This window comes from Crinia signifera, chromosome 4 (genome assembly GCF_055691185.1).
Source record: "Crinia signifera chromosome 4, ASM5569118v1, whole genome shotgun sequence".
Classification (NCBI taxonomy): Eukaryota; Metazoa; Chordata; class Amphibia; order Anura; family Myobatrachidae; genus Crinia; species Crinia signifera.
In genome coordinates this window covers 143141249-143257811 of record NC_139220.1, presented here as the reverse complement: position 1 = coordinate 143257811, position 116563 = coordinate 143141249, and the positions used below count along the sequence as shown (strand labels likewise).

General features: G+C 43.5%; 1 protein-coding gene across 8 annotated transcripts; it reads right to left on the bottom strand.

Moving 5' to 3' along the window:
• Positions 1–23149: 23149 nt before the first annotated feature.
• SCAF11 (SR-related CTD associated factor 11) lies at positions 23150–88910 on the bottom strand. 8 transcript variants are annotated; one of them, XM_083182650.1, is made up of 15 exons: positions 88638–88910; positions 80391–80462; positions 65183–65337; positions 58016–58093; positions 56258–56349; positions 55505–55560; positions 54526–54560; positions 48381–48478; positions 38218–38310; positions 36352–36443; positions 31547–34465; positions 30698–31059; positions 25064–25282; positions 24732–24848; positions 23150–23868 (listed from the first exon to the last, which is right to left on the bottom strand). In XM_083182650.1, the coding sequence occupies exons 2-15, from the start codon at positions 80449–80451 to the stop codon at positions 23755–23757; spliced, it is 4491 nt and encodes a 1496-aa protein (XP_083038776.1). In that variant the 5' UTR covers positions 80452–80462; positions 88638–88910; the 3' UTR covers positions 23150–23754. The 8 variants fall into 8 exon arrangements, with proteins under 8 accessions (XP_083038776.1, XP_083038773.1, XP_083038775.1 ...); XM_083182647.1 differs by having other exon boundaries at positions 24732–24851; positions 88638–88909; XM_083182649.1 differs by having other exon boundaries at positions 24732–24851; positions 30698–31056; positions 88638–88909.
• Between the last annotated feature and the right edge of the window lie 27653 nt (positions 88911–116563).

The following is a 116563-nucleotide window of genomic DNA, read 5'->3' as shown; positions in this document are numbered from 1 at the left end:
TATTGGTGGAAGCAAAGCAATCAGCAGTCATACCATATAACCTTTCCCAGTGTGGCCATAGCAGGTTGTGGAATACCAAGCCACTGTTAATGATGTGCTGTTCAGGACTTGAATGAATTTGCCATGTGTAATGTTCCTCCCTCATTACTTCGCTCACATTTAAAAACAAATATTTTATGGATGGAAACTTATCTGGAGTGTTATTTTAAAATTATATTTCAAATAAAATCTTGAAGGAATTGCTCTTCTCTGATTGCTTAAACTGATAATTAATATGGGTTTAGCAGCTGGCCAGTGATACAAATAACTAAACAAGACGGTAGGTGTCATTCTTACCGTGGTTTCAGTTGTTGTGGTTGACTGCACAAAGCCCTGGCTATGCCTAGTTAACACGTGCTGAAAATGAACACAGCACTGCTTACTATGACCTGGAGAGGAAGATGCATAGTGCCTGCAGGAATCAGTTTTCCGGAACTGTGGGGATCCTGGGCACAGGAAACCCACAGCGGGGTCAGTGATGGTGGCCATTTTTCGGTACTTGTATACTATCACGGCTCCCATCGCATGCCATGTGATGCGATGCGATTTTACCGGGTTTTTAATGCATTTGAGAGAAAAATCGCATCGCACATGGACATATGTTCAAATCATGTAAAATGCACCCCAAATGTCATTTTTCACACTATCGCCCCCACTATCAACGCCAACCCGAAGCGTGGCGAGCAGCGGCGGTACGCGTCCTACGACCTTTTCATACCCCCACTATCCACGTCGGCATGGAGTGGAGAATAGAAAGTGTGGCGAGCGCACGCGAATACCTTCACAGGTATCAGTGTCCCCTCGCGGGCTTCACAGGTATCCGCGTCCCCTCGCGGGGCTCGCCACGCTTCGGGTACGGTGGCTCGCTGCGCTCGCCACACTTTCTATTCTCAACTCCACTCCGACGTGGATAGTGGGGGTATGAAAAGGTCGTAGGACGCGTGCCGCCGCCCCTCGCGGGCTCGCTGCGCTCGCCACGCTTCGGGTTGGCGTTGATAGTGGGGGTGATACAGTGTGAAAAATGACTTTTGGGGTGCATTTTACATGATTTGAACACATGTCCATGATTTTTGTGAAAAATGGCATCGCATCGCATAGCATGCGATGCGATTTTTCCCCGTACGATGCCCATCGTGGGAGCCGTGATAGTATACAAGTACCCATTTTTCTTTAACCAGATTATCATCTGCCCAGTATATACTGATTTGTAAAACCTGGAAAGAACATGTATAATATGCAAGTATTGTAAGTTATCACTGCTCATCCTAGGTTATGTTATATATATACACTATACAAATAAGTTATGTGTTTAGGAAGACTCCTTTTTTAGTTCTGTCACAGGACTAGAATGCCCTGCTACTGTAGTAATAGCACTGCATATGCATATTGTATATGCATTTTTGTGTGTTCTATTTATATATCTACACACGTAATCTACCAGTTACTGACAAATGCCTTTTATAAAGATGTGCTATGTAATTTTGAGAACTTTGTGAAGATGACATGACATTGAATTGACATATAACAAATGTGTCCTTTTTCTGTACAACCAAATTATTTAAAAGCCATTTCTAGCTAATGTCACTAGAGGATTATGCGGTTTGCCATGCAGTTCTGGCCAATTATATAATTTCCTATTTGAAAGTCTGGATCTACCCGCCTACTGTATCCTGCTGTAAGCTGACATTGCGATTATTTTTATGCTATCATTTGGAAAACTACTGTACATCATTATTGTTCCTTTAATTTGCAAATTCATATATAAATGATGAATACAGGCTGTGTCTCCCATATCTGAAATGCTTGGGACCAGAAGTATTTTGGATATCGGATGTTTCTCTAGTTTGGGATATTTGCATAACTTAATGAGATATATTGGAGGGATGGGACTCTAGTCTAAATACGGTTTCATATACACCTTGTACACATAACCTGCAGCTAATTTTATACAGTATTTTCAATAATTTTGTACATAACAGTCTATGTACATACAAGAAATTAATTTGTTTGTTATGCACACAGCCTTAAGATAATTGTATATGCTTTTCATAATGTTGTGCATGAAAGTTTGTTGCCTCAAAGAGGTGGATTTTTGGGTGGAGGCCAGCATGGCGCCGTGCTACTTTCGGGTTTTACGCTCGGCAAACTATCTAAAATAAAGTAACTTAAGTCCATGCCAACGTGGATATTTCATACCCCACTGTCCACGTTGGCATAGTTGATTTTAGCCATTCTGGCGCCGTGAAACTACACAAGTACTGAATCCACCTTCATCAGGATGAAAAGACATTTCTATTTTCTATATATCTATTCAAAATAACTGCAGCGGAAAACACCAATTTACCTGAGCTATTAACTCCTTCCCGACATTTGACGTACATTTACGTCATGGTCGGGATGTACTTCCCGACACATGACGTAAATGTACGTCATGACTTCAAAGTGTCACCGCGTCTAGGGACGCGGTGACAGAGGGTCGATGTCTGCTGTCCCTGACAGCAGACATATTCCCTCATTGCCCAGGGGGGGCAGCGATGCCCCCCGCCATGGGCGATCGCTGCGATTGGCTGTTCAAACGTGAACAGCCAAAAGCAGCGTTTACTGTGTGATGTGCATACTTTTGACTCTGCTGCCCCCTAGTGTCCAAAAAAATTAAAAGTAGGTTGAAATAATGATGTAATAATAAAGTATAGATATGGTCTTTGTTAGTTATTAACTATTTTGAGTGGTATGATTATTTGTCTCACAAGCAGAAAATGTAACATTTTGCAAATTGCAAAATGTTCATTTTTTTTACGATATTTTGTTTTTTTTCACAAAAAAAAAAAAACTGTATCGACCAAAATTTATCACTAACTTAAAGTACAATGTGTCACGGGAAAACAATCTCAAAATCACTGGGATAAGTAAAAGCAAAAAAAAGTTATCCCCACTTAAGTGATACCTGTCAGATTTGAAAAAAAAAGGCCTCTGTCAGGAAGGCAAAAACATGCTGCGTCGGTAAGGGGTTATTAAAGAAACAATGTGTTTTTAGAGCTACACTAAAAGCATGCTCAGAATCCTCCAGAGATTGATCTCTATGTCCATCCCGTGGAAACCACCTGGCATATTCCTGCTTTACCCTAGCTTTTACTTCATTTCCATTCTCACAATTTAAATGATTGGGACTTTTTTCATTGATTATCTGAGGATATGATGTCAAATATTGTGTGACGGGTTTTATTGAATCATTCATCTTCTGCATGCCTACCTGTGATGATCTTCTGCGTGATACAGTATCTATGTTTCGCAATCACATGGATATGTTTCTTTTAATTGCCCTATGATGCAGCTGTTCCATTTTCCTGCAGAACTGTGTCTTTTCCTATTCCATCACAAATAAGTGACTATGGGCCTTAGAGGTGGATGTGTGTTGAGCTGAGCAATTATTATTTGTATTACCCATGTGCCAATTGCACTGTGCATGTGTAGTACTGACGACAGTTGCAGTAAGGAATATGCACCAAGTGACTTAGAGTGCCGTCAGTGGCATTTATGTACAGATTCCTGTAGCTGCGCTATTAGCAGATCTGCTGTTTCTTAAGCCCCATATACACTACCCAATCTCCATTGCAGCTGATATTGGCGGCAGCAGGGTGCTGGCATTGGCAAGTGCATAGGGGTGAGTGATGTTACTGAGTACCTTACTCCTCTGTACTTGTGCAGAGGAGTGAGTGGGCCATTACCTAACGACTTAAGCTTTAACTACTACTATTTTGCACCAATATCTTCTGCATGATAATTTTCATTGGTCAAGCAGTTTATGGAATTTGATGATGGGGAAGGCTTACAGTTTAGAAAGTTGAAATTTCATACTGCAGCACCATCTACCACTGACTGCATACCCTACACCACACAATACTCCCACTGCTGACTGCATACCCTGTGCAACACATCCACCGCTGGCTGCATACCCTACACAGCACAGTACTCTCACTGCTGACTGCATGCACAGCGCAGCACATCCTCCGCTAACTGCACGTCCTGCACAGCACACCCACTGCTGACTGCATGCCCTGCACAGCGCAACTCATCCATTGTTGATTGCATTCCCTGCGTAGCACAGGATATCTACTGCTAACTGCGTGCCCTGCACAGCACATCCACCTATGACTGCAGGCCCTGCACAGCACATCCACCTATGACTGCAGGCCCTGTACAGCACAGCACATCCACCTATAACTGCAGGCCCTGCACAGCGCAGTACATCCACTACTGGCTGCATACCCTGCGCAGGGATGCGGTCATTCGTCAGACTGCATTTAGGTCTACAGTCATTAGGTCGACCCCACTAGGTCGACTGGCAGGAAGGTCGACCTGACTTAAGGTCGACATGGGCCAAGGTCGACATGACTTAAGGTCGAATTTGCATAAAGGTCGACATGAGGAAGGTCGACTGGTCATAAGGTCGACATGGGTTTTTCACTGTTTTTTGAGCCGACATGTGCCGACAGGCGGTATTTCATGCCCTACCATCCACTAGGGTGTGGTGGGAGAATAAAATAGTGTGCCCGAAGCATAGCGAGCGTTGCGAGGGTCCGATTCTCATTGCCGACTGTGTCGACATTCGGATAAAAAAAGTGAAAAACCCATGTCGACCTTATGACCAGTCGACCTTCCTCATGTCGACCTTTATGCAAATTCAACCTTAAGTCATGTCGACCTTGGCCCATGTCGACCTTAAGTCAGGTCGACCTTCCTGCCAGTTGACCTAGTGGGGTCGACCTAATGACTGTAGACCTAAATGCAGTCTGACGAATGATCCCATTCCCCTGCGCAGCACATCCATCGCTTACTGCATGCCCTGCATAGTACAGTACATCCACCGCTGGTCACATACTCTGCACAGCACATCCAGCCCTGACTGCATGCCCTACACAGTGCAGTACATCCACCACTGACAGCAAATTATTCTTGTCCCCAGTAATGTTCTTTTGACTTTGACCCGATTTTTATGTATTGCTAAAATAAGGAAACATTGTGCTGGCATTTATTTCAAGTGACAAATACTTGTAAAACAATAGTTTTCATCCACATATTTATATACATTCTGTGGAAGAAGAGACATGTAAAAGTACTGTTCTCCACTAGCTCCAAGACCAGCTTCTGAAGCTTGCTTAGCTGTAACTGCAACCTCCTGTAAGTGAAACGTTCTGAAAAACAAAACCAATTTTATTGGCATTTGCACAGTTGGGTCATGTTATCCCTATGCAGTGATGGTGATGAATGCTCATCGACCTCAACCTGTGTATCCTATCCAGCAATATGCACACGATTTGCACAGATCTCTTTACAGACTCAAATGCCAAGTTTATACATATATGGTATGTGGTCATTTTCGACGCATGAAAAAAGTTGTCATCCATTAGGTCAACATGGGCAAAAGGTTTTCATGAGTTTTCAAGATTTTTTTTTTTAAACCGTGTCAAATAGTGTGGTGAGCGCAGTGTTACACTAATACGGTCTCCATGTCGACATTGACACCAAAAGAATGAAAAACTTATGTCAACCTTTTTTCTCAGTTGACCAAACAATGCACACTTATTGCATGCACAGAAGTGACAACACAAAGTTGGCTAGATCTGACTTTCTGAAAGATGGAGTTTTTGGGGATGGGAACAGGGTGGTTGTAAGGATAAATGTGTAGCCCCTCGACCTGGTGGCCCCTTAGGTACCAGTGAGAATGTAAATTAACCCTACACACCAAACACACGGTGGCGAGTCAAGAAACATTCTGTTTAATATCACAAAGGCAGCTAGTTAAAAGCATAATACATGGGAGTATACAATATGTATGTGTTACATTCTGATTGGTCTGTTAGGTTGCAGGGCAAATTCAACAGGGGGGGGGCATACAAAATATCATACACAAAGAAAATGAGTAACAAGGGGGGTTTTCGATTATACAAGAGTTTGTGCAGGTGCACGCTGCATAGCAATTCCAAGAGGGGGAGATAGAAACAGTATAGAGATAAGACACACGCTCAGGCTTATTATCGGCAACCTTGAAATGTAGCTAAGGAAAACATGATGAGAACAGACTACGTGCAAATTCTTATATGCTAAATGGGTTCTAAATTTTAACCCTTCAATCCCCTCTTAGAATCATGAATTTAGATGATATGATTCTTCTTACCAAATTCCTTATTTCTGTGCTTAGCGAGATATTGTTTGTAACCTTCAGGGGAATTTGCGTGTGCAGGGGCAATGGATTCATACATAATACCTTTAGTAGCAAATTTTCTACAACATAGTATAATACAAAAAACGACAATACAGATAATAGTAAGAATAATCAATATATAGATTGCTAATTGAACAAGGGCCTGTTCTATACCATTTGGGTGACCATTTTTATTACATCCCTATGTCCATCGTTTGGAGACACAGGGGTTAATGGTGCAAAAGTCTATCTGGTAGGCGGCTACCTCGGTGCTGAAAGAATTGTACCAGAAAATGTATACGCCTGCCTTTTCAGTCATGTCCACTTCAGTTTTTGTGCAAAGGTATCTGGCAAACAAGAATCAATAGAATAATATACGTTATCCACCATCGTCCAGAATTCTAGAATGACCTCATCTGCTGGTGAGTCGTCTTCTCCATCATGTAGGAGGTTAGGGCTGTCTGCCCCCATTAGTACCTCGCCTTGTTGGGGGTCAGAGTTGTCTACTCTCGTTAGCACCCCTTCCTCGATCTGTTCTCTATCCGGGACGTTACTTGGGATTCTCTTTACCCTGGATGCGTGTATCCACACTGGACTCTCTTCTGTAAGGACAGCCGTCCTGGTTACTGCTACGATCTCTGTTTCTGGACCATAGGTGAAATCTCCTGGACCTTTATTCCTGGGGAGAACCTTCACAACGACCTTGTCTCCGATCTGGAAAGGATGTGTTGATTCCTGTGGATTAAAAAGATTTTTACAAATAACACTATGTTCAATTTCACTAAGTCTGGTGATGAGGGACCTAACATACTCTTCTCTAATCTGTTCTAGGTCTCCCTCCTGGACTACTAATGGTTTCTTAGCCCAGGGCGTGGGGAAAGGTCTTCCTATTAAAATTTCAAAGGGTGAATAACCCAGAGTCTGTTGGGGGGGTCATTCTAATTTCTGCTAGGACTATGGGGAGGGTTTGTTTCCATTTATTAAATGTTCCTCCTGTGGCTTTCCTAAGTTTATCCTTTTCTCCACTATCCCTGAACTTTGAGAATGATAGGGAATATAAAATTTCCTCTCTATTTGAAATGCTTTCACTAAAGCTTGTGTGATTTTTTTTTTGTAAAGGCAGTGCCTTTGTCGCTATCTATTTGGAGCGGGCATCCCAATCTAGAGATGATTTCTTGTGTTAGTATGCGTGCAACTGTTTTTGCATCTGTGATGTAAAAATCTTTGTTTAAAAGCATAGCTGTGGTGTTTTTGCTATAATGTCCTACCCCATGATAGTGAGCAATGAACAATGGGGCGCTTGATTGTGGTATGCATGGTCTCCCCTCTTTGCAGATTAATCCTGTTATAGGATTTTTCTGCAATATTGGAAATAACCAGTCATCCAAGTCTTTTTGTGATGCTGAGCTTTGTAGTTCAGTGATCAGGTTTATCTTTCTACATTTGGCAAGCTCTTGTGAGCGCTATGAGTTCTGCAGCTTGTGCTGATTGATATGGAATGGGTCTCGCTTCTAAAATGTCATTTGGGAGGCGTACCACTGCGTAGCCTGCCTGATATGTCGAGTCATTGGGTCTACTACAAGAACCATCCACAAATACATGGTCAGAACCTGGTATTGGTACAGGGGAAATGTCAAGTCTAGGGGAGGTCTCTGACTCTATTGATGCAGAACAGTCATGATCGTCAGGAATGTCATCCTGGGAACCCTTTAGTCCTAAAAGTGCATTTAGAATGGGTGCGGGGCCTGAGGATGCGTTTGCATACTTAATGGTGAGTGAGGGGCTTCCTAGCAACAGAACCTCATATCCACTAAGTCGCTGGGCTGACATGTTGTGTGTGTAGCCCTTTAAGTAATGCTACAACATTATGTGTGGTATGGAGAACAGTGGGTGAGCCTAGGGTGAGTGTGGTTGCCATCTCAGCTACCATTGCACAGGCCGCCAGTGCCCGAAGACAGGCAGGCATACCTTGGACCGACACCGGCATCACTTTGGAAAAGAATGCCACGGGGCGCAGCTTACCTCCATATTCTTGTGTCAGCACACCCGCCATGGTTTTACATTTTGTCCCTTGCATATAAATGAAATGGTTGTACATAGTTTGGGAGGGTCAATGCCGGACTTTTCATCAACATACATTTTTAAGGCTTTCATATGCATTTAACATTTCTTGTGACCATTGTATCTGTTTAGGTTTGTCATTGAGTGTGGCTTGTCTCAAAATGTTATCATAGTAGGAACAGTCAGGAATCCACTGTCTGCAATAATAGTGTTTGGGCGGACCAGACCCAGTACAGACTGTATGCGTTGTGGGCTGACTTTCCTTTCCCTTTTTGTCAAGACAAAACCTAAATAATCAACATTCTTTTTGCACCATTGCATTTTTGCTTTTTGACACTTTGTGCCCACATTCACAGAGCCAGTTTAACAGTGATATACCATCCTCTCGGCATGCCTCCTTTGTTGAACTACAGATAAGCAGATCATCTGCATACTGTAGCAGGACTGAACCATAGGGGGGGTGCCAGGGGGGTTGTGGCTTGGAGCACGATGCTGTACACAACAGGGGAGTCAATATACTCCTGCATCATGTTAACTGCTGGCCTCAAAAGAAAATGCAAATAACAGTTGTGTCTGGGTGTCCACAGATATGCTAAAAAATATATTTTTCAAATCGGTTACTGAGAAGTAGGCGGCATCTACAGGGATGGCTGAGATGAGTGAGTTTATATCAGGTACAGTGGGTGCAATGGGAACAATTAATTGGTTTATTGCTCTGAGGTCCTGTTGACCATATCTGAGGATTTACAGTGTCTAATTCTGTGTTTGGGTCAGAACTGTCAGTCATGAGCAAGTGTGGTGATGAAACATCAATTCCCTTTCCTGCTTCTGATGGACTAATTGTGATTTCTAGCACAGAGAGAAGATCTCTGCCTAGCAAATTGATTGGGCAGTCAGGTATTACAGTAAATTCATGTTTTCCTATGTCATGGCCCTTTAAGGTCAGTCCCTGCCAGTCAATCTGAAATCTGGGGTTGTCTCTAGGTCTGGGTTGGCTGGGCTGCATGGGGTTACTGACCTGTCGGGGTTTGTTTGAAGGGAACGGACAGTCTCTAGCCCAATGGCTATCCCTTTCACAGTTATAGCAGCTTGTCTGCCTGTTGGGTGGGGGTCCCGCAGGAGCCCTCTGAGGTAGTCTGTCTCTAGGAGAACGGAATGATTTATTCTGTCTCCTAGGATTGTTTTGATTTTGGAAGCGTGTGAACGGCGTATGTGATGGTGTGACAGTGTTTCTTTTAACTTCAAAACAACCTGCTGCTTCCTTTTCATACAAATGTTTTTTTAAAATCCTTCACTGTATCAGAGGTTCAAGTTGAAACACTCTGCTTCACAGCGAGGCTATACATCGGCAGCAGATTATTAATGAAAGTGGAAACAAGTAAATTATCATTATGCAGAAGCGGCAGACCTGCTTCCTCGGTCCAGCACTTCTTGAATCTTTTCCAGAAATTTGTCACTGTATCTGTTTACAACTTACAGCTATGGGGAGAGATGAGCGTGCTTTAAACACTTCATTCATATGTGCAGCAAGTTGATCCCACATAGCATCTATGCCTTCTTGTGTATTAAGTGGGTAACCTACAGTTGTTTGTGTGACTGAGGGTACACTGATAAGTGGAACTTTTTCCCAGTCTCATTTATTGTAATGGTCAATTATATCATTAACAATGAGTCTCATATCTCCTTGGGTAAAGCTGCGTCCTTTGCATGCTTTCTTTAAATATATTATATATCCTATTGGTGTTATTGTTGGTTTGGGACAATTTTTAATTATCCTATCTATCCCGCTAAATTGTCTACCCAAGGGTTAATAAAATAGTAACTTGTGGGGGAGACACGGGCAACATATTCTTTACATGTCTCTCCTGGTAAAAGCGGGGGATATTCTGTTTCTTTACTCTAATATAATCCCATAATATAACAGTATGTCAGTCAATATGGTCACAATAATATCTGTCACAAGTCAAGTCGCAATTGTACTTAAAATTACTTTAAACAAAATGACATTCAGTAGCCAAATCAATTTGCAAATCTACTTAGAATCGCTCTACACAGTAATGACACTCAGCGGCCGCACACTTACCAACCGTCCACTGAGTATCCTTAATACAAAAATATGCAGTACAATTGTATATAAGACAGACAGAACACTTCAGCGTACGTGCACTTACCATCCGTTCACTGAGTGTTTAAACAAATACACAGTTGCAACATTAACAGACAAACATGTACATACATATATTTAGGCGATCAGATCGAGGAGGCTTTCTCTGTGAACCCCTGGTTCAATTGCGGTATCCCGGATACCTGTTTCGTAATCTCAAGTCCCGGACTTGAATTACCTTTACGTGGACCCCAGGTCCTTTTTTATGACGTGGACCCCTGGTCCTCCTTGTATCCCTGATACATTTATGGCGTCATAAATTTCCTTACATACAATTACGTAATATTAAGTCCCGGACTTAAATATTACCTTGTCACGTGTTCCCGGAACACGGAGTGAGTTCAGATCCAGTAGATGGTCGCAATCCCTTAGCGGAAAAAGACAGACAAGTAATTCTCTATCTTACCGATCAGGGGACGATCGTCTGGACCCCGGACTGGCCCCCAAATTGTAAGGATAAATGTGTAGCCCCTCGACCTGGTGGCCCCTTAGGTACCAGTGAGAATGTAAATTAACCCTACACACCAAACACACGGTGGCGAGTCAAGAAACATTCTGTTTAATATCACAAAGGCAGCTAGTTAAAAGCATAATACATGGGAGTATACAATATGTATGTGTTACATTCTGATTGGTCTGTTAGGTTGCAGGGCAAATTCAACAGGGGGGGGGCATACAAAATATCATACACAAAGAAAATGAGTAACAAGGGGGGTTTTCGATTATACAAGAGTTTGTGCAGGTGCACGCTGCATAGCAATTCCAAGAGGGGGAGATAGAAACAGTATAGAGATAAGACACACGCTCAGGCTTATTATCGGCAACCTTGAAATGTAGCTAAGGAAAACATGATGAGAACAGACTACGTGCAAATTCTTATATGCTAAATGGGTTCTAAATTTTAACCCTTCAGTGGTGACTATGGTATTGCACAGAACCGCCTTGGTTTGTGGGAGTGTATGAGGAATGGCTTATGCTTGTTCGTAAAATGATGAGCCAGTGCCTAGGAGTGGCGTATGCTTCGTGGTAGAATAATAATTCAGTGCATAGGAGTGACTTATGCTTGGTGGTAGAATGATGAGCCAGTACATCATTCTACCTTGGCACAGGTGTGTTAAAGATGTGTCAGTTGACAAAGCATGACAAAATGGTTTGTGTGCTAACATGTTCTAATATTGTTCAAAATAAGACTTATTAGAGTGTGATAGGCACATGTTGGGATCCTTTGTTAGAGATATGTGATTGCAATAATGTGCTTGGTGGCATCTTACATACAGAGTGTGCTACATAAAGTTCATAGCAGATATGAAAGTGCATAATGTATGTTCTTGGGGAAAAAAAAGCAGATTGTGTGCAAAATAGTGGCCATGGCTTTAAGACATTGCTCCACTATTGCAAGTAAAAATTGAGTCCAAAAACATCCTTGTTGCTCTTAGACGTGGTTTATGTGTCTTTTTCATAATAAAAAACTGGTATGTTTGTGTTACAGTGAAAAAGTTGACACATGTCGACTCCTGTGAATTGAGTGTCCTGCTTTTTAAAGTAGAAAAAACACTTTCTGAATGGGTGTAGATGGTTATAAAATAACTACCTGGACATATATAACCAGGTATTAGAATGAATATTACCTAAAATTAAACCAACCTTTACATGTAGAGAAGTGTAGAAAGATATGCTTCCAGTGTGTTTGAGGGCTGTGTGTGGCTTGCAGGTAGTGAAATAATGGTTTTCACTTAATAGACTGCAGCATTGCTTATTACATTCAGGTGTATGTGTTTGACTAGGAATCAGCGTTAATTAGCAAACCCAGGCGTCCGCTCTCATGCGGTATCTCTAGGGGTGGTCTGGAGCTATCTTTGGCGTCCGCCTGTTTTTTGGCCAAAATGCACGGTGCGTTCGCCGATCGAGGCGGTTGTGGCACCGTGCATTTTGTGTGCACACGCCCGTGTACGCCCATGTTTACACCCAGTTTAACTCATTATTCCGGCCGCTCCCATAAGAACGCCCACAATGATTGTGCTCTTGCGGACAGGTTTTTTCGCACCGAGAGACCTGTCCATGAGCGGTCGCCGCACATGCGCAGATGAAAAAAAAAGCCCACTCCGACTGTATACGGTCCCACTGTACGAAACAGAATAACCCCCTAGGAGTGGCTTATGCTTGGTGGTAGAATGATGAGCCAGTGCCTAGGAGTGGTTTATGCTTGGTGGTAGAATGATGCGCTATGGCTTAGGAGTGGCTTATGCTTGGTGGTAGAATGATGAGCCAGTGCCTAGGAGTGGCTTACCATAGATCTGAATCATAAATAACACAAGTAGAAGAAATAAAGTATTTTGTTGCTTACTATGGTGCTGGTGAAAAGCGGCAATTTCCCTCTCATTGGTTATTATCTTGCTGCGCGTGCACCTGAGCTGAAGTGCGCACACATAGGAATAAGCTGCAACGTGAGGAAGACCATGTTTGGGGTGTGAAAGTGATCGGAGAAATGCAGATGTGTAATTTCCATTCAGACAGCACTTTCTAGCCATCTATAAATTAGCAGTGGCAACAATTACGTGCTAACGGACAGGCCTCAGCATCCCATATATTTAATGTACAGTATGAAAAGTTGGTTATGTCAGAAAAATTATAAATATGATGCTTATATTAGTGTTCGCATAGTATTAGAAGGCACCTGCTTATGATATTACATGGAACATATACATTCACTTCTCTGCCAGTAAGATCTGCAGAAACTAAATATGCTGCAAATACCTTTTCTTGACTTGAAGGATATACATAAAGTTCTTACCCTGTGCGTCTCCCAAGACTAAGATCGTAGAGAACAGGAAGTAGTGACATGGGGTGTCATTCAGATGAGGTTGGAGTTGTGATCACTGCTGCTTCCTTGCCACTGATTAGTAATAAAGCACTGGATCCAAGCGCCCGCCATCATGTGGTTTGTGTCCCCCATGGTGCTGCTTAAGTCCCCCATGCCGGTTAATCTCTAACCAATAGGCCCAGTTTAGTTTATATCACTTCCGTGATCCACAGCACAATTCGTGGTGGGGAAAAGCAAAACTGTCTCTGTCTGAGTGACAGGCAGAGGTAATCACGGGGAGGAACAAGTGGGGATGTTGCCGCATCATTTCCAGGAGTGACCAGGCCAAGGGCTGCACCGAGTGGCACAGTTTATTAGACCTCACAAGTAAGGTAAGATTACTGAGGCTGCAATTGGAGAGAGATGCAATGATGGATAGCACAGGCAGGTAATGGTAAGCACCTCCTCTATTTTCATTGTTTAAGGATTGCATATGCTAAGCCACCAGACTGATAATTAATGACGGTCTAATACCATGGTAGCAAAGGTTAGATTTCAAGATATCAATAGGGGGGCAAATTGGAAAGAGCTGTTTTTGAACCAAAGCAGCAGCAAAATATCAGGGGTGTTAAACCCTTTAACAATGGTTAACAGAAAGAAAGAGGGGTTGTTTGCTGTGCTCTACATAAATCAATAAATAATTAAAAATGAAGGTACTTGTTTCCTTACACGGCGCCTACGATATTCAGTCGTATGGCATCGTATACATTGTATAACATCGCATGCCATATGATTTTAAAATTGTATAAGTACCCTAATGGGTTTTTTCAATGTTAGATGGTCCCCTATACGATTTTTTATTGTATAAGCACCCTAATGGGTGCTTACAATGTTAAATGCACCCCCACTATTAACGCCAACCCGATTCGTGTCGAGCGGCGGTGGTACGCGTCGTCCGACCTTTTCATACCCCCACTATCCACGTCAGCGTGGAGTTGATTTTATATAGTGTGGAGAGGCCACCGAGCCCGAAGCGTGGCGAGCGGACACGTATTACTTTACATGTATTCCGCGGCCCCTCGCTGCGCTCGCCAGACTATGTAAAAACAACTCCACGTCGACGTGGATGGTGGGGGTATAAAAAGGTCGGAGGACGCGTACCCCTGTGCACGCCACACTTCGGGTTGCCGTTGATAGTGGGGGTTCTTTTAACATTGTAAGCACCCATTAAGGTGCTTATACAATTAATAATCTTATAGGGGGGCCATTTAACATTGAAAGCACCCATTAGGGTGGTTATATAATTTTAAAATTGCATTGCATTGTATGCCATATACAATGGTATACCATTTTAAAATTGTATAACATCAGGTGCCATCGCGTCGCATATTATCGTAAGACTTATGGTATACGATGCGATGGGCGCCGTACTAGGAAACAAGTACCAAAATTAATGTTTTTTATAATAAACATTTTTTACAATAAAAAATATGACATGCTATAATAGTAACTATGAATAAGACATAAATGATATAAATAAAATTAATTTCAATAAGGTGCATGTAAGGAGTGTATATTCACCCCTGACCTCTGATCCTTAAATGAGAAACAAAATCAAGTAAACTGAGCACAAATAAAACCCAGTAATGATCCAACCTGCGGCTCTTTATAAGGGATACTCCGCCCTTAATGACAAAGAAAACAATTTTTATAATTTAAACAGCGCTTTTGGACCAACCAAAATTAATTTTATGGATTTCACTCCTTTTTCTTAAATCAATAAAACATTTATTCACATAAATACACAAAAGAAAAAAGTTTTCAACGGCCGGAAGAGATATTAAAATAAAGATTTACAATAAAACTGCATTACTATGCATATACTTAATGTGATCTATACTACTGACCATTTCATTAGGCTAGCATCTTATGCATAAGAAATAGGTTTTATGCTAATATTTGTTAGTACATAAGCAAAGCATAGATTGGGTTAGGTGCAAAGAGGCAGTTCGTAATGTTGTTAATTGCAGAGGTAAATGCAAGCCTTTCCTTCTTAATTGAAGGTAACAGGAGGTTTCGTTTTTTTAGAAACCAAAGTAAAGGGACCTCATGTGCCCAACTTCAGATTCAGCAAAATTGATACTTATTGTTTTCGCTGAAGATGGTCTGCAGTCCACCTGCTCTGTGTTGGATTCACACACAGGAGGTTATTCTGATCGTAGCGGCCAAACGTGCGTACGTTCGCTATTAACGTACGCTATCCGTACGCGGCCGTTGGGGTTAAGTCCACCCACAAATCAGCCGCATACGTACGGCCAGAAACAACGTCGAAGGGGAGTGGCGTACACGGACGGACCAGCCCTTACACTCCGACAACTTGCGTACAATTGAGCGTACGCCACCGTTTACGGACGTCTCTCGTCCGTCTTCCCACCGACTTCTTGCGGCTATCTGAGCGTACGCCAGCTTGCACGGACGGGTCCCTATTGTTTTCACTAGAAAACTCAGCTTATGTCACCGCTCGTGAGAGTGAGCGTACGTCCGTGTACGCTGGCATACCCTTCACATATATGGACCTGCAAATCTTGCCTTTCAACTATAATTATGAAAATTAATTAAGTGATTGACTTAATTAATGTGCAAAATAGTGGGCATGGGCTTAAAACATTGCTGAAACATCCTTTGTAGGTGTTAGATGTGGTTTATGTTATTGTATCATAAATACAAAACCTATGTTTGTATTAGAGTGAACACGTTGACACATGTCGACTTGTGTAGATTGAGTGTGCTACTGTGTAAAGTCTATGAAAGCACGTAGTGAATGTGTCTAACTGTTTAACAAATACCTACCTTAGCATATATAAGCAGGTCTTAAAAAGATTCTTACCTTAAATTAAACAAACCTTTAAATGTAGAGAAGTATAGAAAGATAAGCTTCCAATGTGTTTGAGTGCTGTGTGTGGCTTGCAGGTAGTAAAATCATGGTTTTGATTTAATAGACTGCAGCATTGCTTATTACATTCAGGTGTATGTGTTTGAATAGTAATCAGCGTAAATTAGCAAACCCAGGCGCACGCAGGCATGCGGTATCTGTAGGGGTGGTCTGAGCTGGCGGTTGGCGGCCGCCTGTTTTGTGTCCGAAATGAACGGTGCTTTAGGCGATCGTGCGGTAGTAGCACTGCTCATTTTTGGTGCACACCCCCGTGTACTCCCATATTTACGCCCATTTTCCCTCATTATTTTGGCCGCTCCCCTCAACACGCCCCTATGCCGCCCCCAATGCCCGTACACTCGCGTACAGGTTTTTTCGCACGGAGAGACCCGTCCGTAAGCGTTGTGGAGTGTTCGCGCCTGCGCATTAGCGAATGTACGCATGCGCAGATCATGAAAAACCCCGGAACGTACGCGTACGGCCCGGCCGCACCAACCAGAATAAGGCCCACAGTGAGCTGGTTCCCGGCTGTTGGCGCTTCCCGATTTGATACAGCCCTTTCTGGAATGTCCGGCTCTGGTTGCAGGGGTCTCTCAGTCTGTGAAGGTGTTCTTCCCTGCAGCAAGCAAGATGTCAGTGACACGTTTTCCCGCCGTCTGTTAGATCAGCGGCTTCCTCAGACAAGGATCCTTGTCTGAGGAAGCCGCTGATCTAACAGAAGGCGAGGAAACTCATCACTGACATCTTGCTTGCTGCACGGAAGAACACCTCCACAGGCTGATTGATACAGCTCTTTCTGGAATGTCCGGCTCTGGTTGCAGGGGTCTCTCAGTCTCTATCTTCAGTGTGAAAAAAAAATACTTACATCTCAATGGCGTGGATCATGTCCTCCCCTGTCCGTAGCAATCCACCGTACTTGTCAAAAGCAAAAAAATCGATCACCCGTACCTCGCGAACAGCAGAAGCGCCTAGTGGCCAATCAGGAGCTGAGTTTCAGAAACTTGGCTCCTGATTTGCTGCTAGGTCCATGATCCGTGCAGGCTGCCAATACGAATTCGTATTTAGCGCCCGTATATACGAGATACGGTCATTAGGTCTACAACAACTGGGTTGACACCACTTGGTCATCATGCAGCAAGGTGGACATGGGTCAAACTTGACATGGGCTAGGTCGACATGGGCTAGGTCGACAGTCAAAAGGTCGACGTGTTTTTTTTTACTGTTCTTTGAGATGGCATGGTGGTATTTCATGCCTTACCATTCATTAGGGCGTGATGGGAGAATAAAATAGTGTGCCAAGTGTAGCGAGGCACTGTGCCAGAAGCATTGCGAGTGAAGCAGTGCACTTCAAACTGTGTCCATGTTGACATTCGGGTAAAAAAAAGCAGTGAAAAAACCCATGTCGACCTAGTGGTGGCGACCCAATGCTTGGCGACCTAGTTGTTGTAGACCAAATGATCCACACCCGTATATGTATATACGACCACTAAATACGAACCAAATACAACTGCTTTGTAAATTTGCCTCTGCAATATGAATTTGTAAATGACATAGGATGATGATAGCAGTTGTACGCGTTCGTATTCAGAATACAAATGGGAAAATTCGTATTCTTAGTAAATTTCTCCCATAGCATTAGAAAGTCCAATCATCCAACTGTAACTGCAGACAAACCACGTTCCATATGTTGCTAAGTGCAGTCATGGGTATAGCAACCAATGAGAGGCTACTTATTACTTTTGTAGCTCCTTCAAGAAGATATCTATGAGATATATAATAAAAGACTGTTGTATACAATGTGGCCTGAAAAGCAAGAGAATTTTCGGTACTTGTTTCCTAGCACGGCACCCATCGGGTCCCATCATATACCTTAACCTTAAGGTATGCGATGGGACCCGACCGACCCGATTTCGGGCTTTTTTTTTTTGAGGTTTCCCGACAAATGTAAAATCGGGTCCATCACATGCCATTATAATGGAATGTGATGCGACCGACCCGATTTGACATTGTATGTAATGTTAAATTCCTATGTAAAATCGGGTCCATTGTATGCCATTATAATGGCATACAATGTGACCAATGCGATGGACCCGATTTTACATAGGAACCAATGTTAAATGTCCCCCCATACCCAATTTTTGATTGTATACCCACTCTGATGGGTAATTTGTATGTCAAATGCCCCCCCCATTGTTAACGCCACCCCACGATGAACGCCAACCCGAAGCGTGGAGAGCAGCGGCGGTACGCGTCCTCCGACCTTTTCATACCCTCACTATCCACGTCTGCATGGAGCTGATTTTATAGTGTGGCGAGCGGACGCGTAATACCTGTGAAGTAATGCGCGTCCACTCATCACGCTTCGGGCTCGCCACACTATATAGAATCAACTCCACACCGACGTGGATAGGGGGGGGGTATGAAAAGGTTGGAGGATGCGTACTACCGCCGCCGCTCGCCACGCTTCGGGTTCACATTGAACGTGGCGTTAACAATGGGGGGCATACAATGAAAAATGGGGTCTGGGGGGCATTTAACATTGGGGCCAATGTAAAATCGGGTCTCAGGGACCATTTAACATTGGTTCCAATGTAAAAAATCGGGTCGTCGGGTCAATCGCATCGCATGCAATTTGGTTGCATGCGATTGACCCGATTTTTGCAACCCGATTGCATACAATTAAAATCGGTGGCGCCGTGCTAGGAAACAATTACCGAATCTGCAGTACTGGGGATATAATATCGTTTAATCTCCTTGATACAGAATTATATGTTTAACATTCATCCATGACCTTTTTCTAAGCTTGTAGCAAGTGTAATGGAACCTAAGGGCTGTACAACAGATATAATAAACCTACAAACTGTATATCAAGGCTGATTCCACCAACAAAGACTCATGCTGCATGCATTTATAATTATCCCTTCTTTAAACCGCTAATTACGTCGCTTAAACGGCCTCGTTGTAATTATGCAACGTTCTTTTATTTTGTAATAGACTGTTACCAGTGTTTTGTGGTACAAGCAATTTTTAATTGTTTATCCTTAAAGTATAATGAGATAGACGGTGTTGGATCACAAGCAAAATTGGTGTAGGAAATTGGTACTTGTATTGAGAAAAACAAACATTTATTTTATTTGGGTCATTAATCTTCTGTAATTGCAAAAAAATATTTACACTGTTCTTTAAATGTTTGTTAGCATGAAGATAAATTGTGTAGCAATAGATACCCTGTAACCATTCTTACAAGGCGTTTCCTGCAGAAGAGAGCCGATGACATGACCGGACAGTGCATAATGGGTCTTAGTTGTGTTCTGAGTACTTCTACCTGAGAGAAAAGCTCCAATTCTGTAATGAGGTGGCTTACATTTGGAAATGCCACAAAAAGAGGTAATACTAAGAAATCCTTACACATTGTTTTGTGCTCAAAAGAAGAAGATAAAAAAAAAATAGCACCAAGCACAACTTTCCTGCACGTATTTGTTACTAAGCACTGGCACCAGGTGCTGCGAGTGTACAGAAAGATTCTTTTCTTAGTGAACAAGGATCCCTAGTTTGAGATTTAGCAGATCTGGAACTCTCCATTTGGCTTTTTCCTTGTAAGAACTGCACAGGTGTGCAGACAGGGCAGTGACCGATATTCAGTAGTTTGCTCAGTCTGTATTCTGTTTTTGAACCCAGCTGGAGAATATTTTCTGAACACTTCTGCTTTTGGTTGTTCAGTGTGCAGACAGCATTGTCCTGCGGTTGGAGGGTCATAACCCCTAATTTCAGGATATTGCCCCTTTCTCCCACTGCTGAAAGTTGTGAGGTATATAAAACTGTGGGTTTTTATTCTTTGGGGAGGGGGTTTGATAACTAGAACATACCACACTTCTTTTCAGTTAGTTATTGCCCCCCAATTTTCTATATTATTTATTATCCTTAATTTATACCAGGGTTGCTGACCCTCCCGGAATTTTCGGGAGTCTCCCGAAAATCGGGTCCCCCTCCCGGCCCCCCGGAAGGGTGGGCAACCCTCCCGGATTCAGGGGGACCCCCGCTATCCCTCGGATCGCGGCATTAAAATGCCACAATCCTTGGGTCTCAGAGGAGGGGGCGGAGCTAAAACGACACAATTGCGTCATTTTAGCCCCGCCCCCTCCACTGAGATCCCTGAATTTGCTGGTTTACCAGCATTGGGGCAGGGCTTAGTGATGTCACGCTTAAGCCCCACCCCCTGAGCAGCTACGGAATAAGAAAGTCGGCAACCCTGATTTATACACAGTTGTGTACACATTCGCCTATCCTCATATCGCTCGAAGTAACCCCATTTGGTGCATTCCAGACATTGTGGCTTAGATGTGCAAAGCGTCCCAACAGGCCTATTCATACCACTAATTTAACTAGTACAATACATGAGTATTCTGAATACAGACGCTGACATTTAGTGTACAGTACTTGTGTGTAGCTAATCTGGGTAAATCATAATAAATATAGAGGTCCGCTATTGGTGCCTAGTGACAGACACCATTCTGCTTATTTCATTTTATATTACAAAGCCATTTGCAACAAAAGGACTAGTCTAGTACTGTAGAAGCGATTTGTGCGTGGCTGCAATGCAAATAAGAATTCAGGAAAGAGTACAATAGCATGGGATGTTTGTCACATCAACTATGACTATTTGGTGAAAAAATATCATCACCATTTTATTCAGTATGGTACAGACAATATTTGTCTTTCACCTCTATTCCTGCCCCATTGGGCACTAGAGTAAAATTAACCTAAATCCAATTAACCGACCAGGTATTTGAAGTTTGGGAGGAAAATTAAGAAAACAAACTCCACAGAACTGTTAATAAACAAGTTATATGGCCCAGGGTTGGACTTGATAGTAAACTCTTCCAATGCCCGTCAAACCCTTATTTTTAGGAGCCTGACACATATACGGGGGTTGTTTTGCCCAACGAACGGCGTAGCATTTACCATACACCTTTCCAACTCCAAAGATGCTGTTGAAGGATGTGCACAAAGTGATTATATACATTTCATCTTATTCTAGTCTAGACCGTCTGAAACTTTGTTCCCCTCAATCATCCAGCTATAAAAAGAACTCAAATTTACCTAGGACTGCTTTCATGGGAGTGACTAGCGATAATCCAGGGGTTCTCAAACTCAGGCCACAGGACCTCACACAGTTCACGTTTTTCCAGGTCACCTGGTAGGTGCACTCATTGCTCAGAGATAAAATGTAAAAGATCCATACGTGTAGATAATTGAACCTAGAGAGAATATTCATAGTAACCAACAAATACAAACAGTTCTGTCATCTACTTGTCAAGGAAACCATCAACGATTTTGCCAGGGGGTTGCTCAACTCAATCTGATACTTCAGATCCCTGATGACAAAAACCCCAGCTGATAGATTAGATGGATGGAAATAGATATATCTAGATATGTACTGTATCTATTTCTCAGCAGAGATTACAAAAAGATCAGCTTACTAGATCAGGGGTTCTCAAGCACGGTCCTCAAGGACACCCAACAGTGCACGTTTTCCAGGTCTCCTGGCAGGTCACATTTTAAAAGATCACAGGTGATTCTGTGTGGAGACCTGGAACACATGCACTGTTGGGGGTCCTTGAGCACCGAGGTTGAGAACCACTGCACTAGATAACCCCATTGGGCAGTTTGACCTGCAAATTGATAAGCCAGATACTGACCTTGTTTAATGTAACATCTATTTCCTTACATTACTTTCAAAGCGTCTGGTACATGTGGAACTCCTATTATTGCCTTGGTTTTAATTGTAGTTTCACCTGCTATTATTTTGGGGTCCTGTTTAGCGTTATCCTATCCTGTGGGTTCCCTTCCTTGGTGTCCCTTTACCTTGCCCAGCCTCCAATATTAGCCTGGGCAAGCGTAATATTATAACATCAGTATGGAGGCTAGTACACAAAACCCAGTCCAGCTCTAAACTGATCAAATGTACCATCTTTCACAGCAGCTACACGACGTAACCTTACTCGTGGATTCCCAAATAGAGGATAGAAGGGCTGCACCCAACCTCATTCACATTCGCAAAGGAGCCAAAGCTGAATTTACCTGACCAGTTTTCAGAAGTCCAGTCACTGTATCAACTTTAGGGAGAGGTGAAAAAGGTGCATACACACGTACAGATTTTTCTGTCTGATCTATTTGGTGGGAACAAAAACCTGGAACTGTATGGGAGCAAATGACAATCAAAAACATTGGGGCAGATGTATTAAGCCTTAACAAGAGATAAATGCAAGGGTGATAAGGAGAGTTAAACGTCCGGCCAATCAGCTCTTTACTGACTTTTTTCAAAAACAGGCTGTAACATGGTAGTTAGCAGGTGATTGGCTGGGCGTTTATCTCTCTTTATCACCCTTGCATTTATCTCTTGTTAAAGCTTAATACATCTGCCCCTTTATTCCCAAACGCTTGAAAAAACAGACAGACAGTGGTCAGACAAATTGTTTAAATCAGTGGTTCCCAACCCTGGTCCTCAAGTACCCCCAACAGTACACGTTTTCCACGTCACCCAGCAGGTGCACAGATTATTCAGACACATTTTAAAAGATCCACAGGTGGAGCTAATTATGTCACTTGTGATTCTGTGTGGAGACCTGGAAAACATGCACTGTTGGGGGTACTTGAGGACCAGGGCTGGGAACCACTGGTTTAAATCATTCTAATATAACAAATTTATCAAAGCATATAATTTTTCTGTTTTCCTGCATTTGGGTGGAAATTTTTGATTGTCATATGCTCCCATACATTTCCAGCTTTTTGTTACGACCAGATAGATCAGACTGAAAAATCTGTACGTGTGTACGCACCATAAGTTGTATTTCCGCTTCGACCTCTCTCTTCTGGTTCTGAGACCCAGATTAGTGTGACTATTTAACAAAGAAGATGCAATACACCGTGAGTGAATAAAGACAAACCAAACAAGCAGCATAATATTTATTTGGTGTTTCCATACTTGGTGTCCATCTTAAAAAAATATATATTTGTTGGACACAAAATTTTGCAGTAGCATATTATTATTCAGAAAGTTTATTTTCTAAACAGATCTATATCAAGGTACAGATACTTTCATACATTGGGTACACTTAAAGACCAGCGTGTTCAGTTAGACTAGAAAGGAGCCAAGAAAAAAACATCTCACTAGGGTTAGGGAAAACACAATCAAAGATTCTCATGATCAGAATTTAACAGATTACATGTACTGTACACACAGTAACTGGCCAATAGCCAAGCGTTGAGATTAACATCTCTAATATTACACACATCAGTAAGTCAAAACTCTGTACATCATTAACCATACGTTCATTCTAGTAAAAACAAAAATCCATTTAAGTCTGTTTTGGGAAAGGGAAAAAAAGTTGGGAAAAGGGAGACTGTTAAATCAAACTTTCCTAGATTGAAAAATAATTTTATCAAAACCCGATTTCAAATCACAGTTGTGAACAATTAGGACACACTGAAATTGCACTTTGACAATGACTGTAAAAGTCGTATCTATTGTTGGAATTCCAGTGATGATCTACAGCTCACAGTTTGTCCTCCGTCCCCTTTTTGCGAGAGTGTTTGTACTTGTCCACATATGCTTTTACAAGATTTGCTACTTTAGCTGAATCTACTTCTCCGCTCTTACTGTGGCAGACCTAAGAAGTAAATCAAAAGGGATGAGAGGTTTGGAGTTTTTTACAAATACAGGTAATACTACTTATTTTGTGCTAACAAAAACAGAGCAATAAATACATACATACATACATACATACATATATACAATTATTGTATATAAATAAGATGCCTCGTTTATCTACAGTTCTAAATCTGATGCTGAAGAACTCTTGTAGGATTTGATTCAAGCGACAATATTAAATTATCTTGCAGATCTGTATTATATGCATTTAGATCTGTAAGGTATCTTGATTTATCCTAATTTTTTTTAAATTGAAGCGATCAGAAACCTGTTTTTTCGAGTCCCATCGCATACCTTAATTAGTGGTATGTGATGGCATACGATGGGCGCCGTGCTAGGAAACAAGTACCAAGTTTTCTATTCAGTACCAAAATCTTTCATATTTAACTTTCTTTTATACTGTATCTAAAGCTGGGTACACACAAATTTATCTGTCCAATCTGTCTTGTGGGAACAAAAATCTGGTAATGTATGGGATATTATTGGCAATCACTGCCTTTCACCATCCGCCATAAGGGTGCTCACGCATGAGACGCTCACGCACCCCGTTCTGCCGGAGCACACCGCCTCTCCCCCGTAGCTGCTCGCACTAACTCTGCCCATCTCCCTGAAGCAGGGACGGACAGGGAATCTGCTCCCTGCAGCCGTGTGAAGGGGATGTGCGTGAGTGTGAGACGCTCACGCGTCCCCATCAGATACAGCACCTCTCCACCAGCCTGCGCCAGCTCAGGGATTCCTGTCGATTCCCTGAGCTGGCAGAGGCGCTACATCTGTACAGCATTCACGTTATACAAGATCTTAAAATATTTATTGAGAACTTACCTTGTCAACAGCTTTCTTTACTATTTCCTTGTATTCTTCCTTTGTGATGTCCTTATTTTGATAGTATTGTTTTATAGCCACTTTCACTTCATGTGCTGCTCTTTCCTGAATCTGAATCTTCTAGCAATGAATATAGAGAAGATCAGTAAGAGTACAGATTACTTGTCAAAACATTAAAACCAATTAAAGACTGTCAAATATTTTTCAGTAAATTTGCTTCCTGCTAGACCTTTTATTTGGCTTAGATTATGGATAAATTAGGAAAAGCAGCAAACATCAGTTTTGAATGTCAATGGTCAAAAAGGACACTGGCATATTTTGCCTAAATATACCTTTTCCTTCTTGGAGCTATCCGCACTGGCTTCCACTGTTATACTTTCCTTTGCAGCAGCAGATTTTACAGAAACATGTGCGTTTTTGCTGTGACTTGATGTTACCACACTACCAGAACTTGGTCCCAGAACCGTCCCAACTATTCCTTGGGCTGCTGTTGGAGCAGGCAAGAGTGGTGCACTCAAATTATTACTTACATGAGAAGCACTGGGATTAGCCTGTTTTAAAAAGTTAATAAAATGTCAATGTTTTATCACAAAAATGCAATAAAAAAATGAACATTGAAAAAGGACCGCTAGTTTCCAAAACGGAAAGTTTTAAAAACATGAACATGTAGTGAAAGTAGATACATTGTTCAGTGTAAACTTGGCATGCCACAACATTGCTGTCAAAAAGTATCCTCGCTCTACCCGAGACCTAAAACTCCTCCCACATAACCAGCCCACAGTGGCATAATGAGATGTAATACAGAATGCATAGTACTGTGATGTCAGTGGCTCTGCCCGCGGCAAGCTTACTCAGCATGCCAATTATGCAGGGACCAGATTTCTCAGGGAGTGTAAGATGGTGTCTAAATAAAAAAAATTACTGGCCAAAGTAATAATTTCAGGGCTTTAAGGGAAATACAATGCAGAAGCATGACTAAACTGTAGGAGCGCCACATCATTGTGTGGGATTGCAATATATAAATTAGTTTATTTTGTGTAGATGGTATTGTTTCCGGGGTATTCCGGTGTTTGGAGGGAGGATTGCATAAGCTTTCTCCATGCAAAAAACACAAAATTCACTTCCTCCTCTGAGTAACCTCCTCACTATGCTGAGCTATTGGACATTTTGTGCTATACTGAGTTTGTAATACTCAGTCAGATGTTGGCGGGCTACACTCTTCTTGAGCAATGGTCTCTGCTGACAGCTGTACAATCTACATCAATGGTTGTCATTTCGTTTCATATAGTCCTCTGCGGTTCAAAAAAGAAAAATTCCATTACGGAAAGGATGGCCAAATTAAATGCTCTCTCTGTAGCAAACAATGGTTATTTTCATCTCTTTTACGTGCCTAGTGGGTATTGTTCACTCTGTGAGAATTGCTACTTTAACTTTCTGGGGATCAGTAGTAGAATTTTCAAACTGGTATTTGTGTAGTTTCACAGCGCCCGATCTATATCGGATGCGATATAATCGGGCGCCGTGAAACTACACAAGTACCAAAACGGTACTTGTGTAGTTTCACAACACAAGTGTGAAGTATGTTTATTTCCAAGGGACAAGCCTGCAGTAGGCCTTTACGAGATGTTGAAAAGAACTGCAGGGATAGTTTCTTTTACAGAGGCACAGAATCGATGTACTGCCATTGTATGGTACAGATTGTGAGCAGCTTTGCAGTGTACTATGTCTATATTTGTGTGCGCTGTAGACCGTGTTAGCAGCACACCTAGCCAAGTCCAATTTTAAATGGTAAAAAAGGAACCCTGCCCTTATTCTGGCATTCTACTATGTCTCCAAGCTTCCCATCCTTGGCCCAGTGTCCCATGTGCTTATCACCACCAGGGGAATAGATGCTGTGCACATGACACCTATTCAGTGAGGGCAGAGCTTGGGCCATACGCACCATGGGCCTGATTCGGGTTAGTTTGTAACCCCATGGTTTATGTACTTAGCTGATTGTGGGGGCACTACGCATGCACAGGACCGTTTCTTCACATTTGAAGAACAAGTCCTGTGTTATCACTAGGAGACCCCATAAGCTGCGGCATGACAGACAATCTGAGTGTAGGGGAGGGGAGCGAATCAGGGCTGCTGTCACTCTACAAAACGGAAGTGTCGTATCATATGGCAGGAGTGCCAAGGCCAGGCTTTACAGGATTGGGTGCAGATTCTCTGTGCCTGGCAGGGTAATTCTGATGGTCATGGCTGCAACCATCTCTAGTCACAGCAATCTGATAGCAAGTGAAAATGAATTACTATGGCCAAACAACCTTTATTTCACCCCTACAATGACAAATGTTTCAAAATTAAAGAATTTCCAATTTTCAAGTATTTAGCCAATAATTGTGGTGATACTTTTGTTTGGACAATCTTAATTGGTCAGTCTTTTTTTTTTTTTTTTGGGGGGGGGGGGGGGGGAGAAGAAATAAAACAAGAAAGTTTAACTTAATAATATGAATAATGAAAATATTTGAAGCAGGAATTGTTAATTCGTACACGTGGTATTTAATAGTATACTATGAATGTGACATGTAACATGATTTCATGCCATCTACACTTCACTGTACCCCTCAAGATGGTCTACAAAAGGATGTAAACCAGACTTTAGTATATGCAATAAGAAGTGTTAACTGCATCTCTAATACCTATACACCATCATAGCCGTCCCAATCCCCACTGAGCCACTGCAATTAGGGTGGTGGGTACCATGTGTTTGAACAGGGCATACATTAAGCAGTCCTGGTGTAGCACTATTGTCTTATGACTGCAAGAAGCTTTCTCCACAACTACCAATATTAAATGGCAGCCATTAGAATGTGTGTCTACCTTTATAGATTAGGTAGGGACAGGCTAGATAAACTGCCCTCTATATAAAATGCAGCTCCTCCTTTTTCCCATTCAATAACTTCATTACTATTAAACAGTGCTCCAGCCAATAAGCTCCTGTTGTTTTTCAAACAACAGTTATGATCAACGGTGGTCCAGCAAATCAGTTCCTATGAGACAAGTGATAAGAATATTACTCCTTGTTAAATCTACCTACATCGCTGAAAAAAGTAACGATCAATAAATAGAATTTGCTGTCAGATCCTCTCACACTACACCTGCATTTAGGCTTTCTGTTCTGCCGGTGCTTGGAGAAGACCTATACAAGCGATGGCGATCCGGCTTGCTCTGTGCATTTAACGGTCCTTTTACCCAGGTTCTTCCCAGGTCCAAGTGTTTGCTACCCAGCTTGGAAATTCCTGGTCACTGAGATTGGAAAAGGGTCTACAAAAAATAACCCAAAGAGTCATGTCTCGAGATATGCTGACAATAACTGGTGATCTTGCGGCAGAAGTTCTGACCAACTTACAAACAGAATGTATAAGTTGGGTATAATATACCCATATGATTAGGACTAGGGAATTTATTAATAGATGAGCCCTTTCCTCTCCCACACCCCAAAATGATGACCAATCTTGTAGTGGGAATTAAGTGTCTAATGCATCTTCCACCCCATCCCTCTTGTATTCTTATAGGAGAACGTCTCACATCCATACTGGTGTGAAAGTGGCATACGATTTGAGGTGTTACTAAAATCATAAATCACCTATTCTATATCTTTATAGCTGTTCTGTATCTGTAGATTTGTTCTTGATAAATATATAGTGATTACATAAAAAAAAAAAAATCTAGATAATGCAGCTTTCTTAACTTTTCATCCACCAGTTCTGGGTAAAAAGGAAACAATTCACATCTCCTAGGAGGTTGTATATACTTTACACAACTTTTGATAAAACTCCTAAAAGCCCTTAAGCCTTGCTTATATGTAAAAAGGGTGCTTTTACTTCTCAGAATTAAAGTACAGTCATGTGTCAGCCATCTCATAGAAACAGGCTCAAATGGAATAGCATCGAGCACTAGATTGAGGTCCCACAGAGCCACAGATTAGTGAAGAGAGCAGATAATCTTCAGAATTTGGAAGATGTGAATTTTTTTTTTTATGTCATTTCGGTACCCAGTTACGGTTTATTTTTGAGCCTTGATTATATATTGTATTGCCACAAGGAGGAAAAACACTGGCTTCCAGTATCAGGTTATCAAGAACCTTCAGAGCATTTTGCTTGTGATCCTGCAGGCTCAGTAATGTAAGCGGTAGACTACACATGTGCACCCTGTCCACTGATGCAGCTATAGCTATTGTGCCCTGGACTGTATCAAGACACCTCTTTCTTGCTTAGTATATTCATTTGCACAGCCAGAAATCTTAGTTGAGCAATGGAAAAAAAAGCCGTCAGTCATAATATCCACAGCAGTAGGTTCCCAACTTACAATTGCGCTCCCGCACGCATCCCATCGCACAGCACAATTAGTATGTGCTGCAGGTACTTTTTGAATTAGATTGCATCGCATCTAGTACGGAACGCATGGTGCTTTAGACCATCACATGCGTTTTGAACTAGATGCGATGTTATCCAGTTCCAAACACACTGTGCCTATCGCTATGTGTATGGGCACCTTAAAGCTGATTTCCACACTAACTTGTATTGCCTGCTAACCTTCTCCTAGATATACATATAGTTCCAATCACACCACTGCTGTCATATAGAAGCCGCATTCTGAACAGGCAAGGTCAGTTCGGTATACCAGCTTAGCAATGGCTGCATCCACTTTAGGCATCAAAGTACATTTTTTTCATTTCCTTTTCACTAAATGGATAAAACAGTCCAGTCTTAAAATTCATTATTAGACTCTCCCTCCGGGCCTTAGTGGATGGTAGGGCATTAACTACCACATTTTCTGGAACCACAGTGGGCGAAGAGGAAAAATAAATAAAAAAAAACCTGTGTCGACATAAGGATCACAACTTTTTGGAAATCTACTCAGGCTTCATTCTGCAATATACATTGCAGCAGACAAGATTTTTAAAGTCCTAGCTCACATATAGTTTCCAAAGTCAGGCACGTCATTACGACAGTGCACAGACATGAAAAGAATCCCAGAATTGATGTCCAGATGAACACCCACTGAACCTCCTGCTATCCTTCTCCAAAAAATATATATACAGGATCTCCCCACATAAACTGAGGTCTCAGACACCCAAAGCCATTGCAATAGGCAAACAACGAGGTGGTAGACTGGTGTTCCCAGGGCATACATATGGATGACTGTCAGTGGGGATGCAAACATGGTTCTGGAAAGTATACTCAACTTCTCCCTTAACCTCCCCGCTAGTGCCTAACCTTTGTACTCCCTCCCTAACCCAAACTCCCCTCTCTGCATATTTACTTTTGGGAAGCCAGCAGTCAGAATACTGGCGCCAGCAGCCTAATATATGACGGCATAATGGCACCGGTCTCCTGGTGGTCGTTCGAAGGACAGCATCTGTATTGTGACTGTCAGCATCCCGTCTGCCGGAATGCTAAACACATCCCATTCTCAGATAGCCAGCCCAATCCTTGGCTAGAATTAAGGAATGGTAGATATCAGAAAATATAGAGGAAGAGGAGGAGCTGCATTATTAATACAAGGGGGTATTTTCACTGTATGTAGCGAACTGAAAAGGAACAGCAGCAAGCGCAAAAAATCCACAAAAACAAACTATAAGGACTAGTAAGCACTGCCAATCATGTCTCATTCCTTACTTAGCTCACCTGAGCTCATAAAACCAGATGTAGTAACAATCTGGAGATACAGCAGGAGTTTCAATTTCGCAGTTGGGACCAACACCTGAAGATTGCAAAACTAGCTTGACTAGCAAATGTTCTACATTATAGAGCACAACACTTTGTTGAACAGCAATAAGTCATGAGTATCACTGCTTTCCATGACACACTGCATTAAAATCTTTAAGTCAGTTAAGTAGTGATGCCAAGTTACTCTTCTATATTTACAACAACAACAAAAAAACACACATTAAAAAAAAAAATGCAAAAACAATATACCTGCACTGGTTTTCCATCTTGCTGTGGCATAATGTAACTGATTTGGTGGGATGGTGGAGGCGGTGGTGGGGGTGGGGGCAATCCCTGAGGCACACTCGATGGAGCAGATACCTGAACAAGAGGTAGTGCTGGGTGGAGATGGATGGGAAGCTGCGGATGAAGATTATATGGATTGTGTTGGATGTTCACTATGGGAGGATGGACGCCCACTGGATAAGGGAAAATATTCATTGGTTGAGGTGGTGGTGGTGGTGCATTCATTGGAGGCTGTGGTACATTCATTGGAGGAGGTTGCACTATATTTACAGGGATAGGAGTGCTTTCATTTTGTTGACTTGGTTGGTCTTTGAGAGCTGGATCTGCTTCAAAAGAAAAGGTTTATAAAACATTTATAAATCACCCATATATAACATGGTCATATGTATGTATGTATGTATGTATGTATGTATGTATTTTTTTCTAATCTTAAAATTTCTACTTTATCTGAACATTTGTGTTTAGTCACAAGAAATGGAATGAGCGTGGATAAGTAAAGTGTTGGTTTTTTTTTAACATATCTTATAAGGCACTTTAATTCAATACTTTCTTTTTATCATAGGATTTTACATAGAATTTATGAAAAAGGAGAAGCTGGTCAGAGTTACTGTAGGTAACATTTTATTACATCATATGGAGCTCAAGTAATGTAAATCCTATAATATGCCAGTTCCATGTGGAACAGGTTGCATGAATTACTACCCTAGATATCAGGGACTTTTTAGGCCATCTACATCATCATATTCTTTAGCATCTTATGTCCAAGTAAAACTGGCTAATCTTCTTTAATATATATTATGTAAAAATACAAACCTTGGTCTTGGGACTCTTCTTGCTTTGGCCATACTGACTGGGCTCCTGTGGGGTTTCGGCCCCTTTTTGAGTAGTAATTTTGCACATCAGCAGGCAGTGTTTTTCTGACAGCCCAACTTGATGCGGATGACCATCCAGACCGATCAGCAGGTGGCTCAAACGAATCATCATATTTCAGTTTATAATTTTTATGCTCTGGGAACCTTGAAGATTCTTGCCCTGAAGTGTTAGAATTTCCTGAGAAGGACTGTCTATTGTTCCAATTATTCTCATTTTGGTCTCCATAATTAAATCCACCTCTGAAACCACCTCGGCCACGACCCCCTCGACCCCTGGGTGACTGCCAATCCATGTTAACATTTCTATTCCATGAATCCCCTGGGCTATACTGGCTGTTATCTTCCCAAGGAGAACTTCTAGGAGATCCTCTTCCTCTATTCCCTCTTCCCCTGTCCCCCCTACCCCTAAAATCACCTCTACGGTCTCCTCGACCCCTGTTGTCTCCCCACCCTCTCTCCCCCCTTCCTCTATTTTCACCCCTCATCCAGCCATCCCCCCTTCCCCTGCTGTCCACAGATTTCATCTTTTCCACCACCCAATCAGGGTAATCATTTTTAGTCTCCGTATATTGTTCAACTGTATCTCTTGTATCATATTTTTCATTTCTAAAGTGTTCGTTTGGCTTTTCATGTTCATTTCTTCTGTACCTTTCACTTCCTCTAGGACTCTTCCAATTGTCATTTGACCGCCTCTCTTTCCAAGGAGGTGAACTACAGTCCTTCTCACTCCTTTCAGCTGTGTTACTTCGATTTCGGTTTCTGCTACGTGATCCAGACCTTGAGCGAGATCTGCTTCTAGATTTAGACTGTCTCCTATGGTGGCGGTCTCTGCTCCTTCCTTTCCATTGTGAATCATTATTACGATCTCCATCTCTGTCACGTGATCTAGATTTACGCTTAACGGGAGAGTCTCTAACTTTAGATCGTGAACGGGATCTTGGCCTTTCTTTAGCATCACTTTTTGTAGGAGACCAGGTTATTGATGGGGAATGAAATCTAGATCTCCTTGCTCGTGATTCTTTTTTAGGCGTATCACTACCAACCGACAATGGTGCCTTTTGTGGTGTATCACTACCAGCAGATATTGGTTCTTTTTGAGGTGTTTCACTACCAACAGACAGTAGTTCTTTTTGGGGGGACTTTATTACCTTTTTACTTGCAGAAACCGAAGAATCAATCTCAGTTTTGCCAGTTACAATATTTTCTACAGACTGCTCAATTTCTAATTCATTATGATCACTACATACAGAATCACAATCCATAGCTACAGATTCAATGTTATCATCACAAAACGCCTTTTGAGGTTCATTGTTAACATCGTTTTTTCCATTACCATCAGAACTCAGTATGTCACCATCTGCCACATCAAGAGATGGCTCAGGTAAGCTTTTAAGCATTTTATTTTCTACAAAAGAACTTTGTACGTCTTCACTGCAAAGTCTGGGAGCTTCAGTTTCATCTGCTTCACAAGCTGTTTCACATATGGGACTTTTAGGTAAAGCCAAACATTGTTCTGGAAGCTCTGCTCTATTTAGAGAAATGGCAGGGCTATATTTATGGTCTGATTCACTAGGTATGCATGTCTTAGCATCTTCTCCTTCAATACATTCTTTCGGTTTGGTTGACTGAGAGTTCACTTCCAAGCCATTAGCTTGTTCATCAGGTCTAATATCTGGTTTTATTGTTCCATCCAACACAGGTTGTTCATTATTTTGCATTTCCATAATGGCTTGTGCTTCAGACTGTTTATTAGGTGAGGAAAGGTCCAGGTCACACTGCTTGGATGAATCTTCAGTGACAGAAACTAAAGATTCCTCAGCTTCTTCTATTTCAGATGAAGAAACACTATGTCCATTCTTCAACTGAGAGAAGCTGCCCGACTCCCTGTCATCAGAATGGACTTGCCCGATATCTGAACAGTCTTCTTCATTCATATCTTTAATATCTTCAGAGGATGCTGAAGTATCAGAGGGTTTAGATTTGCACTCAGTTTCAGAAGCAGGGGAACATGCATATTCCTGCTGTTCCCCAACAGAAGATAATGGCGAGAAGTCTTTGTTATCAGAGTCCGTGTGTTTCTCTGAAACGTGAGACGATGAGGAATCATCTAAAGAAACATGCAGATTCACAGATTCCAAAGAATGTTCTTCGGATCCCAACTGCTCCACATTACAGGACTCATGATGCATCATAGAAACTGGCTCACTTTCTCCCAAAGCAGTCTGTCCATTTTTTAAGACTGGGGAGGTGGGTATATTCTCTTTGTCAAACTGATCCTCACCAACACAGTGCTTATTTTGCATAGGTGAGGAAACAGACAATGGTTGATCAGATTGTTCCAAAGGTAGGATATGAAGAGATTGATCATCTACATGTTTGTAACCTCCCTCAGTGCTGTTTGTAGGAAGTACATTTGATTCATATTGTTCTGTTCCTGACAATTCTTCTTCCGGCATTTTACACTTTTTCTCCTCTTGCTCCAATTCACTTTCAGAATTCTCCTTACTATCATTAGATTCTTCTTCCATGTGTGTTGCTGATCGGAGCCGCTTCCTAACCTGGGATCCTTTTTTAGGTGCTCTTTTTCTTTGTTTGGAAGGTCGTTTACTAGTACGTTCAGAAACATTTTTGGAAGATGTATTAGATCCAAGTGTATCATGATCAGAGCTGCTGGACTTTGGCGAGTTCTGAAGCTGGCTTACGTCAGACTTGCTATTTCGGGCAGATCTCCGCCGAGGACTAGACGACTGCACAGGCTTTTTTCTTGTTCCTCTGCTATTGGATGCACCAGATGCGGTTTGCTTTTTTTCAGTGCCATCTTGGGCACTAGAGTGAACACAGCTTCTTTTTGAGAAACCTACTTTGCAATAAAAAAATAAAAAAAGTTAAGAATATGATCAAGATAATTAACACAACTCATATATATATAGTATGTTATTGCAATGGAAGGTCTCTAATTGCAACAACAAAAAAAAACCACATTTTAGGTGTTTTTAGCCAAATATTTAAATGTGGTGTTGAAATATTAATGTAAGAAAAACTGTATTAAGTATATTTATACAAGAGCCATACATTCTTCATAACCATAACAGATCTCCGTTGTATATATTTACAACATAGCTAAGGTGTATCTGCTCTGGTGGTCCTACGCTACATATTCAACTAACTGTGAAAACACTAAAGTGGATTATTTCTATGGCAGAAGTGATGTGATAAACTGTTGGCAACATTACCAAACAGATAATCTGTAACATCATTGAGCTCCTCAATGTAATACTTCCATTTACTAGGATTTATTCACTAATTACACTTATAACAAGTTATGGTTAACCATGGTCATAGTAGAACAGATACTTTTACATATTGGCAACTATAATATATTGATGGTCAGGCTCTTTTTAAATATGTATGTGACTAAATAACCTACCATTAACACTGTTCCTGAAATACAAAACATATTTTAATCCCACCAGAGCACTCTTATTAAAAAGCCCATTTCTACAATGTCCGTGCCATTATTGAAGTCTTCATTGATGTTCCCGAAGGTTCCACTTACTGTATTCTTTCAGACTATCATTGATAACTTTAATATTCCCAATAAGCCAGCATGGACAGCCTCGAAGATAAACCTCCATTTGTACAAAACTACAGACCTTACGCTGTCTTTCTGCTAAAGACTCATCGGTACTTATGTAGTATCTGGGCTGCCGATTTCTAAATCGGGTCGGATCGGGAGATCGCATCGCATGCGACCATGCGATTCGATGCGATGCGATGACCCGATTTTTCCATAGGAATCAATGTTAAAATGGACTGAGTCCATTTTAACATGGAATTCAATGGGAAAAATGGGTCCTTTTCATACCCCTACTATCCAAGTGGGCATGGAGTTGGATATAAACCTGTGGCGAGCGTAGCGAGCCACCGAGCCCGAAGCGTGGCGAGCGAAGCGAGCCCCGCGAGGGGACGAATACCGTCCCCTCGCGGGGCTCGCTTCGCTCGCCACGCTTCGGGCTCGGTGGCTCGCTACGCTCGCCACGCTTCGGGCTCGGTGGCTCGCTACGCTCGCCACAGGTTTATATCCAACTCCATGCCCACTTGGATAGTAGGGGTATGAAAAGGACCCATTTTTCCATAGGAATCATTTTAACATTGATTCCTATGGAAAAATCGGGTCATCGCATCCGATATCGGATGCGATGCGATATCGCATCGCATCGCATCTGATTGTATGCCTTAACTTAAGGCATACAATCAAAAAATCGGCAGCCCAGATACTACATAAGTACCGACTCATCAACTACATGTTGCCTGTTTTCACCCACTAACCCTTATTAAGAGCCAGTTTCAAGTAGCCCCTGTTAAATTACAAGGCCTGATTGATCTGGCTGTATTATTATTATTATAATTTTATTTATAAGGCGCCACAAGTGTTTTGCAGCGCCGTACAAAAGGAACAATACAGGGAGACAAAGCTTGCCTGTATGTATTTTTGTTCGGCTAAGAGGAAGACCCGACCAAATATCCGCGTTAAATGACCTAATCGTGGATGCCATACCCTTAGCTCTGGAAACTTACCCTTTATTCTATGCATTAACATACATTAGCAGGTTGTTTACCACACAAGGAAAAGGGGCGCTATACTTAAATAGCATGAGCGTAAAAGCTCAAGGCTGTATGCGATGACAATGGTTAGTGACCATGGTAATGGTCATAAAATGCAGTGTCTTGCTTTAATGTTAGTACCTTTGTTCACAATAGAAACGGGACTTCTGGTGAAAATATATTCATCCAATGAAGGTGGTGGGTGGATGAGTATTTCAGGAGAAATAGAATTGCTAAAAAACAAAATATTTAAGTTACAATTACAAATGTTATGTAAATGAAAGCACAGCATAGCAACATTTATATACTACATCTTCTAGATGATGGACAAGTAGTTCTACATTATCAGCCTACGACCGCATGCGAGTGTTGCATAAAACCCCTGAATAAGGTTGGTAATTGAATACATGTTAAGGTACATATAAAGCCACTTGCAAAAAAATAACAATGGAAAATAGCAATTGAAGTGATTACTTTATCATGAACGCATGTTGGTTTAACTATAGATTTTCAGCAAGTTTGCAGTAAGTCGCAGCAAAATTTCATATTCTACGTATTCATTTTTATTGAACTGTTGGAGAAGAAAGATAGTACCCTAATACATACATTTGCATGTAAAGATAAATAAGTTCTATTGTGCATACTATATGATGCAGGAACACTACAATTTTAGGAAAAAAAAACTATGTAAATTGTACCCATTCTTCCTATACCCAAAGAGTACACACCGAGCTCTAATTGGGAACTAAATTATTGCTTCATTATAGATGGGCGGGCCAAGACTAATCTTGAAAGCACTTCTCAATATCTAGGTAGGCATTGTTGAAGTATCTTGTTTAGGTTTCAACTAGTAAAATGTCCATAAAATTAAAACAAAATAGTGCCATAACCAGCCATCATTATTATTACTTTAAACTATTAATATTCAGAAAACAAGGTGGGTGGGATGTTGGTTATCAGCACAGAGGGCCGTATTCAATGAGAATACTGACGACGTGCAGCGAATCCTGTTTAGGATTCGCTGCACATTCGCCACTGCCCGCCGCGTTCCGGAGCCTCGCCGGCTCCAGTATTCAACGAGTCAGGGGCTCGCTGCCCCTGACCGGCGAATTTTAACTCCTGCCGCAGGGAGCCTGAGGACAGCGGCAGGCAGGGAGATGGAAGTCTCCCTGCCTGCCCCAGAAGTTTGTGGGGGGGGGGGCTCCCCGGGTGCCAGGCAGCACAGGCTGCCCCCCAGGAGAGCCAGCAGGGAAGCAGATATTCACTGCACCCGATCGTGCATATGGTAATGATCGGGTGCAGTGAATATATGAATATCTAATGAGCGGCTCGGCTCCGGTCCCCTGCTGGCTGCTCGTGTAAAAAAACACCCTGTGCTGCGTGGGTGTCCTCCGAGTACTCCTGTTTCCTCACATAGTCCAAAAATCTACTGGCAGGTTAATTGGCTCCCAACAAAATTAACCCTAGTATTAATGTGTTTGCATGTGGTAGGGAATATAGCGTGTTAGCTCCACTGGGGCAGGGACTGATGTGAATGTTTAAAAATAGTCTCTGTAATGGTGTGTACACACTATCGATTTGGCTTGCAATGCGATCCCGATGCAATCAGATCGCATTGCAGCACAGCATGCGATCTGCATACAATTTTGACTATATAGTGCAGATCTGCACTATATAGTCTATGCAGCCAAGACTTTCTACCTGCGATACAGGAACGCGCATCGGGATCGCAAGGGTTAAAACCCATGTGATCTGCATGCGATTTTGACTATATAGTCAGAATCTAATTTACATTGTAAAAGTGTGTACACACACCATAAAAAAGCGCTGCAGATATGTGCACTATATAAATAACTTCTAATTTTTATAAACATTTGAAAGGATGGTCATAATAAAAGTTAAACTAGGAGGTGTCATCTAGCATGACAGATAATGGTTCGTAAGATGTGAATATTAACATAATGAAATAGTCATTTGTAAAACAGATACTAGTTTTTTATAGCGTACCATTCAATCATTCCAACAGCAGATGAAAACCTCAGATGTTTCATCCCTTCCCTCTTCCGTCGTATCAAGCTTATTTCATGCTCTTCTTCTGCGCTATAAAGAAAAATAATTAACCGTCATTTGCAGAAAAGGACTGACCGAGCAATTCAGACTGCGGTTTATTTTGGGGGTAATGAAATAAAGGTCTGAGGGGAGATGTGTCAAACCATCTAAAAGATCAAAAAAGGTAGGGAAATGGCAATAGAAAATGCTGCTTCTAGATATTATTTTCAAGTACATTCTTTAGAATAGCTTGAAGCCGATTAGTTACAATATGCAACTTTATCACATGTCCTCTTCAGAAGGTTTGATACATCTACTCCTGAATGTGAAGATTTAATTAACACTAACCCAACTTTGCACAAATGCTCATCTTGAGTACCTGCTCATCTGAGGCAACTGCATTAAAGGCAACCAACGGTTTCTGTTTTTTTTTTAGATTTTTAGCCTACATGTACTTACAAGCAGTAGAGGGGACATCCATTACTTTGCATATATCATTGTACAATCTCTTCACAACACAAGTCTTGTGGTCTTCGAACACAGGAGTTTCCAGGGTCGGACCCAACTTCATACCCCATTTACACAGCACTTCAACCCAGGTCTGCGCCATTTACACTGAACCTGGGTCAGCCCTGCTTTCCCTCCCATGCACAGTAGCCAGGCTACTGTGCTTCATACAGAGGTGCCAGGCTACTGTGCTTCATACAGAGGTGCCAGGCTACTGTGCTTCATAGTAAAGGAAAACTGTACTCACATTTCCCCTAGCTGGGACAGGCTCTCAGAAGCCTTAGCAGCAGCGCTCCCTCCCCAGGCTGTCACCAGACTCTCCGTACACCTGGCTCTGCACTGCACCCCGCTCCAGACACTCTTGCTCCCGGGTCCTCCTTACAGTCACAACTTGGGGGAACCAACTGGCAGCTAAGGAGAGCGCTGGAAGGTGGGGCCAGTGAGTTCAGCAGCATTAGCTGGGTGGGGGGGTATCCAGCTGCTGGAGGCTGCAGGGAATAGTGTCAGGGGTCGCAGTAGCCATGTGGGATTAATTCAATCACGGTGAGCAAAAAAAAAAAAAAAAAAACCATTGCGAAGACATCTTCACCCCAGTTACTATGAATTTTGTACACAAGCCTGTAGCTTCTGCAAGCTATGCATAGGCTAGCCCGTGAGGTTCCTCTCACACCTAGCTGAATAGACTGGTGTGTGTCAACTTTTAATACTAGAAATTGCTAAATACTTTACTGTTCAAATAAAGTTTTAAATCTGCCAAAAGTTTAATTCCATGATCACTAAATTAATGTAATTAGAGAGAAACAAAAACCATAAGGCTTTGCCTCTATGTCCATATAAAAGAGCTTTAGTCCCCGTTAAAAAGTTTGATTACAATACAGGATTATATAGATGGAAAATTATTCTCTTCTCCACTGAGAACACCCGCTCTCTTTCCCCATACACATCTTTCAGTTCTTTTTATTGCAATTTCAATTTTAGTGTGTCATTTAATTTTTGCTTCACAGAAAAGTTATGTTGCTTCTCTACCTTCACAGATCGGACATAAACTCCATTTATTGCTGCTTGGTGTGAGAATATACTATGCCCACCTTAATTGCCGGGATAGATATATAGAATATATATATATATATATATATATATATATATATATATATATATATATATATATATATATATATATATATATATATATATATATATACACAAAAGCAGACTAGTGTAGTGTAAAGTGCATAAACTAGCGTTCATTTCAGGAATTCTGGAGAAGAACCACTCCACAAAAAGGTGGTGAGTTTGTGACTCATACAGCTTTCACACTGCAAAACCTGCTTTGACCTGGTTTTTTACTCGTTTCTTTAACCGGCTCAGAGCAAGTTTTACACCTTTCACACTGCATGTTGTAAACGGCATATAACTGGTTAATTACCGTTTTTGTACCTCTCACATTGAACCCGTTGTGAAAGGTACAAATCAGTAATTCCCAGGAATATACCACCCGTCCCCTAGTATCCGGCCTGCGCCCCCTCCTCCCCTGGTACTAAGCACCGCTTCCCCGCTGCTTAGTACGAGGGGAGGAGGGGTTCAGCGGGGGAAGCGCTGCTTAGTACCAGGGGAGGGGGAGCACTGGGAAGGGGGAGGGGCCACCAGTGTGGGATCCGATATACTGATTCAGACCCGTTCACACTGCACGAATAACTGGGTCTGGAACATGTAGGATCCTTCTTTTTACCCTTTTTGAATTACCGGTTTTCTTGAACCGGTAATTTAAAACTGCTGCTTTCACACTGTAGCTCTAACCATTTTGAAAGGCTAAAAAAAAAACGCAATATACAGTTTTAGAGCTGCAGTGTGAAAGGGGTATCAGATATCAAATCCCTCCAATGTGCCCAGCTAACTGGGCATATTGGCATCCTTCTCCACTTGAGCACATACTGATCTAGAGCACTGGTGGAGCAGACTAGATTAGTTATAAACTACACTGCCCAACTACCTGGTGTTGGTATAATTTTCCATAACATTTGGAAGAAACTAGTAAACAAAAAGTGACAGCACAACATTGTCCACCTAGTCCTGGCAAGGATTTAAGGAGACAACACAACATGCATGTTTTCAATTGGGAGGACAGAGAGGCTGTATGAAGGAGTAATAGACACTACCACCAAAGACGGGTGTGGTATAGTGGTCCGACAGTTGGGATCCCAACAGCCATTATCCCGACTGGCCGGACCCAGACAGCATGGCGAGCGCAACAAAGCCCCATGCGGGCTCGCTACGCAAGCCACCTATTCTATTCTCCCTCTATGGGGGTCGTGGACCTCCACGACGGAAAATAGCAGACGGCCGTCGGGAACCCGGCTGTCTGTGTTTTGACAGTCGGGATCCCAACGTCGGGTGAATGCCTGTCGGGATCCCGTCCGGCACCCACCAAAGACAATGGAGCCATCATTGGAGAGCCAACTTTCAGTTTCCATTGACCAGTTAAGTGATAGTGAAGTATTGGAATATTAAAGGCCATTTTGGCCCTCAGGAGGTTTTGGTCCTCCCTGAGCACGCCTTAGGACACCTGCGTTATGGTTGGACATGTGTACTGCACCAGTCAAATGCAGAAAAAGTAAACACAGAAAAGAAAGGACACAAAGGATGAAATAACCATTTCCTTTTTTTGTGCTAATGTCCAGACCTGGGCATGTGGAGCGTTAATTAGTGTAGCACGTCAACCCCTTACTGTGTCAATAGCCATGTTTACCTTTTGCTTGCGTCAACATTTTGACCATATAGTGTTGACCTAGAGAGAGAAAATCAACCTACCATCCGGATACCAGGTTTCTATTCATTTACCTAACATTTGACATTGGAATTTCATGTAATCTGCATGACTGCAATATTACAGTACTAAAATTCAATACTGCAGCAGCTTGTGCATACAGATATGTAGATGCTACTAAAAACATAAAATGAAAAGGAATTCTCCAATATGTAACTCTGCTCCATTGTACTCTTGAAACAATTTAATATGAAGTCTTCTGAAGCATATGGTGGTCCTTCATTAATGCATTTGAAATCAAGTGGTAACTAGCCATGACACATTGTTCAAGTGGTACTTTTACAGCATTTGATTGTTAATATATTGGCGTGGCAATTCATAAGGTTTTCATTTAAGGCTTCTGGCAAGGATCCTGCAATAACCAAAACAGGCACTTGGAGAAAAGTTGCTTCTTACTTCAGCTATCTGACAGGAGAAAGTTATGCTACAACCAGCGGTTTGTGATTTAAAACATTTATCTCTTCCACACGAGGATCTGCTCACAACCGAATAGAGCGTTAAACGCAAGGAAGTCTTCAACAATCACCAAGAATCTCACGTGTTGGCCTGGTTAATGCCTGCAAAACAGATTTAAAACCCGCTGTAGTAACAGAGACTTAAAATTTGAATTGGTTCTTTGTTACTATTGCTAATAATATTTCAGTAACCAACATTATATAGGTTTGCTTTAGAAGCATAAAGTGTAAATACCAAAGATTAATTTCAACGGGCTTTCTTACCGAAAGTATTTAAATCCATTGTTATCTTAAGTATGAAGAAAGTATGAGGGTTGGGGGATAATATAGATATATGGGTAGAATATTAAGAAATGCAGAATTAATCCTAAAAGGGCACTTTTTAGAAAAAAAGTTCTCTGTAACTGACTCGAGAATAACAGCATCAAGAAGTCTGAATTAAAAAAAGGATAAATCAATAAAAAAAAATATTTGAAGAAAGAAAAAGAAAAAAACATCTCCTGTCTAACTACAACTGTGAGATCCTCCTATCTGCACCTTCGACTAGATATTCTACACCTGGGATAGCCAAACCAGTTCGAGATCTATTAAAAGTACATATTTCCATGCCACCTATGGATCTATAGAATGTGTTGGTTAGGAATGAATCCAGCACATTCAAAAATGTGTCCGTTAGCGATGACTACATCCGTGGAATACATAAACTATTGGCAGATCTCGAGGACCGGTTTGGCCACTTCTGTTCCATACCCTCCCACCCACTTTTCTGTAGGACATGCATAACGGGACAATTTAAAAACTTCTAGGTTTGAAATGGAGTTTCATAACAGTATTTGATGGATAACAAAAAAGCAAGACACAGCTTTTCCAAGTATTACAGCCTGACACAGGCACTTTATGGGTGCTTAGTTTATAATAAACAAAGAAATTCAAGGGTGAATTGGGAGAACCAATGTAGTTCTGATACATTGATATTTCATTTTATATTTTTTTGTAGTATTTAAAACCATTTTAATATTGCCACAGGTCTTGACAGAAGCCTTTATCTACAAACAAAATTATACCATTTAAAGTCATGCCAAAATAGTAACAAACACTCCATAACTATAAAAATAAAAAAAAGTTCTTTAAAAATGACTCCAAGAAATACAATGATGGCAGCTAGTTACAAATTTATAGATTTATATTTTTCTATTCTAATCTAAAAATAGTGAATAGTATCACACCTGATGAATATACCACTGAAAACGTTAATATCCCTTATCCAAAATGTTTGGGACCAGAAGAATTTTGGATTAACTGATTATTCTGTATTTCGGGATATTTTTAGATTTCAATGAGGTATCTTGCATTTATGTTGCATAAACACATGAAATACACACAAATATTTTATTTGTGCATGAAACAAGGTTTCAAAATATGGAACAAAGTTTGTGTCCTATCTCAGGCACTGAATTTATATGCCAAGCAATAATTTTTTTGCACATATTTAGTGCCAGTTACAGATGTCTCAGTATTGTTGATTGTTGTTAGCCAAAAAAAAAAAAAAATTACATTCTGGAAACTATGGATAAGGGATATATAGATAGATAGATAGATAGATATAGATAATCAGTTGCCCTCTCACCAATTGGTGGGGGTGATGGAGCACTCTCCAGTATACACACAGTCCTATAAAGAAACTGTCGTAGTGTTCCAACTTCAAGCAATTTATTAACAATGTGGTATAATCTCCATATATGCTCCGTCGTTTCGGTCCGAATTGAGGACCTTTATCACGGAGCTTTAGTCATCAATGATCAGTCAATCAGCGTAGTAATGGCCCAACATGGGGTGGAAACAGCATACCAGGTACTGCATACTGGTAGCACACACACACACACACACACACACACACACGTAGCGCCTCTCATTCAGCACCGAAAATTGTCAGAATGCCCCTACTTGCGATCACCAGCGGAGGCGCTCCATCTGACTGGGACACTTGAGTGTCTTACACGCACGCGCACCCTAGTACCTTGGCGGCAGGGAGCTGAAACCCTGGCCATCTCCACTTCAGGGAGATGGGGGGATGCAACACTGAGCTCCGTCGGAACAGTGTGCACGTGTGTCTCATGCGCGCGCACCCCCTTCCTGCAAATGGCGATTCTATTGCTGAAAAGACAGTGGCTCCATCTGTACTATATGGACAAAAGTATTTGACCACACCTGTATTGAATTCAGGTGAGTCAATCAGGTGTATAAATTCAAGCACTTATCCATTTGAAAATATTTGTGATACTAAAATGGATCATTCTGAAGAGCTCCATGACTTCAAGCATGGTACTGTAAGGATGTTAGTTTAGCAATAAGACTGAAAGGTCATCAGTGCTTTATTTTCCACTGTCAACTGTGATATTAGAAAGTGGAAGCATTTAGGAACAGCAAGTCAGCATCAGAGTGGGGTCAATGACTGCTAAGGCGGATGGTACGTAAAAGTCGCCAACGCTCAGCTGATTCCATAGATGAAGAGTTCCAAAATACCACTAGCATTAATATAAGCACAAGAACTTTGCAGAGGGAGCTTAGTGGAATTTATTTTCATGGCCGAGCAGCTGTATGCAAGCCTCACATCACCAAGCCCCATGCCAGCGTAAGGTTTGACTGTGGAAACAGGTTTTGTGGAGTGAGGAATAACACTTCTGTTCGGTAGTCAGATGGGAGAGAGTTTGGCGGATGCCAGGAGAACATTGCCTGACTGAATGCATTATGCCAATGGAGAAGTCTGGTTGAGGAGGGATAATGGTTCGGGCTGGTTTTTTAGGGTTTGGGCTAGCCCAGTGGTAGCCAACTCCAGTCCTCGAGAGCTACCAACAGTTCATATTTTCCAGAAAACCTAGCTGATGCACAGCTGCACTCATTACTCACTAACACATTTTAAAAGATCCACAGGCGGAGCTAATTACTTCACTTGTGATTCTGTAAGGAGATATGGAAACATTAACTGTTGGTAGCTCTCGAGAACTGGAGTTGGCTACCCCAGGGCTAGCCCCTTACAGATGGAGCAGGCTCCATCTTTACAGGGTCGCACGTGTGTCCCAGTCAGATGGAGCACCTCTGCGCCGGCGATCGCCAGCACAGGCATGCTGGCAATCCCTGGCCAAGGATCAGAGGCGCTCCATCTGTATGTCCAATGACTGTCAATCATTGTTCCATAATACCAAGAAATTTTTAACAATGCTATGCAGTTTGGGGGAATACCTTGCACTAATCCAACATGAATTTGCCCCAGTGCACACAACAAGGACTATACAGACATGATGAGCTCAGTGTGGAAGAACTTGAACGGTCTGCACAGAGCCCTCACCTCAACTATAGTGAGCACCTTTGGGATAAAATGCAACATATTGTGAGCCAGACAGCAAACATCAGTGCCTGACCTTGCAAATTCTCTACAGAATGAATGGGCAGAAATTAACACAGAAACACACCAAAAGCTTGTGGAAAAGGCTTCTAAGAAGAATGGAATCTATGACAGCTGCAAAAGGGGAGACAAACTCCATTATAAAAGTATATGGTTAAAAGTCCAAATACCATATAAAGTCCATATAAAGTCCATATAGGTTATTTGCAAACATTTTGATCAAGAATGTTTGAAGTTTGAATGTTAGAAGTTCAGATACGTTTTATGGGTAAGCATTTTTCGCATGAACACTAGATTGTCAGCAACCCTACTGGACACTGCAGGAAACATCTAAAGGCCTCCCCACCATACAATAAGCGATTTGGACATGATTTCACCCAATTCCGGAGGATCAGGGGGAGAAATTGGGTGATATACTGTAGGCCCAAAGTGAGTAGTGTATGACATCCAATCTAATCCGATGCTCGGTCTCGTGCTCATCGGATCAGACTCGGAGGTCAGACGGTCTGCACATAAGATACATTTTATGTGCAGCCATCAGCAGCACATCGGGAGTTCCAAGAGCCCATGATTTACCACATGTGTCTGTCTATGGGGGCATATCTGCCACTGTGCAGGTGTATATATGTGTGGTACGGTGAGGGCATATATGTGTGGCATTGTGGGGCAATTTAGTAATGTACATCATTTGTGGGACAATGGGCATTATGGTGCGGGGCATAATGTGTAATGGGCATTACGGAGTGGGGAGTATTTTGTAATTGCCATGACAGGTGGGGTGTAATGGGCAACACAGTGTGGGGTCTAATCGGCATCATGGTGTGCGGCATAATGTGTAATTGTCATAACTGTGCGCGCCATAATATGTCATTGTCATCACGGTGTGTTGCGTAATGTGTAATGGGCATCACGGATAAACAGTGTATAATGGTTTAAGTAGCCTGTCATTGTTTGTCTGTGAGGCGTGCTAGGTCACTGTGTGGGCCTTTATGTTTTTATGTCACTGTGTGGCCTTCAGCCGGCCAACTTAAGTGCGGGAGGACAATGACAATTCCTGCGGTAACCAATGTCTGGTCATGCAGGTTGCAAAAGTGAGATGTAAGGTAATTGTTTCCCTGCTAGGCCACGCCCCTTATATTAAACCACGCCCCATTTTACCAACCCACAACCCCTATTCAGGCACGTGCGCATTTTTATTTCTTCGCCCTGGGAGCTAAACTGTCTAGAAACCGCCCTGGGTGGACCATTATGTAATATAGAACACCTATCCTTTTGTATCAATGTCCATTTCCTTATTTCCCACTTTGACGGTCTAACTACAAAGTTTGTTTTAGACCTATATCGAAATGTAAAGCTCAAAATAACTTGCAAAAACAGTCATTGGAGTAGCACATGTATCGCCCTTTGGACACTGGTTTAAAATGGACCTCATTTGATGGCTTTGGGTCATTTTGGACTTGTTAATTAACCCTTTAATAGAAGTAAAGCCATGAGACAACATCCCATTGTAATCTAGGACACTTGCCAAACAAACCATATGACATCCTCTACATAAAATTTACAGACTACAGGGATGTTTGAGTCTAATCTCTTTCCAAAGCCATTTTTAGATTTTTGTAACCTCACAAATGTACTTAAATAATTTTACCATTTTCTGAATATTAAGAGTACGGTGTATACATTATCCTGCAGTTACCAGGCATGGTTTTAGAACTCTCCACACTTACACTACAAATTCTACTGCCTTCAAGGCATGTTTTAAAGTATTTCCACAGGATCCTGACTGATCAATAACTGGTTAGGTTTGGGTGTAGCCTAGTTATCTGCCATGCCAGAAATTATTGTCAGTACTTGTGTAGTTTCACAGCGCCACCTTATGCTACGCTGTCAGCGTAGCCCAACGGTAACCTAGTGTAGTGTCCACGTGGCAGCCCTGCGTAGTCAGCGTAGTGTCCCAGTCAGGCAGCGTAGTCACCGTTCTGTCCCCGCAATCCTCACACAGTGCCGGTAAATCGACAGATCCCATGTGCTGGTGGACACCGGCAGAGAGGCACTCAAACTGCCTGATATGCACGAGCATCTCAGTAATTTGGGCATCAGGGTACGGCAACCCTGCCCTTGTCCGCTTCAGGGAGACGGTCAGGGTTAGGGGTTCGGTAGCGCGTGCGTCTCATGCACAATAAAGGACACATTTGCCAATTCTCCATGTTACATACTGGCAAATGCCTCCATTTCAAACCCCCACTATCCACGTCAGCCCGAAGCATGGCGAGCACAGCGAGGGGACGTGGTATGCGTCCTCCTGACCTGTTCATACCCCCACTATCCACCCCTGGCAAGTGAAGCAAGCCACCGAGCCCGAAGCGCGGCAAGCCCCGCTGGGGGACGCATAAAACTAGCCTGAAGTGTGGGCTAAGCTAATGTATTCTTATATACTGTGCATATTGTAAATTCAGTATATAGACAACGGTCATTGCATAACCTGCTATCTTTTCACTTAAAAAATTTAGCACTATGTTCAATGTATCAAACAGATAGAAACACACATACATTTTATTTTATACCGTATCCAACAGCTTACACTATGCATATACACATTCTGACTTATGGGCCCTACACACGTAGCAACCTACTTAGCGATGCTAGATTGCTCAGAACACAGCAATGTAGCAGTGCTGTGTGATCTGTCAGGGCCAGTGTTCTACGGTGAGAACACTGGCCCTGACCAATTAATAACCAGTGTGCTGTTATCAATCGCCGGGGCGATAGCGACGTGCGAGGCCACACATCACTATGCCCCTACACACACAAAGCGATGTCGGGCATTTTCTGAGCAATGTTGTAAAATAGCTCAGAAAACTGCTTGACATCGCTACATGTGTAGGACCCATAACTAACAAAATAAAAACCAACCTTTTAGAAATATGCTTACCTGTTATTAACATCTTGTGTCATCTCAGAGAGTTCAAAAGAACATGAAGCCAAGAGATCACCAGTATAAGAGACGTTCTGCCAGCTTAGGCTCTTTAGCTGTAAATGGAGAAGATGCATTAAAAATGATGTTGTAAACTTAACACTGTGGTATCAAACAAGCCACAATAATGTACAGTGAATAATTGCCTTGCCTGGGGCTATCGGGTGCCGTATGACCTCCCAACAATCGGGTTTCCAACTGTCAGTATACAGACATTGGAATCCCAACTGTTCACTGCCCCACAGTCAGGATTCCGACTTACAGTGGCTATTCTCCCTCATGGAAGTCCACAAACAATGAACAGAACATGTGGTGAGTGCAGCGAGCTCGCAAGAAATTAGAGCCCTGTTTATTCAGGACAAAAAAAATCCCTCATCACCCAAAAATATATAAGATCAGCAAAAAGCCAGAGCTATGTATTTTTTTTTTTTTTTAACAATTTTTCTCCAGATTTTGTTTATGAAATCACAACCAAATACCTGATAAGCACCGGCATCATGGGCTAAGTGCCAGAATTGGGGCCAATAGAAAAGCCCCTGGCAAATCTTTAGCAGTGGTAAATTACTGTAACCAATTGGATAGCCTGTCCTTTCCTGTGCAACATAGAAGGAACCCCATCACACAGACATTCCTTTTATTCCAAACATAAACCCACAAAACCCTAACCACGTCAGAGGAACCAAGAACCCTTATGTCTAATGTAGAATGTATGTTGAACCAAAAGCAGGAATAACCCATGATTATTGTGGAGACACCATTGTTGGCTGAAAGGAAAGTTTGGTCTGTCAAAAATGAATATCAAAAAAGAAAGAGAGAACTACAAGACAAGGCGGCCCTGTTCTGAAACTCTCCAAACTAATGAAAGAAACCCGTAATTCAGACAAGGTACCACAGAATTAAACAGCTCAAAAAAGAAAATGCTGCAGGGTATTAAATTCGATATGAAGATCTCACTGAGCAATAGGAAGCATAAAATAAGGCTATAAATGCATTACGCTCTGCAATAATTAAAGGGATTCTAGTTCTAAAACTAAACAAGACAAAAGGGGCCCATTTATGAAGGATCACATTTACAATGCGATCAGGGTGGAAAAGAACCACCCAGGGTCGCATTGTAAAATTATCCGAAAGGAGCCCGTCCCTGTGATGTGCTGAGCTGGGCACATCTGCGCATGGAAAAAAGGGGATGTACCAGCGCTGGCTGAATGAAATAAAAATAAACAGAACGGTATCCTGTACAATATATTTATTTTCTAATAAAAAAGATTTAAAAAGCTGTACTTTTTATAGCTTGGTCGAGCACTATATGTCATTGTGATGCCCATTCAATTTCCGCATATTGTATTATCATTTTATTGTAACCCCCTTTTTTCACATATAGTGCTATACCAAGCTATAAAAAGTACAGCTTTTTAAATCTTTTATTAGAAAATAAATATATTGTACAGGATACCGTTCTGTTTATTTTTATTTCATTCAGCCAGCGCTGGTACATCCCCTTTTTTCCATTTGTATTCTCTTTTGGGACCTGACAATTCCCAGTACCAGCTGCAGATAGTAGCGCACTGATCAAACATCCCTTGTTTTTTCACATCTGCGCATGCCTGGTTATCACCAACCCCCAGCCCACAGGCTACAATGGGCGACTGCCACCTCAGATTGGCAGTAGCCCAGGGATGACCGATGTTGCTGAAAGTGAGCAGCTTCACACCCCCCTGACACGGTGGTGCAGTAGGGATCGGAGATTCCTGCTGTGGTTCCTCCTACATACATTCCAGTGATATCTATTATTTGCGAGTAATCCCCAAAACTGGTGTTTTAGGTGATCTAGCCACAAATATTGAATGATAAATGGGCCCCTTAGCCTGAACCTTCAATGAACTAAGATGCCAGGAACTGCCTTTGTGGTAGTATGACATACCTCAACCCAATGAGATAAGTAATCAAGGATTTCAAGTTCTGAATAGGCAAAACACTATTCCTGAAGCAGCTGGAGTAAGGGGCCACTACTGAACATACAGTAGCTAGAAACCAGTTGAACAAGCCAAGAAAGGAAGCAACAATGGACCTGTCCTAGGTTGGTTCTATCACCTCAGATGCAGAACCTCCTGGCTGTCAGAGCCCAGTAATTCTGAGAGAATGATCCACACAGGTAAACCCACTTTAACACGGATCAAGAACTACTGGTACTTGTGCAATATCTGGGCGCCCGATTTTTTTCATCGCAGGGTAAAAAATCGCGTTGCATCGCATACAATCATATCGCATGCGATGGGACCCGATTTTTAATTGTACAGGCACCAAAATGCCGGATTCCTATGTTAAATGCCCCCCCCAGACCCGATTTTTGATTGTAGACCCACCCTGATGGGTAATTACTATGTTAAAATGCACCCCCCCCCCCCATTGTTAACGCCAACCCACTATCAACGCCAACCCAGAGCGTGGCGAGCGAAGCGAGCCCGCGAGGTACGGCGGTACGCGTCCTCCGACCTTTTCATACCCCCACTCTCCACGTCGGCGTGGAGTTGACTTTATATACTGTGGCGAGCGCAGGCGGATTACTTCACATATATTCTGCTCGCCACGCTGCGGGCTCGCCACACTATTTAAAATCAACTCCACGCCAACATGGATAGTGGGGGTATGAAAAGGTCGGAGGATGCGTACCGCCGCCCCTCGCTGCGCTCGCCACGCTTTGGGTTAGCGTTGATACTGGGGTGGCGTTAACAATGGGGGGGGGGGGGGATTTCACATAGTAATCACCCATCAGAGTGGGTATACAATTAAAAATCAGGTATGGGGGTGCATTTAACATTGTAATCAGGCATCAGGGTGCCTGTGCAATGTAATATCTGGTATAATCGTGACGCATTGCATGCCATTATAATGGCATGCGATGCGACGCAATGTTAAAATTGTACACTCTGCCCGGGAAAGGCTCAAAATCGGGTCCAATCGCATCGCATCTTAATTAGCGGCATGCGATGCGATATATTGGTCGCCCAGATATTACACTAGTACCGAACTAATATAATGCCTGCTGATTCTAACTAATACACCTTTTGCGAGAGTCATCCAGGGAGTTGCAGGGTAAGAGTGGGATAGGAACTGCTTCCCCACAGGACACAGACCTAAAAACGTAACTAGTACACCCTACATCTGGTAATTAAGGCTAGCACTGAGGGCTGTACAACTAATGAATATGGGGGCCTAATTTGACTATAGCTGAGCTGCAAATTTTCAGATGATTGCAAGTGGTTAGCTGCCGCCCGTGCAGAGGGAAAACCCGCCATGTGTAAATCTGCAGGTGAATTGTGCAAATGTAGCAATACGGCATCCTGTCACACATCCATTCGCAATTGCAGAACCATCAAATGATTTTTCCAGTCTATGCAAATGTGAGTAAACCTTCCCTTAAAGCAAATGGCCACGTCTGCGTTTTATCTGACACCCCCAGGAAACCATAGGTATCCACCCCAAACTCCAGCTTCACGTCTGCCGAATTTCAAGGGATCAGATATTTGCCCCATTTTGGCTCGCACAGGTGTGCTATGATCTGTATGCATGCGTAGTCATTTCATAATCGAACAGATTGCAAAGTCCAACATCAGTGATCAACTCTGAATCAGTCCCACAGACTCCAGGTCCCTAACCATACATAGGGTATATATATGTTCTACGTTTTAAAGGGACCATTAACTCTGCACCCATTTTACACTAAATGCATCTAGTCCCCCAATCAGACAATAAAAATTACAAACTTTAGTACAATTACATCTTAGGGCCACTGTACACCCATTTTTCACAAAAGCATTTTAATACTGAAAAAAAAAGTATAGGAGAGAGTATTTTGTGGTCACAAAACATCAACTAGCCTCTTGAATGGAATCAATTAAACCTTATGGGAATTCAGTATGCTGGGGATTACATTGTTCGCATTCATCTGGCATTTTAATTAGCTACTGTTAATGCAGAGCGTTCAACATGATTTACTTTCATTTAGATGTGACATTTTTATTTCACGAAAAGGTGAATTTGTTTCATCACCCATTTGAGCTCTTTTGGGGCAGTTTTTTAATCTCTTTAAAAAGGGTTTCTGCGTATGAAACATCTGTCCAGATTTGTCTTCAGCACTATCCAATAAGAGAGCACATGTATTAAAATGATCAGCTTCCTTTAGCGGTCCCACTTAGGACAAAGGTATAAAAATGGTTTGGGATAAATTATAGCACAAAGAATGTTCTGCGAAATGTTCTCCATAAAACAAAAGAAAAGTAATACAATTATATCCACTGGACAGTGAAGCCAATTACAATGCATGGGATGTAACTACATAGGCCTTCCAACATAAGTGGTATGTAGCCCTCTGGATAGTAAAATATGATTGACACCTTTTTCTAATTGGTACTGCCAAAAAAATGAATTTGTGCCATTAAATATTGTCTACCTAGGCATAAGTGAATCATTACCACCATATATGCCCAAATAACCAGACAGAACATTATGGGCCTTATTCTAGTTCACTCTTTTTGACAAAATCCTTCTTAGATGGACAAAACCATGTGTACTGCAGGTGGGGCAGATGTTACTTGTGCAGAGAGAATTAGATTTGGGTGGGGTTTACTTCAAAGGGAGATCTATATTGCAGTGTAAAAATAAAGCAGCTAGTATTTACCCTGCACAGAAACACAATAACTCACCCAAATCTAATTCTCTCTGCACATTTTACATCTGCCCCCCTGCAGTGCACATGGTTTTGTCCATCTAAGAAGGATTTTGTCAAAAAGAGTGAACTAGAATAAGGCCCATTGTGCCTAAACATTCTCTTACAATTTTTCTGAATGCTGCAGACACATTGTAATTCCCCACTAGCATTTTCTAAAACTGAATATAAGCTCCATAAATGTAAATTTCCATAATAAGTAATGCAAATAGCTCCATGAACAGAGGACCTTGTGGACCACATGACAGGGTAAGCAAATAAGAGCATAAGTCAGAGTGTAATATTTTTTGCTAGCCTCTAAATTTTGGTGTAGTTCTCTTTGGACTACATAGAAAGGCAAAATAGGATCTTTGTGTGATGACCCATATAATACACCCATCTGACCAAAAGGTAACGGTACTTATAGGCTAGTTGGTGCCCACTATAGTTACTACTAGGGAGGCCAATCCCGGGCCATTTTTTCAATCCCGGGATTCGGGATTGAAAAACGGTCAATCCCGGGATTCCCAGGATTGGCCTCCTGATATGCCTAATAATTTATAAATTACCTGTAAGCATAAGAAATGTGGTGGAGGATGCGAGCTGACTCACTCGGCGGGCCGGGGAGGAGGCGTGTAACTACTGCAGCATCCGGCCTGACCTGGTGGAGGAGGCGAGGTGACACACTAGGCGGGCCGGGGAGGAGGCATGCAACTACTGTAGGTGTCCGGCCAGACGTGGTGGAGGAGACAAGGTAACTCCTGTTACTCGGCGGGCCGGGGAGGAGGCGGGTAACGCGGTGTCCGGCCACATGCGGTGTCCGGCCAATCAGTGTGTGGCTGCGTAGCGTGTTGTGATCTCTCACATCACGCTGTGCAGCCACACAACCTTGTTGCCAGGCAGCGCAGCGTGATGTTAGAGGTCACGCTGCGCAACCACAGTGTTAAAACACCGCCGCGTCTGCCCGGACTTCAAGTTAACTGCCTCCTCCCCGGCCCGCTCAGCGGTACACACAAATGTGCATTTGAATCCCGTAATCCCGGGATTGGAGCTTCCAATCCCGGCCAAAAATGCCCTAAATCCCGGGATTGGCATCCCTAGTTACTACGCTCATACCCCCACTATCCATGTCTGCATGGAGTTGATTTTATATAGTGTGGCGAGCACAGGTAACTAATGCAGTAAATATTAAAGTATAAAAAGGCATCTAATCTCCCACTTCATATAATTCTAAGATTTACAGTCATGAAATATGGCCTTTTGAATTTAATTGGATGATCAGCTATCCGTTCTAAGTATCTTGCTTCATATGACTACACTTGACTTTATACAGTTTCAACTCAACAAGAATACTACAATTAAAAAATTAACCCCAGAAAAAAAGGAATTCTTTTTTACCTCCAACTCTGTTTTGTTTTCATTGTTTATGCATCCTGGAATACAAAAAACACATTGAAATCCTTATATGCAGTGGTAAAAATAAAATAAATAAAAAACTACATGAAAATAAAGAATGACATATTAACCACTTGAGTGCTATGCCAGATAATTTTGCGGGTTCAGCTGTGCTGCCGCAGCGGGCTGTCACGGGCATACCACTACACAGTAGGTGCGCGTCAGTGGTGCCCCCAGCGGAGCACCACCTCTAGGCCCCCTCCAGTCAACCCCACACCCACCCTCCGGTGATCGTACCCCGGAGCTCCCCTGCCGCCTTCCTACATTCTGTGGTGGGTTTTGCAGGGGCAGGACAAGCCTGCCCTGGTAGGTTAGTCCTGCCCCAGCAAAACCCACCACTCAAGGGGTTAAAAGCCCAATATGCCCACTTGGAGATAGGGGTGTATTAAATGCGGCTGGCAAGGGGGTTTTAATGGTGAGGATGGCTTGTTTTCGGCGAGGATGGGCCGCACACCCTGCACGTTTTTTAGAAATAGCGAGTGCAGGGGTCAGTTGAATACTGAGGGCAGGCTTAGATGGCGAGCAATACGTACTGCATCATAGCTTGCCTGATCCGCACTTATTATACCCCATAGAGGATAGGGGCAATATTAGTTTACAAGGAGGAGAAAAAAAAAATAGTCAGGTGAACATTGCATGGTGTAGCAAAGTACTAGTAGTGCCTAAACTACTTCTACCCACTGTCTCCCCTGGTCCCATAAATGCATACCCAACACCCATAACCCACAAAGAAAGATTAACCCTTGCAATTTAAATGCTATACCTCCTAAAGTAATCCCACCTCCAAAAGGGGCGGGCCAATATTATTATTACTTCCCTTTGTCAAATGCATCATGCACATAATTTAGACTGCAATAAGATAAAGCATTAATATGTGAAAACTAAAGAAAATTAAAACAAAAATGCAAATACTTAAACTTACTATTCTGCTTGAGCATATTTATGCTTTCACTTGTAGATTCAGTGTTCACAACCAATCTGTAAAACAAATATTCAGATGTAATTTATATAGACTATTAGAATACAATAAAACACAATGTTACACCTCTTTGAAGTGATTTAAAGTGAAATATTTTTAGATTCACATAAATTTAATTGTGACAGGACAAGCTATTAAGATAGCTAAAATCCTACATAAAAGGTTAAAGCTGCCCATCACCTCTATGGGGGGAATTAAAGTAGTTTTCCCATCCAGTGGCCAGTACATATTACACCATGTATGGTTTCAATTCCCACCATGGCCCTAACTGTGTGGAGTTTGTATATTACCCACATGCTTGCGTGGGTTTACGCCGGGTACTCCGGTTTCCTACCACAATCCAAAAATACACTGGTAGGTTAATTAGTTCCAACAAAATTAACCCTTAAATAAATGTGCATGCGTGTACATGTGGTAGGGAATAGAGCGTGTAAGCTCCACCGGGGCACGGACTGATGTTTAAATATTCTCTGTAAGCACTGCTGAATGTTTGTGCGCTATATAAATAACTTAAATAATGTTATATACTTCTACGAAATGACTAGGAAACATACCCTAAACTTCCCTTGCATGTGAACACGCTGTCCAGAATTATCGATAAATGTGTCGGTGACACTTTCCAGTGAAATGAATATGGCTATACTGTACATTGCCTTAGCTGTATTGAATGAATTTTCTCACACTTTTTTCACCAACCTGAAATGTTTCTTGCACTTCGTGCAGCATGGTAAACATTGATTGCAAATGCAATAAAAGTTCTCTCTTGGTCTTCTTTCCATTACACGGATCTTTCGAATGGGAAGACAAAATAAAATGTGTGAATGTTAGCATGTAAAGTGAGAAGGTGTAAACAGAGGACAATGTTTAGACAGAGTCAATAGTGCATCACCTAATCCTAGAAATGCACAGAGGGAAGGTTACGTGTGTAAGGTCAAGAGGGTCTAAATTACAACATGATAATGGTCAATATGTTTTCTGAGTTTTTATACATGGTTTCTCAACGTTTGCTTGATTTAGAATCCACATGCATCGTGATTAGTATAAGTAACTTGTGTTGAGGGCAGCATTCTTGTCTGGAGTGTGGCAAGCAAGCAGCCCAAGAGGGTATATGTTTTTATGCATTGTGGTCCTAATGAACATACTAGTTGGAGACCAAAAAAACCTGAAAACTTGGGTCAACCATGTTATAGTAATCTTTTGTACCTGTCGACCTAATGCATAGGTTATCCACCTATTGACTGGTGACCTAAATATTGCAAGATCTTCTTTATACACACGATAAAAAGTATTTTTGTGTAGACCATGCAAGTGGTTTGTTAATTTTTAGGATCACTAAGGTAATTTCTGATGTCCAAAAGAGATTAACTTGTAATTCGGTGTATAGGGATAAGATTTACTTTAGACAAAATGGAATGAGAAATTACAAGCATGCAAGACGGTGTTGATTTCTTATAATACTTGCAAAAGAGAAAGCATTCAAACATAGGCATTTAAGAAATGTATTTATTAGAAGACACAAAAAAAAAAAAAAAAGTGTCTATAGTAGATGAAAGTAGTACATACAAATGGTAATTTAAATGGACAACTGGGTACACATTAGATAATTTTTGCCAATGATGTTTATTAGCGATCCCCTCTTTCGTCTGTACATGAAGCTCAATCCTGACTAGATTGTCAATGTCAGCATGCTTCTGGAAGTGACCACTGAAGTATATTATTTGTAACATCGTTAAGTGTGTATGCACTATACCATTTGTCAGGGAGTTCCAGTTAGATCAAGGGAATTCCTGAGCGACATCGCATCATTCGCGGTGCTGTCTAATTTGTACCCAGGTGGGTTCAGAAAAGATTTTTAAACTATAGTCACAATAAAGAGATTGTTAACATTTTTTGTGGTCTCGTGGGTTTTTAACAACCCAATCTGTTGCCTGTACATGCAGCCAAATTCTATCACCAACAACAGCTTTACTCTTGGATGCAGCCACTGAAGAAATAGTCAATATCGTTGATGTAGCACATCGTCTAATGCAGTGGTTCACAAACTTTTTTGAATCACGGCACCATAGAACATCAAAATATTTTCAAGGCACCCCTAGGCCAAATGCTTCTTATTGAGAAATTCAGAAAAAAAAATATTAAATGAAGTGCATTCTGTTTATATGTCACAGTTATATGGTGAGGGACAGGATTTGCTTTGGTTTGTACACATATACTATGATTGGCAGCCACAAGCACTGGTTTTGCCTGGTACATTGACCATAAATAATATGAATTGATCTTGGTCCACCAACCCAAGGCACCCCTGCTAGTGTCCTGAGGCACCCCAGGGTGCCTAGGCACACAGTTTGGGAACCACTGGTCTAATGAGTACCTTAGCCAATGCAACCCTCAGTCTATGCATGGCCATTGCGGGTAGTTTTTTTCCTTACATACTAGGAAAAACACAATAGCTACCTTTGTGCATCCTCCAACGTTGTCTATTTTATACACAGCTTGAAATGGTTTACGGTCAACAGGACAAGAATTGGAGGTCTGGGAAGAAAAAAAAAAAAACAAGCACAGAATGAACTTCTCAGCAAATTGATCAAATTGGTTGAAAGTGCTTGATAAGTGAATTACTGCATATTTTTTGCAATCATTACTTCTCTTAAACATTAAAATAGGGTAACTGCCTTTTTCTTGAGTAAAAACAATTAGTTACAAACTGACAAACATATCTAGTCATAAAATGGACACCTTGCAAATAATCTCCAAACTTTTTGTAAAAAAATTCTACCTTCATTTCAATTAATTTGATATAATAAATGCGGTCATCATATTTGGGGACGATTCATTGGTTCTTAGGTACCCAATCTCCTGTCTGTGGCTTACCCCAACCAAAGTGCCGGGTGCAATGTGAAAATTGCCATTTTGGCACCCAAAACAGGTCACTTTTTGCATAACAGAGTAGTAATGTCAGTGCTTGTGGCTGTTCGCGCCCAAGCAGAGCAACAATTGAACTACTCTGATTGGCACCATCTCCTAGCAGCTGGCTTGGCAATTGAATTTCTCCCACAATGTTTAAAACCGCAATAATTTATAACTAAAAAAAATAAAGAAAAATTCCCTTTAATGCCTTTAAATTAATTATGCTTTAAATCCAGTGGCGAAATGACCAAAATCATGCAAATGTATGCAACTTTTTATATACATCCGGTGGGGGGCCGAGGATGGTCGCACGAACTCGGAGCTCCCTCTGAGCTCCCTTTTTCCACCCAAGGAGTTCCCCCATCCCCGGCCCCCGGAGAGGAGTGGTGGAGGCGGACGAGGCGTCGGGAGACGGACGGGAGGGCGGATGGAGGAGACGATCGGAGGCAGCCGGAGGAGGCGAGGAAGCTGGAGGGGCAGAGCACGCTAGCTCCGTCCTCCAGACTGATGGGGCAGCCGGAGGCTGCTGGGGTCGGTCCCAGGCTCCCGCTCCATTCCTCGGTGCTCCCACCCCTGGCGCTCCCCTTACCACTCGAGACGGGCAAGCTACGAGCAGGCAGCGGACCGAATCCCCGCATGCAGGAGCGGACCGGGATCCCCCCGGGCAGCAGCGGACCGGATCCCCCCCGGGCAGCGGCAGTCCGGGCCTAACCTCATCCACCAAAGCGGCCCCGGCCAGTGGACCACGCAGCGGCAGAAGAGAACCCCCCCGTCCACCCCACGACCCACTGTGAGGTGAGGAGGATCTGGCTTTGAACGCCAGCCATGGCCCCAGGCTCCCTGGCTCACCCCCTCGCAGGCCGGTAGGTGAGGAGGCCTCTGCTCTGGAGGACACTGGCATATGCTACCTTCCCTGCAGGCCCTCACCCCCAGCCCCCTGCCTCACCTAGGAGATGAGACCCCCTGCCCCTGGATGTCTCACCAGCAGCTAACAGCAGGTTCGAAAAAGACTATCGGGCAGCATGGAACTCAGCACAGGGAGGGCCCAACTCCAGCCCCCGGCCTCACTGACCCTCCCCAGGCCTCACTGACTCTCCTCTCCCCTCCCCCCGCCCCCACCACCCCCCCCACCGCAAATGGCGCCGCAAATGGCTGCCTCGGATCTGTGCACTCAGCCACATGTAATCCTCTTATCCCCTGTCCCCCTTGTGATAATTGTACTGTCTCTGCTTTAACTGAAATGCCTCTGCTCATGCTGTTACCTTCCAGGCTGCTGCAGCGACCAGTGGCGCCGCTGATGGCTGCCTAGGCGCTGTGCAGCCTGGCGGGTATATGTTCTCTATGTGCCAGTATACTGTCCCTGCTTATATTGTAATCTACCTGGCTGCTGAAGCGACCAGTGGCGCCACGGATGGCTGCCTAGGCGCTGTGCAGCTCGGCGGGTATGTGTTCCTTGTGTGATACTGTCCTGTACCTGCTTTTACTGCTACCTACCCGAGCTGGTGCAGCGACCAGTGGCGCCGCAGATGGCTGCCTAGGCGCTGTGCTGCTTGGCGGGTATGTGTTCCCCGCATGTAATGTCTCAATGTAAAGTATGTAATCCCCCCCCCCCCCTTCATCCCTGCTGATGCTGTACTGTATATCCACAAAAAATTCCTAGTGTGCGCAAGCACACATGGCCAATAAAGTTGATTCTAACTCACAGGCTAGAATAGATTACCCTCAAAATTATCCCACTTGAGTCAATATGTTTTCCCAGTATTTTTGCTGTAAAATTAGGTGCCTCGGCATATATTCGGGTCGACTTATACTCGAGTATATACGGTACTTTTGACACCACACTTCTGAGCAAGTTTACAGAACACTATTCATTAAAATTAAGCAATTTTACAATTACCTCTGTAAATGACCACTCCTAACTGAATTCCCCCTTAACCTATGGTAAATTAACTATGGTTGAAAGTGGATTTTATTTAAAGGAGCAGTCATTTAAATGGCAAAGCCAGGTTGATTTTGCCATGTAATTGATTGGAAACCTCAAATCTCTCACTTGCTGATTCTCAAACCCTATTACATCCAGGATTATGCAAGGGAAGGGCACACTTTGAATGTGGTGGGCCGGGCCCTCTGAGGTCACTAAAGTGGGTGGGTTCCACTCGACCCACTTGAGTGCCCGACACTCACCCCAACCTTAACTTGGACTTGGCTGTTAATGAAAATCTGGAAGTACCACAAGTTTGGTATACAGATGCACTTCCCCGCACTGCAATGAACTCGTTGGTAGTTTGATTGACTCAAAAGTGTTAGAGAATGACAGAAAAGGAGAGCACTATACATATGCATCCCAATTATGGCTTATTTAAGGTTTAGGAAGTACAAATTAATTATATTATAATTGCCAGCTCACAGCCTACAGAAACAGGGAATATTGCCATACATAAAATCTTATGAATGTAGAAAATACAAGACATATGTATTTCCAGAACAGGCAAATTTCCCAAAAGGGTATATTAGGCAAAATAGGGCAGATAAGTCTGGTAAAGAGATAAGCACAAGGGGATAATGCACCAACATGTCCACGGTATTTATATAAAGTGGATTTGTTGGTGAATTACTAAAAGAAAATCTGCATTGGGAATAGAACCTGAGCCTCCCTAACACCAACAAGGAAGCATTAGTATATCAGCCCAATAGGCCAGTACAGAACCTGCTTCAACTGTTGGGTACATGGATCTGTACCTTGTTGGCATCATTTATGATGCCAACAAGGTACAATACAAAGGAACAAAATATGGGAAAAAAAAAAAAAAAAAAAGATAGATCTATGTTATTGTATTTTCAGATATAGGGGCAGATGTATTAAGTCTGGCGAAGAGATAAAGTGGAGATAAAGTGAAAGGAGATAACACATCAGCCAATCAGCTGTGTTTGAAATATGACAGTTGGGAGTTCATTGGTTGGTGCGTTTTCTCCTTCCACTTTATCTCTTCGCCAGGTATAATACATCTGCCCCCTTGATCTGTAGCTAGACGCAGAGAGCTGCATTAATATTATCTGGGCCGATGTGATGTCTTCCACGAAAGCCAACTATGCCCCCATATGGAAAAGACTAAAGAAATGAATGGAGCATCTGGGACCAAAGGACGAAAAGTGCAATATGCCACAGAAGAGAACAGACAGCACTAAACCCTTAAGTCCAAAAACCAGACCCATCTTGATAAATGAGAGAACCTGTGCGCCACAACAATCTGGGGCAAAGTATCTAGCCAAGTAGCAAGCACTGTAGGATCTACAGTGTCCGAAGACACAGCGATGGCCCGTTCCGAACCTTGAGATCAAAATAAAATGTATATAAAAGCAGGAACATACACTATACCAGTGTTCCTCAAACTATTTTGCTCTGGGACCCCATCAGACAATAAACATTATTACAGGACCCCAGCAAGGTACTGCAGAATGTCATCACATCACATGTGTAGTCAGCAGACAGCACATGCATGGCAGCATTGTGGAGGCACAAAGTGATGGGAGGAGTCTAAAATAACAGACAATTCAACAGATTTTTCAGACTCCTTGAATAATTGACTGATAATAGAAGAGTCATCAGCCTGATGGTCAGTAACATGGAGTCGCGACCCCTTACCAAGAAGGTTGGGACCCACAGTTTGAGAACCTCTGCACTACACCACAGGAAAGGCCAACAGGAGAGCTTGAAACCCCTTAGGCACAGGAACAGCATCTCAGCAGCCTGTGGATGAGGCAAAGCACCATCATCAAAAACCCAGGTACAAACCAGGCTACCACCTTCCCAGTTGCATGACCGTGAGTGCAGTCACGAGGACCAATTCTGTTACAATGTCAGTCTGTCTCTGCACCAGACAATTCTGAGAATGAGTGAATAACTGTGGCTTTAGCTGAAAAGGCTCTATTCTGCCAAGCCAAACACTTCAACTGAAGAGGTACAGACTGAGGGGTGAATTTATGAAGCTTGGAGAAGTGTTATCTATCCCCATAAAGAACGTTATGAGCAAGGTGATAATGGTTCAGCCAATCAGCTCTTACCTGTCAATTTACATATTGTAGCTGATTGGCGGAACCATTATCACCTTGCTCATAACGTTCTTTATGGGGATAGATAACACTTCTCCAAGCTTCATAAATTCACCCCTCAATCAGAGTGTCGTCTACCACATTGAAAGTGGAAACTGCAGAGCCCAGGATCTAAATACAGAAGTGTTGCAACACTCAGCTGTGAATCCAGAATATACAATGTTTTGTCGGCAAGACCCAAAGTCAGTCTGCAGAGAGGGAAACCTGAAGAGCTCTGGAACATCACGGTTTTCACTGTATCATCTCCTGAAACCAGAAGGAATTCTAGCAAATGAGGATTTTTCAGAGACTTGATATCTATTGCGATACAGAAGGGTTTCCTAAGGACACCCAGTGACTGGTCCAGGATATAAGAAAAAAAACACAAAAAAAATTCAGATACAAAAAGGATGCAAAAACAGAGGTGTGTGATGCACTGCGCTTTTGGGAAGGAACACCCAGTCCTACTTTGTCGCAACTTTGGAGACTCCACTGGCGGCCATGCCCTGCATAAAAACATGAGGAGTAGCAGACTGTCCAAAAATGCCAGAAACCATAAAGTGATGTTCAAGTACCTCCAACCAGAGCAAGCACTGTTGATTAACTCGTATGGGAAACTGCAAATTGGCATTGTGGATGGTTAAAAATGCTGTAATATCAGTCTGTTCCAGAGGTAACCTGAACATCCCTAAATACCCGTTTAGCACCATGAGGATAGGCTGGTGCGAGACGTCCAATTTTTAAGTCAGGAAAAGTCTGGCATATAATTTTTTTTTTTTTTTTTTTAAAGCTGGGGAACCAAAATAAAGATTCTGGGGACCAGAAAAGAGTGTGCAGGCTTCCAGATTGCTCCCCAGTTACTGCAAAGCTGGTGGCCGGGTGCTTTTGAAAAGTGAGACTGTGTTAATGGGAAACATCTTCAGATTAGTTTAGAAGTAGTCTCCATTCATATAGCCAAAAACCGCAGAAATCATCCTTTCATGCTGGGGTCTCCCTGGACTGGAAACCCGCCCCATCATGTGGCATGCATGTCAGCTGCCTGGTGGACCAAGGCTCCCTACCATAGGACAGAGTTTGTGGGGAAGAAAGGAATCTAAAGAAAAAAAGTGGAAATTGAAGTTCTGGATTTCCTCTGGGCTAAGAAAGGAGTCGCAGAAGGAAGGAAAACCATTCCAGGCAAAGTCACCACAGCAACGACCCTAGGTCAAGGAAATCTCCCCTGAAAAGGGTAAGACACTTAGAAAGTGTTTCAGCATACCATGAACACAGTCCAGGAGCTTTATCAGCCACCCTTGTAGGCACGTTAAAATGTGCCACAGACAAAAAGAAGTCAGCACAGGTGCTAGGATCGGTGGAGACTCAGTGACGGCATCCGATAAAATACCTTTCACTGCCCTCTCTAATGTGGTATAAACACTGGGCGTTTTTGCCCAGTGTGTATCCTGAATGTTGTAATGAAAATAGTTTGGTGAGAATTGGCTCAGTGCATACACACTTATCTATTTTCAACCGGCCCATCGATTTTCACTGGGGGGGGTGAACCACTTTCCATAGTAGGAGACTACTTCAAAACAGGCCAACAGACGACGATCACGTGGGAGCACGCATCAGCTCTCATCGCAAAATCATACACACTAGTCAATATTAAGCTGAAAACGAGAAAAGTGAGCTACTTTGAGCTCAAAAATCGACTGTGTAAGCACCTTTATAAAGGTAAAAAAGGGGTGACACTTAAAGTCAGCCCCTACAAAATGGTGCATGCTCATGACCGCATCAAACTGAAGCTGGCACGTTGTGGTGGATTTCGGGATACAGTGGAGAGGGGTGCCCAGATTCTAGCCTCTCCATGAATGAAGTACAATTTAATGAAACTATGTACAGGTTTACGCTACAAGAGAATTTGCTAACTCCACACATCTATATGGTTCTGGTGGGAATTGTTTTCATTGAAATGTGCACGCGAATATTGTAGAACTGGTAATTTAAAAATTAAGTTATCTATATACAAAGTCTTGGATAGAGAGATAAAATAGAGCAATAAAGTACCAGAAAATCTTCCCTTAACTGTCATGTTACTGTCTCTACTTTCCATATAGTTCCCTCTCGAGGTAGAGTTCTCCCATAACATATAAAAAGTACAATAAACCATTATACAGAGGATAATTATACTAAGCAGAGTAGACACCGGAAATAATTGATCATGCCCAAAGGACATAAGGATTTTTTACATAAATAAAGGGGATATCCACCAATTTTCATGAGCCATTCTTGAAGAATAGTGTTCTGTTCAAAATAACAATTTAGTCTATTCCAGCCCAAATGTACAAACCAGTGGGCAGTGTTTACTTTCTGATTAATGTATAACTGTCACTGTAATGATGAGAGCTGGGTAGGGAGTAATAGGTCATGTAGTTAGGGGAAGGAGATGTTGTGCACATCTGCAGAGATGGTCTAATTCCCAGGTAGGCAGGAGAAACAAGTCAAGTTCACATGATGTCTGCTGCAGTCATTTCCTGCACCACACTCAGACCAGTGATCCTCTTCATAAACATAGCAGAACATCCCTTCATACACCCTAAACCTCTAACAAAGCACATTTTGCAATATTTTCAACTTTACACTTACTTCAGACCATTTCAGAATGCAGAAAACACAAAAAGCGTGCCCACAATCTTCTGGAAAGCCAACTTCCAAAGATAGGCTGTTAAGACATATAGGACACCTCTCTGATGCATTTAAAGCTACAGCACTGGCACAGATGCCGTTTTCATTTTCTTCACCTGTGAAATAAGATGCAAAACATTTTAGTCACTTCAATTAAATGACGTGGCTGTTATTCATATACAAAATAAGTTGAGATTTAGGGGGGCATTCAATCTGTGCCGAATTTTTAGGCAGGCTGAAAAAAAAAACCAGCACTGAATCGATGATCAGTATTCAATCACTGGTGGTTTCGCCAATTTTTGAGTAGTTTTGCCCATGCCATTTCACTTTTATGGGGTGGATCGGCAAGGGCAAAAATTATGGCGAATTCACCAAAACACGTGGATTTGTAGCATATATATGCCGATTCACAAGGTTTTCATCTGTGCCAGATTTTGCCATCCAGGCGGAAAATAGGATTTTGGGTACCTACCGGTAAATCCTTTTCTCGTAGTCCATATGGGATACTGGGCTTCACTACTATGGGGATTGAGACCTCCGCAGGAGAGACAGGCACATAAAAGAACTTTCAGTGTGGGTGCACTGGCTCCTCCCCTCAATCTCCCTCCACTAGTCAGTTAATGCAAAAACTGTGCCGAAGGAGAGCATGTGAGGAGTATGTGATAATGTATTGTGGTGAGATTCATCCAGCACACCCAAACGAACAAAAAACCTATAAAAGAGGTGAATCCTAACAACTTAAGAGGACACCTGTAACTAGAACAAATCTATAGTCATATTTATCCTATAGAAAACAAGGCAATAAGCCTAACAATAAAGTAGGTCTGACAGCAGAAAAAGCCGCACTGAGGCGGGCTCCCAGTATCCCATATGGACTACGAGAAAAGGATTTACCGGTAGGTACCCAAAATCCTATTTTCTCTACCGTCCAATGGGATACTGGGCTTCACTACTATGGGGAGGTCCCAAAGCTACCAGAACGGGTGGGAACGTGCGGATTCTGCTGTAGAACCGCATTCCCGAACTGGGAATCCTCCCTGGCCAGGGTGTCAAACTTGTAGAACTTCACAAATGTGTGTTGCCCTGACCAAGTTGCGGCCCTGCATAGCTGCATTGCCGACACCCCTCGAGCAGCCGCCCAAGAGGTACCTACAGACCTGGTTGAATGAGCCTTTACTGAAAAAGGAAGCGACAAACCAGCTGATGCATAAGCCTGCTGGATAGTACATCTTATCCACCTGGCAATGGTACGCGTTGAAGCAGGTAAACCCTTCTTCTGCGCATCATAAAGCACAAACAGGCTGTCCGTCTTACGGATCCTAGCTGTGCGCTTGACATACCCCTTAAGGGTGAGGACCACATCCAAGGTATCTGGTATATCTGGGTGTGTCGCGCTAGAAGGAACCACAATAGGTTGGTTTAGGTGGAACCCTGACACCACCTTTGGAAGGAATTGTGGACTAGTCCTGAGTTCCGCCCTATCGTTGTGGAACACAAGGTAAGGGCTCCGACAAGATAAGGCCCCGAGCTCGGACACCCTCCTGGCCGAAGCTAGAGCCAGCAAAACAACAGTCTTCCAAGTGAGGTGTCGCAGCTCAGACTCTTCCAATGGAACAAACCGGGCTGATTTTAAGAAAGTAAGAACTACTTCCAAATCCCATGGTGCAGTGGGAGGCACAAAGGGGGGCTGAATCCTCAGCACCCCCTGTAAGAAGGTTTGTACTTCCGGCAAGGCCGCAATCTTTTTCTGAAAAAACACAGATAGTGTGGAGATTTGGACCTTGGACCTTTAAGGAACCCAATCTAAGTCCCTTATCCAGGCCAGCCTGAAGGAAACGTAGCAGACTGTTTAATCGAAAACTGGCCGGAGGCAAGTCATTCTTCTCACACCAGGCAATATATCTGCGCCATATTACATGATAATGAGCAGCCGTCACCGGCTTCCTGGCTTTTATCATTGTAGTGACGACAGAGGGATGGAGACCCTTGTGGACTAAGATCTGCCGCTCAACCTCCAGGCCGTTAAACGTAGCCGCTGTAAGTCCTGGAAGACGAACGGGCCCTGGAGGAGCAGGTCTTCTCTTAGGGGCAGACGCCACGGGTCTTCCACTAGCATGGCCTGAATGTCCCCGTACCAGGCCCTTCTTGGCCAGTCTGGTGCCACCAGTATGGCCTCCGTCCCCTGATGCCGGAGCCGCTTTAGCACCCGAGCCAACAATGGGAGAGGTGGGAAGAGGTACACCAATTGGAAATCCCAGGTCCAGGTGAGAGCGTCCACCGCTATCGCCCCTGGGTCTCTGGTCCGTGCACAGTACATTGCTACCTTGTTGTTCAATCGTGAAGCCATCAGGTCGATCTGAGGGAGCCCCCACAGATCCACTATGGCATTGAACACTTGAGTGTGAAGGCCCCACTCTCCCGGGTGAAGATCGTGACGACTCAGGAAGTCCGCCTCCCAATTGTCGACCCCCGGGATAAAAATGGCAGACAGGGCCTGGACATTCTGTTCCGCCCAGGACAGAATTTTTGACGCTTCTCTCATGCAAGGCATGCTCTTGGTACCACCCTGCCGATTTATATAGGCCACAGTGGTGGCATTGTCCGACTGGACCTGGATCGCCTTTCCCTGTAACAATGGAGCTGCCTGTAACAGGGCATAGAAGACCGCCCTCAACTCCAGCTTGTTGATATGAAGGCCTGACTCCAGTGAAGAGCATCGACCCTGTAGGCGGACTCCCTGTGTCACAGCTCCCCAGCCCCTCAGGCTGGCGTCCGTGGTTACCAGAATCCAGTCCTGGATCTGGAACCGTCTGCCTGCCAACAAATTGGATGAATCTAGCCACCACTGTAGCGAGATCCTGGTTCTTGTTGCAAGGCCAATCCTTCTGCGCATCTGCAGGGGGGAGCCGGACCATTTTGTCAGAATATCCAATTGAAAAGTACTGGAATGGAAGCGGCCAAATTGTATTGCTTCGAATGAAGCCACCATCTTGCCTAGAAGCCGGAGGCAAAGATGGATCTGTACCAGAGGTGACTGTAGGACCTCCCTGACCAGCTGTTGTATTGCAGTGACCTTTTCCATCGGCAGAAGGACTTTTTGTTCTGATGTATCCAGGATCATGCCCAAGAAAACCATCCTCTGGGTTGGAACCAGCGATGATTTGGGCATGTTTAGGATCCACCCGTGGTCTCTTAGAACCTGTATGGACAGATTGAGAGCACTGCTTAAAGCCTCCGCCGATCCTGCTTTTATTAGCAGGTCGTCCAGGTATGGCACTACATTCACCCTTCGGAGCCTGAGTAGTGACATCATTTCCGCCATTACCTTTGTTAAAACCCGCGGGGCTGTCGACAGGCCGAAAGGTAACGCCCGGAATTGGTAATGGTCGTTCCCCAAGGCAAACCTGAGATAGATTTGGTGTGGGGGCCAGATAGGAATGTGTAGATAGGCGTCTTTGACGTCTATAGAGGCCAGGAACTCCCCTCTTTCTAGGCTGGCGATCACAGAGCGCAAGGACTCCATCCTGAACTTGAACACGCGCAGGAAGGGGTTCAGTGACTTTAGATTCAGGATGGGTCTTACTGAGCCGTCTGGCTTCGGTACCAGGAATAAGTTGGAATAATATCCCTGGCCCTGCTCCGTGTCTGGCACCGGTACAATTACCTGAGACTGAAGCAGCCTGGTAATGGCCCCCTGAAGGAGCACCTGATCTTCCTGGGATGCTGGAAGTGCCGACCTGAAGTATCGTCTGGGAGGGGGTTTGTCGAATTCCAGCTTGTAACCTAGAGAAATGAGACCTCTGGCCCAGGTATCCAGACCCGAGGCGTCCCACACATGGCTGAAATGCAACAATCGCGCTCCCACCGCGAGAGAGTCTCGTGGCGGGAAAACACCGTCATGCTGCAGGCTTAGAGGAAGTCGCGGCATTTGGACGGTCCTGGGTGTTGGAGGTGTTAGGCTTCCTAAACTTGCCTCTCGTGCCCCTGCTGGCATTGGAGGCGCCCCTAGCCTTGGGGCGAAACCTGTTCCCACGAAAGGACTGCTGGGAAGCACCTGTGAAGGTACGCTTTGCAACCGTGGGGGCTGATGGAAGGAAGGTAGATTTTCCTGCCGTGGCTTTGGAAATCCAACCGTCTAATTCACTGCCAAACAGCCATTCTCCTGTAAAGGGAATACCCTCCACACTCTTCTTTGAGTCTACATCTGCAGACCACTGCCGCAGCCACAAGGCCCGTCTGGCTGAAACCGCCATGGCTGAATTGCACGCGTTAATTGCGCCCAATTCCTTTTGTGCCTCGCACAGGATTTTTGCGGTATCCTGAATGTGACGCAGGCTGTCCCCTATCTGGGCCACAGTCATGTCACCCAACAACCCTTCCTGAATCTGGGTTGACCAGGTATGAATAGCCTTGGCCATCCAGCAGCTGGCTAAAACTGGACGCTGGGATGCCCCACTAGCCGTATATATGGACTTGAGGGTAGCTTCCAGCCTTCTGTCCGCCCCATCCTTAAGGGTGGATACCCCTGGGACTGGTAACAACACCTTCTTAGAGAGGCGGGAAACAGAGGAGTCCACTACCGGTGGCTCCTCCCATTTCTTTCTGCCCAAAAGGTTCAAAAGGATATGTTTTGAAAGAGTAAACCTCTTATCAGGGTTTTGCCATGCAGCCCTGAAAGCAGTCTCTAACTCTGCAAAAAACAGGGTGGGGGGTATGGGGGAAGGTCAGTCGCACAGGATTTATGAATTTGCACAGTCTGCCGGGAATGGCGAGAAGTTCAGAGTGTCCTTAATAAACATCTTCATATCCTCAAAACTGATAAAGATCTGGAAAGAGTTTTGGGAGATAGGGTCGATATCAGTTGGAGACGGAGCGATAACTTGAGGGACGTCCTGGTCCACAGCCATCTTGAAAAAGAGACCCGCAAACTGATCTTCAAGAAGGGCTCTTTTAAATGTGGTACCTGTAAAATGTGTCCCATGATGACCACATGTCACTCCTATATAGACAGATATGGGAAGGATTGGAAAATAGGACAATACATCACATGTGACACCGCAGGGGTTATCTATAACTTGGAATGCCCCTGCGGAAAGCACTACATTGGCAAAACCCGCCGACCACTGAAAAAGAGACTGTCAGAGCACCATCTCAATATCAGGAATGCCCCTAGAGATAGCTCTCTTTTCAAAACCTTGACACCAGTCGCAAGGCACTTTTTGAGACACCATGGCAGCAATCCCCATGGTCTCAAAGCCTTTGGGATGCTGAAAATTGATATGGGGATCAGGAGAGGTGACTGGGACCGTGAACTTTTGAAACAGGAAACCCGCCTCATCTTTCTAATGAATACCATGACACCTCATGGACTCAATGAGGAAAACAATTTCACGGTGTTCTTATGATTCCACCATTCACGGTTGTCCTTGCTCATTTTCCCTTATCTCCTTCATAAATCCATCTCTCTTTCCTTCACATAATCATATGGATGAGGGTATCAGCCTCACCTAAACCGGTTTCGATGTATTGTATTATCATTAATTATACCTCCTTCTTTCTGGCGCCGTCTGTAAACCTCCCCCCCCCCCCTTTTTTTATCTGGGGAAAGCAGAGGCGATTTTTGTGTATTTGAGTCGAACTCTGAAAATTGTATATAATTATATATTCTTACATATACTTACCCATGTTATCTATCAGATTCCTATTTCCTATATGCACAGTCTGACTTTATACGTACCTGATTCATATTGGAAGTCACTTCCATTCCATTTTTCTCATTTTTCTGGCTCTCCCATCATTACCTTTTGGAGTCCAGGGGTGACCCATATATGATCCTAGGTGATCCAGGAAGGGTCACATAATAATAATTTTACAAACCCATCTTCATAATCTGTTAGCCGGCCACCCCTTCTGGGTACTTTTTGGTTCCACACATATCTGAGACACTCCGTATATGTTGGTGTACCCCCATGGGAGGAGATCATCCTATTTCCAACACTGGGGTGATCCTATTAGAATATCCACTGCCTATTTTTACTTCCTACATAGTGTTCATGAGGTATAGGAAACCAGACACTAAAAAACTCACCCGTTTGCGGCTGATTTTTATATATTTATTTCTCACTTCATCCTGACCACAGCACTCACACTATTTATTCTAAAATCTTTCCTGAGATTAACCCTTAGGTGCACTTTTTATTGGGGATCTCATCCCTTCAAATCAGAGAACCCACTTAGGATACGTGACACAAGGCTCTTCAGTCCCCTCCTTCTTTCACCTTTTTGTTTTTTTGCACTTATATATTCTGCTTGTTTTTTCACACGTTTTTCACTGTCTTTCACTTGTCCTGGAATATAGTCCAGGTCATAATCTTCACCACTTTGTGGTGTTATTATTTCATATCACTTCATCACCAGTTTCTGACATGAACACAGATGATATAAACGCCTAGATAAAAATGCACGCTTACATTTCCTATTAAATGAGATCATGTATTTCTATTTTTATGAGGATCGATTATATTTATGAGACTGATGGTACTTTTGGGTACCCATGATGACACCCCATCTAACTCAGACCAGATATGTGCATTTGGGTACCACACACAGTGCGGTCACGTGAGCTCATGTTGCCATTTGGCAGTACCCTATTCATATAGATCACTATATACACATGTTTTCTTTCTTCATATATATTTTATGTTTCTTTCTTCATATATATTTTATTATATATTTTTTATGTGATTGATTTAAATAGATCTATCGCAAGATGTTTTTCTCTTCATACGTATAGATAACGGTGTTCTTCTCCTTTTTACATATATTTATCCTGAAACCATTTCCATAGTGGTACTCCAATTCATGTTTAAACATAGGACTCAGTTTCCTAGCTCACTTTTGCACTAAGTCAGACTTTTTACGCCCACATACCAAGGGTGATTGACAGGGAGCAGGTACCTGGACCCACCCATTCATACTCACCTGAATTGGATCACTTACTTACCACAGGTATAAAAGGAGCTTCCGGAGGCTTGCCAGGCTGGTCCTGATGAAGCTCCGTTTTGCGAAGTGTACACTGACCTAAATCAGTGTGTTTGACTCCCCTCTTCCCCTCCCCATTGACATTGTGAAAATTTATTGTGTGTTCTGGCTGCCTAACGGTAGGGCTCACGTACGCCAGTTTTCACTGGGATCGTAAGCCTACCTGGAGCAGCGGTGCTAGGCGTCTGCACCGCCGCCTCCCTAAATCACAGAGCCACAGTGAGACAGTCGGCGCTATCGTGTACACGCCGCTGCCTACTGAAGCTCTGTGCGCCTTTCTGGGATCAGACGGGAGACAGACGGCGGTGACACATACACGCCGCCTGTCTATACATAGTCCCGTGCCGTTCCCCCGCTGCTTGTCAGCTCATTTCTTCGGCTCATCTCCCGGCAGCAGTGAGAATCTTGGCTCAGAAGTGGCATTTCTGGCCAGGTTCCACCAGCCGGATAAATGCTCAGCCCCTTATATGTTTCAGCAAGGGTGACCATACATTTGTGATTGTATTTATACTCATAAGGTGCACTTTGGTATATTCCCTCCTGGCAGGATCAGGGAGGGCTAGTCACACCACGTCCCCAGTTACCCTGCTCCGGGGAAATTAGCAGCACCATTAGAGCGGAGCCCACATGATACTATGAGCCAGCAGTGAACAAGCCTATTGAAACACACTAACAGTGGCTGACAGACACTTGAAACCATTGTGTTTGGCACACACATTTTTGTGAAGTGTCTCATTGTGTCTGCCAGCAGTGCCATAGGAGCACGTATATACATTTACAAGGGGTCATTTGGGGAATTGGGTCCACACTGTGTAAGGATAAAAATTTATCCTTTTTTATTGCACCGTCCGTGTTTTATGTTTGTCATCTGTCTGTCAATATTTCGCACCCTTGTTTTTTATGAATATGAAATAAAAGTTACTTTTTAATAAATTTCTGTATCTTTAGGTGCACCACGTAGAGACATTTCTTTTCTTTCTCTGAATACAGTCTCTAACTCTGCCTGCTCAGGGAAGTACACTGGCTGTTTCTTCTGAGTCATGAAGAAAGGATCTCCTTCTGTGGATGCCTCTACTGGGAGATCTAAAACATCCCTAATGGCCCTGATAAGGGGCTCGGGACCATGCACTGCCGTCTCAGGAGCTGGTTCCTGCAGACCCTGCTCCTCACCCTCCTCCAATATGTCCTCATCTGTGTCAGGATCCATAGCAGTAGCCTGCCTCTTTTGAGGCTGTGCGGGCGGAGGAGGTACATTTTGGGTATGAAGAATATCCACCCTGGCAGCTAACATGGACAATTCCCTCTGAACCCTCTGCGTTTGCTGAGTGTTAGTGGAAAGCTGTGAAGCCACAGAATCCAACAAGGTCTTTATGTTGGAGGCCCACGCAGGCTCCTGCGCGTCTGTCTGCGATTGCCACGCAAGCTGTGGGGGAACCCCACTGATCTGGGTGTCAGCACTACTGGGCTGTGGTGACATACAAGCCTCACAAGTAACCTGGGACTGTGACTTGGGCACAAACTTGGTGCTACACACCATACAAGTGAACTTTTTCACCATGATGAGATAGTACTACAATGTCTGTAGTAACAAACACAACCCCCACGCAGTCACACACGTGCACACACTGCTGGATGTGTTTCCTCTGAGTGAAAACAGACTATGTGCTTGCTTTATGCTGTGTCTGTAACTAAACAGTGGGGAAAAAACAGAGCAATTGGGGAGCCAAGTGCACCCTTAACCTGAACTCACAGATCTGGGTGAGCTGGTAACGCTAAACACAGTGATATAAACAACACAGTGTCTGACTAAGCTAGATAGCGCAGCAGCGCTAAATCGCTATAAAAAACCTGCTGTCTCTGCCGTGCTGCAAGTACCCGGATCCACCACGCCAGTGAGGAGCCCTGTAATGGAGTCTGGCAGCGTGTGAAGAAGCAGGAAGTGACAGCGCGCGCCCAGCAGAGCTTGGTCCCGCTCTGAGAGAAGCCCTGCCCCCTTACACGGAGCTGGCGCTTACATATAATTATACTGACATTATTAAAGGTGTAAAATATATATATCATACATTATACCCTGAGGGGTGTCCCTGGTGGTCCAGCGGCAGCACCCCTATGCCAGTTATCAGACGCGGTGTTCACGCGGTCCCTGCTGGAGAGCCGCCATTACTAGCCGTCGTCTTGCCGCACCAGAAATGGCTGCGGGGACCCCTTGTGGGACCCCCAGCCTGTACTCACCACCGATGTCTTCAGACCTGTCAGGGGTGTGCGGCGGCTAGGGGACTTGCTCGCTACAGCGCAATGCTGTGCGGTGACAAGTCCCACGCAGGACTGGATTGTCCTGTAGCAGGGTCAGCTCTGCACCTGAAGAGGTCGGGGACTGACCCTTCCCCTGACACCCACGAAGCAGGACAGCTGTGCGGTCACCACAGCGCCCCAAAATAACAAACTTGAAAATAAATGTGGAAAAAACTCTGGATGCACTGCCTCTCCTGAGGCACATTTTTCAAAACTGACTAGTGGAGGGAGATTGAGGGGAGGAGCCAGTGCACCCACACTGAAAGTTCTTTTATGTGCATGTCTCTCCTGCGGAGGTCTCAATCCCCATAGTAGTGAAGCCCAGTATCCCATTGGACGGTAGAGAAAATTGGTTAAGGTTGAATAGGGTGAAAATTGCAAAAATTGTGAGGCTATAATACACATTCACTAGATGCCTGTAAGATTCTATATGAAGATTAGATTCCAGAGTGTCACAAAGCCCTACATGATCTGGGCCCCAAGGCAAGTATTCCTTACTGGCCCTCTCAAATACTGCAATCTGTAGATTATACAAGTGTAAGTTTGTAGTCAACGTTTCGGGCCATTATGACAAATCACGTGATTTGTCTTGATAAAGGGCATAACGGCCCAAAACGTTGATTGGATGAAAGTCTCTTTGAGTGGCAGCCAACAGCAACAATCAATATATATATATATATATATATATATATATATATATATATATATATATATATATATATATATATATATATATATATATATATATATATATATATATATATATATATATATAGTCCACAGAGCAAACGCACACGCTGACATGTATTGAAATTCTGTGCCAGGTAACAATTGTATAGAGGTAGAGTCCTGAGTAGTACAGAACAACCGGCACCAGGAAATAAGGAAGTCCAATTGAAATTTCTTAATGCATATTTAATGCAAGCAAATCTTCAAGCTCAGATCAAAGATAAATATGGTATACATCACCCATCAGGCATTTAAGAGATACAATGTAAATTCTCCCGTCTCCTCGACGGCCGTTTCGGTGCAACAGCACCTTTTTCAAGAGGGTTTGACAATGTACTGAGCAAAAGACCTGTGTATTATAGGGCATACAAGACACACTCACCTGCTCCCACTCGCGCTAATCACAGGGATCACGGGCGCCCACTCCATGTATCTCCTACACATTGCCGCTGACAGTCTCCTCCATCGCCGCGCACCGGAAGTGCACACGGCGTTGTGGAACTAATCTCCAGCTAATGTTGCAGGAGAACAGTAGATAGGTTCCCCCGTCCCCGGAAGTGACGCAGGTGTACAGCAGTAACCATGGAAGCCCAACAACGCTATTCCTTTACACAAATCAAAGCAATTCTGGAACACAAAACCGCATTCCACAAAAATATACATGCACATTCCTTGTGCAAGAGTTCCCGATTATTCCCTTATTGTACTGTTTGCCGAAAGTACACAAGTCCTTGGTCTCCCCTCCTGGGAGACCGATTATTTCCTCCATTGGCTCCATCAGTCAGCCGGTCTCGCAGTATATTGACTTTTTCCTGCAGCCGGTGGTACAGGAGAGTCCGTATTTTCTGCGTGACACCACTGATTTTTTAAATAAACTCAGTCGGTTTGGCCAACCAATCGAAGGGTGTATACTGGTGACACTGGATGTCGCCAGTTTGTACACCAATATTGCACATGTTGAGGGAATAGGAGCGGTGCGGGAGTGCATCAGTGTCAGTCCAGCATACAAAGGTCCTCCCATTGATTTTTTGTTGTTACTACTGGAATTAGTTTTGAACAAAAATTATTTTTTGTTCGATAATGGATTTTTTTTACAGCGTCGTGGTACTGCGATGGGGTCAAACATGGCCCCATCGTATGCCAACCTTTTTATGTTCCAGTATGAGAAACAACATATTTTGTCCAACCCCATTTTTTCCAGGTTTATCAAATGTTATGTAAGGTACATTGATGACCTGTTCTTTGTATGGACTGGCACTGATGCTCTTCTTAAGGAGTTTGTAATGTTTCTGAATAATATCCCTGGTAACATTAGATTCACCTCTAGCAGTAGCCCAGTGAGCATACATTTCCTGGACGTACTCATATCCATTAAAGATGGCATGTTTGTTACTTCTTTATTTAAAAAGCCAACAGACAAAAATACTCTGTTACTCGCCAGCAGTTTCCATCCTCAGCCGCTAAAACGCGGCTTACCATATTCTCAGCTTCTGAGAGCAGTACGCATCACGTCTGACGCAACATCTCTGGATAGTGTACTTGATGACATGTGTCAACAATTTATTGAACGACAGTATGACCGCAAGGAGGTTACTGAAGCCAGAGCCAAATGTAAGGGTCTACAGAGGTCTGAGTTGTTATCCCCCAGGGTGAGGGACGAGAAGGAACAGAGGCTACACTTTGCGACAACCTACTCGGTGGCGTCAAAATCTATAAAGGAGTCCATTTTGCAGCATTGGCACATCCTACGCACCGATCCAATAATGGGGAAAATTTGTCAGTGTCCGCCATTGTTCTGCTTCAAGCAAAGCCACAATCTAAAGCAACAACTCACCTTTTCGGATATTAGCCCTAAAGTGGACCAGTCAAAAAATTGGCTCTCTAAGACTGTTGGCTCACAAAAATGCTCCGGTTGTGTCAACTGTCAACACATGATAAAAACAAATACATTCATACACCCTATCACAGGCAAGAGATACAGTCTCAAACATACTATGAACTGTGAGACCAGATATGTTGTCTATTTGATTAAATGCCCATGCAACAAACTATACGTGGGCAAGACCATGCGAATGCTCAAGGAAAGAATAGGAGTACACAGGTCCTCTATAAACAAAGCGTATATCAAAATGGACACAAACACGCCTCCAGTGGCAAGGCATTTTGTGAACAGTGGACACTCGATTAGAGACTTTGCCTTTATGCCACTGGAACATGTGCCTCCTTTGAGGCGAGGTGGCGACAGACATGCCATACTTATGAAAAAGGAATGCTATTGGATATACGAGTTAAATTGTATGCGTCCAATGGGCTTAAATGAAGAGTTTTCATTTTCATCATTTATCCATTAAGATATTGTGTAGATAGATATCTGCACCGCTCCTAATAATCCCCTTTGATATAAGTGCTATATTGTGATTGATGTGTTTTGTATGTGGTATGGCTATATGATATTCTGACATATGTCACATGAAATTCAGTTTGCGAGTGACATGTCAGATAATAGCTATGCAATCTCGTTTTTCACATGTAGAATTTTCTCTCTTTGTTGTCTTTTTTAATGTCTTTTCCACATTATGTGCATGTATATTTTTGTGGAATGCGGTTTTGTGTTCCAGAATTGCTTTGATTTGTGTAAAGGAATAGCGTTGTTGGGCTTCCATGGTTACTGCTGTACACCTGCGTCACTTCCGGGGACGGGGGAACCTATCTACTGTTCTCCTGCAACATTAGCTGGAGATTAGTTCCACAACGCCGTGTGCACTTCCGGTGCGCGGCGATGGAGGAGACTGTCAGCGGCAATGTGTAGGAGATACATGGAGTGGGCGCCCGTGATCCCTGTGATTAGCGCGAGTGGGAGCAGGTGAGTGTGTCTTGTATGCCCTATAATACACAGGTCTTTTGCTCAGTACATTGTCAAACCCTCTTGAAAAAGGTGCTGTTGCACCGAAACGGCCGTCGAGGAGACGGGAGAATTTACATTGTATCTCTTAAATGCCTGATGTATACCATATTTATCTTTGATCTGAGCTTGAAGATTTGCTTGCATTAAATATGCATTAAGAAATTTCAATTGGACTTCCTTATTTCCTGGTGCCGGTTGTTCTGTACTACTCAGGATATATATATATATATATATATATACACAGGTCGAGTATCCCGTATCCGAATTATTCCGAAATACGGACATTCCAGAAAGAGAAAAAATTTTTTTTTTTTTGCTAAAAACTCACTGGGGACATTTGTAACAGCATCACTGGGGACATGATATGTAACTGGCACTATATATGTGCAAGACAATGATTGCTTGGCATTCAAATTCAGTGCTGAGATAGTACACACATTTTGTTTCACGTTTTGAAACCTTGTTTTTTGAACAATTAAAATATATTTGTGTGTATTTTATGTGGTAATAAAATATATTTGTGTGTATATTATGTGTTTATACAGCATAAATGCAAGATACTTCAAAATACATCATTGAAATATTAAAATATTCCGAAATACGGAATAATCCGTTATCCAAAATTCTCCTGGTCCCGAGCATTTTGGATAAGGGATACTCAACATATATATATATATACATATATATATATATATATATATATATATATATATATATATATATATATATATATATATATATATATATATATATATATATATATATATATATATATATATATATATAATTTTATTTCTACTAATAAATAATTAATATAATAAATTAATAAATATATATATATATATATATGGGATGCCGGCACTCTGCTCCGTCCTCAGAGTCTGAGCCCCCGTGCCTTCAGAAGTGACCCGCAATGCTGGGTCAATAAATATCAGTGTAGTAACTGCGGCACTGGGGACTTGGAAAAAAATACAACACACAGCTTGTGTCTAGTTGACGTTTCAGCCCCTCCGGGCTTTTATCAATGTAAGCTGTTTTGATAACAGCTTGGAGGAAGGCAAGTTGTGCCGAAACGGATTCGTCGACTGCGACCACAGCCACACAGCCGTTACAGCCAAACTATGGATGGGTGAATGTATCTAATTCCCACTATTCCTAATCAAACGCTGTTGAATATGTCTGTTGTCATGCTGGTGGCCTGAAACCATATATTGGAAAAATTTGAATAACACTCCAGACACTTGAAATAATCCAAAAAGGTTTTATTTGAAGACAAGCAACGTTTCAATGCGTGTGCATTTTCGTCAGGCTCCCTGCCTGACGAAAATGCACACGCATTGAAACGTTGCTTGTCTTCAAATAAAACCTTTTTGGATTATTTCAAGTGTCTGGAGTGCTACGTCCACACCCGCTAAAGTCTACATACTCCTTGACGGGGCACCCGACCAGCAACAGCAACAGGGCAGCCGTGCTCGGCCACACCAAACAAGTATATAATGGATCCTTCCCCACCGTGGTTTTAGGATCCTGCCGGCAGCACCCCCGTGTTTTACATTGCAAGGTCAGCGTCTCCATTGTCAGGAGCCTGACGAAAATGCACACGCATTGAAACGTTGCTTGTCTTCAAATAAAACCTTTTTGGATTATTTCAAGTGTCTGGAGTGCTACGTCCACACCCGCTAAAGTCTACATACTCCTTGACGGGGCACCCGACCAGCAACAGCAACAGGGCAGCCGTGCTCGGCCACACCAAACAAGTATATAATGGATCCTTCCCCACCGTGGTTTTAGGATCCTGCCGGCAGCACCCCCGTGTTTTACATTGCAAGGTCAGCGTCTCCATTGTCAGGAGCCTGACGAAAATGCACACGCATTGAAATGTTGCTTGTCTTCAAATAAAACCTTTTTGGATTATTTCAAGTGTCTGGAGTGCTACGTCCACACCCGCTAAAGTCTACATACTCCTTGACGGGGCACCCGACCAGCAACAGCAACAGGGCAGACGTGCTCGGCCACACCAAACAAGTATATATATATATATATATATTTATTTTATTTCTAAAGAAAAGGTGGGCACCAGCTTAAAAAAAAAATAGAGTTTACCTGTCAACTACCTTACGGCTTTCAAAAGGTGAGACAATACATTTGGTTATTTCCTTATTCAAAGGAAATTAATGAAAAGTTTAAATTGTTATCACTTACCATCTTTCTCTTCATGTTGCTTATCTCCAGCACCGGACGAATCTAAGTGTTTGTTCCTCATTTTCCCTTATTCTATAAACAAGACAAAATATAAAAAAAAGAATAGTCACAAACTTCTAAACAATCTAGAACAGAAAGGTTTAAGGGCTTAAAATACATAACAGCTCAACCAGTGTTTCCGCTACATCTTTTTTACAGAATGAAAAAGCATAGCTACATACTTAAAAGTGATCATTAAGTTACAAGGGAGGTTTCTTACTATAACCTTATATCTAGCCCCCAGCCAATGTGTACAAATAGATCACAGGCAATGCAAGCCCCAGACTTCCCACTAAGCAATGGGCCTGCGCCTGGTCTTGTTATTGCCTGTAAGCGATACTGCAAACCTTGGGAGGAAGAGAGAATTCCTGTTCACAGCCACAATATGGCCAGCACGGACAGTGTAATGGTTAGCATTACTGCCTCACAGCACTAAGGTCATGCTTTTGAATCGCAGCATGGCACTAACTGTGCAGAGTTTGTATATTCTCCTCGCGCTTGTATGGCTTTCCTCCCACAACCTAAAAACATACTGGTAGGTTAACAGTCTCCAAACAAAATTAACCCTAGAATGAATGTGTGCATGTAACATGGGGTAGGGAATATAGATTGTAAGCTCCACTGGGGCAGGGGCTGATGTGAAATAATAATACAAAATTATTATCATAGCTACTCCAAGCTTTTGGACAAAATAAATAGCAAATGCAGTGTAAACTAATTTGGAGCATTGACCGATGACCATCCTCTGTGAAATGCTGCAAAATGTGTCCAGGTCTCCCAAAAGGGTACACCATCAGTCTCCCTGTATTGGTTCCTTGCTCAGGTTTCATAACATATAATAAAATTAAAGTTCCAACTAAGGGGCCAAATTTTTATTTTTCTTCCCGGAGAAAGGTGTCGTTGCCATTGCGTTTCAAAGCCGACAATGATACTGCGGCTCTCAACCCTTATGATGTGTCCACATTATTTATTTATTAACAGTTTCTTATATAGCGCAGCGCTTTACAGAGTATAGCTGAACATTCACATCAGTCCCTGCCGCAGTGGAGCTTACAATCTATATTCCCTAGCACATGTACAGGCACACACACAGACATTCTAGGGTTAATTTTGTTGGAAACCAATTGACCTACCAGTATATTTTTGGATTGTGGAAGGAAACCCGGGGAGAATATACAAACTCCACAAAGTTAGCACCATGGTGGGTATTGAACCCATGACCACAGCGCTATGAGGCAGTAATGCTAACCATTACACCGTCCGTGATGTCCACCATTACAACCTGATCAGAGCCAAAAGTTTTACAAACGGTATTTTTTGCAGTCTGAACTGGGTTGAAACTGTATTTAGGACCCAGCCAATAGTGAGCACATGCTGGTCCCGCTCTGTGCATATCTAATGAGCGGGACCCGCTTATTCCCTATGCAGGGGGCGGGGACCCGCTCATTAAAATATTCACTGCACAAGCAGGTCCCGCTCATTAGATATGCACAGAGCGGGACCTCAGTGCTCAACATGCAGCGGTTTGCTTTCACACCACAAAACCTGCTTAGTAAGTGCGGTCTGAAAGGGGCATAAACCTGCTTTGACCTGGTATTTAAAACATATTAAATACCGGGTCTAAGCAGGTTTTGCGGCATGAAAGCAGCATTAGTAGTACCACACTAAGAAAGGAAATTGTAAACGAGGACACAAAATTGCCTAATGCTGCAATTAGGGTTTTGGGCTGCCGATGCGATGCGCGCTCCCACATACTTCACATCATACAGTCTAAAAATGATGTTCTGCTGAACTAGACCACGCTGCATTAGCACATCGGATGCGTTTTAAACTAGATACGCACTAGTTCAAAACACAAGGTGTGCATCGTGTATAAGTTGCATAAGACTACATAGGGGTGATCCAATTGCTACTTGGTCACAAGTATCCGGATGGCTGACCAGGTCTAGGTTGACACAAATTGTCTTTTTTTCCCCCAATAATTTACAATCCACATGGGCTACTGACTGGGAACGGTAAAGTGGCCTGAAGGATGGTGAACAAAGCTGTACACTGATTGGGGGTTTACGTGCTCAAGTGTTCACATTGACATAATAAACCCTGTGGAAAAACGCATGTCAACCTTCTTATGTGTCGACATGATGCATGTGGCTGTCCTTTTTTGTCGACCTAGACATTATGGGCTATCCCACACCCTTAGGCATCTGTCAACAGCAATTCAAACGAAACGGTCTGCAGCGTGGGTGCGATTGCAGAAGACGCCGGCACTTTTGGACGCAGCCTCCCATGGTGTCCCATTTGGGTGTCCAAACAGAACTTTTTGCACTGCTGGTGGTATTTTAGTCAGGACTAGCCAATTTGTGCAGCTAAACCTGACGGGGCAGTATGGATGGTGTAATGGAGAGCTGGGCAATAGCGGCCCTCCAGATGTTGATGAACTACACATCCCAGCATGCCTTGCATCAGTTTCAGCATGGCCACATAGCAAAACTAATGCAAAGCATCCTGGGATGTGTAGTTCATCAACAGCTGGAGGGCCACTGTTGCCCAGCCCTGGTGTAATGGTTACCATTACTGCCTCCCAGCACTGAGGTCATGGGTTTGATTCCTACTATAGCACTAACTGTGTGGCATTTATTTTATTATATCTTATGACATTACTTCTTTTTTACATTAATTTACATATTCAATATACATTTTTATCCAATTGGTATTTATGTTATACACCAGTAAAGAACCGAAAAGCCACCTTGTCTTTCAACAAGAAACATACAGCAAAATGCTCAAAGGGAATAAACGTTCCTCAAATACCACATTAAATCGGTACACACTGGAGCAACTAGGAATCGCTCTGATAAAATTCCCTTGAGCTCAGAACAAGCTATACTAACTGAAATCTTTCCCACGACCAAACCATATACTGTAGCATTTCATCACTATCGATTTATCATTGATTTAGTACACCCTAGAACCTTTATGCCACTTTATTCTAGGGAGCGACATGAAGGGGACGTCAAATCAGTCAGACATACCATTTGTTGTCATGTTCACCTGCCAAAAGCCACAAAATCGCTAGATCGCAATGTTTAATGCACGGATGACCAGCAACAGTTGCTAGCAAGCAGCTGAAGAGTACAATCATGCATTCACACTGAGCGATGTAGGTTATATATCATTACGAAATGGCATATCGACCTAACATCGCTCAAGTGTGCACCCATCTTAAAACCTTACAAAAGGGCTTGATACAAAGGGAGCCCACACATCTGTATTACGCTTTGTGTACGTCTCCAAAAGGGATGAATTGATAGCAACTGAATCTGTCATCTTGTGGTCTTTGGGCAGTATTCAATGAGAAAAGTTCTCCGTGTTTTGTGGAGAATTTGTGCTTTTTTCGCCTTGGACGGAGCATTTTGCTCTCCAAAAGCGAGCAACCCTATTCAATGTGAAATGTTCTCCGTCTTTCTAAGTGATTTTCGCCGTCTCTCTCCGTGTAGAAATTCTCCATCTTTTGATGGAGAGCTGGAATGTGAACTTTTAATCTAAAAGGGTTTTGTATTTAATTTTGGTGTCAAAAAAATCAGGATTTTTTTTCTGTGAAGGGGCATGTTATTTTTATTCATGTGCTTATAGCACATGAATATATATTTAATTTAAAAAAAAAATATTTTTTTAAATTTTTTTTTTTTTTTTACACAGTGCAGCCAGCAGGGGGCCGGAGCGCTCGAGCCGCTCATTAGATATTCATATATTCACTGCACCTGTATGCACGTTCGGGTGCAGTGAATACTGGGTCCCCCGCTGGCTATAGGGGGGTCAGCCTGTGCTGCCTGGGTCCCAGGGGGGCCCCCTACCCTCACATATGTTCTGTGGCATCCAGGGAGACTTTAATCTCCCTGGATGCCACGTCCCACGGCTCCCTGTCAGCTCCCTGCCGCGGACGCTCGTCCGCTGCAGGGGTTAAGACTCGCCGCGAGTGGCGGCGAGTCTTAAAAACGTTGAATAGTGGGAGCAGGAGTGGCAGCGAGCCCTCCGGAACACGGAGAGTGCATGGAGAGCAAAATAAAACGCTCTCCATGCACGGAGAACTCCGTCATTGAATACTGCCCTTTGTCTATTACATGGGTCTTCAAACTGTAGCCCTCCAGATGTTGTGGAACAACATGTCCCAGCATGCCCTGACAGTTTTGGCATGCTCTTATAGGAAAAAATGTGGCAATGCATGTTGGAACATGTAGTTCCACAACATCTGGAGGGCCGCAGTTTGAAGACCCATGAGAAGCAATACAGTAACTAATACCAAATCATTTTCTGTCCATGACAATTGTTGATGCTTCAACAACCATTATGGTTTGGTTACTGTACTACTTTGGCAGTTTAAAAAAAAACTAGTTATTGCAATCCCACTCATTCATTTCCGTTGAAAAGGTCTTATATGCCACAAGATAGAATACCTATTGTGGATGTACATATTTCAAGCTGCTTTCTACTCAAAAGCCGCCCAGAGTGTGCAGGGCAGCGCTGACACTGATGCTTGCTCCTGCATCATCGCTGGCCCTGACGAGGTGGACGGCTTTGCATAGCATCCTGCTATGGAAAGTCATCCATCCCGGGAAAAATGCTAAATAGGTTGAAATTTGCTCAGTGTGTATGCAATGAGAATTTTTCAGCTAAACGATTTTCCCCATGAAAGGTCAGCATACACGCTGGGCAAAATCGCCCAGTGTGTATGGACCTTAACCTTAGTGTGCCATAATCAAAGAAAAAAAAAATACACTGTACACTAAACAGGGACAAATTATGCGAATTAAGGGCCCCATACATCAGCAATTAATTGTGACAATTTTCAGATATGGAGATGATTGCCACAATTAATTTTAGATGTGTGTGCTGCCCCTTTTGGCAATCCCAATCAAAATCGCCAATCGATTGCTTAATCAGGTTTTTAAACATGTTTAATAATCTGGTATTATCTGCAGATCTTTTTTATATGTGTGGGCATTCCCAATTCGTCTTCTTCATCTATTTACATTATGAACAGCAATCAATTGGGCAATTTCCAGATATGAAGATGCAATCTTTAGATGGAAAAATCTGCCGATCACTGAAATAAATCTGTAATGTGTGGGCAAAGTCAGATAGATTGTAAAATCCATTTATCTGGCCAAAAAATCCCTGTATCTTGAAATCCATTAATTGTGATTTCTGATGTATGGGGGGCCATTACGGTCAGAAGTACTGAAAAATTTTAAAATACCTCTCATCTTAAAGAACTTCTAAACCAGGGGTCTTCAACCCATGGCCCGCGGGCCACAAGTGGCCCGCTGAGTTGTTTTGAGTGGCCCGCCACCTGTCATTGCCATGTAAAAAAAAACCTTCCGCGCTAGTCCCCTTTGCACGTGGGACACGCCAGTGGTGAATCATGGTGTGTGGCATAATGTGTAATGGGCATCATGGTGTGTGGCATAATGTGTAATGGGCATTACGGATAAACAGTGTATATTGATTTAAGTAGCCTGTCATTGTTTGGGCTTGATTTGTGAGGCGTACTAGGTCACTGTGTGGGCTTTCATGTTTATATGTCACTGTGCGGCCTTTAGCCATCCAACTTAAGCGAGGAAAGACAACAACCATTCCTGCTGTAACCAATGTCTGGTCATGCAGGTTGCAAAAGTGAGATGTCAGGTAATGGTTTTCCTGCTAGTTCACACTCTTATAATTAGACAATGCCCCTTAGAATTAGGACACACCTTTTTGGGGCGCGCAATTTCTTCAATATATTATGTATGGGGGAGCTGCATTTTTTTTCTGTTCGCACTGGGACCCTAATTGTCTAGAAATAGCCCTGGTGCTGACTATATTTTGGAGGTGGGGTTTATGTGTATGGGCAGCTGTGCCAACTATGTATGCGGGGGCTGTGCTGTCTATCTATAAAGGGCTGTGCTTTATGGGGACTGTGATGTCTGTCTAGGAAGAGCTGTGCTAAATACCACAGTAGAGATTAGTGGCCCTCGGGCTTCGTTGAATTTTTTAATGTGGCCCACACTGTCGTAAAGGTTGAAGACCCCTGTTCTAAACAGAATAGTAAAATGAGATGCGAACTGCCTTATTGCACATAAAGGTTTACTAAAAGCAATAACCAACTCAGACGTTTTAGAATGCATTTCTTGGTTGTAGTCAAGTCTGTGGAAATGACTATTACATTTAAAGGGAGAGAGGTATGTATAAAAAGATTATATATAGTTCACTTAAAAGAAAAAACATTTAGAACATGTACAGATGGGATGCGGTCAAAATCCAAGCTGTCGAAATACCGAGGGTGGAATCCCGACTGCCGCAATGCCGGCACTTTTTCCCTCTATCGGTGTCCACGACACCCATAGAGGGAGAAAAAAATAGTGTGCCGAGGATAGAGTGGCACCGGGCCCGCTGCGTGGCGAGTGCCACGCAGCATACTGAATATGAATGTCACCAGTGGCAATCTGTAGTGTAATCTAGTCCCTACTAGGAAAGTCTAAAAGTTCAAAGTTAAAAGTTCATTTCAAATGTCACAAATATCCTTCTTCCACTCCCCAAAGTACCAAGAGCTATTCCCCGCAGTTGTTTTTCCCAGGCTGGTGTTCCTTGCACAGCTGTGTATGAAAACCAGGTGGGAGAGACCTCAGAAAGAGGTGTAATTATAAAAAGAGTGTCATAGGGTCGACAGGAAAAAAGTTGACATGAGTTTTTCATGTTTTTTTTGGATTAAGTAGTATAAAAAAAACACTTATTAAAAAAAAAAAAAAAATACACATTTCTCTCTGTATTTGGACCCTCTGCATTATCATTGCAGCACCTGTTATTGCTATGTCTGGTCCCACGTTATGCTTTTCTTGATGTATGCATATTCCTAATAAAATATACGATTTAAAAAAAAAAAAAAAAATACACAAAAAATTTATGCAAACCTTTTTCATGTCGACCTAATACATGTCTACCAAATTCATGTGTTGACATGATGACTTGACCAAATGACCACATCCCATTATTAGCCAAATTTACAAAGAAAAAAAAAAAAAGGAAGGGAGCGGGGCAGTGTAGTCAGCTCTTAAGGTGCCTATACACGTTACAATTATTGTATACAATATCGCATCTCATTGCATATCGGTTTTGCGATGAGATCAGATGAGATGAGATCTAGTACAAAAAGTACGTGCAGCACACTAGATCTCATCGCAAAACCGATATGCTATGAGATGCGATATTGTATACAATAATTGTAACGTGTATGGGCACCTTTACTTCAATAAAACAGATTTTTTTTTAGCCCTATAAGTGTTAGTACCACCCCACAACTAACCCCTCCTCTATCTTAACTGCCTATGAGATGGACACCTTCAATACTGAGCTGTTCCAAATACCTGCTGAGCACTTATTAGACCCCTTTGGTTATATAAGGGCAAAAAAAAGACAATAAACTGCTTTAAGTCTCATTCGTTATTATTACCATCATCGTTTATTTATATGGCGCCACAAGGGTTCTGCAGCGCCTGACAAGATGAGCAAAAGAACAAGACTAGAAAATAGTGACTTGCAGTACAAAATGTAAACATTAATAAAATAACCCTATGATTAAGGGCACAACTACATTTAGGATGCAAATCCTAAAAAATACAGTTATTTAACAAATGCTCTCAGAAGACATGATGGATACAAAAGTGGGGTATACTAAGCAGACAAAGACAGGAATAGTGTAATGTACGTGTCATAGTGAGGCAGTGGGCATGGGCACAAAGCAATGCAGGGGGTGCTATTACTCTGGCCGTGGCACACCTCTAGCACGCATTATCCCCTACTTATATTCCTGTCAGCGGTAGATGCCAGCTTTGTATTCATGTTTACACTATTACTCGGTGCGAGCACCATCGGGCATCAGTGTGATTAGTGCGGCCCCCATTGCGCGCACACCTGCGCTGTATTCTGCGCCCCCGCAGTGACATGGTAAGCTGGCACCTATGCGGGAGCCCATTGTTGCACCTGGTGTGACAGACGGACCCTGCTCACAGAGTTGCGGGGAGCTGCGCTGCCGGGTGCCACAAAACCAGTAATAATGCCGGTCACCTGCCCCCCAATGCCGGCCAGGACGAGGGCCGTGGGCTGCCCGTTCAGCGACACAGGCCGCACACCGGGCAGCACACGCAGCGCCAGGCCGCCGCTGTCGCCACTCACCCGCTGTGTCAGCCAGTCCCCGGCTGCGTAGGATCAGGGCCGCTGCTGCCTCCCGGGTATCAGTGCGCGGCGGGCACAGGCCGCATTTATCTCGGGCGAAGGCTCAGGCTCGGCCGCAGCTCACATAGGCCACATGCCCGACCTGTGGAAGCGGAGGAAGCGGAGCACGACAGAACCGCACGGCGGCGCTCTACGGCCTAGCTCACAGCACAAACACAGCCCCCGCCATCTTGGTTACCAATTAGGGGACAGTTTACTTAGGAGAACCAATCAGCTGCCCTCGTCCGGAGGACGTACATTGATTGACAGGACGACCCGCACGTCACTCCCGGGGGAAGAGGTGGGGGACTGAGAGTGTCACCTTCCGGAGACTAGAGGTACGGGAGCGCGGCAGGGTCAGTACACGACGTCTTGCTTGCCCAGGGTTATTCGCTTTTAAAGACCTCTGCTGTGTGTTGGGTACCTGAGTGGCCTGGTTGTAGAGTGCCTCCTGCCGGTCACAATCATATGGGAAATGTTTGTATTGAAGCACTGCGCCACGCGAAAGAGTCATGCAGAGTTGTCCATGAGAAAAACATCCTCCACCTAGGTCAACTCCAGCCACGTTAAGTGTCTGTCCCTGTGATTTAGTTTATTGTCATGCCTGGAGAACAGACTGTAACCAGGAATGCGGTGCCACAGACATTACATATAGAAGCTTCAATCAAAATGTTTTTCAAAGTTATTATTTGCAAACGTGTCCCATTGCATAACTTAGCAGATTTATGGTGGTAAATAGAGAGATTACTTCAACTCTTAAGTACTTCCAAAATATTTTCTGCCCAGAAAGTCTTTGAGATTTGTGAAAAGGTGAAAATCGCTTAGAGCAGTCTGGGCCGTAGGGCGGTTGATCAAAAACCTCCCACCCAAAACTGACAAATGATGGGCATCAATCTTCGTTAAACGTGTTTCTTCGTCCATTATTAAACCGTTTACACCACTTTTTCACATTACCACGCACCTGCTTTAATAATACCCCGTTTAAATCTGCAAAACCCCCGTTTACACCCGTTTTCATTTGTGGACCCTTTTTGCATGGGACTTCTACCCAGGTCCTGACTAGGGTAGAACACGGGCAGGACCTGGGTTGCGGGCAGTGTAAACGGGTATGCCGGGTCACTCAACCTGGCTCCCGGTTACAGCAATTGGGGTGCACATGGAGGTCCGGGAGGGGGGGACACAGCCACGGCTGCTGTACCGTGCAGAGGAGAAGGCAGGGAGGAGGTGAATGGATGCCTGTGTGCAGCATCCATTCACCTTGCGGATGGGGGCTGGGGAGGTTACAGAGGCTGGGGGCAACCCAGCAGCTTACCTTGGTGCTGGGCTGGCCCCCAGTGCGGCAAACGACGGTCCCGGCACTTGGAGATGGTGTTATCTTCAAGCGCCGCCCCAATGAACTGACCAAAATCCCAGATCCAACCTGGCTTGGAACCATGTTCCAAATACCGGGTCAGATCCAGGATTTTGGTGTAAAAGGGGTATTACTGACAATAATTTCAGCAGAATTCTCTTTCTGCACATTGAGAAAATAATTCTTAAGGTGCCAACACACTAGAAAGATCTGCGATCTTACAAAAAATTTCAATCTAGAGCACATTTTGACAAAAGATTTACCTTGAGATCCGAAGTGCATTTCTATAGATCTTTTGGAATGACTCAGAAAGTGTTGCTGCATTGTGGCGACATCAAGCTGTGCCCTTGCTATTTTTATGGCCGGCTGAGGAGAAATAGGCACCATCTTATTAGAGAGCAGTAAGGTGGTGCACGGCAGGTCCAGTTGCAAATGCAGGATTTTTAGAGGTGGGTTTACAAATGTATTCCAAAGTCTCCCACTCTGCAGCACATTGGAGTAAGTACGGTAGTCTGAGGGAGTGGTAATAGCCCTGAAAATTAGACTTTTTATACACTGGATACATTGGATAACAATATAGATGGTCTATAGCAGGGGTGTCCAAACTTTTGCGATGAGGGCCTGATTTGGTGAAGTGTAAATGTGTAGGGGCTGACCATTCAGCCTGACATTCTTTGAATCATTAATCACATCAGAATGGTCCCCCACTCTTCCCCCATTCACTTTATGTACACCAGCCGGCCCCTTCACTGTATATTCCCTAGACCCCTTCTCTGTATTTCCTCCAGCCTGCCCCCTTCACTGTATATTCCCCTGCCTGACCAGCCTTCTCTTTATGTCCCCCAGCCTGATCCTACTTCACTGTATGTCTACCATTCACTGTATGTTCCCCTCTCTGCACCCACTCACTCTGTCCCCCAGCCTGTCCCCCTTCTCTGAATGTCCATCACTGCCTCCATTCACTGTATGTCCCCAAGCCTGACCCTCCTTCACTGTATGACCCCCATTCACTATGTACCCCACTCTGCCCCCATTCACTGTATGTCCCCCAGCCATCCCCTGCTCCCCCTTCTCTGAATGGCCATCACTGCCTCCATTCACTGTATGTCGCCCAGCCTGACCCTCCTTCACTGTATGTCCCCCATTCTGCCCCCTCCTTTCTCTTTATGTTTCCCAGCCCCTTGTGTGAGCCAGAGGAAGGAGAGGCAAAGCAGGCACTGCAAGGACAGGAGATGCTTGGGCTTCCATCTTGCTGCCCCCTCCCAAAACACTGCTGTCACTGTGATTGTGGAGTAGGGTGATATACAATTGCAGCAGCACATTTGACTGTGGCGGCCGGCACCTCCTTACTGCAGCAGACCGCAAGGTAAAGGCGCGCTCGCGGGGCCCCACCTTTAGTGTCCTTTGCTGTGCTTCCCACATCTGTTGCTCTGCCCGCTTCCAGCTGGAGGCTGCGGGCCACTTGAAATGGCCGCAAATGGCCCCCGGCCTGACTTTGGACATGCCTGTTCTATAGTATAGGCTGTTTCAAACAATTAAATAAGATAAACATGCCATAATAAATAAATACACAGATATAACAGAACCAGTACTGCACTTTCTAAGTTCACATTCTCCCACTGCAGGTTAAGGGTCCTCTCTCTTCCTCCTGACAGCTACTCTCTGGTCTAGTGGGATGTTTGAGGGTTCAGATCCACCCACACACACACACAGCAAACTTGGTTGCAGAAGCTGCTCCCACCGGGCCATGTGCATTAGCTCTGCATTGTCCCTTATACTGATGTGGTGGCAGCTCTATTGATCATATTCTATACCAGTGCTATTGTTGTCATACTTTAAAGCACTTGCCAAGAGAAGGGGGTTTCTGTGCAACCAGAACCCCCCCCCCCCCTGCATTTGCCTATTGGTCCAGGGACTGGAGACCCATAAATTAAGGGGAAAAGAAGGCAGACAACCACAAGCATTGTAAGAGTAATTTCAGTGACATAGACAGCGGCCTATTTGCTAAGCCTTGTGGGAGATAGAGTAGATTGAGATATAGGTGGTTATTTTGGTTCACTCTTACTGACAAATTCCTTCTTAGATGGACAAAACCATGCGCACTGCAGGTGGGGCAGATGTAACTTGTGCAGAGAGAATTAGATTTGGGTGGGGTTTTACTTCAAAGTGAGATCTATATTGCAGTGTAAAAATAAAGCAGCCAGTATTTTTCCTGCACAGAAACAAAATAACTCACCCAAATCTAATTCTCTCTGCACATTTTACATCTGAACCCCTGCAGTGCACATGGTTTTGTCCATCTAAGAAGGATTTTGTCATAAAGAGTGAACTAGAATAAGGCCCAAAGTACCAATCAGCTCCTAAGTGCAATGTCAGAGGCTGTATTTGTAAAATAACAGGAACTGGTTGGCTGGGACTTTATCTTTGTCAACTTTATCTCTGTCCAAGACTGCTCCGGGCTCCAAGTACAGTAACCGGTTACCCCACCACTAGTCTGCTGCAATGCTGCCTTTGCAGTGAGTGACAGTCTGCCATTATCTGACTTAGTGGGCGGATGCCATAAATAAGGATCTGCTGCCATGCTAGATGCCACTGGCAATGTAAATTTGGAACTTAAAGGAGCAGCCAGATGAGGGTTGTCATAGGATACGGTGACTAGGTTGACATGCATGAAGGTCGACATGGGATTACGTTGACAGGATCATAAGGTCGACATGGGGTTTTTAAATGTTTTATTTGCTGACATGTGCCGACAGGCGGTATTTCATGCCCTACCATCCACTAGGGCGTGGTGGGAGAATAAAATAGTGATCCGAAGCGGCGTGGCATGTGATCGGACGGAGGGTGAGAGTGCTCCCTAAAACCCCTGCAAAATATCCTGCCTAACAGAACCTAGGTGACCCCCTCACCCACTCTGCAAGGCTCCGGAAGATCCCCTGCATGCGTGGACTGTGGACCGGCTGCGGGCTTGCTGTGCCGGGATCCGGCTCCCCGACATTGGCATCCTCTCCCCCAGACGAGTCCCGTGTGGGTGCCATCTTGGGGATTCCTAACTGAAATACTCCTTGCGGCTGGAGGTCCCGCGGCGGCTGCTGCCCGAGGGTGACTGCTGCCTGAGCGGGCCAAAGCACTGGACTCCGGAGGGTCCCCTGCGTCAGTGGAGCTAATTGCGGACCGGCTGCGGGCTTGCTGTGCTGGGATCTGGCTCCCCGTCCTGGCGGCCTCTCCCCCAGACGAGTCCTGTGCGAGTGCCATCTTGGGGATTCCTGTCCAACGGTGGCTGCTGCCTGAGCGGGCCAGAGCACCGGACTTTAACCCCTGCCGGGAGGCTGCACGTCTAAAACAATGAGTGACCCAGGGGAGACGGTGCTGGGCCCGAGGGGTGAGCCTGGAGAACGGGGCAGACACATGCCCACCATTATAGGAGGGCTACTGTGTGCTATACGCAGCTATAATAAAGTTGTCAGAGGCACCCTCCTGCACTGAGCAGCCTGTGAGACCTTATTATTAGCTGTGCTCAGCTATTAATATATCTACAACTGCAGCACCTATACCCTGCACCTGCATTTTAGGGGAAAGGATCATTCTGACTGTTGATCTAAGGCAGCGTGCTGCTTGCTTCCTAGGAACAACCTGTAGTGGTGTCACATATACAGTTTTGCTGTCTGGGACATCTGCTAGTATCATTACTGCCAATACTTGATCTGGTCTGCCTATATATATATATATATATATATATATATATATATATATATATATATATATATTTATCCCTATCCTTATCTGAACAGAGAGTGATGGACAAGATAGGCCAGGTGCAGGTGGATATATCCCTAATCAGGCACGACATGCAACAACTTTGTAAAAGTGTTGGGGAGACGGAACATCAAATCTCTGACTTGGAAGACATCACCAATCCTCTGAAAACTACAGTTGCCAACCTATCAGCTCAAATGTCCACAGTTAGGGCAAAACTCTCTGATATGGAGGGACGACTGAGGAGAAATAATGTGCATTTGGTTGGCCTACTGGAAAGAGCTGAGGGTTACAGTCCATAACCATTTCTTGAGAACTGGCTTCTTAAGACTTTTAAACATGAAGACTTCAGCCCCCAGTTCTCAGTTGAAAGAGCTCATCGTCTCCCAATGAGGGCCCCACCGCCGGGAGCACCGCTCGCTTCCTAAATTACAAAGATTGGGACGCTCTCCTGAGGCTGGCTCGACCACAGGGCCCACTTCACCTTGACAACCACACTATTTCTGTATACCCTGACTTTGCCCTCGAGGTCTAGAAATCTAGATCTCTATTCCTCAATATCAAGAAAAGCTGAAGGACCAGCAAATACAATACTCCATGATGTTCCTGGCTCGCTTGCATGTGATTCATGCAGGCACTACACATTTCTCTAACTCTGCACGTGAGGCAGAGGAATGGCTGCACCGCGCTTCCTGACCTTGTGACTAAATATGCATATCTGATCCACATTAGAACGTCTTCTACGATAAGTGTTCTTTGATGGGACTAAGCCCCGTTCGTTGCTATCTTACTATGAGTGGGTTACTATTATCCAAATATATTTCAAACATCCGATTATGCCTAGGTATCTAGGGAATTTTCTATCTCTCCTTATACCTTTTGGGCGCCTAATGCCGTTATAGTTTATAGGGTTATTTTTATCCTTATACCGCTAGTTTTTTTTAAAGTTATATCTATATATAGATTTGTTAGTTGGTAAGGGTACAGGTATATCTAGTTTAATTGGATATGCAGGGTGGGGGGTGGTTGGGATCTTATTGTTACTGTGTAAAGTTATTTTTTAGTCCAGGTCTATATATAGTTTATTCTATTCTATTTGATGGTTTCGGGGGACCCCAATTTTTGTTGTGAAAAGATGGGGGTGCTGTTCCTCACAGTCGGTTTGTACAGTATAAACAGGAAAAAGAGATAAGGGACTGTTTGGGGGGGGAACGCTTTGGTAATTAATCGTATGATAAAATATAACTTTTAATCGTTTATTTAATATTTCCTACATAACAATGGAAAATTGAACAACAGTGAAAAATAGAGGTGATAAAACTTACAGACATATACATTAAGTGTGCTTTTTAAGAAAGCAAGAAATTGGTGTATTAAAATTACACAGAGACCAATCTGAGAAATTATTGTTTATAATAGAGCCAATGATTGCCTGAATATCTGACCTCCTCACTCTATATTGTGTGCCTATCTGTTTGGTCACACACTATATTGTTGAATTATACTGGCTTTAGACCCGTTTTAAGAAACGTTTATGGTACTTGTGACTTATCTGGGCGCCCGATGTTGAAATTGTATGCCAGTACCCTAAGCATGCGATTTGACGCGATTTCCCTTGAAATTCCCTTGAAGAGAAAATCGCGTTGCATTGTATGCTATTGTATTGCATGTGATGCGATTTGATGCCCAGATGCCTGTTTCATATGTGAAATGGCCCCCCAGACCCCATTTTTAATTGTATACCCACCCTGATGGCTAAATGACCCCCATTGTTAAAGCCACCCCACTATCAACGCCAACCCGAAGCGTGGCAAGTGGTACGCGTCCCCCGACCTTTTCATACCCCCACCAGTGTTCCCTCTAAGCTGTGCGCACGTGCGCGCGCACACACCTTGAGGAGCGTGCGCACAGACATTACAACTGAGCGCACAAAGCAGAAGTGGTCCCTTTTTGCAGTTGTGGACTCAATTAATGTGTGTTTCACCCATTAACTACATTGTGTACTGTATTTTGAATGTTTAAATGTTTAATATAATTTTAAAGTAAAGTTAACACAAATGCTGAATGTCATTTTCCAGTTATATATAAGTGACGCACAATTTTTTTTATTTCATTCCAAAGTTGCACAGCCAAAATCTTTAGCCGCACACAGCCTTCGGAAAATTAGAGGGAACATTGACCCCCACTATCCACGTCGGTGTGGAGTTGATTTTATATAGTGTGGCGAGCGCAGCGAGCCACCGAGCCCGAAGCGTGGCGAGCGGACGTGGATACCTTCACAGCTATACGTGTCCCTTCGCGGGCTTCACAGGTATCCGCGTCCCCTCGTGGGGCTCGCGCTCGCCACGCTTCGGGCTCGGTGGCTCGGTGGCTCGCTGCGCTCGCCACACTATATAAAATCAACTCCACGCCGACGTGGATAATGGGGGTATGAAAAGGTCGGAGGACGCGTACCGCCGCCCCTCGCCGGCTTGCTGCGCTCGCCACGCTTCGGGTTGGCGTTGATAGTGGGGTGGCGTTGACAATGGGGGGCATTTAGCCATCACGGTGGGTATACAATTAAAAATGGGGTCTGGGGGGCCATTTCACATATAAAACAGGCATCTGGGTGCCTTCACATATTAAAATCGCAGCAAATCGCTTCAAATTGCATCGCATGCAATCTGATTGTATGCAATGCGATTTGACGAGATTTTTAGGTGCGATGAAGAAAATCGGGCGCCCAGATAAGTCACAAGTACCACGTTTACAAAAACGGGTTGAAAGCAGGTTTGTAATGTGAAAGCAGAAACAGTTCTGTTATACACTGTAATACGTATCTGGGGTTCTCCCTGTAATACAAAGTATCTGGGGTTCTTCCTGTATTTATTTAGTATATTGAATGGATCTCTGGTGCCATCTACTGGTCAATAATTTTTACTGTGTAAAGTTATTTTTTAGTCCAGGTCTATATATAGTTTATTCTATTCTATTTGATGGTTTCGGGGGACCCCAATTTTTGTTGTGAAAAGATGGGGGTGCTGTTCCTCAGTCGGTTTGTACAGTATAAACAGGAAAAAGAGATAAGGGACTGTTTGGGGGGGAACGCTTTGGTAATTAATCGTATGATAAAATATAACTTTTAATAGTTTATTTAATATTTCCTACATAACAATGGAAAATTGAACAACAGTGAAAAATAGAGGTGATAAAACATACAGACATATACATTAAGTGTGCTTTTTAAGAAAGCAAGAAATTGGTGTATTAAAATTACACAGAGACCAATCTGAGAAATTATTGTTTATAATAGAGCCAATGATTGCCTGAATATCTGACCTCCTCACTAGCTTTGGACCCTATACCGGACTCATGTCTAATTAACTCCTAAATAAGATGCTCTTACCTACCCTTTTGGGTATGTCTATACTGACACATTAATAGGTAAGGCCGCCATTGAAAGTTTATCTTTCCCACAAAAGAATATCATCCTTATGTCCCTCACTCCTAATGAAAATGGTCAAATCTTGTCCTTCCCTTCCCCCAACTCCACTCCTACCATTCATTTGTGAAGTATTTATACTTCATTGTTCACCATGTTCACATATGATATGTATTTGACGCCATTTTATTGCACTTTACAGTATCATTCATTTGAAGCGCTATTCGCCCCTGCTGAAGTCACCTTGTTGATGAAACGCGTTGGGCCTGATACATATGTTTGATCATATGCTGTAAATGAATCACATACAAGAACTGAACTGAATTGTGATTGTTTTTATCTTCTGTATATAAAACATTATGCCTCAAAGGTTAAACCTTTTATAAATAAATATATTTTATTATATGTCAGTTTATCATAAGCGCACTCTGTACTCCCCACCTTTGTTCATCTCTAACAATTCCGGGTCCCGCCTAACAGGGGATCCATCAGAGTTGCTGCTCTAGGACACTAAGGCGCAGATTGGGGTACCCCCTCTTCTCTCTGTCTGTCTGGATAGATAGAGATATATATATATCTATATATCTATCTATATATAAATGAGCAATTCATAAATTAAACGTTAGTGTACACAAACGTTTACTTTTGTGGGGGGGAGAGCACAAAAGGTGGGGGTGTGCACCTTTGTTTTGATTTACCTTGAGATGTGGCGACATCAAGCTGTGCCCTTGCTATTTTTATGGCCGGCTGAGGAGAAATAGGCACCATCTTATTAGAGAGCAGTAAGGTGGTGCACGGCAGGTCCAGTTGCAAATGCAGGATTTTTAGAGGTGGGTTTACAAATGTATTCCAAAGTCTCCCACTCTGCAGCACATTGGAGTAAGTACGGTAGTCTGAGGGAGTGGTAATAGCCCTGAAAATTAGACTTTTTATACACTGGATACATTGGATAACAATATAGATGGTCTATAGCAGGGGTGTCCAAACTTTTGCGATGAGGGCCTGATTTGGTGAAGTGTAAATGTGTAGGGGCTGACCATTCAGCCTGACATTCTTTGAATCATTAATCACATCAGAATGGTCCCCCACTCTTCCCCCATTCACTTTATGTACACCAGCCGGCCCCTTCACTGTATATTCCCTAGACCCCTTCTCTGTATTTCCTCCAGCCTGCCCCCTTCACTGTATATTCCCCTGCCTGACCAGCCTTCTCTTTATGTCCCCCAGCCTGATCCTACTTCACTGTATGTCTACCATTCACTGTATGTTCCCCTCTCTGCACCCACTCACTCTGTCCCCCAGCCTGTCCCCCTTCTCTGAATGTCCATCACTGCCTCCATTCACTGTATGTCCCCAAGCCTGACCCTCCTTCACTGTATGACCCCTGCTCCCCCTTCTCTGAATGGCCATCACTGCCTCCATTCACTGTATGTCGCCCAGCCTGACCCTCCTTCACTGTATGTCCCCCATTCTGCCCCCTCCTTTCTCTTTATGTTTCCCAGCCCCTTGTGTGAGCCAGAGGAAGGAGAGGCAAAGCAGGCACTGCAAGGACAGGAGATGCTTGGGCTTCCATCTTGCTGCCCCCTCCCAAAACACTGATGTCACTGTGATTGTGGAGTAGGGTGATATACAATTGCAGCAGCACATTTGACTGTGGCGGCCGGCACCTCCTTACTGCAGCAGACCGCAAGGTAAAGGCGCGCTCGCGGGGCCCCACCTTTAGTGTCCTTTGCTGTGCTTCCCACATCTGTTGCTCTGCCCGCTTCCAGCTGGAGGCTGCGGGCCACTTGAAATGGCCGCAAATGGCCCCCGGCCTGACTTTGGACATGCCTGTTCTATAGTATAGGCTGTTTCAAACAATTAAATAAGATAAACATGCCATAATAAATAAATACACAGATATAACAGAACCAGTACTGCACTTTCTAAGTTCACATTCTCCCACTGCAGGTTAAGGGTCCTCTCTCTTCCTCCTGACAGCTACTCTCTGGTCTAGTGGGATGTTTGAGGGTTCAGATCCACCCACACACACACACAGCAAACTTGGTTGCAGAAGCTGCTCCCACCGGGCCATGTGCATTAGCTCTGCATTGTCCCTTATACTGATGTGGTGGCAGCTCTATTGATCATATTCTATACCAGTGCTATTGTTGTCATACTTTAAAGCACTTGCCAAGAGAAGGGGGTTTCTGTGCAACCAGAAACCCCCCCCCCCCCCCTGCATTTGCCTATTGGTCAAGGGACTGGAGACCCATAAATTAAGGGGAAAAGAAGGCAGACAACCACAAGCATTGTAAGAGTAAATTCAAGAGTGAACTAGAATAAGGCCCAAAGTACCAATCAGCTCCTAAGTGCAATGTCAGAGGCTGTATTTGTAAAATAACAGGAACTGGTTGGCTGGGACTTTATCTTTGTCAACTTTATCTCTGTCCAAGACTGCTCCGGGCTCCAAGTACAGTAACCGGTTACCCCACCACTAGTCTGCTGCAATGCTGCCTTTGCAGTGAGTGACAGTCTGCCATTATCTGACTTAGTGGGCGGATGCCATAAATAAGGATCTGCTGCCATGCTAGATGCCACTGGCAATGTAAATTTGGAACTTAAAGGAGCAGCCAGATGAGGGTTGTCATATAGGATACGGTGACTAGGTTGACATGCATGAAGGTCGACATGGGATTACGTTGACAGGATCATAAGGTCGACATGGGGTTTTTAAATGTTTTATTTGCTGACATGTGCCGACAGGCGGTATTTCATGCCCTACCATCCACTAGGGCGTGGTGGGAGAATGAAATAGTGATCCGAAGCGGCGTGGCATGTGATCGGACGGAGGGTGAGAGTGCTCCCTAAAACCCCTGCAAAATATCCTGCCTAACAGAACCTAGGTGACCCCCCTCACCCACTCTGCAAGGCTCCGGAAGATCCCCTGCATGCGTGGACTGTGGACCGGCTGCGGGCTTGCTGTGCCGGGATCCGGCTCCCCGACATTGGCATCCTCTCCCCCAGACGAGTCCCGTGTGGGTGCCATCTTGGGGATTCCTAACTGAAATACTCCTTGCGGCTGGAGGTCCCGCGGCGGCTGCTGCCCGAGGGTGACTGCTGCCTGAGCGGGCCGAAGCACTGGACTCCGGAGGGTCCCCTGCGTCAGTGGAGCTAATTGCGGACCGGCTGCGGGCTTGCTGTGCTGGGATCTGGCTCCCCGTCCTGGCGGCCTCTCCCCCAGACGAGTCCTGTGCGAGTGCCATCTTGGGGATTCCTGTCCAACGGTGGCTGCTGCCTGAGCGGGCCAGAGCACCGGACTTTAACCCCTGCCGGGAGGCTGCACGTCTAAAACAATGAGTGACCCAGGGGAGACGGTGCTGGGCCCGAGGGGTGAGCCTGGAGAACGGGGCAGACACATGCCCACCATTATAGGAGGGCTACTGTGTGCTATACGCAGCTATAATAAAGTTGTCAGAGGCACCCTCCTGCACTGAGCAGCCTGTGAGACCTTATTATTAGCTGTGCTCAGCTATTAATATATCTACAACTGCAGCACCTATACCCTGCACCTGCATTTTAGGGGAAAGGATCATTCTGACTGTTGATCTAAAGCAGCGTGCTGCTTGCTTCCTAGGAACAACCTGTAGTGGTGTCACATATACAGTTTTGCTGTCTGGGACATCTGCTAGTATCATTACTGCCAATACTTGATCTGGTCTGCCTATATATATATATATATATATATATATATATATATATATATATATTTATCCCTATCCTTATCTGAACAGAGAGTGATGGACAAGATAGGCCAGGTGCAGGTGGATATATCCCTAATCAGGCACGACATGCAACAACTTTGTAAAAGTGTTGGGGAGACGGAACATCAAATCTCTGACTTGGAAGACATCACCAATCCTCTGAAAACTACAGTTGCCAACCTATCAGCTCAAATGTCCACAGTTAAGGCAAAACTCTCTGATATGGAGGGACGACTGAGGAGAAATAATGTGCATTTGGTTGGCCTACTGGAAAGAGCTGAGGGTTACAGTCCATAACCATTTCTTGAGAACTGGCTTCTTAAGACTTTTAAACGTGAAGACTTCAGCCCCCAGTTCTCAGTTGAAAGAGCTCATCGTCTCCCAATGAGGGCCCCACCGCCGGGAGCACCGCTCGCTTCCTAAATTACAAAGATTGGGACGCTCTCCTGAGGCTGGCTCGACCACAGGGCCCACTTCACCTTGACAACCACACTATTTCTGTATACCCTGACTTTGCCCTCGAGGTCTAGAAATCTAGATCTCTATTCCTCAATATCAAGAAAAGCTGAAGGACCAGCAAATACAATACTCCATGATGTTCCTGGCTCGCTTGCATGTGATTCATGCAGGCACTACACATTTCTCTAACTCTGCACGTGAGGCAGAGGAATGGCTGCACCGCGCTTCCTGACCTTGTGACTAAATATGCATATCTGATCCACATTAGAACGTCTTCTACGATAAGTGTTCTTTGATGGGACTAAGCCCCGTTCGTTGCTATCTTACTATGAGTGGGTTACTATTATCCAAATATATTTCAAACATCCGATTATGCCTAGGTATCTAGGGAATTTTCTATCTCTCCTTATACCTTTTGGGCGCCTAATGCCGTTATAGTTTATAGGGTTATTTTTATCCTTATACCGCTAGTTTTTTTAAAGTTATATCTATATATAGATTTGTTAGTTGGTAAGGGTACAGGTATATCTAGTTTAATTGGATATGCAGGGTGGGGGGTGGTTGGGATCTTATTGTTACTGTGTAAAGTTATTTTTTAGTCCAGGTCTATATATAGTTTATTCTATTCTATTTGATGGTTTCGGGGGACCCCAATTTTTGTTGTGAAAAGATGGGGGTGCTGTTCCTCACAGTCGGTTTGTACAGTATAAACAGGAAAAAGAGATAAGGGACTGTTTGGGGGGGGGGAACGCTTTGGTAATTAATCGTATGATAAAATATAACTTTTAATAGTTTATTTAATATTTCCTACATAACAATGGAAAATTGAACAACAGTGAAAAATAGAGGTGATAAAACTTACAGACATATACATTAAGTGTGCTTTTTAAGAAAGCAAGAAATTGGTGTATTAAAATTACACAGAGACCAATCTGAGAAATTATTGTTTATAATAGAGCCAATGATTGCCTGAATATCTGACCTCCTCACTCTATATTGTGTGCCTATCTGTTTGGTCACACACTATATTGTTGAATTATACTGGCTTTAGACCCGTTTTAAGAAACGTTTATGGTACTTGTGACTTATCTGGGCGCCCGATGTTGAAATTGTATGCCAGTACCCTAAGCATGCGATTTGACGCGATTTCCCTTGAAATTCCCTTGAAGAGAAAATCGCGTTGCATTGTATGCTATTGTATTGCATGTGATGCGATTTGATGCCCAGATGCCTGTTTCATATGTGAAATGGCCCCCCAGACCCCATTTTTAATTGTATACCCACCCTGATGGCTAAATGACCCCCATTGTTAAAGCCACCCCACTATCAACGCCAACCCGAAGCGTGGCAAGTGGTACGCGTCCCCCGACCTTTTCATACCCCCACCAGTGTTCCCTCTAAGCTGTGCGCACGTGCGCGCGCACACACCTTGAGGAGCGTGCGCACAGACATTACAACTGAGCGCACAAAGCAGAAGTGGTCCCTTTTTGCAGTTGTGGACTCAATTAATGTGTGTTTCACCCATTAACTACATTGTGTACTGTATTTTGAATGTTTAAATGTTTAATATAATTTTAAAGTAAAGTTAAGTAAAGTTAACACAAATGCTGAATGTCATTTTCCAGTTATATATAAGTGACGCACAAATTTTTTTATTTCATTCCAAAGTTGCACAGCCAAAATCTTTAGCCGCACACAGCCTTCGGAAAATTAGAGGGAACATTGACCCCCACTATCCACGTCGGTGTGGAGTTGATTTTATATAGTGTGGCGAGCGCAGCGAGCCACCGAGCCCGAAGCGCGGCGAGCGGACGTGGATACCTTCACAGCTATACGTGTCCCTTCGCGGGCTTCACAGGTATCCGCGTCCCCTCGTGGGGCTCGCGCTCGCCACGCTTCGGGCTCGGTGGCTCGCTGCGCTCGCCACACTATATAAAATCAACTCCACGCCGACGTGGATAATGGGGGTATGAAAAGGTCGGAGGACGCGTACCGCCGCCCCTCGCCGGCTTGCTGCGCTCGCCACGCTTCGGGTTGGCGTTGATAGTGGGGTGGCGTTGACAATGGGGGGCATTTAGCCATCACGGTGGGTATACAATTAAAAATGGGGTCTGGGGGGCCATTTCACATATAAAACAGGCATCTGGGTGCCTTCACATATTAAAATCGCAGCAAATCGCTTCAAATTGCATCGCATGCAATCTGATTGTATGCAATGCGATTTGACGAGATTTTTAGGTGCGATGAAGAAAATCGGGCGCCCAGATAAGTCACAAGTACCACGTTTACAAAAACGGGTTGAAAGCAGGTTTGTAATGTGAAAGCAGAAACAGTTCTGTTATACACTGTAATACGTATCTGGGGTTCTCCCTGTAATACAAAGTATCTGGGGTTCTTCCTGTATTTATTTAGTATATTGAATGGATCTCTGGTGCCATCTACTGGTCAATAATTTTTACTGTGTAAAGTTATTTTTTAGTCCAGGTCTATATATAGTTTATTCTATTCTATTTGATGGTTTCGGGGGACCCCAATTTTTGTTGTGAAAAGATGGGGGTGCTGTTCCTCAGTCGGTTTGTACAGTATAAACAGGAAAAAGAGATAAGGGACTGTTTGGGGGGGAACGCTTTGGTAATTAATCGTATGATAAAATATAACTTTTAATAGTTTATTTAATATTTCCTACATAACAATGGAAAATTGAACAACAGTGAAAAATAGAGGTGATAAAACATACAGACATATACATTAAGTGTGCTTTTTAAGAAAGCAAGAAATTGGTGTATTAAAATTACACAGAGACCAATCTGAGAAATTATTGTTTATAATAGAGCCAATGATTGCCTGAATATCTGACCTCCTCACTAGCTTTGGACCCTATACCGGACTCATGTCTAATTAACTCCTAAATAAGATGCTCTTACCTACCCTTTTGGGTATGTCTATACTGACACATTAATAGGTAAGGCCGCCATTGAAAGTTTATCTTTCCCACAAAAGAATATCATCCTTATGTCCCTCACTCCTAATGAAAATGGTCAAATCTTGTCCTTCCCTTCCCCCAACTCCACTCCTACCATTCATTTGTGAAGTATTTATACTTCATTGTTCACCATGTTCACATATGATATGTATTTGACGCCATTTTATTGCACTTTACAGTATCATTCATTTGAAGCGCTATTCGCCCCTGCTGAAGTCACCTTGTTGATGAAACGCGTTGGGCCTGATCCATATGTTTGATCATATGCTGTAAATGAATCACATACAAGAACTGAACTGAATTGTGATTGTTTTTATCTTCTGTATATAAAACATTATGCCTCAAAGGTTAAACCTTTTATAAATAAATATATTTTATTATATGTCAGTTTATCATAAGCGCACTCTGTACTCCCCACCTTTGTTCATCTCTAACAATTCCGGGTCCCGCCTAACAGGGGATCCATCAGAGTTGCTGCTCTAGGACACTAAGGCGCAGATTGGGGTACCCCCTCTTCTCTCTGTCTGTCTGGATAGATAGAGATATATATATATCTATATATCTATCTATATATAAATGAGCAATTCATAAATTAAACGTTAGTGTACACAAACGTTTACTTTTGTGGGGGGGAGAGCACAAAAGGTGGGGGTGTGCACCTTTGTTTTGATTTACCTTGAGATCCGAAGTGCATTTCTATAGATCTTTTGGAATTACTCAGAAAGTGTTGCTGCATTGTGGCGACATCAAGCTGTGCCCTTGCTATTTTTATGGCCGGCTGAGGAGAAATAGGCACCATCTTATTAGAGAGCAGTAAGGTGGTGCACGGCAGGTCCAGTTGCAAATGCAGGATTTTTAGAGGTGGGTTTACAAATGTATTCCAAAGTCTCCCACTCTGCAGCACATTGGAGTAAGTACGGTAGTCTGAGGGAGTGGTAATAGCCCTGAAAATTAGACTTTTTATACACTGGATACATTGGATAACAATATAGATGGTCTATAGCAGGGGTGTCCAAACTTTTGCGATGAGGGCCTGATTTGGTGAAGTGTAAATGTGTAGGGGCTGACCATTCAGCCTGACATTCTTTGAATCATTAATCACATCAGAATGGTCCCCCACTCTTCCCCCATTCACTTTATGTACACCAGCCGGCCCCTTCACTGTATATTCCCTAGACCCCTTCTCTGTATTTCCTCCAGCCTGCCCCCTTCACTGTATATTCCCCTGCCTGACCAGCCTTCTCTTTATGTCCCCCAGCCTGATCCTACTTCACTGTATGTCTACCATTCACTGTATGTTCCCCTCTCTGCACCCACTCACTCTGTCCCCCAGCCTGTCCCCCTTCTCTGAATGTCCATCACTGCCTCCATTCACTGTATGTCCCCAAGCCTGACCCTCCTTCACTGTATGACCCCCATTCACTATGTACCCCACTCTGCCCCCATTCACTGTATGTCCCCCAGCCATCCCCTGCTCCCCCTTCTCTGAATGGCCATCACTGCCTCCATTCACTGTATGTCGCCCAGCCTGACCCTCCTTCACTGTATGTCCCCCATTCTGCCCCCTCCTTTCTCTTTATGTTTCCCAGCCCCTTGTGTGAGCCAGAGGAAGGAGAGGCAAAGCAGGCACTGCAAGGACAGGAGATGCTTGGGCTTCCATCTTGCTGCCCCCTCCCAAAACACTGCTGTCACTGTGATTGTGGAGTAGGGTGATATACAATTGCAGCAGCACATTTGACTGTGGCGGCCGGCACCTCCTTACTGCAGCAGACCGCAAGGTAAAGGCGCGCTCGCGGGGCCCCACCTTTAGTGTCCTTTGCTGTGCTTCCCACATCTGTTGCTCTGCCCGCTTCCAGCTGGAGGCTGCGGGCCACTTGAAATGGCCGCAAATGGCCCCCGGCCTGACTTTGGACATGCCTGTTCTATAGTATAGGCTGTTTCAAACAATTAAATAAGATAAACATGCCATAATAAATAAATACACAGATATAACAGAACCAGTACTGCACTTTCTAAGTTCACATTCTCCCACTGCAGGTTAAGGGTCCTCTCTCTTCCTCCTGACAGCTACTCTCTGGTCTAGTGGGATGTTTTTGGTCCAGGGACTGGAGACCCATAAATTAAGGGGAAAAGAAGGCAGACAACCACAAGCATTGTAAGAGTAAATTCAAGAGTGAACTAGAATAAGGCCCAAAGTACCAATCAGCTCCTAAGTGCAATGTCAGAGGCTGTATTTGTAAAATAACAGGAACTGGTTGGCTGGGACTTTATCTTTGTCAACTTTATCTCTGTCCAAGACTGCTCCGGGCTCCAAGTACAGTAACCGGTTACCCCACCACTAGTCTGCTGCAATGCTGCCTTTGCAGTGAGTGACAGTCTGCCATTATCTGACTTAGTGGGCGGATGCCATAAATAAGGATCTGCTGCCATGCTAGATGCCACTGGCAATGTAAATTTGGAACTTAAAGGAGCAGCCAGATGAGGGTTGTCATATAGGATACGGTGACTAGGTTGACATGCATGAAGGTCGACATGGGATTACGTTGACAGGATCATAAGGTCGACATGGGGTTTTTAAATGTTTTATTTGCTGACATGTGCCGACAGGCGGTATTTCATGCCCTACCATCCACTAGGGCGTGGTGGGAGAATGAAATAGTGATCCGAAGCGGCGTGGCATGTGATCGGACGGAGGGTGAGAGTGCTCCCTAAAACCCCTGCAAAATATCCTGCCTAACAGAACCTAGGTGACCCCCCTCACCCACTCTGCAAGGCTCCGGAAGATCCCCTGCATGCGTGGACTGTGGACCGGCTGCGGGCTTGCTGTGCCGGGATCCGGCTCCCCGACATTGGCATCCTCTCCCCCAGACGAGTCCCGTGTGGGTGCCATCTTGGGGATTCCTAACTGAAATACTCCTTGCGGCTGGAGGTCCCGCGGCGGCTGCTGCCCGAGGGTGACTGCTGCCTGAGCGGGCCGAAGCACTGGACTCCGGAGGGTCCCCTGCGTCAGTGGAGCTAATTGCGGACCGGCTGCGGGCTTGCTGTGCTGGGATCTGGCTCCCCGTCCTGGCGGCCTCTCCCCCAGACGAGTCCTGTGCGAGTGCCATCTTGGGGATTCCTGTCCAACGGTGGCTGCTGCCTGAGCGGGCCAGAGCACCGGACTTTAACCCCTGCCGGGAGGCTGCACGTCTAAAACAATGAGTGACCCAGGGGAGACGGTGCTGGGCCCGAGGGGTGAGCCTGGAGAACGGGGCAGACACATGCCCACCATTATAGGAGGGCTACTGTGTGCTATACGCAGCTATAATAAAGTTGTCAGAGGCACCCTCCTGCACTGAGCAGCCTGTGAGACCTTATTATTAGCTGTGCTCAGCTATTAATATATCTACAACTGCAGCACCTATACCCTGCACCTGCATTTTAGGGGAAAGGATCATTCTGACTGTTGATCTAAGGCAGCGTGCTGCTTGCTTCCTAGGAACAACCTGTAGTGGTGTCACATATACAGTTTTGCTGTCTGGGACATCTGCTAGTATCATTACTGCCAATACTTGATCTGGTCTGCCTATATATATATATATATATATATATATATATATATATATATAGGCAGACCAGATCAAGTATTGGCAGTAATGATATATATATATATTTATCCCTATCCTTATCTGAACAGAGAGTGATGGACAAGATAGGCCAGGTGCAGGTGGATATATCCCTAATCAGGCACGACATGCAACAACTTTGTAAAAGTGTTGGGGAGACGGAACATCAAATCTCTGACTTGGAAGACATCACCAATCCTCTGAAAACTACAGTTGCCAACCTATCAGCTCAAATGTCCACAGTTAAGGCAAAACTCTCTGATATGGAGGGACGACTGAGGAGAAATAATGTGCATTTGGTTGGCCTACTGGAAAGAGCTGAGGGTTACAGTCCATAACCATTTCTTGAGAACTGGCTTCTTAAGACTTTTAAACGTGAAGACTTCAGCTCCCAGTTCTCAGTTGAAAGAGCTCATCGTCTCCCAATGAGGGCCCCACCGCCGGGAGCACCGCTCGCTTCCTAAATTACAAAGATTGGGACGCTCTCCTGAGGCTGGCTCGACCACAGGGCCCACTTCACCTTGACAACCACACTATTTCTGTATACCCTGACTTTGCCCTCGAGGTCTAGAAATCTAGATCTCTATTCCTCAATATCAAGAAAAGCTGAAGGACCAGCAAATACAATACTCCATGATGTTCCTGGCTCGCTTGCATGTGATTCATGCAGGCACTACACATTTCTCTAACTCTGCACGTGAGGCAGAGGAATGGCTGCACCGCGCTTCCTGACCTTGTGACTAAATATGCATATCTGATCCACATTATAACGTCTTCTACGATAAGTGTTCTTTGATGGGACTAAGCCCCGTTCGTTGCTATCTTACTATGAGTGGGTTACTATTATCCAAATATATTTCAAACATCCGATTATGCCTAGGTATCTAGGGAATTTTCTATCTCTCCTTATACCTTTTGGGCGCCTAATGCCGTTATAGTTTATAGGGTTATTTTTATCCTTATACCGCTAGTTTTTTTAAAGTTATATCTATATATAGATTTGTTAGTTGGTAAGGGTACAGGTATATCTAGTTTAATTGGATATGCAGGGTGGGGGGTGGTTGGGATCTTATTGTTACTGTGTAAAGTTATTTTTTAGTCCAGGTCTATATATAGTTTATTCTATTCTATTTGATGGTTTCGGGGGACCCCAATTTTTGTTGTGAAAAGATGGGGGTGCTGTTCCTCACAGTCGGTTTGTACAGTATAAACAGGAAAAAGAGATAAGGGACTGTTTGGGGGGGGGAACGCTTTGGTAATTAATCGTATGATAAAATATAACTTTTAATAGTTTATTTAATATTTCCTACATAACAATGGAAAATTGAACAACAGTGAAAAATAGAGGTGATAAAACTTACAGACATATACATTAAGTGTGCTTTTTAAGAAAGCAAGAAATTGGTGTATTAAAATTACACAGAGACCAATCTGAGAAATTATTGTTTATAATAGAGCCAATGATTGCCTGAATATCTGACCTCCTCACTCTATATTGTGTGCCTATCTGTTTGGTCACACACTATATTGTTGAATTATACTGGCTTTAGACCCGTTTTAAGAAACATTTATGGTACTTGATGTTGAAATTGTATGCCAGTACCCTAAGCATGCGATTTGACGCGATTTCCCTTGAAATTCCCTTGAAGAGAAAATCGCGTTGCATTGTATGCTATTGTATTGCATGTGATGCGATTTGATGCCCAGATGCCTGTTTCATATGTGAAATGGCCCCCCAGACCCCATTTTTAATTGTATACCCACCCTGATGGCTAAATGACCCCCATTGTTAAAGCCACCCCACTATCAACGCCAACCCGAAGCGTGGCGAGCGGTACGCGTCCCCCGACCTTTTCATACCCCCACTATCCACATCGGTGTGGAGTTGATTTTATATAGTGTGGCGAGCGCAGCGAGCCACCGAGCCCGAAGCGTGGCGAGCGGACGTGGATACCTTCACAGCTATACGTGTCCCTTCGCGGGCTTCACAGGTATCCGCGTCCCCTCGTGGGGCTCGCGCTCGCCACGCTTCGGGCTCGGTGGCTCGCTGCGCTCGCCACACTATATAAAATCAACTCCACGCCGACGTGGATAGTGGGGGTATGAAAAGGTCGGAGGACGCGTACCGCCGCCCCTCGCCGGCTTGCTGCGCTCGCCACGCTTCGGGTTGGCGTTGATAGTGGGGTGGCGTTGACAATGGGGGGCATTTAGCCATCACGGTGGGTATACAATTAAAAATGGGGTCTGGGGGGCCATTTCACATATAAAACAGGCATCTGGGTGCCTTCACATATTAAAATCGCAGCAAATCGCTTCAAATTGCATCGCATGCAATCTGATTGTATGCAATGCGATTTGACGAGATTTTTAGGTGCGATGAAGAAAATCGGGCGCCCAGATAAGTCACAAGTACCACGTTTACAAAAACGGGTTGAAAGCAGGTTTGTAATGTGAAAGCAGAAACAGTTCTGTTATACACTGTAATACGTATCTGGGGTTCTCCCTGTAATACAAAGTATCTGGGGTTCTTCCTGTATTTATTTAGTATATTGAATGGATCTCTGGTGCCATCTACTGGTCAATAATTTTTACTGTGTAAAGTTATTTTTTAGTCCAGGTCTATATATAGGGCGGTATTCAATGACCTGAATCGTTGGTCACAGCGATTCAGATTTTACATTCGCCAGCCATTCACCGGTTTTTTACGTCGATTCGCCAAGCGTCGGGAGTCGCCGGGACTAGCTGTGTCACCCTATTCAACGTGGCTGAGAATCGCCGCCCCCAACGGCGATTCTCAGCCAATCCGGCGTTTCCCTAAACAGCTTCAGTACTGTAAGAAATTGCAGTGAAATGCAAGAAAAATGCAAATTACCCTGAAAAAACGATTCCAATACAGCAGACTGCAAAAGCTGTGTAATCTCTTCAAAGGCCAAATGAAGGAGTGAGGTGGGGAGGAGAATCATGGGTAAGTGAGGTGCACCATGGGTAAGAACAGTGCGTTGTGGGAGAAAAAAAAAATACCAGAAAAAATTAAATATATATTTGTATAGCACTTCTACGACCATCACATCACACAAGGGCAGCAAATAATAATACATTACACTTGCAGAGTTAAATTGAACACTTAAAACCAATTATTTCACAGGTTCCTATAAAAGTTCACCACAAAAAGATGACGAGGGACACTCGGTGAGGAACGGCGATATGAAACAAGAAATAAGAATCGCCAACCTCTCATTGAATACACTTTTGGCGATTCATGGTGATTCCCGTCGACTACCGGCGAATCCCCATGAAAAATCCTATAGACAAAAACCGGCGATTTGTAGAGAATAACATTTGGCGATTGGGGCTTCATTCACCGGTCGTCATCGGCGAATAGAGGTCATTGAATAGGGTGATTCGCTTTTTCAGCTCCAAAAATCGCCGGCACACACGAAAAAAACACAGAATCGCCATAAAACTTGGCGATTCTGCCTCATTGAATACCGCTGATAGTTTATTCTATTCTATTTGATGGTTTCGGGGGACCCCAATTTTTGTTGTGAAAAGATGGGGGTGCTGTTCCTAAGTCGGTTTGTACAGTATAAACAGGAAAAAGAGATAAGGGACTGTTTGGGGGGGAACGCTTTGGTAATTAATCGTATGATAAAATATAACTTTTAATAGTTTATTTAATATTTCCTACATAACAATGGAAAATTGAACAACAGTGAAAAATAGAGGTGATAAAACATACAGACATATACATTAAGTGTGCTTTTTAAGAAAGCAAGAAATTGGTGTATTAAAATTACACAGAGACCAATCTGAGAAATTATTGTTTATAATAGAGCCAATGATTGCCTGAATATCTGACCTCCTCACTAGCTTTGGACCCTATACCGGACTCATGTCTAATTAACTCCTAAATAAGATGCTCTTACCTACCCTTTTGGGTATGTCTATACTGACACATTAATAGGTAAGGCCGCCATTGAAAGTTTATCTTTCCCACAAAAGAATATCATCCTTATGTCCCTCACTCCTAATGAAAATGGTCAAATCTTGTCCTTCCCTTCCCCCAACTCCACTCCTACCATTCATTTGTGAAGTATTTATACTTCATTGTTCACCATGTTCACATATGATATGTATTTGACGCCATTTTATTGCACTTTACAGTATCATTCATTTGAAGCGCTATTCGCCCCTGCTGAAGTCACCTTGTTGATGAAACGCGTTGGGCCTGATACATATGTTTGATCATATGCTGTAAATGAACCACATACAAGAACTGAACTGAATTGTGATTGTTTTTATCTTCTGTATATAAAACATTATGCCTCAAAGGTTAAACCTTTTATAAATAAATATATTTTATTATATGTCAGTTTATCATAAGCGCACTCTGTACTCCCCACCTTTGTTCATCTCTAACAATTCCGGGTCCCGCCTAACAGGGGATCCATCAGAGTTGCTGCTCTAGGACACTAAGGCGCAGATTGGGGTACCCCCTCTTCTCTCTGTCTGTCTGGATAGATAGAGATATATATATATCTATATATCTATCTATATATAAATGAGCAATTCATAAATTAAACGTTAGTGTACACAAACGTTTACTTTTGTGGGGGGGGAGAGCACAAAAGGTGGGGGTGTGCACCTTTGTTTTGGAGGGTGGGATTGGGTGGTCAATGCCCAGTCAATTGTATAGTCAAGCTCACAAGTAGGTTGTTAGAGTTGACAGTGGGAAAAGGTATGAGGCCTAAATGTGGATAAAGAGTTCTGGTATAGTTCCCAGCAAAGGGTTGATATGTACCCAATATAGGAGGTCAGGTCTGTCTGATATGGTCCGTAATTTAGCAAGTTGTCCGCACATCAGCTGGAGAGAGAACGGAGACTGTGATGGATGATGACCATGGTAATGGTAGAGCTGGTCTGGTGGCTCAACCCTCAGCTCTAACAACCTACTAGTGAGCTTGACTTTACAAATGACACAAGAGTGTGCCCCCCCCCCATCTTTTTTAAATAACATCAAGGAGCAGCACTCTCTCCCCACATCAATACTATTGTATTTTATATGTGTAAACAAAAGTTTCATTTGTGAATCGTGCATTTTTTTATATGTAATAAATATTTTATTGTGGAATTATACTTGTGTATGTGACACTATTACTAAGTGAAACCCAGCACTGTTCACCCACTCTTTTTTATTCTCATTATATGGAGGGTACTGAATAGCGGCTAAGACAGCGCCCTATGATACAGTCCTTCCTTCTGGCTCCTCTAGGGATGTTTTATCCCCTAAGATATCCACCGATAGTGTATCTGCACATGCATCTTGTCACTGTGTATGAGCAATATAATGGAGAGGACATTTGTCCTGAGACCCACATGTGGATAGTGGATATAAAGTATCATTATTTAAACATTCATTATTGACTTTTAAGAAACTGGAGCATCAACATTGTATTTACAGTATATATTAAATTCTTATTTTGATAGTTTTTATATTTTTAAACATGAGGTAAACTATTGATTTTTTATTTGAACCTAATTGAAAATAGAAAGGTGCTATAATGTGAGGTGTTCTAGTATTATATGTTTGGCAAGCTTACCCTTTTTTTTTCTTCTGCTGTTGAACTACTGAAATTTGTACATTTTTTTTATATTGTAAGTGTCGGCGGTTAGATACTGTATCTTCCAGTATCTGTATAAAGTTTTGAACTCTCAGGAACATAGTTATTCAGCTAACCTCATACACATCAAATGCCTCCCTTCATCCCCCAAATCACTAAAATGTGCATTATGGAATGCACGCTCTGTTGGCAACAAATTAACATCCATCAACGACCTCTTCATTTCAAACAACTTCAACCTGCTGGCTATAACAGAAACATGGCTCTCACAATCAGACACAGCCTCCCCTGCAGCCCTGTCACACGGTGCTCTCCACTTCACACACACACCCAGGCCTGGTGACAGCAGAGGAGGTGGGGTTGGAATATTACTATCCCAATCCTTCACATACAAAGTTATACCACAGGTTCCATCACTCACATTCACATCATTTGAAGTACATTCCATCAGAACTTACACTCCTTTCTCGCTGCGTGTTGCAGCTATCTATCGCCCACCTGGGCAGCCAACACGATTTCTGGAAGATTTTTCTGCCTGGCTCCCTCACTTCCTTTCTGCTGACATCTCAACCATCATCATGGGTGACTTCAACATTGCTATTGATAGCCCAAAATCTGCTGCTCATGCCTCCAAACTACTCTCTCTAACCTCCTCTCTCGGCCTCTCTCAATGGACTGACTCCTCTACTCATCGGGATGGCCACTGTCTTGATCTGATATTCACTAAGCTGTGCTCAGTGTCGGAATTCACCAATTCTCCTTTCCCTCTCTCAGATCACAACCTTATCACCTGCATGCTGTCCTCTAGTACTTCTAACTCAAAAACACAGAAATCCTTTAATCCACCTCAAGCCCGCAGAAATATTAATGATATTAATTTTCAAGTACTCTCCTCCTCACTGCAACAACAGCTTGCTCCTATTTCTGCATTCACTACTCCTGAGATGGCGGTATCACACCTAAACCTAACCCTCAAAACAGCCCTGGATGAAGTGGCTCCAGTTACCCACCACACTCCACATAGGCCTAGACGCCAACCGTGGCACTCTAAATTAACGAGACACCTACAAAATATCTCACGCAAAGCTGAGCGTAAATGGCGTAAATCTCACAGTCCAATGGATTTCTTTACATATAAGAATATCTACCAGTACTATAGTTATGCCCTGGAAACTGCCAAACAAACATATTTCCAAACTCTCATTTCTGCTCAAGCTTCTAACCCAAAACGACTTTTTAATACATTTAAATCCCTTCTCAACCCTCCCTCACCCAAGCCACCAACCACTATCCATGCACAAGATCTTGCTTCCTACTTCAGGGATAAGATTGACAAGATCAGAGATGAATTGGTATGCTCCAACTCGGTTGGTGATATGCTCAATTCCATACCTGAGCCCTCTGAAGCATTTGCTTCATTTGATCCCACAAATGAAGATGAAGTATCTGCACTTTTCTCTGCCTCCCACTCTACTACCTCTCCTCTTGACCCTATACCCTCACAAATAAGTAAATCTCTGTCTCCTGTGCTCATTCCAATCTTAACTAAAATCTGTAACCTCTCTTTCTCTACTGGTGTCTTTCCTTCATTGTTCAAACAAGCAGTTATTACTCCGATTCTGAAAAAACAGAATTCTGATCCAAGCTCTCTCTCAAACTACCGTCCCATTTCTCAACTTCCATGCACCTCCAAACTACTTGAAAGACTTGCTTATACCCGCCTCACACACTTTCTTAACTCGCACAACTTAATAGACCCGCATCAGTCAGGCTTTCGTGCCCAACACTCCACAGAGACAGCACTGACTAAAGTTGTGAATGATCTGGTCACTGCTAAGTCTAAAGGCCACTACTCACTACTAATTCTTCTAGATCTCTCTGCTGCTTTTGACACTGTTGACCACACACTTCTCATACAAACACTACAATCCATAGGTCTTAAAGACACAGCCCTCTCTTGGTTCTCATCCTACCTCTCTAACCGCTCCTTTAGTGTTCGTTTCTCTGATTCTACCTCCTCTTCGCTACCTCTTTCAGTTGGAGTACCTCAGGGTTCAGTTTTAGGTCCCTTGCTTTTCTCAATCTATACCTCATCTCTTGGCAAACTAATCAGCTCCTTTGGATTTCAGTATCATCTGTATGCGGATGATACTCAGCTCTACCTATCCTCCCCGGACCTGTCCCCATCTGTATTGAGCCGTGTCTCTGAATGCCTTTCTGCTGTTTCATCCTGGATGTCATCTCGCCACCTCAAACTTAATATCTCAAAAACAGAATTAATTATATTTCCGCCAATAAATAGTAGTTACCAACCTGATATCTCTATCGCTGTTGAGAAGATGACAATCACTCCTACCTCTCAAGCTCGCTGCCTAGGTGTTATCCTTGACTCAGAACTTTCCTTTGTACCCCACATTCAATCTGTCTCAAAATCATGCCACATGCACCTAAAAAACATATTTAAAATTCGCCCTTACCTTACACAAGACACTGCAAAAACTCTAATCCATGCTCTCATCATCTCACGCATTGATTATTGCAATAGTCTCCTTATTGGCCTTCCCCAATACAGACTCTCACCACTACAGTCCATTATGAATGCAGCTGCAAGGCTAATCTTCCTAGCCAGACGTTCATCGTCTGCAAAGCTACTCTGTCAGTCACTTCATTGGTTACCTGTATTCTACCGTATTCAATACAAAATTCTTTTACTTACACACAAAGCCATAAACCAAACTACACCAACATACATATCCTCTCTTATCTCAAAATATCATCCAACACGACCTCTACGCTCCTCCCAAGATCTGCGTCTCTCATCCACACTCATTACCCGCTCCCATTCCCGACTGCAGGACTTTCTTCGGGCTGCACCCACTCTGTGGAATGCCCTCCCAAGCACAATAAGACTCTCCTCCAGTCTCCAAACCTATAAGCGTTCCCTGAAG

Coding starts and splice junctions, on each gene's coding strand:
- SCAF11 (XM_083182647.1), bottom strand. CDS start 80,451: ATGAGGAACAAACACTTAGATTCGTCCGGTGCTGGAGATAAGCAACAT. Junction 55,561..56,257: donor AAGTGCAAGAAACATTTCAG/GTTGGTGAAAAA, acceptor TTTGTTTTACAG/ATTGGTTGTGAACACTGAAT. Junction 25,283..30,697: donor AAGATGGAAAACCAGTGCAG/GTATATTGTTTT, acceptor TTTTTAAAACAG/GCTAATCCCAGTGCTTCTCA.